At 35.9% G+C, this 144,179-nt stretch overlaps 2 protein-coding genes across 4 annotated transcripts; both read right to left on the minus strand.

Annotated features, from left to right (window-relative positions):
- Positions 1-13,395: 13,395 nt before the first annotated feature.
- Positions 13,396-49,958, minus strand: pdhx (pyruvate dehydrogenase complex component X). The gene is made up of 11 exons (XM_030137178.1): positions 49,784-49,958; positions 44,580-44,663; positions 40,016-40,116; positions 34,762-34,970; positions 33,479-33,577; positions 27,742-27,907; positions 25,850-25,997; positions 22,962-23,020; positions 20,073-20,231; positions 15,708-15,772; positions 13,396-14,187 (listed from the first exon to the last, which is right to left on the minus strand). The coding sequence occupies exons 1-11, from the start codon at positions 49,917-49,919 to the stop codon at positions 13,932-13,934; spliced, it is 1,482 nt and encodes a 493-aa protein (XP_029993038.1). The 5' UTR covers positions 49,920-49,958; the 3' UTR covers positions 13,396-13,931.
- Positions 49,959-64,428: 14,470 nt separating this feature from the next.
- Positions 64,429-77,096, minus strand: ehf (ets homologous factor). Of its 3 annotated transcripts, none has more exons than XM_030135742.1 (9): positions 76,898-77,096; positions 72,847-72,961; positions 69,616-69,873; positions 67,662-67,697; positions 67,524-67,565; positions 67,363-67,428; positions 67,223-67,267; positions 65,492-65,687; positions 64,429-64,603 (listed from the first exon to the last, which is right to left on the minus strand). In XM_030135742.1, the coding sequence occupies exons 2-9, from the start codon at positions 72,920-72,922 to the stop codon at positions 64,504-64,506; spliced, it is 819 nt and encodes a 272-aa protein (XP_029991602.1). In that variant the 5' UTR covers positions 72,923-72,961; positions 76,898-77,096; the 3' UTR covers positions 64,429-64,503. The 3 variants fall into 3 exon arrangements, with proteins under 3 accessions (XP_029991602.1, XP_029991603.1, XP_029991600.1); XM_030135743.1 differs by having other exon boundaries at positions 67,363-67,425; positions 72,847-72,985; XM_030135740.1 differs by having other exon boundaries at positions 72,847-72,985.
- Between the last annotated feature and the right edge of the window lie 67,083 nt (positions 77,097-144,179).

Here is a 144,179-nt window from a genome sequence, read left to right on the forward strand (position 1 = left end):
ATAGTTAAACTGTGTGAGTAGGCTGATGTTATGAAAGGCTAACGTTATGAAAGGCTAACATTATGAAAGGCTAATGTTATGAAGGGCTAACGTTATGAAAGGCTAACATTATGAAAGGCTAATGTTATGAAGGGCTAACGTTATGAAAGGCTAACATTATGAAAGGCTAATGATTATGAGAGGCTAACATTATGAAAGGCTAACACTATGAAAGGCTAACATTATGAAAGGCTAATGTTATGAAAGGCTAACGATTATGAGAGGCTAACATTATGAAAGGCTAACACTATGAAAGGCTTAAATCATGAAAGGCTGTTATGAAAGGCTAACATTATCCTATGTTTGCCTCATGTTGAATACATTTCCATTCATGCAGCTGCTTGTGTGACCAGTAATACCTACAAACCGTTCCTAATAAAGTCATGATAATTTTAGAATAGTGACCAAATACTACTGATGGATTTTTGGGTAAACTAAATAGAGTAGTCTTATATGTCACTGTTTCTAAAATAGCATTTTGAGGACTACTTAAAATAAAAACTTACTACCTTACTAACTTACTAACCTACTTTCATGGAAAATATAATTCTGTGGTAAGTTTTAAGGTGGTTTCAGAATGAGTCACTGTTTTTAACTACTGGTCATATGACTGCACATTTAGAGGAGAAGATGTTGTCGTCAATAGTTAAACTGTGTGAGTACGCTGATGTTATGAAAGGCTAACGTTATGAAAGGCTAACATTATGAAAGGCTAACATTATGAAAAGCTAAAGTTATGAAAGGCTAACATTATGAAAGGCTAATGTTATGAAAGGCTAATATTATCCTATGTTTGCCTCATGTTGAATATATTTACATTTATGCAGCTGCTTGTGTGTCCAGTAATACCTACAAATTGTTCCTAATAAAGTCATGATAATTTTAGAATAGTGACCAAATACTACTGATGGATTTTTGGGTAAACTAAATAGAGTAGTCTTATATGTCACTGTTTCTAAAATAGCATTTTATGGACTACCTAAAATAAAAACTTACTACCTTACTAACTTAATAACCTACTTTCATGGAAAATATAATTCTGTGGTAAGTTTTAAGGTGGTTTCAGAATGAGTCACTGTTTTTAACTACTGACCATATGACTGCACATTTAGAGGAGAAGATGTTGTCGTCAATAGTTAAACTGTGTGAGTAGGCTGACGTTATGAAAGGCTAACGTTATGAAAGGCTAACATTATGAAAGGCTAATGGTATGAAAAGCTAACATTATGAAAGGCTAACGATTATGAGAGGCTAACATTATGAAAGGCTAACACTATGAAAGGCTAACATTATGAAAGGCTAATGTTATGAAAGGCTAACATTATGAAAGGCTAACGATTATGAGAGGCTAACATTATGAAAGGCTAACATTATGAAAGGCTAACGTTATGAAAGGCTAATGATTATGAGAGGCTAACATTATGAAAGGCTAACATTATGAAAGGCTAATATTATGAAAGGCTAATGTTATCCTGTGTTTGCCTCATGTTGAACACATTTCCATTCATGCAGCTGCTTGTGTGACCAGTAATACCTACAAACTGCTCCTAATAAAGTCATGATAATTTTATAATAGGGAGCAAATACAACTAATGGATTTTTGGGTAAACTAATAGAGTATTCTGACATGTCACTGTTTCTAAAAGGGTGTTTTTCTGGACAACTTAAAAAAATAAATAAATAAAAAAAGGCAAAAATTGAGAGTATACCCACTTCTCCAGGGACCACTACACCACTGGCTGTACCGCCCCTGTTCAGAAACACTGCCCTAAAAGTATCCACATGAGCAGCATCTGTGCTGCAGCTACGTTACTGCCTGTGTAGGAGTTTTTTTTTTTTTTTTTTTTACGGGGGATTGTCGGACAGATGAGCACAGCCTCACCTGACACTAAGTTGACGCAGCAGTGTCTCAGGCTGAATGAGCCATCCCAGTGTCATGGGAGCATGACTGGACTGCTTCAAAAGACCCGGCTTTGTGCAACAACAACAAAGCAAGGGCCTCGCTTATGTTTGGGTGCCGGGACAGCAGAGCAGGGCGTGTTTGGACAATGAGTGTAACAGAACTGTAGAGTCAACTGGAATGTCCTGTGTCATCCGCATCTCGACCTTACCCTCCCTCGGTCAGTAAAGTGGTCATAAACTGCAGTAATATCACAGGTTAAATATTTGCAGATGATACACGGCTTCTAGAGAATTCACGTAGGCTTCTAGTTAGAGTACTGAAAGAGGATGTGTCAAAGCAGCTGAGCAGGGCTTTCAAACACATTTATTAACCCTTTAACCCCTGACGTGTCTGTGGGGAGCGTTCTGAATGCATGATTTATTTGAAATGTTCATTCAAATTCAACCTTTTCCTCAATAGGAAACATTTAAAACGCGCTGATAGAATAGAACTTGTTTTTTTCATAGACATCTGAGCATGCTCATTGCACCCCCACCACTGCCTATGTAATGGGGGGTAAAAAACACAGAGCAGTGAGTGAGACAAACTCGCTATGATAATTACGGTGGCCCAGAGGTGCAACAGTCCAAATAATTATCCACTAGCCCAAAAAATTATCCACTATAAGAAAAACAAAAAGAGAACAGCCCAAAAATGATCCACTATAAGAGAAACAAAAAGAGAACGGCCCAAAAATGATCCACTCTAAGGAAAAACAAAAAGAGAACGACCCAAAAATGATCCGCTATAAGGAAAAAAAGAGAATGTCCCAAAAAATTATCCACTATAAGAAAAAAAAAATAGAACAGCCAGAAATTATCTACTATTTTTAAATAACTTTATTTTCAGCGCACCGACCGCCACTTCCGGTAGGTTACTTCCTTAGCATTAGCCACATTAGCTGAAGGCCTTAAACATTTTCAGCCTATGCTTTTATTTTTTGTGGTGGCCTTAATTTTAGAGCAAGAGACCTTTTGGGTAAACAGCACCCTGTAACTGAAAAGGTGGATGATTTTTTTTTTTTTTTTTTTTTCTTATAGTAGGTAATTTTTTGGGCTGTTGTCTTTTTTTCTTATAGTGTATGTTTTTTTGGGCTGTTCTCTTTTTTTTATAGTGGATAATTTTTTGGTAATTTTTTGGGCTGTTCTCTTTTTTTTTTTCTTATAGTGGATATTTTTTTTGGGCTGTTCTCTTTTTTTTTCTTATGGTGGATAATTTTTTTGGGCCGTTCTCTTTTTTTTTTTTTTTTTATAGTGGGTAATTTTTTGGGCTGTTGCTCCTCTGGGCCACCACAAATAATAGATGGTTTGGGCTTTTTTTTCTCTTTTTTTTTTTTTTTTTTTTTTTTTACACCATTTTCATTTTTTGTTTTAATTGTTGTTTGCAGTGTTATGGTGATTTTCCTCTTTTTTTTTTTTTTTTTTTTTACTGTGTTTTTACCAAGTTTTGACCGTGTAACTGCTTTTTGGAGTTCAACCAGGTATTAAAAAGCAGCTGGACTGATTTAGGAAAAACAAATCTACTGGGCCAAAATTCAAATACTTGTTGTTCAGTGTGTTCCAGTTCACAGTTCATGTTCAACATCCTAAATCTCTTACTGATGTACATTCTGAGTGGTTTATTTAGTAAAAACCTGTCAAACTTCAATACCTCTGTTTGTCTTTTTCTGTTATTCCTCCTGTTTTGACCCTAAAACACACAGTAAAGTAAAATGTAAGGTAAGGTTAACCCTTTAACCCCTGACGTGTCTGTGGGGAGCGTTTCGAATGCATGATTTATTTGGAATGTTCATTAAAATTCAACCGTTTGCTCAATAGGAAACATTTAAAACGTGCTGATAGAATAAACCTTATTCTTTCCATACGCATCTGAGCATGCTCAGTGCACCCCCCTGCTGCCTGTGGAATGAGGGGTTAAACACAGAGCAGTGAGTGAGATCGACATACTTTGGTTTGTTTGTTTGTTTTTAACACTGTTTTCATTTTTTTTTTTTGTTTTTACTGTTGTTTGCAGTGTTGTGCTGATTTTACTTTTTTTTTTTTTTTTTACTGTGTTTTTACTGAGTTTTGACATTGAACAGCTGGACTTACTTAGAAAAAACGAGCCCCAAAACAAAAACTACTTGGTCAAAATTCAAATACTTGTTCTTTTCCAGTGTGTTCCAATTGATGTATATTTTGAGTGGTTTGTTTCGTAAAAACCTGTCAAACTTCAACTCCTCTGTTTGTCTTTTTCTGTTATTCCTCCTGTTTTGACCCTAAAACACACAGTAAAGTAAAACCACTGAAGAAAAGGAACACAAGCACATATGACACTGAAACAGACGCAAATTCACAGCAGCACGTTCAACTGACATGGCTCAGGAGTTAAAGGGTTAAAAACAAAATGTACTGAAAGTCAGACGTGAGACAGAACTGAAAATATGAGACTTTAATTGTACTGTTTGCAAACAAAATGTGTATCCCAGCTAAAGACAGTATTGTAGAGAAGTGCTGGTAGTAAGGGAAAATGGGGAGACCAGAGGAAATCCTGTCAACAATGGTTGAACAAACTTGAGCGTCAGACAATGTGGATGAGAGCGAGCGTCTCACTAACACTGGTGACCATTCACAAAGCCTGTTCACACACAGAAATATGTGTCTGAGTACGTGAGACTAAAAGAAAAAAAGAGACGAGGAGGGCTCATTACTGTGAATCAACCATCAGGTTCCTTTATACTTCAGCAAATTCTTCAAAACTGACTCACATTTTAGAGTCAAATTAACCCTATAATGCCTAACGGACCATATTTGATACATGACTTTTGAAGCCCTCAACATCACAGGTGTCAAACATGTGACCCGGGGGCCAAAACCGGCCCACCAAAGGGTCCGATCCGGCCCGCGGGATGAATTTGCAAAGCGCAAAAAATTACACTTAAGATATTAACAATCAAGGATGTCGAAGTCGCTTTTTGTTCAGGTTCCACATACAGACCAATGTGAGCTCAACTAAAATAATAATAGCATAATAACCTATAAATAATGACTCCAAATTTTCTGAGTTTAATGTGAAAAACATAATATTACAGTACATCTATAAATAAGTAAGGACAACTCCAAATTTTTCTCCTTGTTTTAGCATAAATGATGAAAATATAAACATTTACAAACTATCCTTTAACAATAAAATGCAAAAAACCTGAAATTTTGAAAGTGAAATTTTAACATTACTCTTCCAGTTATTAAATATTTTGTGCCTTTTGTAGATCCAGTCCATAATATGCATGCATAAATGGTAAGTTGAGGTGTAATATTGTTAAAATTGCACTTATTTTTCTCAAGAAATTTCAGGGTTTTTTCAGGTTATTCACATCATTTTTGTTTGGATAGTTTGCAAATGTACATATTTTTATAATTTAATTTTGATTACACTAAAACAAAGAGGAAAAATTTGGAGTCATCATTATTTACAGGTTATTATGCTATTATTTTACTGGTCCGGCCCAATGGAGATCAATTTGGGCTGAATGTGGCCCCTGAAAGAAATGGAGTTTGACACCACTGCTCTACATGATCGGTGTGATATTTTTTCTGTCTTGAAAAACCTGATGTATACAATTAGATACAGGCAATACACAGATAATCCACCAGGGGGGAGGAATTCGTTCATCAGAGGCCTTTCCAGTGACACTACAAGACTGTCATTAATGAGGAAGGAGGCAGAAGTTTGCCAATTTTGTAAAGGAATTACCAATTTGTTAGACATGTTTGCGTTATATTATGTTTTTGTTTGTTCAAAAATAATAATATTTAAACGTTGAGACCTCATGTATCAAATATGATACAAAATGAAAATCATACATGGAAACTGATATTTGAAAAAATATTGTTTTTGGTTGTTCAGAAGGCCCAATAAAGGCTCCTGTTTCAAAGAACTGGAATTTTCTGTCAATGATTTAATGGTTCAGGCCAAGGTTATTATCATTAACTAAAACTAGCGAAATGACAAAAACTAGAATTGAAAAAACATTTTCGTTAACTGAAATAAATAAAAACTATAATTAAAAGAAAAAAAACATAACTAACTGAAACTGTATTGTGTGCTTACAAAACTAACTAAAACTTATAAAAATTATGGATAAAATTCCCTTAGTTTTCGTCTTTGTCAACGTCCGATTGATACGAAAGCGATTTATTTCGCTCTAGCAATTTTAGCTAGCGGCACCATACGATACTTGATAGTCCGTCACTTCTGGTCACTTGTCGTTCAGAGTCGTCTTCTGGTCCACACTCTACCTGGAAACATGGAGACTAAAGTTGGGAGAAAGCAGCAGAGTCCTGTCTGGGATTTATTTGAATACGACGGAGAAGAAAAGATACGACAAAACTAAAATTGATACTAAAAGTAAACTAAAACTAAGCATTTAGAAAAAAAAGAAAACTAATAAAAACGAGCAAACCTGCTCTAAAAACAAATTAAAACTAACTGAATTAGAGAAAAAAAAAAAGTCAAAACTAAATAAGACTAAACTAGAATGAAAATCCAAAACTATTAGAACCTTGGTTCAGGCTTTACAGGGTTACGCTACTTTTGAAAAAGCACCAAATAAAAGTAAAGTTTATTAGATTAGATTTTATTTAAGAATTGCAATATTAGTAAAAATGGATCACATTAATCATTTTTATAGGCTACAGTCCAGGAAAAATTGACAAGCTTGAGGATGCTAGGGGAAAGGGGTGTGTGTGTGTGTGTGTGTGTGTGTGTGTGTGTGTGTGTGTGTGTGTAAAAACCACACATCCTCACCCTGTGCTCTTTTTTTTTTTTTTTTCCTGTCAATCACAATGTATGTGGTCCCTGATTGGATGTGTTGTACAAACACCACCGAGGCAGAGTTGTGTTATTCAAACCACTTTTGCTCCCTGCATTTGGACCCACACATTCATCAAACGATATATCTGAAGGACATCCAAATATCAGCACAACAGAAGTGCACACTCGCCCACTTTTCGTCTCCATGGCAACTGCCTCCATCACTCCGCACCATGCTGTGTGTCCATGAATCTGACCTACACTTCTGCCCAATCCCCCCCCCACCACCACCACACATACACACACTATCTTCAAGACCCTGAGCACAGTTCATCAAAACCTCGGCAGGAACAAATCTGATTCCTTCTGTCTGGTGGCTCTCTTATCCAGCTGTTACGCATAACAAGATTGCTGTAGAGAGATTGGCAAGCGGCAGTCAGCGCAGTAAATGTCAGCCTGTGACAGGAAAACCAGGGAAATGTCAGAATCTGTTTCGCTGTATTTTCAGAGCTGATATTTAGGAGGGCATTGTTCAGTTGTTCTGCTTAACAGTTATCAACCTGATAAAACAGGAAGCTCTGAAAAGGACTTAACCATTTTAAATACGACTGAACTACACTAAAAAAGCTGAGAAGGCAAAAAAAAAAAAAAAAAAAAAAAAGTTACGGCCTGATCACAATCAAAGTGTACAGTATATTTGCATCAGTTGTTAATCAGTATTGCAAAAACATACCCCCAAAACCATTCCCAAAATGTTTCTTTGTCCATCTTATTACTAGATCTTACAATCCTCCAAATTTGAAGAAAATCAGATAAAAACTGATAAAATGGCGACCCAATGAGTGTGAAAACGTGCACAATTTGATTGTTCTAAGAGAGCAAAATTATTGTCCATAATGTTTTGTAACACAATAAATAATTCCTACTCAACTCCTGTGTCTTTTTTATGACAAAATACACACTTGCTTTTCATTTATTGATCATTTTTGTCGAACAGCTGTTTGATTATCAATTCTTATTTTCACTATTAAGACACTCAGCCATTTTGTTATGTTATTTTACAGCCCTTTAATTGTAATAATAGAATGGGAACCTGTTATTTCAGTATTATTAGGACTAAATATGCACAACTAGACAGATTTTGCTCTGCTCCCTGGTATGCTGTGGAAAATTTGGGAACAACGTGTCAAACGGATGTTTACGTCGAACTGCATGTTTTCAATGGTGTGTTGTTCACCAAAATTCATGTAGTGTCCGTACACCAATATACTTCCACCAATAATATGGTGTATATGCCTTATAGATATATTGTTCTAACTTGTTCACAAATGTTTCTTTCCTCCTGTACCAGGAAGACTTAGTTCCAGATCGAACACAGATGCCACCATGTGGTCAGACAGATTTCCATTCCAATCTTGTAGAGTCCGTACACCAAGTAGTGTCCGCACACCAGATTCAAAATATGTGGGTCTAATTTGATTGTTTCTGTCAATATATGGAATTTTTCAGCACGCATCTATGCAATAAACAATGCATGATTCTCCTGAGTGCTGAAACATTTGTATATCTTTGTAGGCATTAAATATGGAGGGTATTAGGCTGGAGTGTCCGTACACCCAAGAATTTCTGATTTGACAGGGGTACAAGCCTGTGAAATTTTTAGTAGACACCATAATACAAAAATATTTTGGACTTTAAAAGAGAAATATCAGACAAATAAAATGGCCTGTCTGATTTTTTGATAGAGCATTATTATTTTTTATCTACAGTACAGGCCAAAAGTTTGGACACACCTTCTCATTCTTCGCATTTTCTTTATTTTCATGACTATTTACATTGTAGATTCTCACTGAAGGCATCAAAACTATGAATGAACACATGTGGAATTATGTACTTAACAAAAAAGTGTGAAATAACTGAAAACATCTCTTATATTCTAGTTTCTTCAAAGTAGCCACCCTTAGCTCTGATGACTGCCTTGCACACCCTTGGCATTCTCTTGATGAGCATCAAGAGGTAGTCACCTGAAATGGTTTTCACTTCATAGCTGTGCCTTGTCAGGGTTACTTAGTGGAATTTCTTGCCTTATTGATGGGGTTGGGACCATCAGTTGTGTTGTGCAGAAGTCAGGTTGATGCACAGCTGACAGCCCTATTGGACAACTGTTAGAATGCATATTATGGCGAGAACCAATCAGCTAAGTAAAGACAAACGAGTGGCCATCATTACTTTAAGAAATGAAGGTCAGTCAGTCTAGAAAATTTCAAAAACTTTGAATGTGTCCCCAAGTGCAGTCGCAAAAACCATCAAGCGCTCCAACGAAACTGGCTCACATGAGGACCGCCCCAGGAAAGGAAGACCAAGAGTCACCTCTGATGCTGAAGATAAGTTCATCCGAGTCACCAGCCTCAGAAATCGCAAATTAACAGCAGCTCAGATTAGAGACCAGATGAATACCACACAGAGCTCTAGCAGCAGACACATCTCTACAACAACTGTTAAGAGGAGACTGCGTGAATCAGGCCTTCATGGTCAAATAGCTGCTAGGAAACCACTGCTCAGGAGAGGCAACAAACAGAAGAGATTTATTTGGGCCAAGAAACCCAAGGAATGGACATTAGACCAGTGGAAATCTGTGCTTTGGTCTGATGAGTCCAAATTTCAGATCTTTGGATCCAACCGCCGTGTCTTTGTGCGACGCAGAAAAGGTGAACGGATGGATGCTACATGCCTGGTTCCCACCGTGAAGCATGGAGGGGGAGGTGTGATGGTGTGGGGGTGCTTTGCTGGTGACGCTGTTGGGGATTTATTCAAGATTGAAGGCAACCTGAATCAGCATGGCTACCACAGCATCCTGAAGTGACATGCCATTCCATCCGGTTTGCGTTTAGTTGGACCATCATTTATGTTTCAACAGGACAATGACCCCAAACACACCTCCAGGCTGTGTGAGGGATATTTGACCAAGAAGGAGAGTGATGGAGTGCTGCGCCAGATGACCTGGCCTCCACAGTCACCGGACCTGAACCCAATCGAGATGGTTTGGGGTGAGCTGGACCGCAGAGTGAAGGCAAAAGGGCCAACAAGTGCTAAGCATCTCTGGGAACTTCTTCAAGACTGTTAGGAAACCATTTCAGGTGACTACCTCTGGAAGCTCATCAAGAGAATGCCAAGAGTGTGCAAAACAGTCATCAGAGCTAAGGGTGGCTACTTTGAAGAAACTAGAATATATGTTTTCAGTTATTTCACACTTTTTTGTTAAGTACATAATTCCACATGTGTTCATTCATAGTTTTGATGCCTTCAGTGAGAATCTACAATGTAAATAGTCATGAAAATAAAGAAAATGCAAAGAATGAGAAGGTGTGTCCAAACTTTTGGCCTGTACTGTATATGTGCACCCTTTCTGGTACCTTTGATTGTGATCAGGTCGTTAATTGCAGCCAATTTCCTTGTATTTTGTCAGACATCTACCACCTCAAATATGGTCCCTACATAACATAAAATGGCCACACATTATATTTATACCCTACACACATTCATGTTCACTTCCTGCTGGCTTTTCCATTTGTTCTTTTAATGTGCTTTAAAGGAGGCTCACACACTGGTTTCACTTTGTGAAGCTGTGGTGTCGGTGTCTTGATCCGAGGTTAATCCCCGGAGCAGCTGTATCTGTTTGTGTCAGCTGGTGAGGTTGTGCACATAGATAAGTACTCGCGCTATACATTTTCAGGGGATGACTGAAGATGATGGGGATTACAGGAGATGATGGAGCACAACAGCCAGCTAGAATTTACCAAACTGAAAGACTCCCTCAAATATATACAGTAGACTTGTATTATTTATTACCACCATGCTACTTGTTTCTACAAGTACTTTTACAATGCATACCTGTCTGTTTTTTTCCCATACTGTTTTTTTTTTTTTTTTTTTAGAGTTCTTAGTCGTTTTTCCATTGGACGTATGCGCAAAACTTTACCGATATTTACGAAATGTTGAAAAAACAGAAGTGCGTAATGTTGGTTTTTCCATTAAATCACAAATGCGATGACTTATTTATTATCGCGAGACGACACGAGAAGTCATTCCATAAGCATGGCGACAAACATAAATATGGTGTTGATTTACAGATGTATTCATTACTGTTTTATACTACCCCTCTACCCCGTACTAAATTTAAAAATTTAGTTTTCCTGGTGTGTCCACATGTATCGAACCATGTTTCTTGTGGAACTCTTCTTCGCTTGTTGTAACGTCCGTCAACGTCGTTTTTTTTTTTTTTTTTTGGTTCACGTGACTAGTTGTGCAAAAAGATCTTTCCATTGCAGTTTTGCGTGATATACCAATTGTGCTACGCCAGAAAAACCATCTCTTGCCAGTACGAAAACTTATAATCGAAAAAAAAAAAACAGTTTTAGCAAAATTGTTACTTTTCCATTAGGCAAATTTTTATGCACAGGTTATATTTGTGCAATTTGAGGGTCAATGGAAAAGAGACTACACAAATAGTTTTGCTATTTTCTTGTGTGTATATTTGGTGTTGTGCTGCTGTTGGAACCTAAATTTCCAGAGGGTTTACCCAAAGGATCAATAAAGTTCTATCTAATCTAATCTAATCCAAAAAAGATTGCAAAATAAGAAAAGATGAGTAATGAAAATCACATATTTTATGTCTTATCTCATGTGGACGATGAGAAAGACATGGAAAACATGTTTGCATATGTACATCACTGACTCTGCTAAAGGGCACTGAACTGGTGCTCTGGCTTTTTATTTGAATGTACCTTCCATCACCGTGGTAACTGGCGCTGTGGAAGGTGTATGTGTGAGGCTGTAAATGGCCAGCAGAACAGTAGACATACTGTAGAAAACAGCTGGGCTGCGCCAGTCGCCTGTAATCCCCCCAACCGTCTCTGCCTGTTAGTCTCATTACTTTCCCCTCTTCGACACAGAATGCACACATCTCTATCTGATACCACAGCAACCACGGAACAAAATGTCCCAGAAGCCCGTCACTGAAAAGTTTGTTTTAAGTGGTGAAAAGTAAAGGCTAAATAGCAGAGAGGACTGGAGTTACTGCAGACTGGTTCTAAAGCCGTGCCAGAATATGAAATAGTAATGTAGTTCCTGTACCTCTGCTCCTCTGCTACTGGCATAATATACAACTTACCTTAGGTAATTTATACTCGGAATTAAAAATGTAGAAAAGCCATCAGTCAGTTAATGCGGCACATAAAGAGGAGCCATGAATTCATAACTCCTTCCAGAGTAGGATTTCATTGTATAAGCTGTAATGGTGGTGCACACAGAGAAAGCAGTCGACTGGATTTGTCTTATTCCTCTTGAAAGGAATGGCAGCTTTCCTCACTTAAGTAGATTTTCACCTCTTTAAGAAAAAAAAAAGTCTTTAATAGAAAGAAAAGCAAACCCTGCTCGTGCTTATCTAGGATAAGCTCCACCGACTGTAGTTCATACATACATAAACAGCTGTTCTGCCCAAGCTTATCACCAAGATAAACATCTGCCAGCAGAAGCTGACCTGCATACTCAGTCTAGCAAATTATCCTAATTGGATTTTATGAAATAATTATTATGTAATGCGTTTAGATTCTAATTAAACAGTAGCAGACACACTCACATCTGTGGTTTCCCTGGTAGCTGTGCTTTTTCATGAAGGTGGAGATGTTTTTAATGAGACGCACAGAATTCTCTATGGCTGGACAGTGTGTTTTATTGACATGTAAAAACACCAAAAGGAGTGCAGTGTTCTATGCTGAATTAGCATGATTTGTTAGTGATGTCTCCATGTTTTAAATAAATTAAATCGGTAACACTTTATAATAAGTACACACTATGAAGCATTAGTTAAGCATTAACAAATACTGAATTTATTAATTATAAAGCATATTTCTGACATGAATACTCATTAGTATATGATTTATAAGCACAGTTATAAATGTTCTACTAATTATTCATCATTCAATCATACAGTTTGTTTTAATAATCCCATGTGCTGTGTTTTTCCTTTGTTAGAATAACTGAAACTTTTGTGAGTCTTTATTCATTTCCAACCTTTAAATCTCATTTGTAAATGCTTTAGATGTCATAGATAGTGCACACTTTAGATGAGCTCACACCATAGACTGAATTAATGAGTAATAAGTGCTTTAGAACTACTTGAAATAATGAATTCCTGTATTAATAACTGTTTATAAGACATCTATTGGAAAAGAAATATGTGAGTTAGTATAAAATACACACTAAAATATTCACTAACCATTAGTACATGTCTGAATAGTGTATTTTCAAGCATAAATGCACATCATAACTGGTTTGTATGTGATGCAATACTACATTTTAAATGCTGAATCCATAATTTATAAAAAATGAAAATACAATCATTAAGCAGATTGTAGATGAGCTTATTAATGATGAGTAAAACCGTTATAACTGTGCTTATAAACCATATACTGAGTATTCATGTCAGAAATATGCCTTATAAATGATGAATTCAGTATTTGTTAATGCTAAACTAATGCTTCATAGTGTGTACTTATTATAAAGTGTTACCATTAAATCCATCAACACAACCAAATAATTATGTTCTCTATGAGCTTTGTTACAACGGGGGGGGCGGGGGTAGAGGCTCCAGTTCATTTCATGGTTTTACCAGTATTTAACTGCACTGCCGTGGATGTTCAGTAATAAATATTTTTGACAAATGTACACAATAAAGGATTTTACAGTACGATTTGTTGCGTGTGTATTAATAGAGACAGAGCAGATGCACTGCGACTGCAAAGTAGAATATGAACTGGATTAACCACGTACATATATACACACACTGGAGTGACAGAACAGCAACCCTTATTCTGTGGGATTCACCCGGCTATAAGCAACTTCTGTCTTGTAATATTTGGCACTGCTGCCAGAATCATCTAAGAGTCTATAAGGAGTCCAGTTGAACACCTCCATGACAAAGCCTGGATCTAATCAGTCTGAAGCGAGCAGTGGACAGAGGCCAAGTTTACACTATGTACATGACTGTTCTTTAAGCCTTAATCCGAGCAGGAATAGTTAAGATTCATTTTTAAGAGTTTGGCTTTGTCATGCAGGTGTTTACTGCCTTCTCTTTCACTTAACATCTCTACAAATACTTTCAGGCGAGGGCCATGCGCTGTGGCTGTTCTAGGTTGGCTCTGAACTTATCGAGGAATCGCGACGCCAATTCGTCATCCACTAGTCGTCCGTCGCTGGACAGTGTGACTGTCATCAGCTGTTGGCTGCGCAGGGTCTGCTCGTCCTCACTCAGTCGCAGCTCCGTTCTGGACGTCCCGACGGCAAGGATGCACGCCTGAGGAGGATTGATGACGGCGCTAAAGCCACTGATACCGAACATCCCCAGGTTCGATATACTGTAACACAAATGAAGATGGGCATGATGGGGCAGGATTGGAAGAGAGAGGACACAAAACGTTAGTCAAACTCAACTGGGAAGAAAAGGCAAAAATAAATAAATAAATAAATAAAAAATTCTGCTTCTAATTTAACCCTTTCATGCATAGCGGTCACTGCAGAGGACAGTTATTCTCCAGCTGTTCTCTTGTATATTCACGGGTTTTGTTGTTTTAGTTGCATATCAACCAACACAGTGGATACTTATGCACCATCCCATAATACACTGCAATTCATACTGTTACTGTAACTTTGCACTTCTTGAGAAACCTGATTTGTAGCAACAGATTTGAGTGTAAATCAATTGCTAATTGTTATTAGACTGTAATTAACTTTTTTTTTAAACAAGAAGTTGTTGTGTTTTGTTGTTTTTTGCATATTTTTTGCGTGTGTAATAACTACTATTATAGTACGTTAAAATGTGAGAAAACATCAGATTAACAACATTAAAAGAACATTTATTTCATAGTTTTCACACAGTATGACAGTAAATACATGTTTCTTTGCTTCAAAAATTAAACACATGGTGTCCAGCTAAGTGGACATTTTTGTAACTCCATGAAAAATAGGTTAATAAGAAAAAAAAAATTACATCACATTGTTTTTTTCATGCCTAAAGAGGAATAAAAACACTCAGGAAAAAAAATCTTGATTAAGGTTCTCATAATTCATGCATGAAAGGGTTAATTCTAGACTTCTGTTTCTTTGATTTAAAAATTAACATTACCAGTTATAGGGAATGAAAAAAGTAAAAAATGAGGAGGTGAATTAAGTGTTTAAGTTTGTCTATGAACACTTATTGGATATAGTACATTAAATAAATCACAGATCAGAACAGATTCAACTCTGTGACAACAGCCTTCAAACCTCCTTAAATGTTGTGTATGGTGAATAAGACTGACTCTGAGCCCCAGAGTTTGCCGTTTGCCTTAATGAGAATTGTAGCTCAGGGGGGTTTGAAAAACGAATAGAGGAAGGGAATGCACATATATCCCCGTGAGGACAAAGAGCTGCATCTCCATAGGAATTCATCGCTTTTGCCTGACACAGAAACCCCATTTATGTCTAAATGACACCATTAATTCTAATGAGTTGAAGGGTCTCCCTTCCACTTTTCTGCAATTGATGGCACAATAAGTGATGGTCCTTGTCACCCAAGAACACATTCGGTTCAGGCCTTCATGAAATGCAGAATAAAGCATAATCTACTGACTGTCTGTGAAACCGGATTTCAGTCTTACATTACATTAGAAATTTATGATCACTCTTTTATTATTGAGACACATAGGAAATTATGCAGTGGAATAGGTGTTGCAGACAAAAGGTCTGCTGATCTCATACAAAAGTGTTTACTGAGTGAGCAATCTGGATGAAAATGAAGAAAGAACAGCTAAATGTTAAGTTTTGTAATGTCCTGAGTCATGATTTTCCACCCATCCACGCTTTTTCGCCTGCAAGAGATGACATGTCTTAAGTTTACCTGAATGAACCTCCCTGGTACTCCTCTGGAAGAAGTTTCCCATCTCGAGCCTTCTGGGCCAACATCTATACAAGAGACATTACACATCGATCATGAGACAGTATTAGAACAAAAGGCAAAACACAGACTGAACAGATTCCCGTTCCAGCTGGATAACACTAAGAACAGTAGAGCAGAGCAGACAATGTCTATCCTATCAACTAATCACATAGACAGTAGTGGAAAAAATTATTAGACCACCTTTATTTTCTTCCATTTCTTGTTCATTTTAATACCTGGTACAACTAAAGGTACATTTGTTTGGACAAATATAATGATAACAACAAAACTAGCTCATAAGAGTTTAATTTCAGAGCTGATATCTAACCATTTTCCATGTTTTCTTGATAATAACCAAAATCACTTCAGTTCTTACATCAATATCTATGGCATTGTACTGACAAAAACAGTGCTTTTAGGCATTCCATGTTTTCTTTTCTGTCTGTTTTAGTCACATGATACACACAGGAGTTAGTACTTGATTGCATAACCACTGTTTTTAATGACTTTTGATTGTCTAAATTTTTTCTGCGACTATGTTTGAAAAACCTCTAATCCAGAGATATCCAACTAAACTTTTCAGCCACTGTTACATGGTTCAATCTCTTGGTAAAAGACTACAGTGGCCAATTTTTAAATAACATGTCCAAGAGAATGATTAAATGTCCAATAGAAGGCACTGAGATAAATGGAAACTATCAGACTGTGCATTGCTAAAATTAAGAAAGGGAATTGACAACACCCAAAAGGGAGGGTGAAGCATCTGCTGACACATGACTTCAGCCAGGTTTTGTGAATCTGTGTTCCGTCGAAGCTGGAATACGACCTAACACCTAGCGAACACGTCTGTCAGATAAGTGTGTTAATGGTACTGTCTCTGGTGTAAGAATTTGTGCATCCATGTGACCCAGTCTGTCTGCGCTGATGGGAGTTCATGTGGTTCTTTAATGAAACAAACACAATGGTGTCTGTAATCGAGATAGTTATCCGCTGAAAACACAGGCTTTGTTACACTCCAGTGATAGCTGAAATAATAAATAAAATACTGATAAATTAGTCTCACATAGCCAGAATTATCTCCACACTTCATTTTCGCACTGTACCAGCAGAGAAAGGTCATCTGAACCCATTAGCGATGCGGAAGAGAGGGGGAAAACCATCAGAATTGTTTATATCTTGTGAATGTTTTGGCCAGTGCTGTGCCCAGGATGCAGCAACAGTATGTTTGGAAACACAGTCGGGGAGTGCTTGTATTGGTGGAACATTTGCATGTGGAGAGGCAAAGCTCTGGCACTAAAATGGCTAATGGTCTGTCGTTTCATGTGGCGAGGCGGTACCACGTGTAACAGAAGGGAAGGAGAATGGAGACAGAAATAGTCTAATGAATTAGATGGTCAACTTATGTTTGGTATTTACTCCCTAAATGAAGCTGAACGCACCGGCTGTTCATCACAATCATATCAATTATTCACATGTAAATATACTCAGATGGCTAACGCAGACACACAACCAAGCCACTAAGTTGAGAATGACTCACAGTGTCATGGGACACAGCGGAAGACCGGGGGGGGGGGGGGCATATTTGAGATATGAGCTCTTAGTACAAACAAACAGAGACGGTTGTATTTCATGGCGTTAATGGCTGGCAGCGACCTCACTGTGTCTCATTCAGACCACGTTGGTTTTAATTCAAGAACAATAAAGACTTGCTACTGTGGATTTAGCCGAAGGCAGCGGCACATCTGAAGTAGGCTGTGAAAGTTGGAGCCGCACAGTTTGAAGGTTGAAGGGTACTAACATGTTAGAGGTCATTATGAATGAGCTTGTGATGTGTTTGCACTAAGTTTGGATGATATGATATAATATACATGATGATGGTAAAAACATGTTTACTGAAAGATATGAGTAAATAAAGAAAAGTAAATACAGAGCAACTTTTTTCCTCTGTAGCACTTTGAGATTCCTTTGAATGAAAAGCTGCTTCTTCTTCTTCTCCTCCTTCTCTTCCTCCTCCTCCTCCTCCTCGCTGGAGTTCTTGTACTGATACAGATTTGGTGATAATGTTTCTATGGAACAGTTTGTGTTATTTTGTGATTTAATAGCAGGGGATCTTAGAATATAAAGTAAAATTTGACAATATTTTTCTTTGAACACTGTAATTTACATTAGAACCTTTAATATTGTTATTTTTGTAAACTTCAAGTCATCCTTTTTGAAGGAATATTAGTTTTTCTTTTGTTTTTATCCCCAGTGTCTTATTTGAAAAAGTTAATTTTGTTTGTATGAAAGCTCAAATAAAAGAAAACTAAATGTGATTAAGTTTTGTTCAGTTATTTTAAACCATTTTATAGTTGAATTAACAGAATGGATATTCTAATGTTATATATACTGTTGACATGATACTATGTCTGTTGACATGAATTATATTATGTTGATCAAGGTGATAATAGTTTTGGATTTTTCATTATAGTTTAGTTTTATTTAGTTTTGACTTTTCTTTCTCTAATTCAGTTAGTTTTAATTAGTTGTTAGAGCAGGTTTGCTAGTTTTTATTAGTTCTCATTTTTTTTCTAAATGCTTAGTTTTATTTTAGTTTTAGTATTAATTTTAGTTTTGTTGTATCTTTTATCTTCTTCGCCGTCGTATTCAAATAAATCCTGTGCAGGACTCTGCTGCTTTCTCCCAACTTTAGTCTCCATGTTTCCAGGTAGAGTGGGGACCAGAAGATGACTCCAAACCACAAGTGACGAGAAGTGACGGACTGTTAAATATCATATGGTGCCAGCAGCTAAAATTGCAAGAGCGAAATAAATCGCTTTCATATCAATCCGACATTGACAAAGACGAAAACGAAGGGAATTTTATCCATAATTTTTAAAAGTTTTAGTTTTGTAAGCACACAATACAGTTTCAGTTAGTTATCATTTTTTTCCTTTTAATTATAGTTTTTATTTATTTCAGTTAACGAAAATGTTTTTTCAATTCTAGTTTTCGTCATTTCGTTTGTTTTCGTTAACGATAATAACCTTGATGTTGATAGAAGATTTCACTGTCAAACTAACAAACTGACAAATTCTACCACCACCGCATCACTTTACTGCTCAAAATGAAAGTAAAATTTTCTAAAAAAAAAAAAAAAAAGCACAAGTTGATGACTTTTGACTTTTTGGATATTTTGTTAGCCAACAAGATTATACTATACCAGGGGTGGGCCATCCTGGTCCTCGAGGGCCTGTTTCCTGCATGTTTTAGATGTTTCCCTCTTCCAGCACACCTGAAGGTCATGATCAGGTTTCTGCAGAGCTTGATGATAGCCTTATCATGCGAACCAGGTGTGTTGGAAGAGGGAAACATCTAAAACATGCAGGATACCAGCCCTCAAGGACCAGGATTGCCCATCCCTGTACTATACTATTACTATTATAAGATTATACACCTAAATCACATGTAGTTCATCTTACATTGACAGATTAACTTTGAGTGCTGAGATTCATGTCCAGACAGACAAACACCACTTCATCAACTCTGAAACAAATACATTTATTGTGAAATTCTCATGTGTGGAGTAAACCCATGTCTGTTTTGTTATAAATGCTTGAATCCAACTAATAATATGCTTAACTAAATTACAGATCCACCCTCTCACTTACACTCACAGGGAGACTGTTTCATGTCTAGAAACGGTTTGTCTTCCATGTGATGTTGTTGATAATTGTTGAATCTGAACATCTTGTTTCCACTGACATAGACGGCATAAATAAAGGCTCTATACTGAGGAATATCACAGTCTTCAGCAGACAAATAGTGTGAAAAGACCTTCAGTTAATTCTTGAAAAATGTGTTTATTCAATATGTGCGTGAAACTTTAATCACCCAAATGTGTCTGTGCAATCTTATTCGATTTGAAGTGTGCGTTTGTGTCTGGATAAATGCCTGTACCCAGCTGCCGACTAGGAGCGAGTTAAAGAGCTGACCATTGTTGCTTTGCACTCCATCTGTGGCCTATGACAGCTGACACCTGCAACCTGACAGCCCAAAAATTCAACCATCTCCAATCCAACAGTTATATCCAGCTGATCCAAAAATTCACAATTCTACTCAACATGCCCTGATGGACACAGAAAAACGGCGATTTGATATGCAACTGGAGTTATAAATGGGAGGTAGCTCCAAACAGCAGGAGAGAATATGAGAAAAAGGCACTGGAGGCAAGAACTCCTCTATTGAAGTGTTAATATGCAAGTTGAAAGCCGTATTAGCATATGCGAGAAGTCTTTGGGATGTTTTCTTCAGTGTTTTATTCACCTATCGCTGACATTTTTTTACCTTCGCGTTAGTTGAAATCTCCTGGACTCCTTTGTTGGCAGCATTTTTGATGATGGGGGTAATGAGGCCTTTGTCGGTCGCAACTGCGATTGAGATGTGGACTGTATCGAGTGCGTGGGGTCCATCACCAGACCATGTCACGTTCACTTCAGGCATCTCCTAATGTGGGAAAAAAAATGAAATAAAAAAAAAACATTAACCCTTTCATGCATAGTGGTCACTACAGTGGACAGCTATTCTACTGCTGTTCTCTTGTATATTCATGGATTTTGTCGTTTTAGTTTTATATCAGCCAACACAATACACTGCAATTGATAACATTACTGTAATTTTGCTGTTCTTATTTGTTTGAGTGTAAATCAATTCCTTGTCATTATTAGATTTTTTTTTTTTTTTTGGCATATTATCTCCATGAAGTGTGTAATGACTAGTATTAGAGTACACTACAAACAAAAAGTTAAGGATATTTCTTTTTTTTTTGTCTTTTTTTAGGGTCAGTTTTGCCATTTTTAAATAAAACTATGTCTGGTCTTTAAAAAAATGTGTTTCAATTCAATTCACACACAAAAGAGTAAAAAGTGGATGTCAGGATATGTGATTTCGGGCCACATGTCAGTGTTCATGGACCACTTGTTCTTTGGTAGCTCATACAGATCCATGTCCAGTCCAATTGTCCTTCATTTAACTTCATATTTCACATTTTCCTGGTCTCGCTGTGCTTACTGCTATACTCTGTCATATTGAGCAGGTTGGTTTTTGCCACTCAGTCTGATTTAGAGGGGCGTAGCCCGGGGGGGAAGTGACATAAGTGCACACCTTCTATATTTAATAACTGATTTGTGCTAAATCTTTGGTGTATAGATTTGCCTTTTTCTATTAAGGTAAAAAGGGTTCAAACTGATTTGGTTTAATTCTATGCTGTTTGCTCGTCTTACATCTGTGTTAGTGGAAAAGAAAATCAAAACATGTATGTTGGTCATGTGGAATTACAAAACAATAACAGTGTGTTCTGTTATATAAGTCAGCTTTGCAGTACCTCACATGAGCTGGTAAATATGTACATGTATGTTCCACATTCCTCTTATTTAATGTTCTCACACCTACACTTACTGTAACGCATGCACAAAAAAACAAAGTGTCTTTTAGTTCCACCTTTACTTCCTTATAGAAAATTTCATCTCACGCCAGAGGGGACAGTGACACTCAGTCCCTGTACGGACACGACCCACACATTCCTTAAGGCAGAGTCCAACACAGGTAATAAAGAAAAAGAAAAATGAGTATGTGACGTGCGGTGCCGTCTTCATGAGATGCTACTAAGATATTCCTGACTGGAATAACTAAATTACCAGAAGACCACATCTATTTTTAACACCCATTTTCATCCACACATTCCTGGAATCGAGCAACACTTTCTGTCCTTATAGCAATGATTTAAGTAAAAAAAAAAAGTGCATCTCTAGGACTTATGTCCCTGTATTTCAGTTCCCTTAGGATGACTAATGCATTTTCTCGAGCATTTTCAGAATTTTGTCCGGGATAGATTCTTAGTTTATGTTCAGTTCATGTTTTAGTTTTGTATTTTTAATGGTTTAATGGTTATAATGAAAAAGTTAGCACCATAGAGAACAGAATAACCCTCCTGCAACAGTAACATACCATTTATTGAATAAATGACACTGCCTCAGTGGCTGTTTATGAATTGACTTTGTATTGAACTAAAAGACAAACAACATGACATGAAGAGTGAATAGGAATGATATAAACAGGGTGCTTGCTCTTTATCCAAATAAAAATTCCAGACTTTTTCAAAACTGCCATTTTTGCCCCCCATAAGACTTTGACTTTATGTACTTTAATACTTGCATTTGAATGTTTTTGGTTGAGATTGTACCTGTTGTGTGTAGTAGAAAAGTTCATTTTAATAAATGTAGGAATGCATAATTTGCAGGAAATTGCATTTTACTGACAGAGATGTTTTCAAAACATATGAAAATCACAAACAAGTTTCACTAGAATCATTCCAGTATTGACTGATTAGTGAAATCATATCAAGTTTTTTATATGTTTTCTTCATGTTTTTTTTATCTTACAAGATTATGTCCCTTTGAACATACTAAAATTCGACTATGAGAGAAACTTTTTTCCATACTTTAAGACTTTTCAAGGTCTGGAAAACAGCATTTCAAAATTCCATACTTTTTAAAGGGGTCATATTTTGCTAAACCCACCTTTAGTAGTCTTTGGTACATTTATTTTTGTATTTGGGGACCCTAACAGTTCAAAAGGTTTGAATTTGAACCCTCCAGGTGCTGTAAAGCTATCTTTATATTCATTCCAGAAAAAAATCGAGTGGGTTTCTACAACCTGTTTCAATTCCTGCTTAATTTGTTACATTTTATAACTACTTATGTCACGACATTTGCACATTTAAGGTCAAGACTTCAGGCGAACATTTCTCCGAGTACGACATAATTGTTTATCAGCAGCAGCGGTTGTAGTAAAAACTGAAAATATGTCCAAACTTCAAGCCGATTACCTAAAATGTTCAGTTGTTGGTTGTATTAACAAACTCAAGTGGCACAGTCAACAACCTGGAGGAGGAGGGGCATTTGCATTTAAAGGGCCAGCACTCAAAACCACCTTTCTCATGTCATTACTCAAAAATAAGGTTGAAGATGGACGTGTGGAGTTGAATTAATGAAGAATTCAGACCCAAGCAGAGCATTTACAGTTCATGTAGACCACAGGGAAATGTTTTAAAATGTACAATTCCATTTAAAAAAAAAAAAAAAAAAAGCAAAATATCACTTCTTTAAGACTTTCAAGCACCCTGTAAAAACAATCTTAGAGTTGATAAAGACAATAAAATTCCCCAACAATACTTACTTTAAGTGTTACAGCAGCTGCCTTGATAATGAAATCATTAACAGAAACTTTGATCTGTTCTGAAACGACAAAGAAGAACCCACATCAAGCATTAATGAGAATCAACAAGGGTGCATTCATCATAGTACGGTGACTCCAGCAACAGTATGAACAGCTGATCAGAGGGTGGTCATTACTGCATTGGTGGGACATGGTATGGAACACATTCAACATGAGGAGGACTTCCTATACTTTGATAACTTACGCTCCAGCTCATCAGAAACAGGCCTGCTGTCTAACATGCCACTTGCCTTTGCCCCTTTCCCTCCCCTTCCACTCTCTCTGTGTGACACCAGTGAGACGGGTGGGCTTGGCCTGGCATCGCTGCCAACTTTTACTAGTGTCCATAGTGCTGTACCAGACAGTTATGAATGCCGTGAGCAGAATGATTAACGAGCTAACCGTGAAATCGCGTTGCTCCTGAACAATGAGAGTCCGCAAAAACAACCGGGGAGAGAATCCCTCAATACACACACAACCTTCGCTAATAGGTCTGGAATGGTCGACCCATTTCCTCATCATGGTGACGGGACCAAGAGAGATTTACTGTTTGTTTGACAGAAAGGCAAAGTTACGTTAAATAAAGCCACCTGTGTAATGATGTGTTGAATGATATATTTGTAAATAGAAGACGAATAAGGAATTCTTGACATATTAACGAGAAAACTTGGTTATATTTTAGGAATTTATGAATCCAGATGTTATGGATAAATATTTTCTTTTCTGTGCAGCCAAATATTGAAGAGTGAGAGTTGGTTGTGGTGAAAACCAAGGCTTACCTTCAACACACACATCCTGGCTGTTTCACAAGAAACCATGGCTAGCAACAGTTGCTAGGTAAGTCAGTGTGAGGCTGAGAAAGGAAAACAGCAGCCTGCCAAAAAAGTTCTGGTAGTATTTAATTTATTCCTCAGGCTCTACTAGCCTCACTTCATCCAAAAAGTGTACAGCCGATCCAATCATGTTTCCTTTCATGCATCTGCCTCCCACTCCTCCTTTTCTCAGGGTTCTTTAAATACTGTGCTAGAACTTGGATTTGTGTTATTTATCACACAACATTCATCAGCCTGCGAGCAAGGCCAAAAGAGTCAAAAGTCTAGAAAATCCATTAAACACACTTTGAACCACAGAAAAATGTCTCTCAGGAATACTGTACTTTATATACAGAGACAAGTATTTCAACCAAATTTCCTTCTGCGGTCACTGATTTTGTTTTCTGCTACAACTCGCTTCGTGAACTAAAGAGTGATCCATCTGAGGTTTAAAGATATAGCAACCCATTACTCCTAATCAGGGATTACAAGGAATGAGCTATGTGCTAAGTGTTATCTGAGGTTTCTTATCCAGAGATAATCTGCCGCAAATAGTGACATGTGGTGTGAAGAAAGACCAAGTCTGATCAGTATCAGATATGGGTGTTTCAAAGGGTCCACAACATAGCATTTGGCTCTCAGGGTCTGATTCGATTCAACCTCTTACAGTATGGGAAGGAAACATCATAAATCCCTTGACACATGAACTCCTTACCTTCTGCTTTTTGAGAAAAAAACTGTATGTTAGACTCAGACTTAATTTTTCATTCCAGATTTTACATTAAAAATGAAATTTTGATGCAGTTGGCTCATCAGGCAGCAGCAGATAATACAGCTCTGGAAAAAATAAAGAGACCACTGCAATTTCCTCTGAAATCAGCATGTGTGCATGTATGACAGCCATTCCATTCCTGTGTCTGTTGAATTCCAACACACACACATCTTATTCTACTGAATAAACACCTGATCCATGTCTTATTTAAGAAAAGGTATAAAAACCACTACTGTGGCCATCATTATCTTCTTACAATAGGCAAAAACAGTGCTATCTACAGCAAAAGTAATTGGAATCAAAAAATAACTACTGAAAACTACTGGACTTCTGCTCTGACAATGTTCCCAAACTCTGAGGACTGGTTTTTCTATCAGGACAAGGCTCCTGGCCTTAGCTAGGTCAATAAAGGTGTATATGACGGACCACCAGATGAAGACCCTGTCATGGCCAGCCCAGTCTCCACCTGAACCCACTTTGAAAGCTTCTGGAGGAACATGGATGGACACAAGCCATCAAACATCGCTGAGCTTCCTGAATTTCTCTGCCAGGAGCTGCATAAAGTCATCCAACAGCAATGGTGGAGAGCCAAGACATGTGAAAGTTGTCATTGAAAATCAGGGTTATTCCACCAAATACTGATGTCTGAACTTTGCCCAAGTTACAACATTAGTATTGTGTTGTTTAGAAATGAATATGAACTTGTTTTCTTTGTATTATTTGAGGTCTGAAAACACTGCATTTTTTGTTATTTTGACCATGTGTCGTGTTCTGCAAATACATGCTCTAAATAACAATATTTTTATTTGGAATTTAGGAGAAATGTTGTCGGTAGTTTAGAGAATAAAACAAAAATGTTCATTTTACTCAAACACATACCTATAAATGGTAAAATCAGAGAATGTGATAATTTTGCAGTGGTCTCTTATTTTTTTCCAGAGCTGCATATACAAGACAGGATAAATATGCATATAAAAACTATAGACTATAGAAGATAGAATACATATGAATATTAAAAAAAACTATGTGCAAGTATAAAAAAAACTATGGTTCTTTGATTAAAAATTTAGAAAAAAGTTGCCAACACTTCTCTCATTATCCAGTAGACAATCATTATTATCAAATTTATAGTCATGTGAAAACTCTGAAAACCAGATCTTTATGGAAAGGCTCTCAACACATTGACTGTAGGACACAATGCCAACACATGCATATAGAGATGGGTGTAGATACATATACATTCACTTTAAGTATTGAGTTTTTACCTTTGGCCAACTCTTTGCGGAGCTGCATAACGGCAGCCATGTCGCAGTCGATGGAGGCATACGCATGGGGGATGGTGGTCTTCGACTGTGTTAGCCTTTGAGCAATCACACGGCGAACATTTGAGGCTGGGATTTCTGTGAAAGTACCCTGAAGAAGATAAGATTAAGGAAGGGGAGGTAAATATTTGAACAAGGAATAAAGAGCGTGTTATGGGCAGAGACGGGGAGAAATGGAAGACGAACAACACTGATGGTGGATTTATCCGCATCTATTGATTTCTTGACATGCTAGCTGCCATTAGTCACTCAGAAAATGTAAATGTATGGGATAAGTAAATAAATGTAAGTAAATAAATAAAGATAAGATTGCTAAGTGTTAATGACAGGTTAGGATGAGCAGATTTGTAAATGTATGTTTTTTTAAATCTAATATCTTCAAATGTAGAAACTTATTTATGGTAAGTCATGAAAAATAAGGACAGAAATAAATATGAACAAGCACAACAATAATAATTAAAAAAACAAAAAAACAAAAAACAAGACACACTATATGGACAAAAGTATTGGGACACACTGAATTCAGTTGTTTCTTTTCTAACACGGGTCTGGGCTACAAAACAATAATATAGTTTTATATTGTGATAAATATCATTGCATTGGTTAGTTTGGTTTGAATTGTTGTCTTTAATTCCAAAATGCCTCAGAGATTGTTTTTACCGAGCCTTTCACAAGTGCCGAATGAACTTCTCTCCTAATCCCATAGAAAGATAATAAGGTCATTTCAGGCCATAGGTCAGATGGGTAAAGATTGTGTGCAGTACTAGTTTTATGCCTTGTATGTTATGTGAATATACACTATATGGACAGAAGTATTGGGACATGTTGAATTCAGGTGTTTCTTCTCTAACAGGGGTCTGGGATGCAAAATAATAATGACAAATGTCATAGCATAGTTTGATATTGTGATAAATATCATTGGATTGGTTAGTTTGGTTTAAATTGTTGTCTTTGCCTCCAAAATGCCTTAAAGATTTTTTTTACTGACTTTCTCTCAACATTGATTTTGGGTTTTTTTTTATCCATGACTACGATTTTAAATGTTGTACCTCTAAACTTCTAAAATATTTTTCTTGTTCTGACTATAAATAATAACTTTACTTACCATCTACTTTCTTCAAATCTCACTTAGGGAGACAAACTCCCATTAAACTTTAAGGAAATATTGACGTTTAGAAAGTATATGGACAAAAATATTGGGAAACATTATGGCTACAGCTCATAAGATGTCCTGTTCATGCTGATTTGAGATAAATATCAATATTTTCTTAATGTTTAATGGGATATTTTTCTTCCCAAGTGAGATGTGAAGAAAGTAGATGGTTAGTTGTGGTAGAAAATTATTATTTAGAGTCAGAGCACGAAAAACATTTTAGAAATTTAGAGGTAGAACACGTAAAATCACTGTCATGGATAAAAAAACAAAATCAATGTTCAGAGAAAGTCAGTAAAAACCTTTGAGGCATTTTGAAAGCAAAGACAACAATTCAAACCAAACTAACCAATGCAATGATACACAATATAAAATACACAACATAGAATTATATTGTTTTGTAACCCAGACCCCTGTTAGAAAAGAAACACCTGAATTCAACATGTCTGAATATTTTGTCCATATAGTATATAGTCACATAACATACAAGGCATAAAACTACTTAGAGTACTGCACACAATCTTTACCCGTATGACCTATAGCCTGAAATGACCTTATTATCTTTCTTTGGGATTAGGAGAGAAGTTCATTCGGCACTTGTCAAAGGCTCAAAGTTAAATGAGAGGCCATAAAATATAATGGCTGATCCTTCTTGTGTTCAGATAGTGTAGGGGGCGCTCACCGGTGCTCCTGGCTTCCCTGGTACAGAAAGAGGGGGTATGTTGGGTCTGGTTCCTGGGGGCGGAGGAGGGGCTGCCGGCGTGGGGGCGGGACTTGGGGCAGGTGTGGCGGCAACGGCTGGAGTGACTTTGGGCGCTGGAGACGTCTTCAAAAGATTCAGTGCATCTCTGTTAAATTCACAGAACAGAATAACATAAAGGTGGCGTGAGCATTGAACAGTACAACAGAACATTTAGTTATGTTAATAATCTGCTCACACAGAAATAATGTATGTGAGCATTTTACTTGTTCTAACCTTTATAATAAAGTATAATAAAGTAGCAGGAAATTATCAATACAACAGAAAAAAGATATGGAAAAATATGTACACATATAAAGCTCTAAATATACAAACATATATTTACTATTTTGACTTTTATTTTTAGTGTTTTTCATTATTTCTGGTAAGAATTAATGTTTGATTCATTTGTGTTACTAATGTTAAATCTAAAACAAACTATTTACTGTTTTGGAAATGCACAAATATTCAACCCTTCTGGGGGAGGGTTCACCCAGCTCTCTGTGATGTATTGGAATACGCCATCCCAAATGCTTGTCTCGTTCTTTACCTCGGACATTTGGAAGAAATGGTACCTAAAGGAGACATATCTTGTCAAGATCCTCCTGGTGGCCGGGAAGAAGGCCACAACAAAGAACTGGCTTAAGACCGATGCTTGGTCTTACAAACAACAGCTTTCAATCATAGATGATATACTTGTCATGGAACATCTTACATATATATAAATATGAGAAACATTTCAAATAAGAAAGCATTTAAAAAACATGTAAAGTCACTATTCAGGCTTGAGAGTTACTAGTCTTTTTATGTTACCATTTTGGGAATTTTTTTCTTTCTCTTCCTTCTTCTCCTTTCTTTTTTACTGTAACTAGATCTGTGTATGTATTGTAACTGGTTCTGTGTATTGTGATTTTGCATCCTAAACTAAACCCCAGGAAGACTAGCCTGGCATTTGTGCGTCGGCTAATGGGGATCCTCGATAAAGAATAAACAAAGAATAAACATATAAACTGAAGTTAAAAGAAAATCTCTTTATAAAAAACTGGGGAAAATGGCTGTCATTCAGGGAAAACTGTGTCTATTAAGGGACCGAAACACATACTGACACAAAGAAAAGCTATTCTTTTTATTTGTTTGTTTTCTGTTCTTTTTCTTTTCTTGCTCCTCAACCTGAGATCAGGTTGGATTATGCTGATAAAAAGGAGAAATAATTAAAAATTGTAAAAAAAAAAAAATAACAATAATAAACTTTTTACGTTTGTGTACTGTGTATTAATAATTCCTATAAGTGAAATGCCATTTGAATATATTGGTAAATCAGCCATTTGGCGATTTTATAAGTAGCACTCTAGTTCTATCTGGCTTGTATTTCTCTTGGGCTTTAAGACAGAGGTAACTTTCGGTTATCCACAGGGGCACACCCTGATAGGTGTCATGAGAACTGACAAACAAACAAACCCCATCAGGGTAAGGCCAGGATCAGGTGTCAGGGATGGCACAGGGCAAGTTTATTCAAAACACTGTCTTCATTATCATTCCCTCTGGTACCATGAGCAACTGACATGCTGACTTTCCATTCAGCATCTTTCTCCTAAGGCAACCGGACCGACATATTCATATGTTACACACACCTAACATAATACAATGTGTTTGAAAGACACATTTCGCACCTCAGATATTTGTGAATTCCCCATTCAAAGACGTCATTAACAAAAAAAAAAAAAAAAAGGGACTCATATGATGACAACTGACAGCGGTTTGGAGGTTTCATAAAGGCAGTAGAGGATGTGACAATGTGGTTTAGTTAAGGATTCTGCAGATTGGTACTGTGAGTGCTGTTGAAAAGGGAAAGAGAAAGGAAGACAATAAAGTGGGAAAAGCAGCATACTGTGAGATCTACTGTGCTTTTTTTCTCCCCCCTTTCTGTCAGCCATTAATATTTAGCTTTAAAAAAAAAAAAAAAAGAGGGAGTTAGGAGTGGAGGGTATCAGGTGTGCCTACATTAAGCTCTCCTGTTTCAGTTCGTTGCACCGGGGTCCACCTACCCACATTCATTCATTGTTTTGTCTGGACCAGCTGCCTCTGCCCTCAGCATGTCGACCAGTCTGAGCCCTGCAGATATTTTGCCCTTTTCCCTCTCTGAGCTACATCCTTTTTCCCCTTCTGGTGCACTTGCTCCTCCCTTTCTCTTACTGATACGGGTATTTGTTTGTGGAGGGACTAAGGCAACTTGGAAATCCCCTCCCCAAACACTCACACACACACACTAACCTAAACAATCCACAGTGAATGAACCTTAATGTGAATGTTTTATACTTGTCATTTCAAGAGCACCAAGTAAGAGAGTGAACACATGATTAAAAAAAGAAAAAAAATAATAATTAGATGATTTAATTAGACTAAATGATGATCTATTTTAAACAATGAAGCTCAGAAAATGAGAGATGAAAGACACAGTATGTTGTGCCAATCCTGCCACATGCTTGCCAGGGATATTCCCAAAATAAAATAGTGTCCTTGTATTTCTTAATTTGTTGCGAAATAGTAAGCAAATCCGTTCAGAGCTGCCTGCGGTGGCCTCTTGGTGATGACACCATTGATACCTTTTGTGTGACTGGCTGGCTGATCTATAGTCACAGGAGGCATGTGCTTTTCACACTGACCATTTACAGCCCTACTGACAACCAGGGCAAAGGAGCCTCTGAAAGCCTGGGAGAGGCTGACTGGAATACTAAAGAGGATACATGCACATTGGAGCGCTCATCCAAAGTAAATGAGCTGCAAACGTACAAAGACACACTAATAAACTTTGCCTTCTACTGCCACCTAGAACCACACACTATGTCTATACAATAAAAGGTATAAATACTAGGTTTATTGTACATTTGCTCTTCATCTACACCATAATTCAACGTACATCTACTAAAACAAACATTGTGGTTTTGCAGGTTGTGGTTGTTTTTATAGCCTTGCTTTCCAATAATGACATTTTCAAGCAACTAACCATTTCCCAAAAACCTTCAGAATTTAGCTGCAGAACAATTATAGCCCACACAATAGAATGAGGGGAATGTAAAAATTTTAGATGGCCTAAGTAATTAGAGTAATTGATGATTAATTCATAAAATTAATTGAGTTTTGTGGAATCTAACGTGACCTGAATTATACAGGATTTGCCATTTTAAACAGTCCAACAGAAATATAATTTGGATTTTAATGCCTTTTATTGACATAATATAGTTTATTTTCAAGAATATACACATTCATGTTTCTCTTACATGTGCACTGGGTTAACTCATACTGTTGTTATACCTATCAGTGGTGGTACCCAACCTGTTTTTAACCCCTCTAGTGGATTATGTAACAATGTATGATCTCATCCATAGGTTGCGTGACCTATGTTATTCATGCCCAATACACAGGGGCCCCACTAGAGGCTGGGATGGGAGGGGTTCCCTGTTTGTCGCCTTATCTGATGCGCCATAGGACAAAGGGAAGGAAATCGAGTCTATACTGCCGTTTCTTGCAAGGGGGTAAGTCTGTGTGAAAGTCTTCGCACAAGGAGATTTAATTTCCAGCTAGGACAGAACTCGCCTGTCTCACAAGATACACTACAAACAAAAAGCTGAGGATATTTCTTTTTTTTTTTTGTCTTTTTTTTTTGGTCATTTTTGCCATTTGTAAATAAAACTATTCCTGGTCATTAAAAAAAATGTATTTCAATTCAATTCACACACAAAAAAGTAAAAAAGCGCTGAACAAGAATCCCAACTGAAAAAAAAAAAATCCCAAAAACTAAAAATATCCTTAACTTTATGTTTGTAGTGTACCATGACTACCATAACCTCGGTGATAATAAGGAAATAGGCTAATTAAGACATTTCCTGAAATTAACGAGCGTCAGAATACAAATACAAACATGACGCCAATTAGTGAAGTCCAAAGTATGACCTCTTCCACTCCACTCTACAATCATTACTGTTTTATTAGGGTTTTTTCCCGATCAGATCAAAATCTGTGACTATTTGTGTCACACTTAAAGTTGTATCGACAATCTCTCTGCATCCAAATGCATTGCTAGTTTTTAAAAAAATACATTTCAATTGGAATTATTTGATTTTAATAGGCATTTCATTCATATTTGATAGCACCTTAAAAGTGAGGCTTTCTATCGCTATTTCTGGACAAGTGCCATAGTTTTCTGTTCCTACTGATAATATTTAATCAATCAAACAATGAAACTGTTTTGTTTTTCATGTAATAGTATGTTACTAGTTCCTTGTTTATAATTTTCACACCTCAGTTGCAGAATTCATAATTTTTAAATACATTTTTCTATTGTATTTTTGTTATTCTTGTACAGTGTTTTAAGTACTTTCTTTCTAAGACTATTTTTTTTTCTTTGGCTTTTAACTTTTTTACTCGACTCCAAGAGAGACCTGCACGAGAAGTCCTATGTGCCAGGACTGCTTGTTTGTGCACAAAGTGAAAACAAAAATAAAGAACTATAGACTCATCACCATTACCATCATTGCATATCGCAAATCCCCAAGAATCACCCTCTGCTTGTAGAAATGAAATAAATACATAAATTAAATAAATGAGATGGTGACAAGCTACACATCGACCATAATTTTCTCATCCCCACAGCACATGGTCTGTGTTTCTATGGACACCAGTGGGTCCTGGAGACTGGGTTGCTATGGAGACTGAAGTTACTTAATGAGATTCCCCAGCAGGGTGTGAGGTGGGTAACGAGAGCATTCAATCAGGTCCCATCTGACAGCAGGTAGCCATTTGAGAGAGTGTGTGTATGTGTGTGTAGGCTCACAGCTTTCTGCAGTGTGAATTTGTGATGTAACAAGATTAAACCACCTGAAATCTTAACAACTTCTTACTCACATTATTTTGCTTCTGACCTGCATTACTCTGGCATTTATTTATTTAAGAGACTGCATTAGTATTGTGGCTACCATGCAACTTATTACAATGCAAAACAAACACCTACTGTTGACACATCAAGTCCTGTGTAAACAAATCAAAGAGTGCACTGGATAAAAAAATTATTTATCAGTTAAGCCTATCAAACCACACTGTGCGTGTCTTATTAGGCTCATTTGAGCTTAACTGAATGATTTAATGAACTGTTCTAAAATTCTGGGGAGTAATTCGTCACGTATCAAACTTTCAAGCCACCACTTGTTTAATTCATGTAAGACGTTAAGTGTGTGTCAAATTAGAATCTAATGATAGTTGTCACCATTATATAGTTGAGTGTAATGGTTTTATACATTATTAACAGTTGTGCTCCTAAATTCTAGTAATTAATTAAGTTTATAAAATTGTCACAGACACAGGTAGTCATTGGTGATAATGAATGGTGGCTTAAAGTCAAGAACCAGTAGTACTACAGTTGGCATCTGTCTTTGTTTATATTATAATAAACCAAAATCTATGCTGAGCTGTGAGCCATCACTGTGCTTTTGGCTCCAGATCAGAGGCGTCCTGCTTTCTCCACCCACTTGAAAGAGATGACATCGCAGGAGATAAGTGAAGCCAACAGGCTCAAACTCACTAGGGATGGGTTACAATCCATGGTAGTTTCTAGTTGGCAGCCATCTGTACCTGGTATATGATTTTTTTATAAATGAAATTAAGCAACAAGCTCAAAGCTCCTCACTCCTTGGTGATCAGTCCTCTTGGTCCAGTGGGTGTGGCCAGTTTTGGGTCCAAACCATGGGTGTCCAGGATGTGTCTTGCTGCTGGACTCAGACGTAACCTAGGGAAGAGAGATAGAATTTTTTTAACAGTAGTTCCATTTCTAGTTTTTAGGCTGTTTTTGTGTTAAATTCTGATGTCCTGATGAGTTGCAGTCAAATTCTATTGTAATTTTGTCCAGTAGAAATGACACCTTCTCTATAAATAAAACTTGATGATTCTGAAAACTGCTACAAAGTCAGAAAGAGGTAGAGAAAAGGATTAGTGGCTGAATGGAATATGTGCAGATGTGAGGAGTTTTATTTGTTTAATACTGGTTTTACCACTCAAGAATGGCCTTATTAATGAGAAAAAAAAATCTATATATGTAATAGAGTCCTTTTTCATGACCAACCAACATCTATCTGACCAAACTTCAAGACAACAACTTCCCATGTGAGTCTGATGGTTCCAGATAAAGCAATACAAATATTTTAGTTTGAGGCATCAGAAAATGAATGAAGTTTTGCAGATTCACACTGAAGATGTTAGCAACTCTGATTAGAAGTGGGAATCCATTTTTTAAATATAAATTTCATGACATAGAGTCTTAGCATCAATGTGTTCAAGATTTTAAAACAGGAATCAGAGCATTGAGTTTTCACTGAGAAAATGCAGATTTCTGCATGTATTTGTCAGGTGTCATGTGCACATTTACTGATCAGTCATACAATTTTGCATTTTAAACCTGTAAATCTCAAAACAGACAATCATCGTTGCACAGCACGAATCTAAATCGTTGTTACCTAACAAGTTGATGTGGCCAAGTTACAAATCTGAATATGTGGTTGGACTCACCATGAAATGTTTGCATAACAAATAGACCTTGTTTGTTTTGTGGGAGTTCCTGTGCCTTTTACTTGTGTATTTATTGTGTCAGCAATGTTAGACTGAATTTCACGTTTTTAAATGTGAACCAAGCGAAACCTTCTTACTCATCATGCTAGATAAGAGAGCATTAAAACAATTATAGCCTTATTTCAACCATAATGTCTGATCTTCATAGTAACATTTCATCCTCTCATATAAATTATATTTCTATTAATATTTTTATTGATCTACTCTGTGCAGTAACACCATAGCATTCAGTGACCTAAATTAATTCATATATTTGAACTATAAGATGATCTTAAATATAGTTTGTTATATGTGTAAAGCTCATCTATACATAGTTTGAGCTTATTAAAAAGAGGAGGAGCCACTTACGGTCCTGATGTGGTCTGTTTTGGTGGCTGAGGTGCAGAAGGAGCAGGAGGGGGCACAACTGGAGCAGCGGAGGCCTGGGTACCATCTGGAGCTGCAGATGGAGCAGCAGCTTCTGGAGGTGGGATCTCGACCTGCTTCCAGTCCTGCCCTTCCTCCACCATGAGGGCAATGAGAGTGCCCAGGCGAACATTGCGACTGCCCTCCTCCATCTATAAAGAGGGTGAAAAAAGCAATCGTATAGAACGGGAAGGATTGTCAAAATGGGTTCTCTAATTTCACAACTGCAACTGAGAGTGAAAAGCTGCCTCAGTCTTCTCTGTTTCATACATGTGCAAAAGAAGCTGTCAGTTAAGCAGTCATCCCTGAACACACCTTAAAATGGCTATCATTAGTAGACAGCTTCCCCGTCTCTTCAATTTCCATCACTCAATTACTCCCCCTATTACTGTGACAAAACAGGCAAAAATACAGCTGTGCTTCAATAGGTTCCTGGAGTGCTATGGATGTGTTTTCATGTTGTTGAGAGCTGTCAACCATTGATTCACTATCCTGTTACAGAGTAATCCAAATCCACTGCAAGCCTTTTGCCACTCTCCCCAAGCAAGGTGTTGTTCCTCAGTCAATATTGATCAGTGTAAATGAAAGGCCGGGCACAAAACACAGGGATGGGTGGCTTCACTTAATCTCTTTTCAAAAAGGTATCGACTAGTGAGCTGTCTCTTAAATGTATAGCTTCATCTCAGGGGAGAAAGGGGATCAAGAAAAGAAAACGTTGCCAGAAGGGGAGAGGAAATCACAGTATATCCCATATTCACAACTTCACGACTAAGTGGCTGAGAAAAAGGTTAAGTAAATTAGCATGCCCCCCCTAAACGATTATAAATAGAGGGACAGTGATGTATAACATGTTGTAATAAACAACCATAAGTAAATCCTTAGACAAACTAATCAGCACGCCCTAACTCCCTCTCTATAGTAGGCTTGTAAAATCAAAAGCTGCATCCTAACATTCATATCTAGCTAAGTGGAAAGAACAGTAGAGTGTATGAACACCTGCGCTCACTGGTAGAAAGAGCTCAACCTCTGTTGTTAATGTGTGACACTAGTTCACTGTAGAGCTAATTGTTTTGTAGTCTGATGGCGGAAATGAAGAGATGAAGCTGCAAAGGAGACTGCACATCAGATTGTCGAGCTTAGATTAAAAGAGGCAAAACAAACACAAGCAAATTTAGCTAAATTTTCAATAAGTTACATTTTAAATATTACATTTGATGTCTGAGTGCTGAACTTAAACAACCTGCAACTATAGGATGTTGTACAACAAATGCCAGGGGGTAAAATATATTGATTTTTACATAAGGTATACATCTTGTGTCTAATGTGTGACGACCCCCACCCTGAACACCTCGTTTTTTTTCATTCTATTTGTCAGTGTGTGTATGTGTGTGCACACCTATGCGTTTTTTTTTTTCCCTCTCTGGTTCTTAGTTCCTGGTGTATGTATAGCAACATACTTGAACAGCGGAAGGTGATGGATGGGGCAGAACCTAACGAGGGAAATTTCCACACAGTCCTCGTCTGAGAGTCCCAGGGGAGTTTTTCCACATGGTAGAAACTACAGGCACAATAGGTTTCCCACACAAATGTGGTAGTATGGCACAAACATCTGTGTACTACATGATGTGTTACAATGCAGCTATCACAATATGTAAATATGACTAAAGATGAAGGACTACTACTTCACAGCACATGGTTGTAGAAAAAAAAATGTAAACAATCCCAATCATAACATCAAACACTGATATAAATATATTTTTTACTATGAATAAAAGTAACACAATTAAATACACAACTACAAGTACCAGTATGCATCATTTATGTGCTGACTAAACAGGATTGAAGTTTTACAAATAAAACTGGCAGTTTGGGCCATTTGGATGTTGGTTAACACAGGAACTCTTTCCACAGGAAATGCAATAGATGTGAAGAAACTGCCTCTCCCCCTACACCATCAACACACACAAGAATGCAACTATAGGATTTTAACAGTAAAATAACTGGCACAATATGCACGCTACACGATCGCTTTACCATTGCTTCGTTTTCAGTGGTGTTGGGCTCAATACTGCCATCATATGGTTATGCCATGAAACATATGGACACCATAAACAATTCTATCACTTGACATTTGCAATAGTTAAGATAGTTTTGTGAATGGAATAGTGTATTCTGAGCTTTTGATTTAAAAAAAAAAATCACAAATATTTTGTTTCTGTCATTTTAAGATAAAAATATAAGTGTCAGTTCTTACTGGATCGATGTTTGGACTCTTAGGACCAAAGCTTCATCAAAACTTCAAAGTCTCCACAGTCTGACACAGCATTAAACTCTTTACCAAAACACCAAGGCTTCTCAAACATGCTTTTTTGTTGTCCTGAGTAATTTTAACATAAATAGTACTTGGTAGACATAGGTTTTGTATTTCTCAAGCTACCTATCCCACGAGTGGTTGGCCATTTAAGAGAAAAACAGAAGAGAAAGAAGAGAAAATGTGTGAACTGTGATTTATATGCTCACAGTCCTATATTCTGTGATTATATAAATAGAATCATGACTGTATTTATATACAGTCAGCGTACCAGATCCAGTTTGCATCCATTTCTATGGCAGCTGTTCAGCAGCAGTAAAGTCTGAGATCTCTGAAAAGGCTCTTCAGGGACTTCTCTAAAGACCATTAGCTAAGTTAATGATATTACAGCGTCAGAATAGACCATTTATGAGGTTCTAACCTACTTACCCCCAACTGTTACCATACAGCCACACAAGCCCCCCTGAGAGTCTAAACAGTTCAGTAACAATAAGCTCAGCCTCACTAGTCATCAACATTTGATTTGATTTCAACAGATTGGTGGCTGCTGTGGCTGTTAATCTTGTGATGTAGATTCCATAAACTTAGATCATTTCAGTTTTGGCCCCCAGCTGTCACAGGGGGCAAAGATCATGGCTAGACATTGAACACTAAAAAGGTATAAATATAAATAAAAGCTAGACCTCTCACAGCTCTTTTTTGTAACACAAAGATGGATTTAGTTCAAGAGGAGCTCAGCATATGATCAACAGAGCATGACAAATTCTGTGGAATAAAGGAACTACATCGTTACTGATTTTTTTTAACAACAGCCTGATGTAATCTCTCACATAGAAATATAAGCCACAACTATAGAACAGGCTCAAGCCATCTGAGCATCCCTTTTGTTTAGGTGTCTTACCATAAGTAGCTGCTTTCAAACTGGCCAAGTGCCCTCATGGCACATCATTTCACTCCATGTTTTCTGTTGCTTTGTATTGCCTACATTCCCCAAGGACAAGATGCCATAAAAGATAACAAATGTCGTCTCAATCCTGACCTGTGACTGTAGGCTGATGTATTCAGTTTTTATGCCAGCAGCGTAAGAGGCCGGATATGTACTTATGAACACATTTAATAAGATTTTCTGAAACAGACTAAACACATAGTCTGTTTTAAACATGTGATTTTGAGTACATATATCTGTAAAGATTCACTGGTATGACACTGAATCCTGAGTGTAGAGTCACACACCTCCAGGCTCTATCCATCAGTTCATTTTCCGTCATGCATTTTCCATTTTATGCTCAATAACATTCATCTTAGATACAACAGAGGGGCTGTGGGTATTTATGAATGTATGTACTTTCCTACAGAGCATGATTGATTGTACCTAGAGCAGATTTTCAGATTGAAGCCCTCGGGTCAGGGCAGAGCAACACATATAGAGTACGATGAGATACAGTAATCTGTGTTCTTGGTGCTTGAGCTCCTACCCCCAACTTCCACATCCTATTATGTGCACAATCCACACCCTGTTCTCTCACCTCCAAGAGCAATAGTTGAAAATTGGTGGAGGACCATAGTAGCAGTTGACCCCCATAAATAACCTCTGTGGAGCACAGGATGTCCCATGTCTACTACAGTCAGTCCAGGCCTTTGGCCACAGGCAGGTAATTACGGTAGCCTCTAAATTAGAAACCTACTGGGTGCTTAGAGAGCTGCTTTACACCTCGAAGAGAGCTAATGCACTCTGACCCAGAGAGACTGGACACCACATTGCCCACGCCATGTAAATGCTCGAGTGTACAAATCTTTGAAATAATGCTACTAGCTGTTGTTTTTCTCATTAACTCTGCACATGCTCTCTATCAGAGGGAGAGAGAGCTAGGGGGCTTATCTAATACAGACCATCTTTCTCTGCCAGCTTCTGCTTTAAAGCCCCTACCCCCAGTTCTTGGGCGGTTGTCATGGAAACTACCTCATCCTCACAGTAGCAAAGACAAGGATGGAGTAAGGGAATGTTGAAGAATGCAATTCAAGAGAGGGGTGAAAATAGGCATAATCCTGAAATCAATTATTACCAGACATCCCTTTTTTAAAAAAAAGAAATTAAAAAAATTTCTTGTTTATGATTGGTGCAAGTGCGAACATTATATTTTCATTTTCATTTCCCTGTATTATATTTTGCAAGCAATCTGCACATTGTGTTTTCCATTCTCTTCGTCCACTACTGCAAACTGGCTGTGTATTTGTGCTTTGTTATGAGTGCACCCACAGACACATCACCCAATTAATTTGAACTCCCTTCAGGCTGTCCAAAATGCAATGCCACATTTGTGTTATCCAATAAAGCACTCTGTGAGACTCAGCAACAGAATATTTTTCCCCACAATGAGCCATGGTTAAACATATGAGGAAGTCATTTCCATTTCTATTTCCTCTGACTTGACTTTATATTCAGATCTCTAGCAAATAATCCAAAAGTGAAAGAAGATAAAGCACCTTCATGTTTTCATTTAAGAAGATGAACATGTGGGCAAGTGATTTGTGTTTTGCCGCGCATTAAAAATTCAAACTACAAACAGCACAATGGGGGGATGGAATGAGAGGAGTATTTGTCACTGAAGGCACTTTGTCAAAGCTTTGCTGTCAATGTACAGTGAAAGTAGGTGTAACAAGCGTAGCCAATTAGCATAGGCAATGAGGTACCCTGAAACAATACCAACAGTAGCACACTAATGGGAAAAAACTCATTTCAAAGTATAACCACATATAGCAAAAATGTGGACCATACGTTGTTAAATATGTGTGGAATGAGCGAGGCACCGACAATAAACTAATTAAACAAATGCAAATGAATAATCAGCTGTCAAAGGAGATGTATCCGTCAATTCATTCACTCACCAAGATCTTTGCCAAGACACCATCATCATTAGATTCCATGATAACAACAGCCTTGTCAGTCTCAATCTCACAGAGGGCGTCACCTGCTGCTACTGCCTCACCTGCAAAAGTAAAAAACACATACACAACTTCAAACATTTGGCTACTACACTAGAAAAAATCTAAATCTTAGCATGTGTATTTTTCTCATTTCTACTCAAAATATCTCATCACACTTAAAATAAGACATAAATACCTAAAGAGTAACTTATCAGTGAGATATAAGAACTTATTTTTAGACAACAGATCTTGAAAATCTTATTTCAAGAAATCTTACCAAGATCATTTTCACTTGTTCCATTAGCAGATGTTTTTGATTAATTCAAGTTTTTTTGCCTTAATTCAAGCAAATGGAATGGAACAAGTGAAAGTTACCTGAATAAAATTTCTCAAAATAAGACTTTCAAGATCTATTGTCTAAAAATAAGTTCTTATATCTCACTGAAAAGTTACTCTTCAGGTGATTATGTCTTATTTTAACGAGATATTTTGACTAGAAATGAGAAAAATTTTTATTTTTTTGTCCAGTATACAAGCATCTATTTTCTAGATATTTCAATATAAAAAGGAAACTTAATTGAACAACAAATTACTTGATTCAATTAAAAGGACTGAAAACTCCAAGTCAGTTCGACTCCATCGTGGTTTTGCGCACACAGAGAACAAATTAGTAGCCATTTAGGGACAAAAAGGTTACGCAGAAAAGATCTGCTCTGGCTTTGGCCTACATATCAAATGAAGGACCTAATCAATGTTTCATGGAAAGGAATGTGAGATATGGAAATGCAGCATGTCTGATAGAAGACAAGATCTTTGCCCATCTTCAGTATCAGAGTAGAATCCCAATGGTCGACAACATGAGAGAGCGGGAATATATTAGCATCTGCTTAGCAATGAAAGAGTAGGCAATTAATAGCCAGTAGTGCTGTCATTCTCTGCACATATAGCCTATCTAGTTTAAGCTTGAGTGGTTCAAACTACAAGTAGACAGCAACACAGACAAAAGGATATTGTCTCCCTAGACAAATAAGGAGACACTAGTCAGCTTTAAGGGTCATTGATAAACGAAGTACTTGTAAGAAATCAATAGTTCCTTGAAACTGGCAAAGAATGCTTTTGGATATATCCTTGCACCCACTTAGTTCTAGTTGTTATTGACAAATTCATGGAGAGGAGTGAATCCTTTATGTAAGACCATGTCTTAAGGTATAGAGATCAGCAGCTTCAGCTCTCACATCCTAATTTTAGGCAAAAAAAAAAGAAAAATTAAGAGTATGGATCATCTGGGCTAGTTTAAAGAAACAAGAGTGTAAAGGATTTCTCAATACAAAAAGTCCTGTGTAAAACCTTATGGTAATTGTTCAACTGAAAGAAAAAGATGGAGAGATTAGAGAAAGGGAAGAGTACATGGGGATGGGTGAAGGGAAGGTTGAAAAAGCAGAGTATTGATGTTGGAAACCCCTGAGAGTAAGGGGTAGTGGAGTCAAGATTGGATTTGTATGAGGCTTTACCACCAATGACCTCAGGGGTTAGGTGAGACGAGCAGAATTAAACATTAAACAGGTGACCCTCATACTGTGAGTATGTATCAGGATTATGACCAAAAAGTTATTTTCACTATGTAGGTATGAATCTAGGGGTTTGTCAAAATGCATCAGCTACACAAATACTACACTTACAATATTTATTTATGTTAAACAGAGACAGTTCTTTTACTATTTCAGAGAGCATTCCTATTTTAGTGTTTCATTGTAATTCAAGTGTGAAATGGGAAACTACTACACTACAAAGCAGTTTGATTTTTTTTCCAAAAACGATTCAACAGTAGATCAATTACCCACACGGCAGACAAAATAAGAGCCTTTCAAAGCATCTCAAAAACCTTGAATTTATTTATAGCCATCAATATGACTCACTCATACAGAAAATACTATCCCAGTTGTGTTTTCCCTGTCACAGACATTTTATGTCTCACTGACACACATGTACATATCTCACCCTAACACACAGAGGCACATGGCAACACAGCAAACCAGCCAATCAGAATTGAGTATGCTGCTTCATGATAAATGAGAGTGGGGCTGTGGCGCCTGGCTGAGCAGAGTTGCTAAGCAGTGATGAATAGTGACAGCAGCGTTTTCTTTGAGCCAATTAGCACCAAGAGGCCCTCAGGTGCTCAAAGTTCTCAGGCCTCTGCCTTACAGAACAATCTGATGTCATTCATTAAATAATTACTGCTATTACTGGTCATTTTTAAAGAAGAGATAAATCCTGAGCTTTGAGGAACACAGAGGTGCGGATGTATCATGGTGGGAAAAAAATGCTTTGTTTCCAGTTGGCTCTTTCCATTAAACTGGGTTTATTTTGGCATCTGGCACTTTTCCAGCTTTTTAGACCCAATAACAAAAGAGAAATTTAGACACATTTCCCCCTAGCATGTACCTAATTATCACCTCAGATAAATGCAAAAAAATTATACTCTTGCTTTGAGCCATCACAAAATTAATGCATTTTCAACAAAATATTGGGGCCAAAAATTGGACCAAAATCAGCACAGGAAAAGCTACCTAGGTGTCAGTGCATTTTATCTTGAAAACATGGCTGGAAATGGTCTTATATACCGCTATAAATAAAGACACTGTGTTAAATTTGATGATCCTAGTGGTTTTCCTAATCCAGACATGTGGGTTTTTCATGAATCGGCAGTCTCATTTGAGGTTTCATGCATAACCCATCGTGTCCACTCGTGTTACATGCAGAACTTGCCTATTTAAAAACAAATAAATCGCGAGTGATTTTGCAACAGCGGTCATTTTTGTGAAACACTCTGCTTTGCATATTTACTTCGATTCCCAAAATGCGTCTGTGAGAGAATAAAGAGATATTTGAAAAAATAGTAGCGCGTCATTTTCGTGTCCTTTTTATCATGTTACAAGGAGATTTTTGTATGCCCACCTTAAATAAAAATGTGTTTTATCTGAAAAATAGTTTCTGTTTTATTTCAGTAAATATTCATTTTCAAAATAAACCCAAAGTGCTTCCAAACTTGCTTCATAACAGTCTACATGTTGTTTGAATTTTTAGCCCCTCTGTCCTGCTTTTAGGAATCAGTTTCATAGAAGCATCCAGGCCAGTTTCATAATTTGTATCCATTGATTACAGTTTGTGTTCTCCATTTACCTCATCTGAATTAACATGTGATGGACCCACCCTTCATCCGATGCTAATACAGAATGCTTAAATTAATATAGTTTTATTTTGGGATGTATAGATTATTCAACAAAATAATACTATAGAAAATGATATGATATGATACAGATAATTCAAGCTTTGTCTTTTTAGGCAAGTTTATTTGTATTGTGTATTATACATATTTCAAAGATAAGACAATGTAAATTGCTCTACAAACTATAAACGCATTTAAAACAACAGAAAACATTAAAAACATTAATGTCAAGTTAATGTTATGTTAAATAACATTAACATTACAACTAAACCTTTGGCTGATCCTCCATATTTGTTTTATTCATTTCTATCTTTCAGATCTCAGAATTCCATTTAGATTTTGATATTTGATTTATAATGTCCATTTATTCTATTTTCTTATCTTGTGTTTCTTCAGGACTCAAAATCAAATTTTGTTCTTTCATCTCTGCGTATTGGAACGACAAATAAAGCAACTTGAATCCTTGATATAAAAAATAAAGGAGTAAAAATTGCAGTAAAATGTTATTAGTGCCAAAGAGAAACATCTTCAGTCTGGATTTAAAAGAACAGTTGCAATTGATCTGCAGTTCTCTGTGAGTTCCTTCCAAGTATTTTGAGCATAAAAACTGAATGTTGCTTCTACATATTTAGTGTTAACTCCAGGGACACAAAGTGGACTTGTTCCAGACAACCTGAGGGGTCTGGGTGGTTCATAGGAGAAAAGCATACCAGAAATATATTTTAGCCCTGAACTAGTCAGGTGTTTGCACTGTGATAAAAACAATATGTGTTCTGTTTTACAGAAGAATTAAATAACATTATACTGAAGTATAAATTTGGTGGGATGAGGAAAGAGTTTTGCTATAAAAATGTAGTGATATTTTAAATGCCATATAGTTAAACCTCATCTTAAGGTTTCTGCTTCATGGATACAAATGGATGTGTGAAGTCTAAAGAATGTATCAGTAACTTTGATAAATGATGTGCTAACTTTAACAACTTAATTAAAATAGACCAGTTGCATTGCCATCCTATGACTTCAAGAAAAAGTCTTAACATTTCCAAGCCTTGTGCAAATCAAACATGTCATAGCAATTAAAAATTAATGCACTAACATGGAAATATCACATGGTAAGTACATTGATGAGTAAATCATGTTGGAGGAAGTCTTTTTGGTTACCTCAAAGAAGCGAGAAATGTCACATTTGAGAGCATATGCAGCTCAGATTAGTAAAAAAGCATCAGACAGAACACTGTGTTAATGGAAGCTGGCAAGCAAAGATTGAGTCATATGTTTAGTATTATTATTATTTTTTACCTTCACTCTTCAGCCATTTGACTATGTTTCCCTCCTCCATGGTTGGAGAAAGAGCTGGCATTTGCACCTTGAGGGGAGCGACACCTGTAGGATTCAGAGAGAATTACCATTAAATTTGTGGATACATAAAGTTAGAGGCCATCAACATTAAAAGATTTTCTAAACAAACATAATTATAAACAGTGCTGCAGCCATTAATTTAAAAAAAGGTCATCAAGTAACATGTCACAATGTATTCAGCCACAACAACGCCTCAGGTCACTCAACAAATTCAACTTCACGGCAGTGCACAGGAAGCGACAGTGCTACAAGGAGGGAAGAACACTGTCAGGTTATGTAATTGTGATCATGGCTCACGCTACACCAGAAGCTACAGAGGCGCTCATGCTCTTAATAGCCTTGAAGCCACCATCCGAGATTCCCCAGTCACCGGCTGCACTCAAAGGTCAAAGTTCAACTGGACAATGGGTCCCAAGGCAGCCACAGAGAAGACATGGACCTAAGCTGCGGAGGAATCACTATAACTAGCCTGCAGTCCTTGAAGCTGAAACAGTCAGAGTTATTGCATGTGACATACATCAAAAAAATATGCTGTGATTAATCTGGTGGACTACCTCTGCACAGCCAAGTACTCACATATGTATAGTGGTGGAAAAAAGGGTTTGGACACCCCATGCATTTGTGTTCCAAAGATCTGAACTATCAGGTAGAGGTTTTGTCAGTATGTATGCGGGGTGAAACTGTGGAACAGTCTGGATCTTCAACCACATGCAATGCCAGAATATCCACAGTTTTAAAGCAATTTACAAATGTAGGGTCTGGTCACAGTACAGGGAGGGTGGGGCTTATTGTTAATTGCTGGGCCATTCCATCTTTGGCTCTTTCTTACCTGTGTTGGCATGTGCTTGTTGTTGTTTACCATGTTGGTATGTGTCACTTCCATTACCACTGTTGGTATGTAATTATTGTGGAAACACATTATATTATAAGTTACGCAGACTATCATTTAGATAGCTACTACGTGTAATATTCATCAGTTTTCCTCATCTGTTTATCTGTTATTTACATTATTAGGACTCTAAACAAATGTAACTTTATCATTAAGGAAGCAAAAGTAATGTGTTATGTTGTATAAATGTGAAATGGGGGTGGGATTTAATACATTTTCTTCTTCCCAGTCCCTTTTCAACAGTACATATTGAATTTATTTTGTTATTACTACAGGTACAGGGTGGGGAAGCAAAATTTACAATATTTTGAGGCAGGGATTGAAAGACAGTGTATGACCAATTAGTTTATTGAAAGTCATGAGAATTTATTTGCCACAAGAAAATTTACATAATAGAGAATGTTTTTATTCTATGTGTCCTCCTTCTTTCTCAATAACTGCCTTCACACGCTTCCTGAAACTTTTCCTCAAATATTCGGGTGACAACATCTCCCATTCTTCTTTAATAGTATCTTCCAGACTTTCTCGTAATAGTTTTGCTCATAGTCATTCTCTTCTTTCCATTATAAACAGTCTTTATGGACACTCCAACTATTTTGAAATCTCCTTTGGTGTGACGAGTGCATTCAGCAAATCACACACTCTTTGACGTTTGCTTTCCTGATTACTCATATGGGCAAAAGTTTCTGAAAAGGTATGGATAATAGTGTTAGGTATGATTATGACATCAATATATGTTTGGTTTCAAAACAATTGACGTAGTGCCTGCTGAGAAAAAAACAACTAAATGTTCATTGTAAATTTTGCTTCCCCACCCTGTACATGGGAATTGCTATATTATCTTGATCACTGTTATTTATTAATGTAGTTGCTCTGATATTAGTTCCTTGTACACATAAAAATGTTCTTTTTTTCTTCTGCTCAAAACAAATAAATGAATGAAAATGAATGAATGAATGAATGAAAGAAAGAAATATATTTTATTAAGAATCACTTTTAAGTCATTGAACTCTGCTTCGTATTGTGCTGTATTCTGTACTGTTCAGACAATATTGTGTATTCTCCACATGCTCCCTTCTGCACATGTTCTGTTCTGTCGAGGTCAAAACTGGATGTTTTGGCAAGATAATAAAACACCTAAAGTGCACGACACATTGAAACTGTTAAGAATTTAGTTTTGTTATTTTTCTTGTTAACAATATACAAAAAATTATTGCATTTGTTTGGGTCTGTCCACTGCAGCCACACCTTTTGAAACAAGATTTTTCCACAAACAGTTCTTAATATTTGGGATTGTGTAAATTTTAGGGGTGTCCAAAACCTTTTTTTCCACAACTGTATACTTAGAAAGTAAAGGAAACTAGATGGACATGAGAATTAAATGAAATATCTTTAGAACCTCTCACTAAATGTGACACCAACAGTTTCAGCTGTAACAAAGATGACACGAAGCCCTCATATTTTGCTTCTGGTACCAATAGAAAATTCAGAAAGTGCTGCTTAATTTAAGAAAAAAAATGCATTTAGAGTTTGGTGACAATTCACTAGGTAAATGTCAAATATGTACAATTAGGAATTATAGCTGACTATGACTACACTGACAGTCACATCACTGCTCCTTATAATAATAACAATAATTGTAACAACAACAATCACAATACATTCAAACAGAAATAAAAATGACAGGTTTACTGTATTTGTCTCATTACTAAATCAAACATTTCACAAAGATGTTCAGATGAGATCTATCAGTGTTTGGCTATGCTGTGTGCTGCTGCCATCTGCTGGAAATTTGCCAACATCACACAAGCTTGCATTTGAAAGGGAAGAGTATAGAACATCAACAAATCTTACTTGTTTGACATTTAATTTTTCACACCTGACCTCAGGGTGTTATGTTTAATAGTACCATACTGTGTGTCTATGTATAGCCATATAAATCTGTCAGATTTGTGAGTATTGTATGAAAAGTGTTTTAAAGCTTAGACACACCATGTTACAACAGGAAAACCACTAGTGTACTCATCACACTCATGACGGCAACACTTCAGTGTCATTATTTTGCCACTGGGAATGCTTATTTACAGAGACGGCTTTGCAGTTATTGTGACAATTGAATGATTCCTGAAAAAAGTCCTTCTTGCCTGTGCGTGGTCTGTTATGAAAAGTAAAAATGCAATACAATTTTTAAAAAAAAAAGAAAAAAACCTTTCTGGAGTCATAAGCAGCTGGTTACTTGCATCTACATACATACATACATATAAATATACATACAATGCTGTGCAAAAGTCTTAAACCAGTATTAGGTTTCTGGGCTTGTACGGGGCATGTACAGCATTAAAACAAAAGTTTCAGGGAAAAAGCTGCTTCTATTAAACAAAGATGTAATATCCCATTTAGTGTGACCTCCCTTTGCACTTAGCATGCCTTTAAACCTTTTGTTCAGACAAAATAAGATTCATTGCATAAATTTTCTGACATTTTATACCCAACTTTTCTTCAACTTTGTCAAATGTTTAAAATTGCTTGTGTTTGTTCTCGTCATGGGGTCAGGGGTCACATTAGGCTACATACTGAGTTTTACAATCCATTTAGTTCAGTTTGAGTGTGTGTTTTAAGGCTATGCAAATATTTTATGCAATTTGTTGTAGCTGAAGAAAAGAGAATAAGAAATATATATGTGTTCTCATTTCAACCCTGCAAAATCAACAATGTTTTTATCCATTGTATTGTGCTTTTGAGTGTATTGGGGTGTTTTTAATGCCCGAATGTGGTTTTTAAATTTTGTCTTACAGCCGTGACAAAAGATGAATTTCTGTTTTTACTTGGAACAGACAATAAAGTTATCCATCTTTCTTTCTTTCTTAGAGGTGACCTAAGACTTCTGTACAGTACTGTACATAAAAACACCTTAATTTAAATCTCCCCTCTCCCCCTACACTACTCAGATCTCCCACTTATCATTGTGACATTCATTCTTTCTGAACTCTTTTCTTATGAGTTACTGTTTTTGTCTTCAAGTCTATTAATGAGTAGTTTAATCACTGTAGTTAGATCTATTTACCAACAAGTACAGTCAAACTTACTGTATGAGTTTGAGTCATTCACAACCTACCCCTGACAGCGTTAATATAATAATAATGTCATAATATATGTGCAACATAAATATATTGTATTCAATGGACTCTATGCACAGCCCCACTACTTCCTGAATTTCAGGTGGCTCCTTTAGTTCCTGTCTTTCATTATTGAACACACTGATTAATCCAGGTGTGCCTAATCAATCAGTTGTCCCAACAAGTAGCAGACACACCTGGATTAATCAGTGTGTCCAATAATGAAAGACAGGAAATAAAGGACCCACCTGAAATTCAGGAAGTCGTGGGGCTGTGCATAGAACCCATCTAGAGTAGTGCTGAATATTAATGCAACATCAGAAAATATGCAAAATGTGATTTCCTTCAAACCGAAAAAAGACAGAGAGGATTAACATGTGGACTCGAACAAGGTGAAAAACACTTTAGAAACATATGACAATTGAGTTGTATTCACAGAAACTGTAATCCTGTTATTCAGCTGATTTATGTTATTACTTTTGTCGGTTTCAAGCTTTTGTGAACATAGCACTGCCAAAACTTATTGCGTGCTATGACTAGTTATTTGTTATCTATTCTGATGTGTAGATAGGTGAAAAAGGAATTATATTTAACTATTAATCTGACACTGAAAGTAAGGAAGGGACAGGACTAGATAAGCCACTGCTTCTTTCTGTCCCTTCTCAAACTGTGTTTATGAGTTGATTCATATGTAGATTTATATTAAATGTCTTGTATTTCGTTACTTTTTTCTGTGATTAATGACAATTGATGGGTGCATATGTAATTGAATTCTTACTTATTGTTTTTTTTTTTAAGTTCTTTTTTTTTTTTTAACTTCAAAGGTTGAGGCAAATAACCTAAAACTAAACTAAACATGATATTTTAGCGTTTCCTTTTCGTTTCGTGTAACTGTTCTCATTTTGGGGCCAAGATATTGCATACACCAGGGAATTATTCGATAAGATAAGGCGACAGAGTCCTTCTTCAGGTTAACAAGCACAGTTAAGAGTCATTATGTCATAAAATCGACCGCTACATTGACCTAATTAAAGACATCAAGGAAAACAGTACATGCTAGCAAGCGGTAATGTCAACGGCTGGACACTCCTCGTCCGCTTTTGAAAGGCAAAAACGAATAATAAACTAATGTCACTCACCGTAAAAATAAGGGGACTGAAAGAAGTGTCTGGTGTGCTCCTGCCATGATTGTGTCCCCCTCAAACATTTGTTAAAATTAGATAACCTGAGGCCAAATAATATTCCCTGACGACCCAAGCGTAAGGAGGCCGCCATGTTGTCGTCCTCCGTCGGTGAGACGTGTCCGTGTAGATGCCTGACTGTAAATCAACACTAAGGAAAAAATTCATCGTGTTGTTTACAAAATAAAGTAAAGTTATGGTTATAATGTCAAATAATTACCGTAAAAATTTTATTTTATGAATTGAGGTAAGTTATTTGATTTTTGTGGAATTGGGCCATGGTTAATTTAGAGATTAATTCGCAAGCTTTCAAAAAGTAATCCTTGGGTCCTTAGGGGGCCTTTTTTGCTTGGTGTTGTTTAAATGGTAGAAATGATGGAAGATCATTGGCCTGCTGCCCCCTGCTGGGAATTAAGGTAAAAAAACAAAAAAAACAAAACATACTTTAATACCTTTTATACTGCATACAGGCTTGGAAAGTGGTTGTAAGACAAAGACAACTAATATTTCTTAACTATTTTAACCCATAAAGATCCAAATATACACCTAGCGACCAAAAGCATCTACTGATCTAAAATGTTTAATAACTTTAGAACCACTAATCCTGTCAATACATATAAATAATTGGTGTTTGTCATCTTTTCATGGTCATCAGATATGATCCATTTGGATGTTCATAGGCTCCATAGTTACCATGGCAACACCGTCATCTTCTACAACAGGGGTGTCAAACTCATTTTAGTTCAGGGGCCACATTCAGCTAAATTTGATCTGAAGTGCCAGTAAAATAATAACATAATATATAAATAATGTCAACTCCAAACTTTTCTCTATGTTTAGGAGTGAAAAAAAGTAAAATTACATTATGAAAATGTTTGCAGCTACAAAATATCCTTTCAAAAAATGTGAATAATATGAACAAACTGGGAAAAAAATGTGTAATTTTAACAATGTTATACCTCAGTTTATCATTTACACATTTAGATTATAACTTCTAAATCACAATGGAGCTACAAATACACAAAACATTTAGTAACAAGTGGAATACTATTAAAATTGCACTTACTTCTCTTAAGACATTTCAGGTTGTTCATATTTGTTCAGGTTATTCAGATATATTTGTGAAATTATACTTTGTTTTAGTGTAAATACATGAAAATATTTACATTTACAAAGAGAAAAATTTGGAGTTGTGAGTATTTATAGGTTACTATGATCCACCTGAGACTGAATTGGTCTGAATGTGAAACCTAAATGAAAATGATTAACATCTTGGTGTCATTTTTGCATTTCACAAATTCATCCCAAGGGCCAGACTGAACCCTTTGGCGGGTCAGATTTGGCCCCCGGGCCGCATGTTTGACACTTGTGTTTCTACAACATTGATTCACCAGTAAAACCCATGGAGTTGGATCAGCAACAGTGGATGGAGACACTTGTTTACATTCAGTTAATGATATATTTCACAAAAAAAGTAACTTTTCTGTGTTTTTGATATTATAACCGTCAACTTCAACCAGAGACTTTCTGAATATAATAATTATAATGGATTATATTTATATAGCGATTTTCTATGAACGCATACTCAAAGCGTGTACAGAGGATCTATTATTCACTCACTCACTCACTCACTCACACATTCTCCCTCTGGTGGTGGTAAACTACATATGTATCCACAGCTGCCCTGGGACAGACTGACAGCCCCTCCAACCACCACCAAACATTCATACACATTCATACACCAGTGTGAGTGGCACTGGAGGCAAGGAAGGTGAAGTATCTTGCCCAAGGACACAACAGCACATAGACAGAGCGGGATTCAAACCACCAACCCTTCGGTCATTGGACGACCCACTCTACCACCTGAGCCATGAATATCCACATGATCAGTAAAATAAATATAGGAAAATACATGATGATCATTGAAAAAACACAAAATACAGAGGATAATGTTATAATAACTGGTGATAAATTACTTAAGAGAAGTTTAATACAGAGAAAAAATATTTTGGAATGGCCATAAAAAATAGCACTGGGTCTTTATGGTTTAAAATTGCTTTAACTCTCATTCTAGGTACATTATACATTAGCTGATATATTATTTAGTATCAAGAAATCATTGGAAGGAATGCTTCTAGGACCCAAAAAAGTTTGTTTGAGGTGCTCTTTGGAAAAAGGGATTCATAAAGTAGATGACAAACTGGAAGAAAACTCCAAGGCACTCTCTTTAAGCATTAAAATGCCTTTATTCTCATGGCATGGTCACATCCCATGTTGAGTTGACATTTTATTCTTTTTTTAATTTTTTAAAATAATCAAATGTAGTCATACATTTCATCATAACACATTTTGATTCACCAAGATGCAAGTTGAGTGTGGTCCGACATGTTCAAGGCCTATATTGTATAATGTCTGTGAAAATACTAATGCATTTACTTTTTGCAGTTTTGCATTATAACCACATGTACGTCTGTTACATTTACAAATGTTTCATGCAGCAGGATGCCGTGTTCTTGTCATGATGTCAGCTTCCTGTTTGGCTTGAGGAGCATAGTCACAATCACAACATTTATCACCACATGATTTTTTTTGTGAAAGTGTATCTACACAAGGAAGTAATTGTGTAATATATTTGTCGAAAATATACGGGGAAATGAGCATTAATGGAAAGTTAAAACATCTGAGAAGGAAACTGGCTGTGCAAGAGAGGTAGCACAATGGAACACTTTTTTTTTATTCTCAACACTTCCTCATGCTTTTGTCTTATGAAAAATGCAGAGAAGACAGAGCGGTAACTGATGTCTTATTAGGTTTGTCTAGCGTTGATGGAGTTGATACCTATCGATTCTCAATCACAACTTTATTTCTCATCGTCCGGGTGTATCTAACTACCACTAAGCTTATAACACCGTTACCTCCCAAAAGTACAGCTACATTAATGATACAGTTTTAATCTGCCCAGCTCGCAGTTTGGGCTGAATGCCTTGCAGGTCCATTTGAGTGTGAAGAGAAGATGATAAGTGGGCCCGATAAGCTGGGACTGCATATCTGCTGAGAGAACACAATAGCCCCACTGAGCAGGCATGGGACACAGACACAAAATCCCAGCTGGCTGTCTTTATACTCATGCTCAGCCTATCTTTCTCATCACTTCCCTGTTCTTCCTCTAGCATCTATCTGATCGAATTAATGCACTCCCTTTTAAATAATAAAATAGGCCTTGCCTGACTCATTCAAATCTGGAAATTATTTTCTGACAATGAGAGATAACGGCAGTTGCAGACAGATATTGCATGTTGTTTCTGGCTGAAACAAAAGCAGCCGTTGCTTCACTGTGCAGCGTCATGTAGAGTAGTCCAGCAAATACCTGTCGATATGTTCTGTTCTCATCTTTCCAGACATTTTTTTGTCTAATGAAACCATTCTCTTGTTTTGGTTGATTAAATGTCTCTTTTTTTTTTTTTTTTTTTTTTTTTTTCCTGTGAATGTACGCTGTTGTATCTTCCCAGATATAAACCAGTTTGATTGCAAGTTTGTGTTTGTGCCATCGGTACCTGCAGTGTGCCCCTGAGTACCAAGTTTACAATACTAGTTGTACTGGTTTAACGGTGCTTTCCCAAATTTCAGAGGATCATTATCTTCTTTAAGTTTCACTTTATTCTCAAGACGCACTTTGTTAGTCACCAAGAGGAAGAAAGCACACAACTGGCTGCTATATCCAATCCAACTTTATTTGTAAAGCACTTTAAAACAACTGCAGTGGACCAAAGTGCTGTACAGAAGAATAACTAAAACTAATTTTTTTTTTTTTTTTTTTTTTTTTTAAACCTGTCTTGTCCAGCATCATAACAGCAGAATGGTAGTCTGGCTGCCTTTTGGTGCTCAACAAATTTGCTTTGCCAAGGGAAACTTCATAAAGTATATGAGGCCACCCTTGAGGGCCTACTTTTATTTTATTTTATATATATTTATATTTTAGACATCTGTGATTGTACATTGTCATTTTATGCGGCCTTAAATGTTTTTTTTTTTTTTTCTCTCTCTCTTTCCTTCTTTCTTTCTCTGATAAAAGTCTGACTAGGGACTGAAGATGGAAACTAACAATAGCTATAATCTCCTTATGTGAATCATCAGTTACTACAGCTTGTTTATAACAAGTAGAAGTTTTACTCTGTAATTTGCATTGTCCCTATCAAATAAACTTAATAAAAAAAACAAAACAAAAACAAACAAAAAAAAACAGAACTGAATAAACTGGGCAGAAAGACAGAAAAAAAAAAACCCAAAAAACCAAACAAAATTACAATAAAATAAAATAAATAAGACCTATTAAATAAGGAACATGAATAAAACCAAAATAAAAGAATAAAATACAAGAATAGATAAAAAAAAACATAAAAAGCTGTACAATTTCAAAACGGTAAAAAAAGAACAATTAACCAATACCAAATAAAACAATAGAATAAAATAACACATTCAAACATCTCACATGGTTTCAAAAGCAGAGGAGACCACAGACCATAATGTGGGTTAAAGTTCTGTAATTTAGATCAGATGTCGGTAACAGTCGTGGACCTTCTACTGATAGTATGTAAAGGCTGGGTTTGCATTCACACAGCAGTGGTCTGTTAATCAAACCTGCCTCTCTTGTCTCTTTGTGCTGCAGAGGTTAGATTAGTCATGACAATTTGCCTAACTGCTTGCTTATCTTTAGTAAGTCACATCAAACATGTCCCCGTATCACATTCGCATTATTCAGAAGTGAAACTAAGGTCAGATTGCAGCAGCGCGGTCGTTGCATGCATGGTCTTGAATGACAATAGAGTTCAACTTGTTTCCTTGTAGGTGTTCATCTGCTTCTTCATTTCTGCTGATAGACACATTTATATCCCCCCCACGTCGACTCATTTATATTATATTTATGATCTCTCTGTGTTGCTGTTGAGGTAATCAAACACAGTGAAATGTTCTGCTTTATGGTGCTATGTGGGTCAAGGTTAAACAACACTGACTCCTGTTCATAATACACTACATGATTAGTTTACGGCTCCTCAGCTTTACAGTTTTATGTGCAGCTTTCATTTAGAACTTACTTTCTTCTGTCATTATTCAATACTTATACAACCTACAGTCATAATTCAAGTGGCGCTCTGGAGAAGCTACAACGTGATTGCTTCGTGGAAGGAAGAACGAAACAATGGAATTAAAATGGATATGCACTTCATTTCAAATTGCGCTGGTTGCTTGTTTCTTGAAGTATAACAATAAGGCAATCAGTCGCTATTCATTCCATACAATCCAGAACAGTTATGAGCTATATCGTCTCTGTAATTTTCTTTATGTCATTCACTCTTTAATAGAATATAGAACTTCAAAAAATAAAAGAATCTAATTACATGCAGTGTCTTACAATCAGGGAGTAAATATATACAACAGCAATTCCATAAGAAACATGATGATCTATAAAATGTCAATAAAATCACAATGCAGTGATTAACCCATAAAGACCCAGAGTTACTTTTGTGTCAGTTTTTTTTCTCTAGATTTATTTATTTATCACCATTTACTATATATTATCCTCTGCATTTTGCAGTTTTTCAGTAAAAATCATGTTTTTTCCTATATTTAATTCACTGATCATCTTGATCACAAGTGTCAAACATGTGACCTTGGGGCCAAATCCGGCCTGCCAAAGGGTTCAGTCCGGCCCCTGGGATGAATTTGTGAAATGCAAAAATTACACTGAAGATATTAACAATCAAGGAAGTTAAACATTTTTAAGGTCAATTCAATCCAAAGTGGATCACGCAGTTAATACTATCATAATAACCTATAAATAATGAAAACTGTAAATTTTTCTGTATGTTTTAGTGTAAAAAAAAGTTACATTACACAAGAATATTTACATTTACAGACTAGCCTTTTAGAAAAAATGTGAATAACCTAAAATGTCTTAAGAGAAGTATGTGGAATTGTAATAATATTCTCCCTGTTATTAAATGTTTTGTGTATTTGTAGATCCACTGTGATCTCTAAGTTGTGATTCACATGTATGAATGATAAACTAAGGCATAATACTGTTGACATTGCACTTATTTTTCTTAATAATTTACAGGTTGTTCGTATTTGTTCGAGTACAATTCATAGATGTTAACATTTTCATTACAGAATTTAAATTTTTTCGAAAGTTATTATTATCTTATTATTTATATTATTTTACTGGTCCAGCTCACTTTATGCCATATTAGGCTGTATGTGGCCCCTGAACTAAAATGAGTTTGACACTCTTGATGTAGATGTTCATAAAAGTTCAGATTAAAGCTGAGGGTTATTATATCAGAAACAGAGAAAACTGAAGAAAAAGTGACTTTCAGAGTAGAATCAAGCATCTTCAGCCACTGTCACTGATTCAACTCCTTTTCAGACATTGAGTGTTGTTGAAGAGTCACAATGAAATTGTTGCACATTTGTGTGATATTTGTTTTCTTTTTTGGTTGATTTATATCCATGTATTGGAGTGTCCTTTTGGATCTGGAATTTCTTTTGCCTACTTATGAAGTGAAGTCGATTTCTATGCGTAATACATGTAAAACTATGCGTAATACTATGAAATGGCCAGAGTTTATTTTTGATTTGTATAATAATTTGGCATTTTGTGCAGGATTGTTGACATGTGTAAGATTTAGTTACTTTGAGGAAGTGACATGGGACTTTGTGATCAGTAGAAAAAGATGGGGTAAGGGGGAGTATATAAGTTATACTTCATCTCGCTCCTTTTTGTCCTGTTTGTTTTGTCATTTGATATTCAAAATAAAAAAAAAACAAAAACAATAAATTAAAAAAAAAAAAAAAAAATCCATGGGTTTTACTGGTGAATCATTGTTGTAGAAGATGACTATGTTTCCACGGTGACTGTGGAGCCTCTGTACATCCAAATGGCTCATATTTGATGACCATGAAAAGATGAAAAACAGCACTTTACACCAATTATTTACATGTATTGATAGGATTAATGGATCAGAAGTCATGAAACATTTTAGATCAGTGGATGCTTTTGGTCACCGGTGTTTGTTTGGGTCTTTAACCCTTTCATGCATGAATTATGAAAACCTCAGTCAAGATTTTTTACCTGAGTGTTTTTATTTCTCTTTTGGCTTGAAAAAAACAATGCAACTGAACGTCTTTTAATGAGTAATAATAATTTATTGTGGCGTTACAAAAATGTCCACTTAGCTGGACACCATGTGTTTAACTTTTGAAGCAAAGAAACATGTATTTAAATCGCAATATCGGAAAATGATACACCGTGTGAAAACTATGAAATGAAAACATTTTTCCTGCAGCTAATTTGATGTTTTCTCACATTTTAACATAATCTAACACAAGTTCCAAATCCAATCAGAAACAATTTACAATACTGTCTAGGGGCCCCACCATATGGAACAATTTAACCCAGTCACAGCAAACCTGTGTGCTCTTATCCAGATTCGAAAAACTCTTAAAACTGGATTTCATAGAACACCCAAGCACTACTTTCACCTGATTTGTTTGTTCTTCTTGATTCAACTACCATTTTTCTTAGTTAGATAACTCATTAGTTTCATTCCGAATTTCATTTCATAGTTTTGTCGATTCTTATTTATTTCTATGTGCATTGCTTACGATGTATTTATTTATTCATTTATTTTATTTATTTATTCATTGTTTTGTTATACTTGTTTATGACTTATTTCCTTCATTTAGTTAATTTTGTTTATTTATGATTGTATATCATTTTTAGACACTGCAAATACTTTTTTTTATTTCAAGTCTTTGGGGAGGCCCTCGATAAACCACTTTGGTTTTTGGCTTCCCCGTCATGTCTTTTACTGTTATTATTATTGTGTTTTATTGTCATGTATGCATGCGAATAAACAATTCAACAATTCAATTCAACAATTCAAGTTATTACTCACTTAATGGAGATAATATAAAAAAATTAGAAAAGCACTTGGAGAGCGCAGACCTTCGACCATAACTTTTTGAGTTTTTTTGCTATCTTGCTAACAGACAGACAAACAGACCAACCCCCCCCCCACCCCACCCCACCCCCCCAATCACCACCAAAATTTCATCATTTGTTCCTTGTGCCAGTATCAACATTTCCTGAAAATTTCATCAAAATCCTTCCAAACTTCCTACAAAAATTTTGGAGTTACCTTGCTAACAGACAGACAAACAGACAAATAAATGCCATTCCTTGGCAGAGGTAACAGTTAGCAATTGATTTACACACAAACATGTTACTGCAGATCAGGTTTACCAAGAAAAGCAAAGTTACAGTAATGGTATGAATTGCAGTGTATGGGATGGTGCTGTGTTGGCTGATAAGGAACTAAAACAACAAAACCCAGGAATATACAAGAGAACAGCTGTAGAATGGGTGTCCACTGTAATGACCACGATGCATGAAAGGGTTAAGGGTTATTATTATTTTTATTTCTTTACAATAGAAGACGGTAAACGTATTAAATGTTTAGTATCCCCTCTCCTTTTGACTACAGTCCATAAACATCTAGGAACTGAGGAGACCAACTGGAGGACTTTTGGGACAGGAATCATGACCCATTATAGCTGCTCAACAGTCCTGGGTTTTTCTTTGTTGTCTTTTTCATTTCATAATGCACCAAATGTTTTCCGTTGGTGACAGATCTTGTGACGCTATGCTGTCGTAATAGACGCAGTATGTGGTTTTGCAATGTGTTGTTGAAATATGCAAGGAATTCCCTGAGAAAGACACTGAATGGAAACATAATTTGCTAAAACTTGTGTCTTTCAGCACTGCTGGTGTGTGCTGGTGTGTTTCCAGAGGCCCATTCAATAGGTAATAATGCACCCCCATCCTGTCAGAAGTGCAGGGTTTACACCTACACTGTAAGCCCGGAAGCTGTATTTACTAAAATGCTTTAATTACAATGTACTTAAATGTTTTAAGTTTTTTGACATTACTGTAAAATGTTAAGTGTATTCTACTAATTTGTAGACATAGTTGAAAGTACGAAAAAGTTTAAGTTGAATGGATTTAAATCACTAAGTTTTCATCATGACCACACCTTTTCATCTGTGCATTGCATTGTGGGTATTGGGCATGTTGTTGAAAATGTGTTATATTTATGTGCAGGGGTTCAGCGGGGTTGTGGTGTTAGTGTTAATTTGGATTTAATGTGTGTATGGCAATGTTTATTAGCCTTTTTGTGTTTGTTTTTGTATTTTTGTACAGCTGCACCATGAGTGAGAGCCATAGGTCAAACAATAGGTTTCCTGTTCATCCAAGATCAGACTAATTTGACGAAATTCTCAAAGCCTTGCCAAAATAAAAGCATTTTCTGTACTGACAAACGATATTAAAGTAACTTGCACCCACGCTACAATATATAAAATCAGATAATTATGCAAAGCACTTCATATTGCAAAAGAGTTTAAGTTAAATCAACTTGGAATTGAGTAAAATAAACTGATGATGTTAAGTCTAATGATTATACAAAGCAATTGACACAGCAAAAAATTTTAAGTCAACCTAACTTGGCATTTAGTTTGTTGTACTTAAAATAGCAATTCTATTCAAATCAAGCATTTAAGTTTAATACACTCAAGTTTTCATTACTCATTACTTACATTTTTTAAGGCAACGAGTTACCTGAGATTTTCTAAGTAAAGTCAACTTATCCGGTCTTACAGTGTAATGCTGGTCAGTTCAGTCAGATGGTCCCTCTACTCTTAAGTCCAGAGGACATGAGATTTGGATTCATTTGACCTGAGGATAGTTCCTTACTTTACCTCAGTTAATTCTAAATAAGCTTTAGTACAGAGAAGGCAGTGTTGTTTGTGGATCATGTTCACATGTGGTTTTCTTTTTGCCAGGTCGAATTTCAGTCTGCATCTGCGGCATGGTGAAGTGAGTTCACAAACAATGAATTGTGGAAGTGCACCTGAGCACATGATTTCAATAACGGAATACCTGGTTTGAACCTTTATAGACCCAGTGCTAGTTTTGTGTCAGTTCCCAAATGAATTTTTCTCTCTATTTAACCTTAAGTGATTTATCACCATTTATTATAATATGATCCAATATATTTTTCACTCTTCACTGTAAATCATGTATTTTCCCATATTTAATTTCCTATACTTAATTTAGATGCTCATGAAAACTCAGAGTAAATTCAGAGGTTATTAGATCAAAACAGAGAAACATGAAAAAAAAGTTAAAATTTCAGCAAAATCTCTCAGTAACTGAACATAAACCAAGTGTCTCCGTTCACTGTCAGTGATCCAACTCCATTGGTTTTACTGGTGAATCAATGTTGTAGAAGATGACGGTGTTTCCGTGGTAACTACGGAGCCTCTGAATGTCCAAATGGGTCAGATCTGATGACCATGAAAAGATGACAAACAGCATTTTACACCAATTATTTACATGTATTGATAGGATTAGTGGATCAACAGGAATTAAACCAGTGTTTTTCAACCTTGGGGTCGGGACTCCACGTGGGGTCGCCTGGAATTTCTAGTAATCGATACAAAATTAAGAAACATTTACTAATAAAAAATATATGGTGAGGTGAGAGAGACGATCCCAGTACATAAAAGACATGACAAACTGAAGCTGAAACTGAAGCGCTGTGGTACTGTTTATCTGTCAAATGTTCATTGTGGTCAGTCTCAGATGCTGCAGCTCTTTCATAATTCATAGTTTCAGTTCTTATTTGTTCAGTATTAATTGTCAGCCTTGTAAATCACAGCTGGACTGACTGTACATAAAATTCTCACTTTGCGCAGTAATCTACACCTGGATTTACTGCCTCCGTCCATAATAATATACATTATATAGACTAAATGTTGTCTAAAAAATTAACGTTTATTTGCAACATAGTATAGCAAACTATTACATGATCAAAAACAAATTAATTTTAGCAAAAAAAACGTCTCCTTTTCTGGGGTCAACAGAAATTTGTGATGTTAAAATGGGGTCACGAGCCAAAAAAGATTGGAAACCACTGGATTAAACAGTTTAGATCAATAGATGCTTTTGGTCGATGGTGGCTGTTTGGGTCTTTATGGGTTAATGTTTGATCGTATTACGCACTGTGAATTGTTTCACAATGCATAAGCCCCATTTTTTTTGCAGACTTGTGAATCTCTGCTCATCATTACTACTACTTCAGATGCTCTTTTTACACCCAATCATACTGATCTGTGGCCAGTTAATGCAATTAGTTGCTAAATATTCCTTCATTTGTTTCCTTTTCACACCACTTTCTTTTGTTTCCCCGGTTTCTGGAAATGTGTTGCTGCCATCAAATTCAAAACGACCTTATTTTTTATTATTTTGGTATTATTTGCTAGTTACTATATTTTTAGTTTCTATTGTAAATAAAATATGGGTTTATAATGAGATTATGTCCTTTCTAAAAGTAGAGAAAATTAGATATTCAAAACGAGGGAACTTGAACAAATTCTAAAATAAATGGCAACTGTTTATAGACTTTTTTGAGACAATGTAATTCCCTTCCCCCTCCCTTTTTTTTTTTTTTTTTTTTTTAAATTTTCCTTTATTAGTTCTTTATTTTCTTATGTTTACATCACCAGTTTAATTATTTCATTCAGACTATGTCTTAGTATTCTTTTCATCGTATTGTTTGTCAGGTTTCATTGTTATTTGTTCCTAAAAAATATGCAACTCAAAAAGCAATGGTGTCTACAAACTTGGTTAATGTTGACATCAGTGTGCCATGCTATTGGTATGTACCTTTCATTTTATTATACACACATCAATAAAAATATGAAAAAAAAAGTGGGTTTATGAAATTTGCAAATGTTTCCTTTCTGTTTTTTGTTTTTTTTTTTTTCAGAAATGGGTTTGTTATGAAAGAGCGTGGCAGAACACCAGAGCATTTGGTTGAATACTGTGTCAGTGACGTCCTGTTATCGTAAGAGCAGACGGACGACAAAAAAAAAAAAAAAAAAATCTTTGCAGTGGGCACATTTTAAAGCAGTCAGGACAGATAATCATGGGACATGGTGTCGATCAGTGCGGTGCTATGTAAAGAAGGGCTACAGCAGCACGATAAATCAGAGTGAAGATTAGGCCCAGATTTGCTTGTGAACACAGGCCAGTGAAAGAAGCTGTGTATCGACACTGCTTTTATCTCGCAGGCCATCGAGGCCTCTACATTTGTCTGCTACCATCAGCAGCCGACGCCGCCATTACAGCACGCACCGGCAGGCAATTAACTGTGTGGCATTTCACACTGTCATGATAAAACGCGCAATCAGTACCATCAAGTAGCTACGAGGCTTTTCAAAGTCAGGCTTGTAGCTCTGGAAACTACAGTCACAGTCTGCGCTCTGTTGACAGACAACAGCGAAGTGTTGTGGTCAAGACGAGCTCCTTTTGAGGGTTTAGATACAGTAAGGTCAGAGAGGATCCACTTGTTTTCTCATGACTGTTAAAAAGGCACAGAAACTGTTTTTTTTCTTGTCCAGCCCTGACAAATTTTTGACTAATTTATTTCAACACCATGTCAAAGGAATTTTCAAAAACAATAGACTCTTGACCACACATTGGTATTTTTAGTCTTCTGGAAGAATATACCCGATAGTGTACTAAAGAACTGGAAGTAATAGCTTTTACTTTGGTAATTATGTCCGTCATATGTTTTCATCAGGGTTTGTTTGTTTGTCTGTTAGCAAGATAACTCAAAAAGTTATGGACGGATTTGGATGAAATTTTCAGGAAATGTTGATACTGGCACAAGGAAAAAATGATTAAATTTTGGTGGTGATTGTTCTGGGGGGGGCTGATCTGCTTTGGTGGAGGTCTCTGTTCTCTGAGTGCTTTTCTAGTTGCTAAATGCCACCTCCTTCTGAACTGGAAATCCACTACAGCCCCTTCCAGCATACAATGGATTAACAAGGTTAAGTCTTTTTTTGAAAGTAGAGAAAATTAAAAAAAAAAAAAAAAAAAAAAGTAGTGTGAGATACTCCCTGGTAAAATGTCCAAATAAAAGACGATACACAAGCAAAGGTGTCAGAAAAATGGGTAATGATGACTGGGAGTACAGTTGGGCTGCTGCCTTAACGGTACAGACAGACAGCTGAGCCCATAAGAAAAAACAAGAAAAAAAAAAAAGAAGAAAATTAGATCTTCAAAACGGGAAACTCAAAACAAATTCAACAACTAGAAAAGCACTTGGAGAATGGAGACCTCCGCCAAGGCAGATCAGTCGTAACACCCCCCCCCCCCCCCCCATCGATCACCACCAAAATTTGATCATTTGTTCCTTGTGCCAGTATCAACATTTCCTGAAAATTTCATCAAAATCCGTCCATAACTTTTTGAGTTATCTTGCTAACAACAGTCCAACAGACAGAAAGACAAACCCCAATGAAAACAAAACCTCCACCGTTCCTTGGCGAAAGTAATAAATGCCAACCATTTATGGATTGTTTTTTGATACAATGTAATTCCCTTTCCTTTTTTTTTCTTTAAAAAAAAAAAAAAAAAAAAAAAAAAAAAAAAAAAAAATATATATATATATATATATATATATATATATATATATATATATATATATATATATATATAAATATATATATATATATATATATATATATATATATATATATATATATATATATATATTATTATTTTTTTATTTTTATTTTTTCTCATGTTTATGTGACCAATTTAATTATTTTACACAGATTTTGTCTTAGTATTCTTTTCATTGTATTATTTGTTGGGATTCATTATTTGTTCTAAAAAAATAAGCAAATCTAAATCTAATGGCGTATATAAACATGGTTAATATTAACATCAGTGTGCTCTTGTATATGTAAGTACCTTTATTCCTCTTGTGTACACATCAATATAAAATCTGAAACAGAAAAAGGCACAGAAACTGAACTTTCTCTGAAATATTCTGACAAACTGCCATCATAAAAATAACACAAAACACACTTTATTTGTCATCAATAAACATTTACACATTTTCTTCAGTTCATAAATGCAACAGATAAAATAAGCCCATATAGACAAACCATAGTGTTATATTGATGTAAATATCGATTATAGCTTTTTCATATTCCTGTATTTTCATTGTGCGTATAGCATGTCTTTATTATGCTATGTGTTATCCCCGAAGGACACTTCACAGTATTAATTGAAAAACATCCAATGTGTTTGTCGCATGTATTTTGAATGCTATCAACAAATGCTCCTTAGGGACTCCAGGAAGCGACATTTGGAATAAAAAAAAAAAAAAAAAAAAAAATACAAGAAAAACAGGACTGGCATTGTGTTATTGTAGTTGTCAGATTTTGATAACCCTTTTTATTCTGTATGATCTCATGTAAACACGTTTATGAGGTTTGACTATGCTGTCATGGGCTTTGCAAGGCACAGTAAAGCGTATTTCAGTGCGTTTATCACAACAAAAAGATGGATTAAAAAGGGGAAAAAAACATAGAAGCAAAAACACGATTGTCAATAAAGTGTAAACAGTTCAAATATATATATATATATATATATATATATATATATATATATATATATATATATATAAATTATCAAAAACACATACAGTAACAACACACACACACAAAAAAATAGAAAAGCATAAATTACTGTAATGAAATTATCACTTTTCCGACTCCTTCCAACCTCTTGCATTTCTTCCAAACTTGTAAACCAATCTGCGTCCATCTACTCGTTCTAGGATTTCCCTTTTGTAGTAATATCTGTAACAAAGGACAGGGTTGTAAATTGAATTGAAATTGAAAAATAAAGTTCTGGAAAGTTGCTTTATTTCTTTAAAAAAAAAACAAAAAAAACAGTTCACTATTTATCATTCATACTGTATTGACTAAACAATAGTAATTTCATCATTTCAGACACGTTTTAAAGACTGTTTGGTCATCATCCACTGCTTTGTTATTTAGAACAGAGAGCCCCCAATCTGTTTGGCGATACCATCGAGCCGTAAATCCTTCAGCTGCACTACAGTAAATAGAAAATGAGCTTTGTGGTCACACCGACAATACCTGCGGGCGCATTTTGGAGTTCCCAGTAGTTTGCACTACAATGAAATTAAGCTTATTAGACTGGCTCATTTGAATGTAAAGCTGTGACTATTGCAGTAGACGGAAAAGCTTTTTCAGCTCACGGGAGGAGGAAATTGGAAACATTAATCGAATATAAGTGCGTACAGAGGTTAAGGGTCGAGCTCTAATGATAAACTTCTAATGATATCACCAGTAGTTTCAAAGCAAATGTCTTAGTCGTTACAGTATGTGTTGTTGTTTTTTTTTTGTTTGTTTTTTTTGAGTAAATTAGATTTGGGACAATGCAGCAGAAAATTATCCTCCTCATCATAGTAAAGTAAGTTAATGAACAAAAGTTGCCTGTGTGGAGGATTTCTGTCCCTCATAGACAGAAAAACACAACTGCATGATTACTACTGACCCCTCAGACTTGCCCTTACACAAAATTCTTCTGTCTCGACTGTCTTTATAATTACGTCTTAAATGAACTAACTAATTACAAGTGAAGTTGTTTTGGCTGAAACATTTTACATTTGCAGTACGTGTAAGGTTTGTATTTGTTGAGCATGTATAATAGCTATTTACCTCATTGCTCGGCTTAGTTTCTCATAGGTCATGCTGCTGTTATTCTTTTTCTTGCCCCATAATTGCGCCACCGCTTCTGACTTTAGGAATCGAAAAATGCCCTCAGTCCGATCCTCCCACTTGATCAGCCCCGGGTTGCGCTCTGGGTTCAAGAGAATGTCACGGATGAACTCCCACAAGTGGGTACCTCTTGGGTCTGTGGAGGGACAGCAAAATATTATTACAATCACGGAAAATAATTATTAGAACATACAGAAGAGGATTAGGGCCGCTGGGAAAAAAATAATAATTAAGGTCCAAAATGTTTTTTTTTTTTTTTTTGTTATTTTGCGAAAAAGTCTGAATTCTGAGATTAAAGTCTGAATTCTGAGGAAAAAGTTAGAATTCTGAGGAGGAAAAGTCAGAATTCTTAGATTAAAGTCAGAATTAAGACTTTTTTTTTTCCCCAGAATTCTGACTTTAATCTCAGAACAGAACAATAATAACAACAACAAAAATGTTTAAAACGGTCAGAATTCTGGGAAAAAAGCCAGAATACTAAGATTAAAGTCAGAATTCTCGGACTAAAGTCAGAATTCTAATATAAAAGTCAGAAATCTGGGGAAAAAAGTCAGAATTCTGAGATTAAAGTCAGAATTCTGAGAAACAAGTCAGAATTAAAACTATTTTTCTCAGAATTCTGACTTTAATCTCAGAACACAACAATAATGATAATAATAATAAAAAAAAAAATTCAGTCAGAATTCTGAGAAAAAAGTCAGAATTCTAAGAAAAAAGTCAGATTTCTGAGATTAAAGTCAGAATTCTGAGATTAAAATCAGAATTCAAGGGAAAAAAGTCAGAATTAAGACTTTTTTTCCCTCAGAATTCTGACTTTAATCTCAGAACAGAACAATAATAATAAAAAAAAACATATGAAACAGAATTCTGAGAAAAAAGTCAGAATTCCGAGATCAAAGTCAGAATTCTAAGATTAAAGTCAGAATTCTGACTTTTTTCTCAGAATAATAATAATAATAATAATAATAATAATAATAATAATAATAATAAAAAATAAAAAAAAATCTATTGGACCTTAATTTTTTCCCCAGTGGCCCTAATTCTCTTCTGTATAGACCATCAAAAGTCATCAAAAAAAAAAATAATAATAAAAATAAAAATTATATATATATATATATATATATATATATATATATATATATATATATATATATATATATATATAAATATATATATATATAAATAGAAATATATATATATATATATATATATATATATATATATATATATATATATATATATATATTTATATATATATATATTTATATAAATGTATTATGCAGTCAAGTCCTAACTCCTTGTGTGTATCATGCAACTAAAACAGACAGAAAAGAAAACATGGAATTCCTTAAAGCACTGTTTTTGCCATAGATATTGATTTAAGAACTGAAGTGATTTTGGTTATTATCAAGAAAACCATGGAAAATGTCTAGATCTCAGCTCTGAAATTAAACTTTTATGAGCTATTTTTGTTGCTATCCTTATATTTGTCCAAACAAATGTACCTTTAGTTGTACCAGGCATTAAAATAAACAAAAAATTAAAGAAAATAAGGGGTGGTCTAATAATTTTTCCTGTGACTGTATTATTACTATTCTCGCAGTATTACAGCACACATGTAATGAAACATGACAGAATGTAATAATATGCAGGAGTATTGATTTGACTCACTGTGTTTTTTGACCTGATGAGGACGACTGCTGTATCTTTTTATATCTAAGAAACAGAAAATGAAATAGAAAATGTAAAGTTATTGAGTTATGGAGTTCTTTGCTCTTCTGTTAAGTGAATATATTATATCTATTTCTTACCAGGGCTTGATGAAATAGGAGAGGCAACAGATGGAAGGGGGTGGATTGAAGGGTCATGGATTTCTACTTTTAAAGACAAGAAAAAAAAACATTTATTCTCAATACATATTAATTTAATAAAGCTTTAGGTGTAGAAATGTGACAAAGAAGCATATTTCTACCTCCAGATGGATAGCTGGCATCCGGAAATGGACAAAAGTCTACTATAGAAGAAATCATAAGGAAAAGGAACATGTTTTTTGATGGAATTTTTAATTAAATCACATGTTTTGTTTGATTAAATTCTTGAAGATGCTTACGTTCTTGTTTGAGATCCAGTTCCACATGGTACTGCCCTGTACAGATATAGGAAAATAAGAAGAGAACATGAATTTAAATGATCATAATGTATTAGGACAAATGTACAATGAGCAGTTCTTTACTATCAGGCTGATTTAGTGAAGAATTCCACTACTCTTTGATATTAACAGATCCAAAACCAGCCTCATGACAGCAACTATATTTATATTTTTATTGTTTGAACTCTATAATGCCAAACGTGTCATATTTGATACATGACTTTTGAAGCCCTCTACATGATCGGTATGATATTTTTTTTCTTGAAAAACCTGATGTATATAATTAGAAACATGCAATACACAGATAATCCAACGGGGGGAGGAATTTGTTCACCAGAGGCCTACAACATTGTCATTAACCCTTTAACTGCTTGCTCGACCATATGGTTTTAGCACATTTTGAGCCAAAACATTTCAATAAGTGATGTACCTAACTTAACTTAACCTAATTGTTTACTAAATTAAAAAAGCTGGAATACTAATATTACGACTATTGTTTGAGGTTTTTGATTCGAAATTCACTTTCTAACTTATTTTACCACTACTGTATGAATGCTAATGCATCCTATGGTGCAAAACCGCACCCTCCTCTGGCACTCGTACCAAAAAATCCTCAATGCGATGCAACTTTTGTCCAGTGTGTCAAGTTGGAAATGTCAGAAATTCAATATTTTCTTGTGTTTGAATAGAAACTGGGATTGTTTTGTAGCTTGCCACCATAGATAATGTGCTTCTAATGTTCAAAAAGCATTAATGCTATTAAGTTTGTTGAAGTGAAAGATTTAAAAATGTCACGTTTCTAAGCTAAAAAAATTATGTATCTAATACCCTGGATATTTTTGGGTGTTTAATTCTTAATAAATGTGGATTTTGTTTGTCTACTTATTAATGTATTTGTATGAAATTATGTACTTTAACCATTAAGTGACATCTTGACCATTTGGTAGAGGTCAATATTTTAAAAACCACGGAGCCAGTTGAAAATAAAATCATTAAACGTTGTTATTACTCACCCAAGCAAATAAGAAATGAAAAAAAACAAAAACATTTCATTGTTTTTCTTGGTGGAGTAGTTAAAGGGTTAATGAGAAAGGAGGCAGAACTTTGCCAATTTTGAAAAGGAATTACCAATTTGTTAGACATGTTTGTGTTATATTATGTTTTTGTTTGTTCAAAAATAATAATACTTGAGCATTGAGACCCAATGTATCAAATATGATACAAAATTAAAAATTCATACATGAAAATTGATATTTGAAAAAAAAAAAATGGGGGGGGGGGGTTGCTCAGAAGGACCAATAAAGGCTCAAAAGAATTTCAAAGAATTGCAATTTTCTGTCAATGATTTAGTGGTTCAGGCTTTACAGGGTTAAATTTCTTTTGGCGTTTAAATGGTTGGTCATAAAAGTCTTGCACGTGGCAGCAACAATGGCACCACTGTTTAGTTAAACCTGTTATGTCACGTTTTCTCGCCATCACTGTTGTTTAGAAATGCCATGAATTACTGGCATTCACCATGTAATGTTACACAGCACCTCTTATCATTTAATCCCTTTTAGTTTCCTCTACAGTTCCTTTACAGTAACACGTTCTTCCACTGAAGCTTAATTAAAAAACAGGCTATGAACCAATTCTCAGCTTGTATCTTTGCCTCAAACTCCCTCTGTGCTTTGTTAGAAGACCCATTCTAGCAAAAGCAAACAACAAATCCATCATCTCCCATGCTTAAAGCAGTCCTTTGCCCCTCCACAGCACCATGCAGTGCGACCCCTGACCGCCTCTGTGATTCCTTCTAAGCAACACTTCATCAAGACTCTTTTCCAGACCCGGCTTGAATCACACAGCTTTGTCTCTTATTGGAACTAATCATCTTCCCCTTTTTCCCCTTCGCCCTGTCTCAGACTTTTAGACGCACCGCTCCACTTGAGTTCTGAGATGCTGTGGAAGAGAATGGGTCCCACGCTGCCGGCGGCCAGAATGAAGTCCTGGTAGCTGAGGCTGCAGAGCTGATGGCCGTCCATGTCAAAGTTTTGGAAGGGAATGTTGGAGGCATCGATCTGGTGCATGTCCATGACCTGCTGCAGCCATTCCCACACCTGGAACTTACTCCAGAACTGAGGCTGGGAGTCGTGAGACCACAGACGACTTGTGTATCCAGACATCACCATCGGCACTAGAGGCAAACGTAAATAGTTCACATTTATCGATAAATTCATTTCTTAACCCATCAACAACCAAAAGCATCTACTGATTTAAACTGTTTTAATACCTGTTGATCCACCAAATCTATCAATACATGTAAATAATTGGTCTAAAATGCAGTTTGTCATCTTTTCACGGTCATCAGATATGATCTCGATGGCCAAAATACAAAACCTCCTATCTGAAAAAATCACTTTTTTCAGGAAACAAGCAAAAAAAAAAAAAAGTGGATCCTGGAAGATTCTGTTGGGTTTCTGTAAATTGGCTTATGCCCCGTTTCCACTGCGTGGCACCGGCTCGACTCAACTCGGCCTTTTTGCGTTTCCGTTACGAAAAAGGGCCTAGAATCTGGTACCCGGTACTACTTTTTTGGTATCACCTCCGCCGAGGTTCCAGGACTGGGGACAAGATACTAAATCGTAACGTATAACACTGCAGACCACTGATTGGTCAGACAGTTTTCTCTGTGACCCGCCGTTTTACAAAAAACAGATGCGGAAGTGGACAGTAAATATAGCAGTAGGTTAATCCACATGATAACAGCCCAAAACTACACCATGGTCGGTCGAGGAGATTCAGTCTTTGGTGGCCGACGTAAAAATTCAGACGAGAAAACATGCAACAAGTGAGTTTATCAGCAACTCTCTAAACAGATGACATGGAAGTAATGCGCCACATCGCTATGACGTCCAGGTACTGTAAAGTCGGTAGTATCTTGTAATGGAAACGGTCTCCAGGAATACCGAGTCGAGCTGAGCTGAGCTGGTCCCATGTACTGGAAACGCAGCATTAGAGTCTGGTTTTGACCAACTCTATATGTAAAGTGTCATGAGAAAACTTTTGTTATGATTTGGCGCTATAGAAATAAAATTTGATTGATTGATGGTTTAGTTTTATTATAGTATGGTCTTTGTTGTTGTTGTCAGGTGACCTTCATGTTGTAAGAAAGGGCAGGATTATCTTGCAGATAGACTGAAAATGTGGAGTCATCCTTGTTCTCACTATTTAAAGTGAAAACTCAAAATCTAAAAATTTGTAGGTAGGAGGTTTTGTTTTTCGGTCATCGATTTGGACGTTCAGAGGCTCCGTAGTTACCGTGAAAACACTATCATCTTGTACAACATTGATTCACCAGTAAAACTCATGGAGTTTCATCAATGACAGTGGATGGAAATGCTTGGTTCATGTTCAGTTAATGACATATTTCACCAAAAAAGTAACTTTTTCTGCACTTTTCTCTGTTTCTGATATAATAACCCTCAAGTTCAATCATCTACATGATCAGAAAATGAAATACAGCAAAATACCTGATTTATACTGATAAAATGCAAAATACAGAGGATAATATTATAACATATGATGATAAATCACTTAAAAAAAAGGGGTCATATTTTGCTTCTTTAAATGGAATTATGCAGTTTAAAACATTACCCTGTGGTCTACATAAACTGTAAATGCTATGTTCGGGTCTGAATTCTTCATTAACCCTTTCATGCATAGTGGTCACTACAGTGGACAGTTGTTCAAAGCTGTTCTTTTGTATATTCATGGGTTTTGTTGTTTTAATTCCATATCAGCCAACACAGTGGACGCTTATGCATCATCCCATACACTGACATTCATACCGTTACTGTAACTTTGCTGTTCTTGATAAACCTGATCTGCACTAACATGTTTAGTGTAAATCAACTGTTATTTGTAAGACAAAAAGTTTTTATTTTTTATATTATATCCATGAAGTGAGTAATAACTAGCATTAGAATATGTTAAAATGTGAGAAAACATCAGATTAGCAGCATTAAAAATGTTTTTATTTCATTGTTTTCATATCACTGTCTGATATTGGGTTTTAAACACATTTCTTTACTTCAAAAATTAAATGCATGGACATTTTTGTAACTCTATGGAAAAAACAAAACAAAACTCGGATCATATTATGTTTTTCATGCCTAAGGAGGAATAAAAACACTCAAGACAAAAAAAATCTAGACTAAGGTTCTTATAATTAATGCATGAAAGGGTTAATTCAACTCCACAGGTCCATCTTCAACCCTATTTCTGAGTAACGACACCAGAAAGGTAGTTTTGAGCGCTGGCCCTTTAAATGCAAATGAGCCACTTTACACCCCACCCCCTCCAGGTTGCTGACCGTCCTGCTCTGTCCATTTCCCCAAACTTGAAGAACCTTATATGTGCAAATGTCGTGACGTAACTAGTTATAGATGTAACAAATTAAGAAAGAATTAAAACAGGTTGTAGAAATCCACTTAATTTTTTGCCAAAATGAATATAAAGATGGCTTTGCAGCACCTGGAGGGTTCAAATTCAAACTTTATGAACTGTTAGAGTCTGAAAATACGCAAATAAATGTACCATAGACTAATAAAAGTGGGTTTAGCAAAATATGACCCCTTTAAGAAAGCTTCGATATAGAGAACATTTCATTTGGGAACTGACACAAAAGTAGTGTTAGATCTTTATGGGTTAATCAAAAACATGCAAATTAGGGGATAAATATAAATTCCACTGATGAAGGTATTTGTCAATAATTCATCTACCAAGCTGTTAACTAAATGAGCAGTTAGGAATTCCTAATTCTTGTCTTGTGTTGCAGAGTTCTGGGCTCACCAGGTGAGCAATACATCAGCCGCTAATTGTTGAATGATTTTCATTTTGCATTGCAGTTTCATAACCACTGAGAGAACTGGAGTGTTGAATAGAGAGCAATCAGAATCCTACAGCAGAACAAATTAACATATTTTTCAAGGCATTTTAGGTGATTATTCCAACAATTTAATTAAGCGCTTTACATGAGGGAAGACGGTATAAAAATTCCAATAAGACGTAAAAGGCCCAGGTTTGATGAGTGTGTTAGTCAGTGTGTGTGTGTGTGTGTGTGTGTGTGTGTGTGTGTGTGTGTATGTGTGTGTGTTATCGGCCTCACCATCAGGGTAGGAGTTGTTGGGGCCCCAGGTAGTGGTCAGCTGGCTGTCCAGGGTGGTGCTTGGAGTGATGCTCATATTGCAGCCGCTACACTCTGATGTACCATGGCCCAGGGGCTACGTCAGGACAAGAGCAATTTTCTATATGAAAAGATCAATACAGAAAAAAAAAATCTTTAAAGGTTTCGGACCAAGTCACTCAGGTTTATCCACCGAACAGTCAAACATTCTGAAATGTCATTGGCATTGATGTTTTAATAGAGTCTGGAATGTATGACACTTCCACAGAATGTTTACTCTTTTTGGATTACTTGTCGTTTTCTCAAAATATCCAAAGTATAGAAAACGTATATATGGTATACTCAGTTTTCTTATAAATAATAATAAGTAAATTTTATTTATACAGCTCTTTTCACAGGTAAAAGTGCTTAACAGTTTAGAATACGATGTTAATTTAAAAAAAAAACAAAAATAAACAACTTTATTATTATTATTATTATTATTGGTACATTGCTATTCATATAAAATAATAAATGCTATTATTTGTATAGAGATCATTAGGAATAGAGACTTGAGGGTAGGAATATAAAAGTTTTTACTTCTTCCTACTCCTTTTTGAGCATGTTTAATTTTAATTTTATTTATTTGTATTTTTTTTTCTTTTCTCTGTGGTTTACTTATCAACCTTTTATGTAACATTACTGATATGCTGTTGGTTGGTTTTGTTTTGATTTCACTGTCTACATGTTCGAAATAAAGATTAAAAAATAAAATAAAATAAAATAAATAAAATGTCATATATACTCCAGGATAAAAACAAAACAGCAGAGAAAGAGACAATAACACAATAACACAACCTCATAAGACATCAACCTGAGATAAAGACCTGCCTAAAACGATAACTTTTGAGCTCCTTCTTAAAGGAGTCAATGGTCTGCATGTTCCGTAGAGTTAGAGGTGGTGCATTCCACAGGTGTGGAGCACTGGCTTGGAAAGAGGGCTGTCCTCGGGTTCTGAATTGGGAGTTTCTGGTTTGATGACCTTAGTGAGAGTAGGGTCTCAGGAACTCTTCTATGTACAGAGGGGCCTGATCATGAGGGGCTCGAAAGGTAAGAACTAAAATCTTGTTTCAGATATTTTTATTGCGAACCCTTATCATAGTACAGATTTCAGATCCCCGGGATGGTACATTATGCTTCATTTTTGATATCAACATAAGAAACGCACATTCAGAAATAAAAAGAAAACAGTATTGATAAAGTCAGAAAAGAGGAAGGAAATTAAAAAAACAAAAACAAAAACACAAATTAACATGTCACCCACCCATCCCCAGAGCCTCTGACACAGATCAATGTAGTGCTAAGCTGTGAACTACTGCTTATGTAGTGGATCTTAACTGACCGACCCTGCCATATATGACATCACTAGTTTCCAATTTTTTTCAAATTCTCCCAGTTTAAGTGTATATCTAATCCTCTCTAAGTGAAGGGTTGGTAAGAACTAAAATCTTAACCCTGTAAAGCCTGAACCATTAATTGATAGAAAATTCCAGCTCTTTGAAATTGGAGCCTTTATTGGTCCTTCTGAACAACACCCGAATTTTTTATTTATTTATTTATGTTTTTTAAATATCCATTTCCATGTCTGTTTTCGTTTGTTTTGTTTTTTTTTCTTTCTCTCCTGCCCAGTTTACTCACTTCTGGTTGTAGTTATTGTTACTATTATAATTATCACCATGGTTGTTATTGTTTGTATTGTTGATATTTTCTTCCCCACCTTCTTCTTTCTTGTTCTCCCGCTTTAACCCCCCCATGTCAGGTCCGGCATCAAAATGTGGTTCAACAAAACTCATAATAAAGACAGTAGAATATCAAGGGGAGCTTCATACACTTTATGAAGTTTCTCTTGGCAAAGCCAATTTGTTCAGCACCAAAAGGAAGCCAGACTGCCTTTCTGCTGTTATGATGCTGGATAAGACAAGTTAGAAACCAAAAAAAATTCCATGTATGAGTTTCAGTTTTGTATCATATTTGATACATCGGGTCTCAATGCTCAAATATTATTATTTTTGAACAAACAAAAACATAATATAACACAAATACGTCTAACAAATTGGTAATTCCTTTTCAAAATTGCCAAAGTCCTGCCTCCTTCTTCATGAATTTAATCTTGTAGTGTCACTGGAAAGGCCTCTGATGAATGAGTTCCTCCCCTCTGGTGGATTATCCGTGTTTTGCATGTATCTAATTGTATACATCAGGTTTTTCAAGAAAATAATATCACACTGATCATATAGAGGGCTTCAAAGGGAGGGAAAACTCACGTATCAAATATGATACGTTTGGCGTTATAGGGTTAAACTGAATTCTAAAACTAACTGGCAACCAATGGAGTGAATCTAAAACCGGGGTAATGCGATCCCTTAATAACTGCGTATTTGACAGTCAGACGCTATAAATGAAAGTTGCAGAGCAGTGCATGTACAGGTAAATAAAGGCATGTTTGAGACTCAGCCACTCTTACTGTACATTTGCATCCCATGTAAATAAAGTTAGCTGATATTTCAGAAGCTCCACTGTTTTTTTTTTTTTGTTTTTTTTTTGCTCAGCAGGATGTAGAGAAGCGCCGCACATGCACAATAGCTGAGTCACATACAACGCTGATCTCTGCCAGCTTTCACTGTCATGTGTTTACTGTTCCTAATTTACATGTTTGAGACATTCTACATAAAATTGCAGATTGCTGTTTTCTTTTAATCTCCTTCCACATGACTTCTGAATAACCTGCAGCGCTTCGGTTGTAAACGTTACTGACTTATCATATTATAATCAGACTCCCAAGGATCCATATAAACAATGAGTAATTCTTTATACGCTGACCCACAATGCACCTGTTTACGGGAAGATCTTGGTCACAACTTTATGGTGGGTTATAAACAAAACCACCTCATACCAAACCGCCACTCATTTCATAGTAAAGTGAGTAGAAGCATGTGGGACATATGAACAGACAATAGACCCCCCCCCCAACAAAAAAAAGATATCTGTCAACTCAGTTTTCTAACAACCTAAACTAAGATCCCTCAATGAGATTTCCCCTGGAGATACGTGACATAATTCTAAGGTAGATCCAGTCTTCAGCTGACATCTGCCAAGTGTGTTCAAATGTTTACTGCTGTGTGTTAACCCCCCCCCTCCACCACCACCACCACCACCAACTCTGTTAAACAGGTATCTTATCAACAAGACAGAGAAGGTTCTGCCAATATAACAATCAAGTTGCAGAGCCAGAAGAAAGGAAACAAAGAAACAGTCACAGTTATGGATCAATATCCTGTTAGCCGAGTTATGGTGAAAATCATTCTCCAGCATATGCCTTTGTACAGAGATAAAAAATGCTTATCTGAAAGCGTTCAAGCAAGAATTGTTTTATCTCCTACGACTGTCATGGCAGTGTGACTAACAAAACTTGTCCTATCTTTTAGCTATTTATTTTTTCATATAATTCGTTAAAATTTGCTTTTCAAACCAAATCTAAGCTCGACAAACAAACAAAATAAAAAGCACTGAAACAACTGAAATAACTGAAGAAGTGTGATTTTTTTTTTTAATGCAGTTTGCATGGTTTAAAGAATCCAGGAAATGATAAGAACAGTGATTTAACTTGTATTTTTGCAAAAACTTTCAGGATTTCCTCTAGTAAATGACAGAAAATAATAGTTGTTGTTGTTTTTGTTTTTTTTCTTTGTTTTTGCACAAACCAAGGCTGACATTTCTAGTCAGTACTCAGTATTATCAATATTTTAGATGCAGCTTTGAACTGCATCTTTTTAAAAGTAAGAGATCTGAAGGTCTAAACACACTATTAATAGTTTCTGAAGAAAACTGCTCTTTTTCGACCCTTGCGTGGTCCTAAAAAAGAGCAGTTAGCGGGAAAAATATGTAATTTCAGTGAAATAAGGGAAAAAAAAGTCAGTGTAATTTTAGAAATATAACTATAATAGCTTTATTTGACCAGTTTGACATTGGACAGAATTTTTCAAAAGCAGCCTACCAGAGCAGTGGGATGAGGTCCAACCAGGTCTGTAATGGGTCTCAGGTAGATCCAGTCACAATTCTGCTTAATAGAGATCAGAGAGTTTCCCTCAGATTCCAATACTGTAGCGAGCTGCAGGTGATTATAGTGAGTCGACTTATTTCACTTCCCAAGTCTTTGAATTAACAGATGAAAGCATGCAGACACACTAGGTACTGCCTCACTACAATGGGTTTTTTATCCTCCTAACTTCCTTATCCTACACCAATTGGCTACCTAGCCAAGCTCATACCAGGTAGGTATTTGCATAACGCACACACACACCCACACACTAACAACCACAATCGTACGCACACATGAAACATCCACATACACACATGACATAACTTTTTTTTGTATTCCTTATTGGCTCTGTTTCTTCTTAGATGCTGTCTCAAACATAACCAGTCAGGCAGAAAAAAGCATACACACATGAAGACACGTGTACACAGGCATGGATCCAAATACTCACACAAACCACAGAAGGCAAATGTCGAATTGCTTAAAGTCATTGTTCATAGAGTTGCTTAAAATAGTGTTTAACCTTTAGAGGAAATTTCCCTTGTGTTATTATGTAGCGCAACATTTGTTTTCCTTATTTCATAATGATGAACGAGGTGCTGACAGTTTAGGTAAGAGGGCCTGAGAGAATTTGTTCCTTTTCCTTTTTGAAAGTCGTTGGAATTGTGTAGTAGGAAAAAAAAAAAAATAGGAAAAAAAGAGAAAAACATTAGTCACTGTGTGCCTGAAAAGACTGCAAGAAAACACATTATACATTTACAAATGTTACACATTTACAGCGCAATTCCACTGTGTGCATGCTCTAAAACAGTTGGCCCTGTTTCAGTTTAAATTTGCAAATGAAATTTACACTTTGCTACATCTGAGCGGTGATCATTTAGGATTAGCTTATTTTAGCTTCACCTGGAGTTATGGATGACCTCAGTGCATCACAATCAAACTTTAATCAAGTCTGAAAATAGCTTCCACTGACGCGCAGGTGTCTCAGTGCAAGCAGACGGATGACAATTAGCTTTGGTATGCGTTCGACAAATCCCACTGAGCATTCTATTACACTAGCAGGAGTGGAAAATGAAAGCCGGCGTAATTATTTGTGAGTTCAATGCATGAATTTCCTATGTTACATATTGAGTATTTCCCTCTGTGGTAAGCATAAATCTACAAATGGTACTCTGAGTTAAGACATACGAACATGTGTCTCTACTCAATTTGTCGTCGTGCTAATATAAAGAAAGGCGATAACGACAACATGAGTAGGTTTCATAACCCTGAAAATATGTTTGTCCTGTTTTGGCTGTCTATCTATTTTTATTTATTTATTTATTTTTTAATTCACATCAGTCACTTGGACAGATTAAAACAAACACGCAGTTTTGACAAAAGCACTTTTACTGAACTATGTCACCCCTTTAAATCTGCTGTTGCCCTATACTGACAATGATCAGAGGGAGTTCAAGCTTTCTATTTTTGCTTGACGCCAATTAGGGTTTGGGCAAAATGTAACATCTTTGATCTGAGATCTAAATGTGATCTGTAGCATTGTACCACTACAATACCTCTTGGGACCAGAGGCGCTAACAGTATCATGTTTATAATTGAAGCGACTTTGAGCTGGGTTGAACTGTATAATAGGCTGAAGCAAGAAGTCTGAGCAAAAAAAAAGTATGTCAGGTCTCTTTTTTTTTTTTTTTTTCTTTTTTCCCCGAGCTTCTTCAGCAGAATTGTAACGCAACCAGGTGAGGTGATGAACTGAACAACTTTACCGAACAAGTTTAATTTGTCGTCATAAAAGGACAGAGCCACGTAATCACATAAAATGAATTCCTACGTCTTGATATTTAATCATCGCGGTAAAACTAGTAGAAAATATGCATTGCGGTGTTAAACAGCATATTTTACACTCCCAACAGGCTGGCATTAATGGCCTTTTCATCTTTCCATTGATCCCTGTGAGTAACATACTGGCTTCTATGCTCCCCTCCAGCTCACTCAGGGAACTCACTCTCCCTTTCTGTGTGTGTGTGTGTGTGTGTGTGTGTGTGTGTGTGTGTGTGTGACTTGGACTCCTGCCCATAGCTCAGCCTCCGAGGTAATGAGGGAATTCAGTGTTAGCATGATTATCTCTGAGAGTTCCCCTCGTTTCCCCATGCACACTGCATTGCTACAGTCCTAATAGTAATCCCCCTCCCCACCACACACACACACACACACACACACACACACTCCTGATCTCCTTGCAACACTATGACACCTGCACAAGTCACCCATAGCCCTCCCTGCAGCCTCTATGCTGCCTATTTGTAACACAGGTGCGTTTTCTGGATTTTTTTTTTTTTTTTTTGCAGCAGTTTCTCATCTTTTCTTTAAAGGGTAAAATGCCTCCGGGGTGTAATTTGGGAACTAAGCCGAGTTTGGTGGCGTCCCACTGTGAATCTCTGACCAGATTTTTATTGCAGTAAGATTAATACACCCATTAACAGTGAAGTGAAGTCATATACACTTCTCATCATAGCCACTGGGTTGGCCTGGTTATCATCTCTTCTCCTTTTTTGTTCTTTTTCTATGCTACTTTTTTTTTTTTTTTTTTTTTTTTTTTTTAAGATTTAACTTTTTTTTTTTTTTTTTTTTTTTTGCCATGTCACAAGGAGAGCCTAGTATTTGGCATCTCATTTCATGGATCTTCGTTCTGCTTTTTCAGGGTGGATGTGGGTCGACATATGCAGAAGTCCACTGAGGGAATAGCAAAAGGGAGAGACAGAGTGGGAAAGATCAAAGTCTGTCATTTCAACTCCACTCTGTGTGAGTCAACCTACCAGCATCATGAGAGGCAGTGAAGACATCCTCCCAGACACGAGAAAATGTCATCAAAATGCTGGCATATAGATAGTGTCATCTATTTTTAAATAGAGAGTCAAGTAGAGGCTTATGTCACCCTCCAATAATAGTTTGCCACTGATCCATTTATAAAGAGGCTTATAACTTCGCTTAGTTGTACTGTGAAATATTAATGTTTTATTTGAGGATGCGGTCAAAAGTTTCCCTTTGACAGGAAAGGCTGTCAAAGCTGTCAGTCAGAAGAAGCAGACAAGACAGGAGGAGGGTACAGTTTGCATGCTCTAATGAACAGGAACTTATTAGCTGGAGTATGTCTATTACTGTCCCACTTGCCTCCCCTCTTTCATTAGCTGCTTATCATGCCCGTTAGTGTCATCTTTAATACTTCACATTTTGATTAGCATATGATCCATGGGGGGAAAAGGGAAAAATAATTTTATTAGTGTCAATTACTGATAAAAATGACAATTTCGTCGCCTAAACTGTAATTTTACGTTTCCTCCTCGTCAAAGAACAATGGTTGTATAATTACAGTAATGACAAGTGCGAGAGAATAAATGCGTTACTCACACGTCCTTTTAAAATCTCTCATGTCTATTAGCCAGTGCATATATTTGTCATTTTGCAAGGAGAATACAGATTGTGCATCTCCTACAGGTGCAAGAGAAGCTACGTGGCATGAATGATTGTTCACCTGCACAATGTCCAGGGAGTGTAGTTCTGTTCCCAGCCTGTAGGTGACACTGTTGTCCCATATACTACAAAGGATCTCTGAAAGCAAGGTTATATGTGTGGAGTGAACAACAACACAACTGTGATATGAGAATGTGTAGGCGATGAAACATGCTTCCTGACAGTTATTGACGAAGGATGCTGCGAGTCATACGGGTTACAGTAACCTACATACATTATCAGGTCGAACTCGTAGGTATTAGGAGGAGAAAAGAGAAGAGGAAGACGGACAGAATTAGCACAGAGGAGTGCACCGATATATGTAACGCCAGTCTGTCACAGCTAATGGAAGTGTTTCAGTGCAGACATCTCCAGGGAGGAACATAAACTCGGACACTGATGAGCACATCTCTAAGCTTCTTAGTGCAGGTGCGTTAATGATGGAGAGGAAATACGCAATAAATGTCATACTATGAGCGTACTGAAAGGATGAGAAAGGAAAGAACAGCCAGAGATGTTCCATTTGAAAAGAAATACTTGTGTTGTTTGAGCGGCTGCTTCTCACATGTACATTTCTGGTCCATTATTGAAGATATTGTAATATATAAGACGCATCCAGGCCAGTCTGCTGATGTTATAAAGGAGTATATCAAGGTTTTTCAACCCTGGGGTTGGGACTCCATGTGGGGTCGCCTGAAATTTCTAGTAATTGATAAAAAAAATAAAAATAAAAAAAAAGTTGAGAGAGACAATCCCAATACATTAAAGACATGACAAACTGTGAAGCTGAAACTGAAGCACTGTGGTACTGTTTATCTTTCAAATGTTCATTGTGGTCAGTTTCAGATGCTGCAGCTCTTTCATAATTCATAGTTTGAGTTATTGTAATTCACTTTTTATTGTTTTTTCTTTCTCTTCACCCATCAAACATCCCACAGTAATACAACAGGATATGTTTACAAGGAAATATGTCAATAAAAATATGAAAATCAAATGTAAAAAAAAAAAAAAACAGCAAAAAAACAACAGAAAACTCCCAAAAACACACATTCAACAAAAAAAAAAAAAAAAAGAAATAATTACACAAACCATAGAGTACTGTCAGTTTTGTTATACAGGATATGTTGTTACATTATAACTCTTTCCAGGTGAGATAAGACCAAGGCCGGGACAAAAGAAAAAATAAAAGACATGACAAACTCTGAAGCTGAAACTGCAGCACTGTGGTTCTGTTTATCTGTCAAATGTTCATTGTGGTCAGTTTCAGATGCTGCAGCTCTTTCATAATTCATAGTTTGAGATGTTGTTTGTGCAGTATTAATTGTCAGCCTTGTAAATACAAGTTGGACTGACTGTACATATCCTGACCAAGAAAAATAAAATTCTCACTTTGTGCGGTAATCTACACCTGGATTTACTGCCTCTGTCCATAATAATATATATTATATAGCCTAAATGCCATCTAAAATTGACGTTTATTTGCAACATAGTATAGCAAACTATTACATGATCAAAAACAAATTAATTTTAGCAAAAAAAAATAAAAATAAAAATCTGTCTGGGGTTGCCAGAAATTTCTGATGTTAAAATGGGGTCACGAGCCAAAAAAGGCTGGGAACCATTGGACTATATGGACATGTTCTGTCTCAAACTAAAAGTACTATTCTTTAGAGTGAACATCCACTCATTTTTTTGTAACTACTTAATCTTCTGGAGGGTTGTGAGGGGGCTGGAGCCAATCCCAGCTGACACTAGGTGAGGGCGGGGCAACCTGTCCAGGTCGCCAGTTCATTGCAGGGCTGAACTATAGAGATGAGCAATCATTCACATTCACATTCACACCTACAGGCAATTTAGAGTGACCAATTGACCTATTAAGATGGAACAGGAGGCTGGAGTACTCTGAGAGAAACCACAGGGAGGGAAAGCATGGAAAGTCCAGTCAGACGGGTTCTGGCCGCCTGTCACTGGAACTGAACCCATGACCTTGCTATGAGGTGACTCATCAACACGCTGCCCCTAAATACTTAAAAAATAGATCCATGTCTGTAATGTATATTAATTTGTTTTTAACGCACTTGTTTGCCACATCAAACAGACAGCCTAGTATATGAATTTGAATTTTTCTAATATTCATATTTCAGCCTTTTTTGTATCTACATTTGGGCCTCTCATAATTTGCAAAAACTGAGCTTTTTGAGAACACTTTCCAAAGGGATGATTTTTTAAACACATCCGGTTTGTGTATATCTAAGTTATCAGAGGTTGAAAAATAGTAGTGTCACACCTTATTTTGCACATTTGTTAGTGTGGACATACTGACCATGCACCTGAAATATCAAACATAGGTGTATAATGTAATATAAATGAGTGTATGACCTGCAGTAGGAAAAGTCGGTATAGCCTCAGAGGAACCGGCATTTTTCAAAAAGCTAAGGCAAGAATAAAAAATAAAAAAATTAGATGTATTTCTGTTAGAGGGATTAATCTTTGGAATGGTCGATTAAAACAGTCTAAAAACAATTAAAACTTTTTAAAAGATGTTCAAATTAACTATTATTCAAAAATATAGAGCTCAGGATTGACTAAAGAAAATACTTGTTTAAAAGACTAGGATCAATAGTGGTAGTTGAGATAAGGACAGGATTTACCTGAAAAAAATTAAATATGTATTCTCTTCTGTTGTATATTTAGCAATGATTACATTTAATTTTTTTTTATTTTTTATTTTTTTATTTTTTTTCTTGTGGAAACATGGTGTTAATTGTAAATAAGGTTAGACAAAATAAGTCTTTACTTCAGCCTAAACCCTTTTGGTTGCATTGTATATGGAACAATGTTGTTTTTGTCTGTTGTTTAAAGTTTTCTTTCTTTCTTTCTTTCTTTCTTTCTTTCTTTCTTTCTTTCTTTCTTTCTTTCTGTCTTTCTTTCTGTCTTTCTTTCTTTCTTTCGGATCCCCATTAACTGTACCATAGCTGCAGCTATTCTTCCTGGGGTCCTTACAATAATCTTTACAACTTGTCAGTGCAAATAACATATAATATAATTATACAAAACAATTTTCACATACTACATAACATACAAAAAAATAAACAACAGACAAAAATACAGCTCCTTTAGGTCAGCAGCATTATAATATGTACAGTACATATATTCAATTAACCCAGGTATCAATCATCTATGGTCAATAGATGTTTCTTGACTGATTTCTTAAATTTCATTTTACAGTTTTCTTGTGTGATGTGTTCCGGTAGTTTGTTCCATTCTTGTATATATTTTATATATTATATTATATATATTACCATTCTTTTCATTGCATTTGTTCTTGATTTGGGTAGTGTAAAATGAACAACAGAACAAACTACAACTACTACTACAGTAGACTGAGGTCAGCATAGATACTTTTGGGAGATAGACCGGATTAGATTGGCATTATAGTGAAATCTGCAATGTCCAGTATTATCTAACAGAAACTATAGTTTGTCCAAGTCTTTGTACCAGTTCACATTCATTTTTGCATTGTCGAGTGGACAGAAATATTTTGTAAAATGAAGATCATCAATCAATCAAAAATTTAATTTATATAATCATAACAAAAGTTATCTGACACTTTATACATAGAGCTCGTCCAAATCAGACTCTCAAGCCAATTTACAAAAACCCAACAGAATCGTCCAGGAGCAAACACATGGTGACGATGGCACGGAAAAATGTCCTTTTAACAGGCAGAAACCTCGAGCAGACCCCGACTCCTGGAGGATGGTCGTCTGCCTTGAACTGCTGGGTTAAACACAGAGGGTAAAGGAAGAAAAAAGAGTGAGCGAGAGACTGGGGGAGAGAGGGAGAAGGGAGGAAGTAGGAGAAGACACATGGATGTACATGAAATTGAACTTGAACATCTATGTAAGTATTTAATAAACACAATTACAACAATATGGATAAGTGAGTGATGAGGTCATGTGGACAAATAGAAGGAGAAACATGACCATATAGAAAAACATCAATATCAGTGTGGATAGGGTGTTAATTTCCATAAAAAATATGTTTGTTATTGTCACCTACACTGTAAGACCGGGTAAGTTGACTTTACTTAAAAAATCTGAGGTAACTTGTTGCCTTAAATAACTTAAGAAATGAGTAATGAAAACCTGAGTGTATTAAACTTAAATGCTTGATTTGAATAGAATTGCTACTTTAAGTACAACACACTAAATGTCAAGTTAATTTAACTTAAAATTTGTTGCAATGTCAATTTCTTTATATAATCATTGGACTTAACTTCATCAGTTTATTTTACTCAATTCCAAGTTGATTTAACTTAAAATCTTTTGTAATATGAAGTACTTTGCCTGATTATTCAGTTATATATATTGTGGTGTGGGTGGAGGTTAGCTTAGTATCATTTGCCAGTACAGTGAAATACTGTTAGTTTGACAAGGCATTAAGATTTTCATTGGAAGTAAACAAGTTTGAATGAACAGGAAACCTATTGTTTGGCCTATGGCTCTCACTCATGGTGCAGCTCTATAAAAATACAAAAACAAACACAAAAAGGCTAATAAACACTGCCATACACACATTAAGTCAAAATTAACACTAACAGCACAACCCCGCTGAACCCCTGCACAGAAAAAGAACACATTTTCAACAACATGCCCAATACCCACAATGCAATGCGGAGATAAAAAGCTGTGGTCATGACAAAAATTTAGCGATTTAAATCCATTCAACTTAAACTTTCTCGTACTTTCAACTGTGTCTACAAATTACTAGAATATACTTAAGATTTTACAGTGATGTCAAAAAACTTAAAACATTTAAGTACATTGTAATTAAAGCATTTTAGTAAATACAACTTCCGGGCTTACAGTGTAGTATTTGTAGTGTAAATCTAACCTAGTCCCATATCATGTTGGAATAGCTGAAAAAAAAAAAAAAAAAAAATTAAAAACTTATTTCAAAATACATACATGTGGAGGTGAGTCTGTTTTTTAGTTTAACTTTAGAGCTAATTCCTTGCAGAGGAAAACACCAAGGACCAAGCAGGTCTACCTCATTGCAGATTTTCATCAAGGTTTGTCATTTTGTGTGTAGCTGCTTACTTACTTACTTACTTGCTTGGAGGATATTGTTGTTTCACGTAGCGAGGGTAAAATGGTACCATGCAGTTAAGTACAGTTAGCAGGGTAAATGATGACAGAAATACACAGCTTGGTAAAAAAACAAAAGGGTCCCCACCTGGAATTAACTGAGCAAATAGTGACGCTCCTTCCTTTGGATAATTACTGCAGTGACTAATATGTTACAGCTGCAACAAGTTTTTTAACTCTTTAAAACCTGACGTGTCACTGCTGACGCATATGCAGTTTGGATGGCTGTAACTCTTACACTGGAAAAATTCCAATTGTTTCTGAAACCTGAGATGTTGTGCTTTATAAGTTTATTAGGTCATTACAGTAATTTCACTCACACCTGTACCAGAAGCTGGAGAATAAGCCGTTTTAGCAGTATTATAACATGCAGTAAATTGTAAATGATTGCTATATTTTAAAAGATTTGGGGGAAAAAGGTGCTCTGGAAAAATGGGCAAATGAACTCACAGCATATTTTCTAACCTTTTAATTAGTCAGAATATGAAAAAAAAAGTCCAGGGGGTCCATTTTAGGCTTAGGGTTTAAACCAGGGGTCTCAAACACGTGGCCCGGGGGTCAAATGCGTCCCGCCAAAGGTTCCAATCCGGCCCGTGGGATGAATTTCCAAAGTGCAAAAATTCCACGGTCAACGCTGTGGAACTCATTTTAAATCAGGTTCCACATACAGACCAATATGATCTACAGTCAAATAATAACAGCATAATAACGTATAAAAAATAATGACTATATTTTCTTCTCGGTTTGATATGAAAAAAATAATAATATTACACTATGCCTATAAATAATGACAACTTTAAATTTTTCTTTTTGTTTTAGTGCAAAAAATAACATTAAATTATGAAAATATTGAGATTTACAAACTATCCTGTAACAATAAAATGTGAATAACCTGAACAAATAGGAACAACCTGAAATGTCTAAAAATTAAGCACAATTTTAACTCTTTTCTTCCTGTTCCTCAGTGTTTAGTGTCTTTGTAGATCTGATCCATAATGCACATGTAGAAATGAGAAGTTGAGGCAGAATATGTTAAAATTGCACTTATTTTTCTTAAGAAATTTCAGGTTTTTTTTTTTTTTGTTTGAATAGTTTATAAAAGTAAGTACACTGTAATACTGGATAAGTTGAGTTTACTTAAAAAATTTGAGTAAACCGGTTACCTTAAAAAATTTAAGTAATGAGTAATGAAAACTTGAGTGTATTAAACTGAAACGCTTGATTTGAATGGAAATGCTATTTTAAGCACAACACTAAATGCCAAGTTAATTTAACTTAAAATTTGTTGCAATGTCAATTGCTTTGGTTAATCAGTGCATTGGACTCATTCTGATTTGACTTAAATTAAAATCTTTTGCAGTATAAATTGCTTTATGAAATTATTGAACTTACTATTTTGCAGCGCAGATGGAAGTTAAACAGGAAGGTAGCTCAGTGTACAGGAACTGCTTTTATTTTGGCAAGGTATAAAGATTTTCATATAACAAACTCTATGGAAGATGAACAGTAAAGCCATTGTTCATCCTCTGGCTCTGACTCATGGTGCAGCTCTACAAAAATACAAAAACAAACACAAAAAGGCCAATAAACACTGACATACACACATTAAGTCCAAATTAACACTAACACTACAACCCCGCTGAACCCCTGCACAGAAAAAGAACACATTTTTAACAACATGCCCAATACCCACAATGCAATGCGGAGATAAAAAGGTGTTGTCATGACTAAAACTTAGTGATTTAAATCCATTCAACTTAAACTTTTTCGTACTTTCGACTATGTCTACAAATTAGTAGAATATACTTAACATTTTATAGTAATGTAATAAAACTTAAATCATTCAAGTACATTGTAATTAAAGCATTTTAGTAAATACAAAGTCCAGGCTTACAGTGTACTTTCATAATTTAATGGGGGTTTTTTGCACTAAAACAAAGACAAAAATTTGGAGTTGTCATTATTTCTAGGTTATTATGCTATTATTTTACTGGTCCGGCCCACTGGAGATCAAATCGGGCTGAATGTGGCCCCTGAAAGAGAATGAGTTTGACACCCCTGGTTTAAACAGTTAACCCAAACTAATGCAGTGAATAGCTAGCCTGGTTAGCCGTCTGGTGTTCTCAGTGTATTCAATACTGAGAAAACAGTCTGGAATTGGGCCAGTTGCCGTGAAATATGCACAATCTATTCTATTCTGACCAATCACAAGTCTGGGGGGGCGGGTGTTTCGTACTGCGTCATGTGCACCGCCTTCTTTTTGTCGTGAGTCAAAGTCAGTTCCAAGTCCACGAATCTCTTTAAAACTGTTGTCGATTGTTTACTTGATTCAAAAATAAGGATTAAATTACAGATTACACCCTGTATTCTCAAGTTTCTCTAACAAAAGCGTCACGTCTGTCTTATCTGTGATTGGTTTATTCTGCACCTGTTAGTCCCGCCTTCATATTTGGATTCAAGCCCCACAATCCCCCGATCACCACCAAAAATCATTTATTCCTTGTGCCAGTATCAACATTATCAACACTGAAAATTTCATCAAAATCTGTCCATAACTTTTTGAGTTATCTTGCTAATAGATAAACAAACAAACAAACAAACAAACCCCGATGAAAACCTAACCTCATAATGCAGAGGTAATGATGGCCGATACAGCTTTGAATATTTCCCTCTGAATATTTTTATTTGAACAATTCTGCAAATGACGATGTGTCCTTTCATTGTTTTTTGCTGAATGGCCTTGAAGGTCGCATTGGTGACTTATCCAGTCACAGATGGCACTGTCTGCAAGCTCTAAAAAAAAAAAAAAAAAATAGCACCATTATTCAGCATTCACCATTAGCACCGAACAGCAGACATAAAACTAATTGACTAAATGATGAATACAGTAGAACATTCTGAAAACCCTTTCATGTATTCAAAGGTTCAGTGAGAGCTTAGAGGCACAAATTACAAAGAAAATGTGACAGAGAAGAAATACTTATTCAGTGCTACTTGCTTTGTAATTATTTAAGGTAAACAAAGTGGATGAAGGCTACATGCTCTTATCCTTAATTAGAATGCCACTATTTGGTCCGACACTGGGGGGAAAAAAAAAAAAAAAATAGAGCCCTAGAGCATTGGAATCATTAGCAATATGAAAACTATGCCAACTTGACATAATAATTTAATTTGAATAACTGACTTATTTATTCTAATTTGTCACTATTTATAAAAGTATAACGCAACAAACCATGAGTCACTTAACCTTACAAATATTCTGTTTATGGAACTCACAGAAATAGCAATGAAACGATGAAAACTGAAAGATATTTCGGCTAAAATTTGCTTAGAGGTCTTATTTTTGTCTTTGTGCATAAGAAATCAATAGAAGTGAATCCCCAAAGGAACTTTGTGTTGGTAAATGCAAGTTCTGCAAATGTACAGGATTTCAGTTCTGTTCAACATGTTGATGCTCATATGAACTATGTTTTCAGCTCAAAAATGTCCAATTTCATCACAATTAATACTATATTTTCATGTCACAAATGGCCAAGTTCTATTTGAACTGAATTTACCTGAAAAACAAATATTCTATTCTTTTAGATTCCCCAGTTTTTCTTCCCAGATTCTATCCTACATATCACATGTTTTATTTTTCCAGGTTCAATCTGGAGTATGGTGCTGATCCATCCTGCTTATGTTACGCCAATACATACATGAAGAATGTCACACATCACTTTTTAAATCAACAGTTTTCTAATAATAAGGATTTTTATAAAGAAATAACAATTCTATATTGTTATTTACTCTTTAGTATGATGATAAACTATACAATAAATAATTCTGATCCTAGTTTTTGCACAGGGATCATTAGTGTAAACGGTGACATGGCTGCCGAGCATCAGTATGATGGGATCTGTAACAACCATGTCACATCCGTCCACTGCCACATTTTGTGTTTTTGTGTCAGCTGTTATTGTTTTAGATCCACAATACTCACATTTATGAAGAAGAGGAGAATTAGCAATAATAAGTATATAAGTTTATTCCTAATAAAGTACTGGTACTGACCAGAGCATCATGGGTAATGTCATGTCCGTCCACCAGCAAAAGTTTTCACATACACGTGCTATTCTACATCCAATATTTCTGAAAATAGAGCTTCCACTGTCAAATAATATCAGTAGTCTGTGCACAAATGGATTAGCATTATTTCAACACAGTTCTATGCATTTCTGACAACTTTTTTTTTTTTTTTTTTACAAAAACGGCCACTTATTTGACCCCCTAAGTAAATTTTAGCTGATATGCTTGTGATATTTACATGTAATCTAGAAAATAAACAAGAGAAAATGTAGAATTTTTTCATGATAATGTAATTTTTTGAATACGTACATCTCATGTAGTAACAGTAATTCAATATATCCATTTATATGTTTATGTGAGTGTCTTCTGAGATGTTTGCAGAACTTTGGAGTGAAATGTTGACCCCTGGCATTTTGGTAGTAACATATCTGCAAAAATGTTTGTATGAATGTGAGCATCAACTATGTATTATAGTCAGACACTTTCTAATACTGATTACCTGTTTGTCTGCATGCAACAGGGAGTAAAGCTCGGTCAAAATATGCTTTTTGAATTAAATTATAGCATAAAAATAAAGTCGCAGAAAAAATTATTACTAGACCACCCTTGTTTTCTTCAATTTCTTGTTCATTTTAATGCCTGGTACAACTAAAGGTACATTTGTTTGGACAAATATAATGATAACAACAAAAATAACTCATAACAGTTTAATTTCAGAGCTGACATCTATCCATTTTACAATATTTCTGAAAATAGAGCTTCTACTGTCAAATAATATCAGTAGTCTGTGCACAAATGGATTAGCATTATTTCAACACAGTTCTATGCATTTATTACAACTTTTTTTTTTTTTTTTTTTTTGACAAAATATGACCACTCATTTCACCCCCTATGTAAATTTTAGCCGATTTTCAATAGTTTGATGTGTCTGCAACGTTGGTGTTGTACGGAATTAACCCTTTCATGCACAGTGGTCACTCTAGTGGACAGTTCTTCTCCAGCTGTTTTCTTGTATATTCATGGGTTTTGTTGTTTTAGTTCCATATCAGCCAACACAGTGTACTCTTATGCACCATCCCATACACTGACATTCATACCATTACTGTAAATTTGTTGTTCTTCATAAACCTGATCTGCATTAACATGTTCGAGCGTAAATCAGTTGCTTGTTATTGTTATTAGACTGTAACTAAACAAAACGTTTCAAACATAAAGTTGTTTTTTTGCATATTATTTCCATGAAATGAGTAATGGCTAGTATTAGTGTAAGTTAAAATGTGAGAAAATATCAGATTAGCTGCATTAAAAATGTTTATATTTCATACTTCTCACACTGTTTATCACTAAATATGTTTCTTTGCTTCAAAAATTAAATGCATGGTGTCCAGCAGAGTGGACAGTTTTGCAACTCCATGAAAAATGCACTGTGTTTTTTTTGCCTTTTGCACAGCCTATATTCCACTGTGTACACATCTTACATTTTTACTGTCTATATTCTCTATTTTTATTCTGTTATTTTATACTGTAGCGAGCAAATGCAACAACATTTTGTTCTGTATACGCTTGTACATCTGAATGACAATAAAGTCTGTCTAAATTTAAGTTTAACCCTTTCATGCATAGGCCACTCCAGTGGACAGTTCTTCTCCAGCTGTTCTCTTGTATATTCATGGATTTTGTTGTTTTAGTTCCATATCAGCCAACACAGTGAACTCTTATGCACCATCCCATACACTGACATTCAGACCATTACTGTAACTTTGCTGTTCTTGATAAACCTGATCTGCACTAACATGTTTAAGTGTAAATCAATTGTTATTTGTGAGACAAGAATTTTTTTTTGTATATTATCTCCATGAAGTGAGTAATTACTAGCATTAGAATATGTTAAAATGTGAGAAGACATCAAATTAGCAGCATTAAAAATGTTTTTATTTCACTGTTTTTGTATCACTTTCTGATATTGGGTTTTAACCCTTTCATGCACGAATTATGAGAACCTCGATCAAATTTTTTTCCTGAGTGTTTTTATTCCTCTTTAGGCATGAAAAAAACAATGCGATTGAAAATTTTCTTCTGAAAAAAAATAAAAAAATAAAAAAATAAAATAAAATAAAAATAATTAAATTTTTTTAAATACATAAAAAAATAATAATGAAAAAATAAATTCTTATGCACCTATTTTTCACAAAGTTGCAGAAATGTTCACTCAGCTAGACACCATACGTTTAATTTTTGACGCACAGAAACATGTACAGTATTTACTGATAAATTGTATGAAAACTATGGGGAGGGCTTGTGATTCTGGGGGTTTATGCTCAGGAGAGATCTACATAATGTTACCAATTCATGTGAGAAAAGATATGTAGTGTCTTAAAACTTTAATAAAGATATGTGTTAAAAAAAACAAACAACAACAACAACAACGAAAAGAACAACAAAATCCATGAATATACAAGAGAACAGCTGTAGAATAGTTGTCCACTGTAGTGACCAGTATGCATGAAAGGGTTAAACATATGTTTCTTTACTTCAAAAACTAAATGCATGGATATTTTTGTAACTCCATAGGGAAAAAAAAAACTTGATCACATTGTTTTGTTCATGCCTAAGGAGGAATAAAAACACTGAAGAAAAAAATCTTGACTAAGGTTTTCACAATTCATGCGTGAAAGGGCTAAAATAGGTTCATAAAATAAATTTAATCCCTTTGTTTTTTAATGCCTGGAGGAATAAAAACACTCATAATAACACTCTCATAATTCATAAAAAAGTGACTCAAAAAAGGAGATAAGCGACAAATTCAAGAATTGCGTCAATACTATACATGTATTTGTGTTTGTCATTATTCAGTTGAATAGACACTTCATAGAAACAAATAGGAACTAAGCGGGATTTGCATTGGGAAATTTGTGAGAGACGTGTTCAGCCAAGGGTGCAAAACAAGAAAGGCTAGCGGTGCTGTTACAGGGTACACAAGGAGCAATGATGTGGCTGAATACGGTGATGAAAAGAGAATATAAGTAGAAGCGACACTACGTCCGTGAGCTGTGTGTTTTTTTTTTTTTGTAATTAGTCTCATTGTTGCTATGGAAACATACACTATGAATCTCATCCTTGTCCGCTTTTCTTATGAAATACTACACCTACACGGCACGGGTTACTTTCAATCAAGAACTGAATGAAATATGGAATTAGCGCTTTAAAAACTGATAGCATGTCTAAAGGTTGAAGCGTGTTACTGTATTAGTTGACCACCTGTCTAAGCGGGGGGTTTGCATGTCGAGTCTCTGTAAATTAGCTGCGGTGCCTTCAAAGCTGTCAACCTTTTTCTAAAATTACTAAACCCCCCCACCCCATCTCCCCCTCCCCTTCCCCCCCTCCGTGTCCATATGATCCAGGTAGTATGATAATTCAGTGAAGCCACATGTTGCGGTGCAGATTAATCAATTCTGACTCTTCCCCGCTGTGTTCAAACTCCTGTCATACTGTAGGGTAATATTTTTTTCCTCACGCTCTTTACAGGTGAATATGAACAGGAGGATAGTAATAGAAATCAGCAAGCAGCAGGCTCCCATGATAATGAGGTTTAACATTTGTACTTTGTCATATTTTATTACTGAAAGACTAAGCTTGGAGAAGGATTTTTTTTTTTTTTCCCCCCATTGCTTTTTATAATTTTTCGGGTATTCAGTTTTATTTATCACACTAGAGGGAATTAGATCTGCTCACGTCTGCTTTGTAGTGTTCCCGTATTCTCTTAGCGTTTTAAAGACAGAAAAATATAGAACACGTCTCTCAAACTTAATGAGCGCAGAGGGACGTAGCTAGGAATTTTCTGGTAAGACTGAGCTTGCAAGGTTGAATTTATTGTTTACATGTCTATAAAAACGTATTTTTACAATTAGGATCTAGACCAGGGGTGTCAAACTCATTTTAGTTCAGGGGCCACAATAAGCCCAATTTGATCTGCAGTGGGCTGAACCAGTAAAATAATAACAGAATAACCTATAAATAATGACAACGCCACATTTTTGTCTGTGTTTTAGTGCAAAAAAACCCCATGAAATTATGAAAATACTTACTTTTATAAAGTATCCAAACAAAAAAAGATGTGAATAACCTGAAAAAAACTGAAATTTCTTAAGAAAAATAAGTGCAATTTTAACAATATTCAGCCTCCACTTCTCATTTGTCCATGTGCATTATGGATCAGATCTACAAAGACACTAAACACTGAGGAACAGGCAGAAAAGAGTTCAAACTGGGCTGAATTTAATACAGACATTTCAGGTTGTTCATATTTTTTCAGGTTATTTACATTTTATTGTTACAAGAAAGTTTGTAAATGTAAATATTTTCATAATTTAATGTTATTTTTTGTAGTAAAACAAAGACAAAAAATTTGAAGTTGTTAATTCAAGATTTTTTGGCTTAATTCAAGATTTTTTTTTTTTTACTTAATTCAAGATTTTTTTTTTGCTTAATTCAAGATTTTTTGCTAAATTTGAGATTTTTTTGGTTCAATTGAAGATTTTTTTTTACTTAATTTAAGATGTTTTTTTTTTTGCGTAATTCAAGATTTTTTTTTACTTAATTCAAGATTTTTTCCTAAGTTCAAGCAAAATTTTTCTTTTGCTTAATTCAAGATTTTTTGCTAAATTTAAGAATTTTTTTTGCTTAATTCAACATTTTTTCCTTAATTCAAGCTATTTTTTTTTTCTTAATTCAGTTCAAAAGTGTGGAATTTTTGCACTTTGTAAATTCATCCCAGAGGCTGGATTGAAACCTCTGGCGGGCCACATTTGGCCCCCGGGCCGCATGTTTTAGACCCCTGATTTAGGAGATGATATAATGACCAGCGTCCCTGCCCCATTTTGCCATTTTGAACTTACAGGTGCCAACAGTCCCATAGCAGCGCCTTCGTTGTTTTTGTAAGTTGTCTGTAAAATCTGTCCGATCGAAGATACCTGGGAGACCCTGCTGTGTTAAAAACTGTCCCAGTTACTCCTGTGACTGACACAGCAAACGTAGAGACTCAGAGGTACGTTATTTTGGGTTTCCAACTAGTTTAATGCATTTACAATTCCCACACACTAACCAGGCCATCACTAAACTACAATCGAACCCCAGTCACATCACAAGTCGCTTTTCCGTTGGACATATGCGCAAAACTTCACCGATATTTACTAAATATCAAAACAACAGAAGTGCATATAGTGGGGTTTTCCATTAAATCAAAAATGCGATGATTTGTTTATTTATTATCAAGAGATGACACACGAAGTCATGCCATAAACATGGCAGCGAACGTAAATATCATGTTGCTTTACAGATATATTCATTATTACGATAAATTACCCCTCTATCTTGTACTAAATTCAAAAATCATTCAGTTTCCTGGTGTGTCCACACAAATTGCACCATGCAGAAGCCATTAATGTAATAACAACCGATAACGTAATAACGGCCGATAACATAATAAATTTGCCATTTTTAAAATGTAATAGGCCAATAACATAATATCTGGCCAATAATGTAACAAAAGTCCTGAACCGATAACGTAATGGCTTTTGGCCAATAACATTATAACTTATTCCGTTATTTGCTCCGTTAATTACATTTGCAAAGAATTATTTTTTTTTACCAGGCCATTAATGTAATAACCAGCCAATAAGTTATAACGTTATTGGCCAAAAGTTATTGCATTATCAGTTCAGGACTTTTATTATGGTATTAGCCAGATTTTACGATATTGGCCTATTACATTTTAAAAATAGCAAATTTATTACGTTATCGGCCGTTATTATGTTATCGGCTGTTATTACATTACTGGCTTCTACATGCCATGTTTCTTATAAAACTCTTCTTCACTTGTTGTAACATCCGTCAATTTCTGTTTTTTTTTATTCATGTGACTCTAGTTGTGGAAAAAGGTCTTTCCATTGGAGTTTTGCATGATATATCATTTGCGCTACGCCAGAAAAACCACCTCTTGCCAACACAAAATCTTTTAATCGAAAAACAAGAGTTTTTTTTGAAAAAACTCTGAAGAAATTGTCTTTTTTCCATTAGGTACATTTTTATGTGGAAGTTATATTTGCGCAATTTGAGGGTCAGTAGAAAAGCGACTATTAGTCACTGTTACTATCACAAGTCACTTTTCCATTGCACATATGCGCAAAACTTTACCGATATTTACTAAATGTCGAAAAAACAGAAGTGCGGGGAGGGGGGAGAGACAGAGCGGAGGGGCTCCTGTCGCTCATGTCAAAGAGCCGGCTCTCAGAGCTTGTTCGTTCACGACCGACACATCACTACATCCCTGTACCAGTTGGACGCTAGTGAACACTGGTAGCTCGTAGGGGTCTACATCCTTCATATCTCTGATCTTCTCCAAATACCTTTGCTTAGCAGTCGTGTTAAGCTTCTCTCAATAGGGACCCCTTGCTTTTGCCGCCACCTTATCTATTTTTTTTTTCCTAAATCTTGATTTATACGGCTCTTTCCTGCACGTCTGTACTCTGCTGTTGAACATAGTAATTGATAGCTTTTAGGTTCAAAATGGCCCAGCCTTCCACCTCAGAGGAGAACCAACACATTCAAAATCTTTTATTCCTTCAGCTATTACACTTTTAAACTCTGACAGCAGCCATTTTACTCGTTTTATATGAGATTTTTTTTTTTTTTCTGTGTTAGCAGAACCAATAGGGTCTTTAAGTCTTTTAGTCTGCATTGGTATTTATTGATTATTTATTGCTGACTATTTAAATGCATTTATTCATAGCTGCTTTCAATGATCTTGTATTTGCGCACTGATTTATTTATGTTTGTCAAGTTGCACTTTGGATGTGGGGCTGATGTCTGCACTGAGAAAAAAATCTGTAATTTAACAGAATTTTCACTGTTTATTTTACAGATTTTTCCTGCATTTTTAAGATACAGGAAAATATCAATTAAATGACAAAAATAGACTGATTTTACATGTCAAATGTAAAATAACATGAAAAAACTGTAACTGTGAATAAGCATAAAATTTCCATTTTTTAAAAGAATTTTTTTTCTTTTTCTCAGAAAAATACAGTTAAAATACATTTGCAAATGTATCGTAAACACAAATATTTTTCTGTTTATGAGATTAAACTGTTAATTTAAAGTTTCATACTGTAAAAAAAATAATAAAACGAGATAAAATTACTGACAATTAACCTTAAAAGAAGTATTTGTTCTGTAACTTTAACCAGACTTGTTTGTTAATTGACATATCTTGTGTAACTATGAGAGGTTTTACATAAAAAAATGTTGAATAAATGTATTTTTGTGAATGTATAACATGTATAAGCACTGATAAACTGTCCAAATACAGTTTTTATCAGTGGATTGTACAACTGAGTCTCATTGAAAATTGTATATATATATATATATATACATTTATAGGTAATTGGATTGTTTTAATACATGTAAATATTCTTTATTAAACATTAAAAAGTAAAAAAAAAAAAATAAAAAAAAAAAAAAGCAAAATCTCACACAAAGTTAGGGCAAAAAAAATGAATTTTAATTATGGAAAATTACTGTATTTTTATGAGATGGTTATTTTACAATATTTTTTCGGCACCCCTGCTGCCAGAATATTACTAGGTTTTTTTTTTAGGTTTTTTTTTTTTTTAACAGTGTGGTGGTAAACTGTAAATCAATTGCCTGTATGGGATAAATAAAGTTTTCTGAATCTGAATCAGACCCCAGATAGCAAAATCATTATGGCTTAAATCTGGCCCAAAACTGACATGCCATTTTGGCAAAGTTCTGGGTGGATGTATGGGCCCTAAATGGCCCAAAATAGGCAAACCAAAATCAAACCAGAAGGAAGGAAAATTCACCCAAAACTAATTGCGGACTTCCAAAATATAGCCATAATTGTCCCAGAAAAGCCCCAAATCCCCATAATCCAGCCAAAAAGTAGCCAAAACTGACCCAAAGAGAGGCCAAAAGGAGGCCAAAATTCACTCCAAATTTGTGTTGATCATGCTTTTAAAATGAAGTGGGGTTTTCTTCTGGCTACACATTCCCACTCTTTGCGCAGTGTTTTGGCTTTACAGAAATATGCCAAAACACAACCAAAACACATCCATATATGAATAAGATGTTGCCGCTCTTTAGTCAATCTTCTGTCTTGCCATAAACATGCCATACCATCCCTATACTTGATCCCGCTCTTTGTCCAGTCTTTTGGTTAACCACACATATGCCAGAACTCAACCATATACTGCTAGTGCCTCCATATCTATTATGGATAACCTTAATCATACCACAGTTAAGCCTAAAGGTTTTCATAATGCCAAAAGAAAGACAAAAATGCCAAATATATGCCAAAATATTTGCTATCTGGGATATGTCACTGTGAAAGGTTAAAATGCCTTAGCGCATTATTTTTTTTTGAAATGTTCTTCATAGGTCATTAATGTTTATTTGTTCTCAGGTGTTATTGTAGATTTATGTATGTTGTTGCTGAAGTGCAAAGGTACTGTGTAATTGCATTTATATTTAATTGATGATGAAAAATATAGGTTTATATAATTTAATTTTACATTTAAAACTGTAGTAATTAAAATCATTACATATTTTGTTCAAAAATCAAATGCATTTAAAAAAGTTTTTAAAAAAACAACAACAAAAAAACAAGTAATGCACTGTTTGTTCAGTGTTTTGTGCCTGATTGATTTATGTTGTCTAGAAAGGAAGTTGCTGTGCGCATGTGCACCGTGGAGGTGAGTGTTGTTATGGCAGCTGTTGAATAAAGCACGGACGAGTGAGTAAAACGCAGCAAGTTCGTTGTCATTTCAACACCACATACAGCGCAGCCATCTCCCTCAAACGTCCAGGCGGAGAGCGCAACATCACGAGATGGACACATGCATGGATAGGTTTCTTCAATAAAGCCCAATGATGCTACATGCCTATACAGTGTGGGGAAGCAAAATTTACAATATTTTGAGGCAGGGATTGAAAGACAGTGTATGACCAATTAGTTTATTGAAAGTCATGAGAATTTATTTGCCACAAGAAAATTGACATAATAGAAAATGTTTTTATTCTATATGTCCTCCTTCTTTCTCAATAACTGCCTTCACACGCTTCCTGAAACTTGCGCAAGTGTTCCTCAAATATTCGGGTGACAACTTCTCCCATTCTTCTTTAATAGTATCTTCCAGACTTTCTCATAATAGTTTTGCTCATAGTCATTCTCTTCTTTACATTATAAACAGTCTTTATGGACACTCCAACTATTTTTGAAATCTCCTTTGGTGTGACGAGTGCATTCAGCAAATCACACACTCTTTGACATTTGCTTTCCTGATTACTCATATGGGCAAAAGTTTCTGAAAAGGTATGGATAATAGTGTTAGGTATGATTATGACATCAATATATGTTTGGTTTCAAAACAACTGATGTAGTGCCTGCTGAGAAAAAACAACTAAATGTTCATTGTAAATTTTGCTTCCCCACCCTGTAGTGTGTATTTACTACCAAAAAGCACACCTATTCCTTCAATAACAGAAACATCTGTCTGACTGTGGAAAAAACTGTACCGTAGTTCATTAAGAACCAGTTAGCAGAGTTGGGAAGGGTGGCTGCCAACAGCATCGAGGAGTTTACAGAGACAAACTAAACTAATAAACTATAAATGTATAACTGTTTGTCCTTCATTCGGTGTTAGTTAATTGTCCATGTCCAGGCGCCGCAGCTTCATTATCTTTCAGACTGGCTGTATTCACTTGCAAGGGAAGTAAGATCCAATACTATACTGAGTCCGCTAAAGCCTCAAAGAGCTGGTGAGCTTTGCATTTCTAATGACAGTCACCTTAGCTGTACTCTGGGAGCTTTTTGCTGACTCGCCCCCTTAACAGCAAGCATTGAATGATGGGATAAGAAACAGAGAAAAACCACCGAAACATAAATAGGAAAACTGTTCCAGGACATCTGACATGGTTTCTAAAAGTTGCTCTTGCCCGCTATTCGTACCTTTTTTTTTGTCTCTTTCTCTGTCCCCATTTTAGAGTTAATAGGTTGTCAGCGGGGAAATTTAAACTGTAATTTGAAAGCTTTTCTGAACAACTTTGACAGTCTAAAAGTGGCACACTTTGACTCCTGCAGAGTGAACAAACGAGAGGAATGAAGGAGGATGTGAGAAACTGTATATGGAAAGAAATGAGCAAGTGAGGGGAGGAGAGCAACAATTAGCATTCCTGAGGCTGCATGTGTAACTAATTATGTGTGAGCATTGTGACAGGGAGGCTGTTGAGTGCAGTAATGGGATCCCTGCTGCTTAATGAACATGTCACCAGCTTTTGTCTGAGCTGAAGCAAAGAGACAGTGCTTGATGACCACTGGGTATCCTGTGGACATTGAGCATGTTCATGTGTTTTTAATACGTCGTGTCCCTTTGCGTGCGCGTGTCCTCGTGAGACCGTTGGCTCGGGGCATGTGATTTCAAACATATTCTGATGTTCACAACACTTACTGCCTGTCGCTAACATTATCTGTGTATCTTCCAATCATTATACAACACAGCACTGTTTATTTCATTTTTTTCTTTTAATCAGCTTCGGTATATTTACTATCTTATGAAAGATTTTTTTAAGGGGGAGTGTAAATAAGATCAGGAAGTAGACAGTCTTCTACACCTGTAAACATCCAACTAGGGATGTAAAGATATGAAAATTTCATATCACGATTATTGGGACCAAAATTATCACGGTTATCATTATTATCTCAGTATTATTGAAATTGTGCTCAAAATGTTCAAAAAGTACTTATACACACACTGAAATAATTTAACCAAGATGTATTTAAAAAATAAATAAATAAATAAAATAATAGGCACAATGTACCTTCTGTTGCAGAAACATTCAAATATTAACCCTTCGTGGTCTGAGCCTATTTTGTCTGTTTTTCAGTACTTTTGATTTTGCCTTTATATACTATATAAACAAATGTTTACTATACCCATGTTTGGGATCTTTTTTTTCAGCACAACTTCATCTATATCATCTGCCTGTTATTGTTTTTTACTTTAACCTACTATATCGACCTAAAAGGCCAGAAAACACACACACACACACACACACACACACACACACACACACACACACACACACACACACACAAAAATCCAATTTGAAAAATGTATATACTTTATTGCATAAATAACACAAAGATGCTTAACGAACCTTTTCAAAGACTTTAAAAGTGAATATCGGTTCCAAATATTAGGCATATAAAATCCAATTTGTAATAAATTAAAACTATACTTAAATATTTGACATAAAAGCATAGCTTTACATAGAAAAGTGCGGTAATCGAACATGGTTATCATGAGAATTAGAATTTAAATGGTAATACTATTCTAATGGTTGAAGAAAAAAAAAAACATTGTATATTTTATGTTATATACATCATATACTTTTTAGGTGGGCACCACAACAACAGAATTACATATTATGTCATTAAATTAGTCCTATAATGCTATCTTTTCCCCTCCGTAGCAACAGTAACTAAGAGGGGTGGGGCTTAATAAAGGGTCAATAGAGAGCCAAAATCCTGATCCTCACATTGTGGACCTAGCTTCAGATATGAACTTTTTAATATTATACAATATTTACTATAAACTGTGGTCAAATGTGAGAGACAAATGATTTGATTGCTATAAATCAATCTAAAAGATAATTTTATGGGCTAAGAAACTTGTAGTTTATGGTAAAAATGGTAAAGAAACATGTAGTTTTGTGTTTAATAGCTGAATGGACTGCATGTTTTACCTCAACCTGCAAAATAATCTTTTAAAGATCATATGTGTAAAGGATGATGTAACTCAGATGAGATTTAAACTTCCTTCACTCTCTCCATTCGCTGCAATGCAATTTTTTCTTCAGCTCCCAGAAACTAAGGTGGGCGGGGCTTAGTCCAACTTGAATTACTTGAATGAATTTCAGTTATAACCTGTGAAGACAGTTTTAATGGTCTGGATAAAAATGAGGTGTGGGCACCACAACAACAGAATTACATATTATGTCATTAAATTAGTCCTATAACACTATATTTTCCCCTCCATAGCAACAGTAACTAAGAGGGGTGGGGCTTAATGAAGGGTCAATAGAGAGCCAAAATCCTGATCCTCACATTGTGGACCTAGATTCAGATATGAACTTTTTGATATTATTCAATATTCACTATAATCTGTGGTTAAATGTGACAGACAAATAATTTGATTGATATAAAACAGTTTAAAAGATAATTTTATTAGCTAAGAAAATTATAGTTTGTGGTAAAGATGGTAAAGAAACATCTAGTTTTGTGTTTAACAGCTGAATAGACTGCATGTTTCATTGAATATAACACAAAAACAGTTGCTGCTTTGATATATTTCACCTCAACCTGCAAAATTATCTTTTAAAGATCATATGTGTAAATGATGATGTTGTAACTTCCTTCACTCTCTCCAATGACTGTCATACAATTTTTTCTTTAGCTCCCAACAACTAAGGTGGGCGGAGCTTAGTCAAACTTGAATTACCTGAATGAATTTCAGTTATAACCTGTGAAGACAGTTTTAATGGTCAGGGCAAAAATGACAAAGTAGTTAAAAATGAAGTATTTTATGTTTATACTTGGACAGAAACTATTATTACTATAAAAGATTTTTGCTCAGTGTGTTTAGTGACAGTGGAATAACCTGCCATTATTATAAACGCTTTGACAGCAACTGTTTTCTGACACATTCTCTCAGTTTAAGGAATCTACGCAGCCTCACCATTTATGCACAAATACAAGTCATGAAAGAAGATATTGTCTCTTTTACGGTATGACAAAATATTAAAAGATACTGTGCTTCAAAGGTTTTGCCTTCAACTTGCAAGTCACTGCTTCTTCAAATGCCATTCCTGAAGTTTTGAAGTGGCCCAGGAGAAATCCCGCTAATCTATTTCCAAAGTTTGACAAGTGCTCTTATAAGGTGAAATATATACAATGTAGAGAAACTCCTCAAATACAATTAAGTCACTATAATCACTTTCTCAAGACGACAGGGAGAAGAGAAAGATTAATGGTGTGGAAGAGCTGTGAGGGGAGGGGACGTATTCTTCACCATCTTGCCCCTCTCGCTCCCTTTCTTTCACCCCATCCCCCATCCCCCCATCCTTTTGAACAGCTGAAAAGTCTGAGATACATTATTGGAGCTAATCAGAGTCGAATGAGGAAAGCGCTGAGGTGAGACAGCAGAAATTACCTCCCTCCTCAGCCTGCCTGTTCTCTGTGCCCTCTTTCACTGAGCCTCTGTCCATGTTCTCTGACACAAGTGGAGGGATAAAGGTGGAGGGCGACAGCAGGCGGCGGGGGTGGGTTTTTGTGCAGTGGCAGAGCCATGACTATAGCGCTAACAGTCAAAATATTCAAGAGGGAAAAGATGAGTTGCTCAGATAAAATAAAGGCATAAGTAAGAGAAATTTAGGTTAGGTGGAAAAGATATATTTTATTGTTTTTTTTTTCTTTCTTGTCGAGGAAGTGGCTTTTTATTTTAGTCAAATGTTTAAGGTATGTGATTTACTAAGCCTCCTCCACCTCCTCCTCCTCTTCTGCCTCTGCCTCCTGGAAATAGGTTGGAAATAATTGAAACTATACTCTGACAAATTCCATAAATCAAGGTTTCAGTGCCAAGATGAGTCAGCAACTTTTTACATGTTTACAGTAAAAACAGCAAGATTTCCTTTTAATCGCACCCTTCTTATCTAGGGTTATAGAAAATCTTTCCTCATTCTTCCCCTGAGATGCTATTTCCTCATTCTCTTGAGTTGCGAGTCGCTGTCTCTCTCCTCAAAAGAGGCTTTATGATGCTCGGAGATTATTAAGCACAGTGAGACTGGAGTAATAAAAACCGGATAAAGGGTTGGATTCAAGGTCTAAAAAGCTGATCACAAAAAGCTTAAATAAAGCAAGTTTGTTAATTGGAGGGTTTTATGGGTTGCCACATGGAATTCAAGAGGCTGCCATAACAAAACACTCACAGGATAAATATTACGAAGTACAATATGATCATGATAAGTCTTGTGCAGGTTACTTCCAAACTGTAATACATTACAGATTACACTGTAAGCCCGGATAAGTAGAGTTTACTCAAAAAAATTTGAGGCAAGTGATTGCACTCAAATGATTTGAGTAATGATCGACTAATCAATTGGTTTAAGTAGGTTCAACTTTAATGCTAAAAGTATTGAACATAAACTATTAAGTAGAAAACCCTAAAAGACAAGTTATTTGTACTTTAAATCTGTTGTAAAATCAACCCCACTATCCAACCATTCAACTCAGCATTTTAGGTCATTTCAGGTTGCAGCCACATTAATTTATCATTGATTATTTCAACTTTTTATAAGATAATCAAACTCAAAATCCTATTCTTGACCTAAATAGTTATGAAATTATTCAACACAATATATTGTAGCATGAATGGAAGTTAGCTCAATGTAATTTGCCAGTACAGGAAGTGCTTTTAATCTGTCAAGACATTAAGATTTCTATTATACAATAACAATCTTAGATGAACAGTAAAGCCATTGTTCTTCCTCTGGCTCTGACTCATGGTGCAGCTCTACAAAAATACAAAAACAAACACAAAAAGGCCAATAAACACTGCCCTACACACATTTAATCCAAATGAACACGAACACCACAACCCCGCTGAACCCCTGCACAGAAAAATAACACATTTACAACAACACGCCCAATACCCACAATGCAATGCATAGATAAAAAGGTGTGGTCATGACTAAAACTTAGTGATTTAATTCCATTCAACTTAAACTTTTTCGTACTTTCAACTATGTCTACAAATTAGTAGAATATACTTATCATTTTATGGTAACATTATAAAACTTAAATCATTTAAGTGCATTGTAATGAAAGCATTTTAGTAAATACAAATTCCAGGCTTACAGTGTACTTGTTACTGTTATTTATAAGTAATTATTGCCTTACAATATTACTTTCTCAGAACTGTAATGTGTTACATGACTCCTGTATTACCTTTGAGTTAACAGACACTCGTCATAAATGGTGCATGTGCAGTAGATCAAAGTGGAAGTGGAGAAAGCAAAAAAAAAAACATACCAAAGCTTTTATTAAAGCTCTCAAATCCAAAATCCTAAAGGATCCAACCAAATCCATGAGAAAAATGGCAATTGAACTTGAGGTAGACAACAAGACCGTTAGAAATGCAGTAAAATATGATTTGAAGATTTAAATTCTCATGACTTTCAATAAACTAATTGGTCATACACTGTCTTTCAATCCCTGCCTCAAAATATTGTAAATTTTGCTTCCCCACCCTGTATACCAATTGCACTACGCACCAAAACACCACCTTTTGCCAACACAAAAGCTTTTAATCGAAAAAGAGTTTTGGCAAAATTGTCATTTTTCCAATAGTTACATTTTTATGCGCAAGTTGTATTTGAGGGTCAGTGGAAAAGCGACCACTGATCATGATTTAATGATTAGAGTGTTGAGTGGAAATCTCCGAGACAATAGAAATGACACACCCTCTAACACGCTGGACTGTACACAAACAAACAAACAGCCTTTGCCCTGTGATGCATGCCCTGCTAAACTCCCACCTCTTCAGTTTGTGTCACCTCTGTGGATGATCACCAGGTTTTACCAAGCAGTGACAGCCCTTCTGCCTGTTCTCATTGTCCCTGCTGGCAGACTACTTCTCCCCCTGTCCCCTTGCATTATCTCTTTACACATGGTGCCCCTAGCCTACGGATGGACAAAAGGGCTTAAAAGGTTCATAAGAATTTATTTTTGTTCATTTTGTGTGGTCTGCCTATGGAGTGTTAGGATCTCCACAGCAGGACTGACCCTGCGGTTCAAATGCTCTAACAGCCCATAAACAGAGACAAGGCCTGCAGATGACAACCTGCCACTGCCCAGGCTTCGTCATCTGCAGCTCACCAAGCCCTTTAAATAGGTGTCTGGGGTGTCATCGTCTCTGAGGGCTGCCTTATGGGGAGGAGTATAATAAAACCAAGACTATAAACCTGAGTGTAAGTGGCACAGCCTTGCCTGTGGCTCATGCGGCAACTTTTGAGCAGCAGAATGCGAGCTGCATTAGCTGTAGAGGAGGCTGAAACACAGACAGGGAAGAGGGGAAAGTGAAGAATGATAAGAGAGAAGTCATGAATGTGACACTTTATGACTTTAAGACACTAAATCAACATTACTGTCAAAATGATATATTCTCTGCACATTTCGTTATCGCTGGAAAATCCACCTGTGGCTGTGCGTACTTACCAGATTATCGGAAAGGTATGACAAAATTCCATGACTCTTACACAGCCAACAACTGTACATGTGATCATAACTTTGATATTATTCTCCTTAGTTTTTTTTGGGTTTAACCCTCAAACACCTAAATAGCTGCTGAGGACCAAAAGCATCTACTGCCTCTAAAATGTTTAATAACTTGTGAAGCACTAATCCTTTCAATACAGTTAAATAACGACAATAATCAGGTAAAATACAGTTTCTCAGCTTTTCATCTGCATCAGATTTGTCCTTTTTGGACATTCAGAGACTCCATAGTGAATACTATAGCGTAGGAAACTACAGTTTTCAGCACATATGTTAGTGCATATATGTATATAATACCTTTTTCTCTTTTTCACTTCAGAGGGCAAACACTTCTGTTTTTCTATATAGAGGGAATGCACATACGTCACTTTTCCCCCCTGGGCCACGCCCCTCTCAAGGTGGCCATACACTGTGCGATTATTTCGATCGTTGCACGCAGCTTCATCTCAAACTGTGCAAATCATTCGTAAAATCAGACTCACGATTCATGTTCTCACACTGTACAGACCGATGCTCGTACGCAACCTGACTGCTCACACTATAGGACCATACACCAGAGGACGCACAACACATTCGAGTGTTGTATCCAGAAATACAACGTTAAAATACCAAGGAATCCGAAAGTGCATAGACAATTGTGTATTGGCATGAGTCACGAAATGGTAGTGCTAAACAAAAACCAATGAGCTGCTTTGGCAATATGTGCTACAGTCTACTCTCGTTATACCGCCAACTTCCGTTCACGGCCAAATTGGCGGTATAGTGAAAATGGCGTTACAACGGGTTGCGTCCATAATGTGCATGTCTTTACTATATGATGTCTATGCTGCCTCCGTTAACCCGTTCTAATTGCGTTTCTAAATAAATCTTGATTCTGTTATGTTGTAAGGGATCATTTAAAGTGGGGAAACATTTTAAACATTATTATACCGTGTCGGGAAATGACACCCCATCATCTTGAGGCTTTGGCTTAACCCCACGTCCTCTTCCCGACATCCTGACCTACTGAATGTTCTGCGATAAATGAACGGTGGCCGTTCCGTAGACCTACTCGTAGCTTGTCGCGATCAGCGTCTGGCGCGTTTGTTTCAGTGCATTGTTAAAATTTATGTGTACTCGATGGCAATCACGCTGGCGGTATAACGGTCGGGAAATCAATGGTATAAGTGTTGTTTGTGCATGGAACTGGGCTGGCGGATGGCGATAGGCGGAAATGGCGGTAGCTAATGGAATAATGCATTGGGGATTTTTGTGCAATGGTTTTGGTCGGCGGTGAGCGAAAATGGCGGTATAACGGCGGGCGGTTTAACGAGAGTAAACTGTATTATCTGCGGGGAATCAAAAAAGAAGAAAAGACGATGATGTGTTTGGGGCAGGAATTGGTTTGCCAGACGTGGACAGTATGGGCTGTCAATCCCACAGCGGAACTAGAGGTAAGCTGCAACAGCTAAACTGCACTAGGCCAATAGCCAGCTACTGTAATCTTAGAATTAGCTAACAGTAGAAGGCTATTATTGTATTTGCGCATACACAGTGTGAGAATTTGAGGCCCATGGGCTCGTGGCACTGCTTTGACAGTACGATACACTCACAAGAAGCGAGCAGGATTTCAAACAGCTCCATTTCCCTTGTGAACACACAATTGCTGGTCGTGAGGTGGTCGTGAGGTGCTAATCGCTTCTCTTTACCCCATGTACACTGCACGAAGCACGACACACGATTAGAGGCACATCGGGCCCGATCCCAGAAAGAGTCGCACGAGTGAGAAATCGTCTCTAAACTCGCACAGTGTAAGGCCGCCTTTAGTCAGACTGAGCGGCAAAAACAAACCGGCTCAACATGGCGGAGCATAGCAGTAACTACAGCGAGACCGGGAAAAATGTGGAATATAACATGAAATTAAAGACAATTGGACTGGACATGGATCCATACAAGCTACCAAACAACAAGTGGTCTACGAACACTGATATGTGGACAGAAATCACGTATCCTGACATTTATATGAACCTGATTTCAACACTGGGAAAATCCACAATGTAAAGGCTGAAAGCATCCAAAAGCCTAAGAGTTGTTGACATCCTCATCATCATTAATTAGAGGATTACAGCTGGTGACTGCTTTAATTCAACATACTATTGTTTTAGAGGTGTTATGTCAGTGCAGACATAGTTTCTTGGTGGTGATTTCCAAGGTAAAGGCCCAGCAGTAGTGCTCACAGTTCACTAGTGATTTACTGGAGTTGAACCCTTAGTATTGACCCAAGTGAGTGGATGATCTACTGGTACTGTGGAGATTTAAGTAGATTCATTCATTCATTCATTTTCTGAACCCGCTTTATCCTCACTAGGGTCACGGGGGTCCCTTGGAGCCTATCCCAGCTACATAGGGGCGAAAGCGGGGTACACCCTGGACATGTCGCCAGTTCATCGCAGGGCTGAACATATAGAGACAAACAATCACTCACACATTCACACCTATGGGCAATTTAGATTAACCAATTAACCTATCAGTGCATGTCTTTGGATGGTGGGAGGAAGCCAGAGTACCCGGAGAGAACCCATGCAGACACGGGGAGAACATGCAAACTCCATTTGCATTTAAGTAGAGTTAACATCAAATACTGGATACAACACAGCTACAACAGCTTTGTGCTAGAGTACCCCCTTATTTGGAAAACTAGGTTAGCCTCAGTTTAAGCTAGTTCACAAATTATGTAGAGCACAAGGTTCAGAATCACACAATTGAAGACAAAAACGTTTCAGTTCTGAAATATAGAACTAAATGACAGATGCGAACATTAAGAGCTTTACTAAGAAGTAACATTAGCCAAAACAATATGTACTTTAAGGTATGATTTTACACAAGAATACAGCATAAATTAACATTACCTGATACAAATCTAGGTTTCGTTGCCTGGATTCCAGTTATTTCTACGAACTGCAGCGATCCATCTGCTTCTTCTGTCTTTGGCTTTAGGTCACCGCTAAAATGATAGCTCCGAGTGCTTTTTAAACCTATTTGTGCAATCAATGGCACAACAGCTCTGCCCCATTTTTTAGATTGTTCTAAAGTTTTCGCAGTATTCAAGCCAAAGCCGCTACTCATCTCGCTCTTTCTGCCACTCAGTGGGCGTAACCGCGGTGACTTCCGCTAGCGGTGATGTCACGTGCATACCCTTTAATCTTATTCTTATTTTTGATATCTGCTTCTTTTAACTGTTTGCACCTACAGAACCAAGAAAAATTCCTTGTAACGTAAAATTTACTTGGTAATAAATCTGATTCTGAGGTGGAAGCCTAGCAGGAAGTGAGGAATTACCACAGGAAGGAAGAATTACCACAGATTACACTTTTAGTTTGACAAGCAGAAAGTTATACATTGGAACAAAGAATCACAACAGGATAGCCATTGCTCGGCTATCCTGGCTCTCACTTGGGGTGCAACTCTACAAAAATAAACACAAAAGGCCAATAAACATTGCCATACACATATTAAGTCAAAACTAATGCTAACACAATAACCCCGCTGAACTCCTGCACATAAAAATAACACATTTCCAACAAAATGCACTGTGGCAAACATGCCACAATACTGTCATCTTCTGCAGCATTGACTCACCAGTAAAACACATGCTGTTTGATAAATGGTAGTGGTTGTAGACTAGTGCTGCAACAACAAATCCATTAAATCAATCCAAAATCATTTCTTAGAGTTGGCAACGAATTCAGCAGTTGATTCGTTGGGTCTTGAGCATGTTAGTATTGAAGAATGCCCGTACGCTGTGTAGTGTAACAGAGGAAAACACAGAGCAGCATGGCTGAGGCTTCAGATGCTAGGCCGGATTTTTAAAGCTTTACATTATGTTCCCGGTGGCCATGGCAGCCCTGTTTGCCCAAAACGTGGTGCACTGTGGTGTTATTATTTGGCTGATCCGGCCCACATGAGATCATATAAGGGGGAATGTGGCCCCTGAACTAAAATGAGTTTGACATCCCTGGTATAGGCTATGTGATACCAAAGTATGTTAAAGGAAACTAACGTCATCCCTCTACTCATGTGTTTAGTCAAGAGGTAGAGAAGGCAAGCACAAGCAATGCACACAGCAGTATCTAAGGGATTAGGTAAGCTATTTGTGTTCATGAGAGTACTTGATGTTTAAAATAATCAGTGCATACAATCTGCAAAACACAATTCTGTCACGTCGACTGGATGTCTAAGGGTCATTTTTGCTCATGCAGGTGGGCCGTGGTATGTCCAGGTATTTTGTCAGACACAGGTGGAAACCTTAGTTGCAGCCCTAGTGTAGACACTTGTTTTTATGCTGTTAATGATATATTTTGTTGAAAAGTCACGTTTTCCTAATTTTTTTTTTTTGCCTGTTTTGATATAATTACCTTTGAATTTACTCTGAGCTTTGACAAATGGCAGCTGTTGTAGACACTTGTTTTTATGCTCTGTTAATGATATATTTGGTTGAAAAGTCACGTTTTCGTAATTTTTTCCCCCCAGTTTTGGTATAATTCCCTTCGAATTTACTCTGAGCTTTTATGAACATCTAAATTAAATATAGGAAAGTTCCTTATTTTCACTGATAAATGCAAAAGGCAGATATGAGTGATAAATCACTTAGGAAAGATAGAGGAAAAATTCATTTGGAAGTCACCACAAAAATAGTTCTAGATCTTTAAAGGTTAACCCTCTGAAAATAATGATGTAATGATCTTATGGCATTATCACTACTGTCATTTGAAGGTTATCACAGGCTCATTTTTAAAGTTAGTCAAAAGGTTGTTACATAAATCTTGAGACTGCAACAAATCAGTTTGTACTAAATATGCCATAGGACAAGGTTTAAGGTTTGAGTTGCATTTTAGTGACATTAAGAGCAAAAATTCAAGTTCTTGGTTATGGACTGAAAATATATCAGTTTAGGGTCAAATTTTCTCAGGAATTTGAAATCATTTATGCAAAATCTCTGCTTAAATTGGCTTCATCATTGACCGAGCAAGTCAAAATCTAACAAATTGGTGGGCAGTTTCAAAACGAATATGAAAATTTGGTTGTAAAAAAAAAAACTTGATCTCACTTTAGGAAAGTAAATGGGCCTAAATAATATAAACTAATTGTAGTCCATGTAGGTGGGCAGAATTGATTAAATTTTGGAGGCTAGATATTGAAAATTGAGTGAATGCAAGTTTTTTTTTTTTTTTACAATGCTATGCATAGGGATGGGAATCAAGAACTGCTTCTTTTTGAGAACCGGTTCCCAGTAGCTCAATTCCTTGGAATTATTTGTCTGTCTGCTTAACAATTCTGCTTATCGATTCCGCCTTCGTTGCGCATGCGCGATGACGTCACACGTACGCTGCATTGTTTTGGTCAGAATGTAGCCAACATGGCGTTGAGGCAGAACGGTCTAAACAGACGACACCAGGTCCACTTATTGGAACACTGTCAAAGCTTCCATGTCTTCAAAAGGGTGGAATCCCTCCAATATCCTCAAACATTTGTCCACAGCATGTGAATCATTTACAGGAATGTCACGTATTTGATACTCAGTGGCGCTTGTGAATGTAGCGGCAGAGTGAATGCCGGGATGGTTCCGGTGTGGGCAACAAATGTCGTAACTCCTCAAATACAAGTTTCTGAAGGTAGGGGAAAGGAAATGAGGTGCACAACAACGGGAGACAAGCCGAGCCGAGTCGAACCGGTTCCACGTAGTAGAAATGCAGCGATAGAGGAATTAGTAAAGAGTCTTTAGTTTCACTTTCACTGTACGCCCCCCTACCCCCCACCCCACAACCGGCCCGGCGTCATCTGTTATTATTATTTCTACATACTGTATATGTTATATTTTCTGTGCAGGGGTGGAAATATAAAAGACAGTTAATGTAAACACACCCATTTGTACACTTTTATTCCCTCACCCAATGAGAATTGATAAGAGAATCGATAAGGAATTGGATGGATAAGCAAAATTGATAATGAAATCGGAATTGTTAAATTCTTAATGATTCCCATCCCTAACTATGTATTTTTTTTCACAAACTAAAAACTGATGGGGTAGGGTTAGTAAAAGTAATGATTTTACTTATTTAATATTAGAATAGACTCAATTGTTGGGTAATGCTTTATTCACAACAGAAAAAGAAAGAGAATGGTGTATAATACATATAGATTTATGATAATTTCAACTCTACATAAAGAATTATAAGTCCAATTCTTACCTAGAAGCCAAAAAAAATCCAAACAAAATTGTCTCAGGACGTCTTCTGAGGAACGGGCTGATATGACGTCATTGACTTTGAACTGAAATCACTGAAAATGATCCTCATTCAAAAGGCCAGACCATAAGCTCTTCTTCTAATGTCAACAGTAAGCAAGTTCAATGAAAATTTGCAAGCAGCAACAGGATTAATATGGGTTTTCAAATTATTTGTCACTGAAAAAGGTTAATTTTTTCCCACTTTTCAGCAAACATCATGCAAAAAGTCACACAAGGACAAATGATACACATTTTTTGATGTTATATTCTGAAACTACACATTTTTTCCAATAAATTCAACACAAGACACTGCATGAAAGTTATATATAAAGTTATTCCACAATATTTTTTTCACAATAATGATACTCAAAGTTTCAACCTTGTCATAGGAGTTTACTGGGAAGGAGCAGACTACACTATTTTGCACCTTTGTTTGAGTGGGGCCTCGGAGAGAGCCTCTTGTTTATTTAGCCAAATTTGATTTAGTAACACTAATTACCTAACAATTAAAACTGCAAACAAAAGCAAACTTTTCACTCCAGGCATGGGAGGGGGGCCCTTGCACTATCAGGACCCTGTCTCACTTTTCCTCCACTTAAACACCCCTGCAGGTTCTAGCATTTTTGGATATTTTTTAAACAAAATTAATTCAATATAATATAATTGAACCCACTACTACTTCCTACTGAGGGCGTCTCCTTAAACCTGAAAATTCTCATCTTGAGTCTCAAACCACTAAGCTATTTTCTCTTTAGTTTACTTAGTTTAAGGTTGTTTTCCACCACTATCAGGAGGTTCTTGGCAGTCTGGCCAATAATGATGTTTGTTCTGTTCACAGTGTTGAGGTGAAATGGTCTGTCTTAAGCCTTGGTTTTTATAAAGGCTTCCTCTCCTGCAGATATGACCGCATCGCAATATGATGTGCAGAAAAAGAATGACTCAGAACTGTCAGAACATCATCAGTTGTACTTTTTTTGTGTGCATATGTTGACACTTTTTTTTTTATCATTATGTCTTGACCTTCGAATCCAGATGGAAACATTCAAGTAGCTGGGTAAATAATAAATAAGAGAAGAGAGGCTATTCACAGCCACCGTGCTGATTTATGAACACAAATGCCATAAAAGGGATGGTGTAGGAATTTAACGAGCTATGTGTATCTGTGAAGGATGAATGACTGATGTTTTTTTTTTCCCTTCAAATCTCCTTTCCAGTTTCTTCTTTGTAATAGTGACGGTAAAAGAAGAAAGGGCAAAGGAAATGATGCAGTGCATAGCATGACTGGTGCTTTCTTTTCAGGTGCTGAACTGTACCGTATTGTTAACCACCACATGGATGGCTGTATTTGGAGCTCTTCCTCCATATCTGCGTAATGACCACCCTCTTGTAAAGGGTCCCTGTGAGAGTCATTATCCCTGATCCAATCGTCGATGACAGGGGAAGGGGATGGAAAAGGACGGATGCAAGATGACAGGCGCTGTGCTTTCTGATGTCCCTCTTGTGTCTCTAGGGGGAAGACTCACAGCCCCCACTCATACAATGAATCCACAGAGCAACAAAAGTAATCAGGCCTCTTCAGCATCAAACTAAGGGATTATGATTTTTTTTTTTTCCCCTTTTTTTTTTTTTTTTTTTTTTTACCGGGTAATGCACATATTTACTCATTGATGTGCTCCTTGAAGGGCAGCCTACCCGTTGAGTTCAAGATAACATCCAGGTCACCAGGGTTTAAAGGAAAGTCTCCTTATACGCCACATGTTGCATGACATTTGAGATATGATGGTTCTATTGTGATGGCGCTAAAGCCATTAGTCGACCTTTGGGTTGCATTCAAGACTCAGGGTTTTGTTAAGGCCTTGTATGCATTTGCAGGCTTTTTCACTAATGAGTTTCCAAACAAATTACAGAACAACCACAATATAATGAATACAACACCTGCATATACTTACGCTGGGTATTTAGCTAAGCAGCACAAAAACATGAAGGTCATTATAGAAATAATCAGAATCTCTTTATTATCATTGTACAAGTACGACAAAATTGAGGTAGAGCTCCCCAGTTTAGTGCAAGAATTACAAGGCACAACAAATACATCTTCACTTCTATATAACGTAATTATACTTCTATCTGTTTGTTTATTTCTTTGTATTATTATGCATTGTCTGTTTTATCTTGTTGTACAGTGTCCTCGGGTGTCTTTAAAGGCGCTTATAAAAATAATTTATTATTATTACACTGGGTTACAAAAAAATGTTTTTTGCAAGTTGTCTAGGTTTTTTCAACTGAATTAGGACCATTTTGCACCGCTAAATCCAAAAATGACATCTGTTTTTCTCAATCAGGTCAGGTTTTTTTTGCTAATTTGATTTTGAAAAACTTGATCTTCTCAGAAAATTGATTACATTTTTGTGACTTTATCAGTTGATTTTTTATATAGTTCTCACCCAAAATAGGTTTTAAGAGAAAAAAAAATCCTTTTCTAACAGGATTCCTGTTAGGTACAATGGCGTATTCACCGCAGATGTAGCAGAATACGTCAGGCTTATTTTTGCAAGATCTTCTAGTCGAAGCCATTTCATTCACCTGTAATATTAAAAAAAACATTAATCATAAATTGGCAAAAGTAAAATCTTCAGAACTCATTTATTGCAAGAAATATGAAAGAATTTTGTATCATATGACGTGAAAATGCCCATAAATGTAAGCAAAAATGTTAAAAAGCCAATATGTAGCATAGTTCAGAAAGTTGACCTGATTGAGCAAAATTAATGTGATTTTTGGATTCAGCACACCAAAATGATCCTAAATCAGCTCAAAAAACTTAAACAATAAATTTGTTGTTGACCAGTGTTATCATTATTGAATAATAGTAAGAAGGCACACTAATTTACATGAGAAAAAATAAAAAAAATAAAAGTATTGCAACTAGGAATGTTTGTAAAAAAAAAAAAAAATAAAAAAAAAAAAAAATATATATATATATATATATATATATATATATGTAGAGAGAGAGAGAGAGAATTAAGTGGTGCAAATAGCATTACACTGGAAATACTGCAAATGACAAGAGAAAATACATAGTGTGAAAAAATAAAATAATATGGAAGACTGCAAACATTTGACAGATATTGCACATGTTATAGGATAAAAATAATACTATTTACAGGTTAAATTACTTTACCTTTTCCATAGTCAAAGTCAGATTTAGGTGCTTCTACGAAACTGGGTTTATTTTTGTACCTGGCACTTTTCCAGCTTTTTAGACCCAATAATAAAAGAGAAATTTAGACATATTTCCCCCCAGAATTTACCCAATGATGACCTCAGATATATGCAAAAAAAAATTATACTCTTGCTCTGAGCCATCCCAAAATTAATGAATTTTTTCTAAAATATTGGGGCCAAAAATAGGACCAAAATTGGGACAGGAAAAGCTACCTAGGTGTCAGTGCATTTGATCTGGAAAACATGGCTTGAAATGGTCTTATATACTGTTAAAAATAGACACTGTTAAATTTGAGGATCCTAGTGGTTTTTCTAATCCAGACATGTAGGTTTTTCATGAGTCTCAGTCTCATTCCAGGTTTTGGGTGTAACTTATCATGTCCACTGGTGTTACATGCAGAACCTGCCCATTTAAACACAAATAAATCATGAGTGATTTTGCAACAGCGGTCATTTTTGTGAAACACTCTGCCTTGCATAATTGGTTTGATTCCCAAAATATACCTGTGAGAGAATAAACAGATATTAAATAAAATACAGTAGTGCGTAATTTTTGTGTCCTTTTGACCGTTACACGCAGATTGTTGTATAAAAATAATATATAAAAATGTATTTTATCTGAAAAATAGTTCCTCTTTTATCTCAGTGAATATTTATTTTTCAAATAGACCTAAAGTGCTTCCAAACTTGCTTCATAACATCAGTCTACATGTGGTTTGAATTTTTAGCCCTTCTGTCCTGTTTTTAGGGACCAGTTTCATAAAAGCACCCATTTATTATTTTTTTCTTAGTATGTAACTGAGCATAGCATATCCATACTAATGTCCTAATGCATTTATTTCCTTTAAATTGAATATTATCCTGCTTTGGCCCACATGTGCAGATTATAAGGCGATAGATGAAGTCAGGGAACATTTAGCAGCGTGTATTGAAGATAAAAGATGCTGGATATTTAGCTAAACAGTGTGTTAAGGACATTACACAAAAACATAAAGGTAATTATAGAAGTAATCAGAATATCTTTATTGTCATTGTACAAGTGCAACGAAATTGAGGTAGAGCCCCCCAGTTTAGTGCAAGAATTACAAGGCACAACAAATAACAGCAAGAAGGGACACTTATTTCCGTTAGAAAAAATAAAAGTATTGCAACTAGGAATGTTTGTAAAAAAAAAAGAAGTATATAATGTAGTGCAAATGACATTGGAGATAGTGCAAATGACATGAGAAAATAAATATTGTGGGATAAATAGTGTGAAAAGATAAAATAATATGGAAGACTGCAAACATTTCACAGATATTGCACATGTTATAGGATAAAAAAATAATACTATTTACAGGTTAAATTACTTTACCTTTTCCATAGTCAAAGTCAGATTTAGGTGCTTCCAAAATTGGGACATGAAAACCTACCTAGGTGTCAGTGCATTTGATCTTGAAAATATGGCTTGAAATGGTCTTATACACCGCTATAAATAAAGACAATGTTAAATTTGATGATCCTAGTGTTTTTTCTAATCCAAACATGCAGGTTTTTCATGAATCTCAGTCTCATTCCAGGTTTTGTGTGTAACCCATGACGTCCACTGGTGTTACATGCAGAACCTGCCCATTGAAACACATATAAATCATGAGTCATTTTGCAACAGCGCTCATTTTTGTGAAACACTCTGCCTTGCATAATTAGTTCAATTCTCAAAATGTAATAGTGAGAGAATAAAAAGATATAAAAAAAAAAAAAAATAGTAGTGCATAATTTTCATGTCCTTTTGACCGTGTTACACGCAGATTTTTGTATTAAAAATAATATAAAAAGTATAAAAATGTGTTTTATCTGAAAAAGAGTTTCTCTTTTATTTCAGTAAATATTTATTTTTAACATAGAACCAAAGTGCTTCCAAACTTGCTTCATAACATCAGTCTACATGTGGTTTGAATTTTTAGCCCTTCTGTCCTGTTTTTAGGGACCAGTTTCATAAAAGCACCCATTTATTATTTTTTTCTTAGTATGTAACTGAGCATAGCATATCCATACTAATGTCCTAATGCATTTATTTCCTTTAAATTGAATATTATCCTGCTTCGGCCCACATGTGCAGATTATAAGGCGATAGATGAAGTCAGGGAACATTTAGCAGCGTGTATTGAAGATAAAAGATGTAATCTAGAAGACATTTTGTTCCCCTGAAAAGTATTTCACTGATGCAAACTAATTACCGATGTATATTTTATTTAAGAGAAGACGACAGGATTTATGCTGCAATGGAGAGTGCAGCTGGAAACATTTGTGTATGCATTACCTGAAATGTTTAGTTAGAACTGGCTAGAATATTGTGCATTCTGTTCAGAAGTGCAGCCCGGTCCCTTGTTTGCACTGGCTGGGTTACTGTGCTTTGGGGAGCCATGTTTTCATATATCAACCGAGCTGCACATCCAAGCTGTGTCTGCTGACTCTGTACTTTGTCAGAGTGTTTCTGTATTTAAAGCCATTCTCTACACTCAGGTAATCTGCCACTCTGTTCTGAATTTTTAGGGCCATATAGCACTATATTTTTGCTTTGTGCTTTTCTATTGTGTCCTCAAAGGAGTGTTGAAGATTTAGTGGAGTGTTGTAATCTGGTTCACACTGGGCGTCTTTAAGGCACAAAAGGGGAAATTAAATCAGAACAGTTAATAGAAGAAGACTTTGGCTTTGCACATTTTTGTTGTGACAGCAAAAGTTGATGTTTGACATTCAAATATCAAACGTTTAAGTGGATTTTCAGCGTATATTCTTACTCCTGGCACAGCAAGTTTAGGAAAGATGTGGATTTTTCATCATAGTTTAGTTTTATTTAGTTTTGACTCCCCCCCCCCCCCCCTCTAATTCAGTAGTTTTAATTAGTTTTTAGAGTAAGTTTGCTAGTTTTTATTAGTTTTTTTCTAAATGCTTAGTTTTAGTATTAGTTTTAGTTTTTCATTCGTGCTATACTGTATATTTTGGTATCTGTTCAATACCAAGTAAGTACAGGGCCAGTATCATCGATATGGATACCGATACTGATATGTTTCAATAATTAAGGTGGATGCATAATCGAATTGCAAAATCTCAATTAATTTTCATGAAGTGTTTTGTGATGTTTCCTTTTTTATTATTAAATAGTAAAAACCCAGGACAGAGTTTGGGTAAAGTTTAAAAGTCAATAGAAAATACTTTATTATCAAAATATGTTTTTCAGAATCACCGATATCAATGCCGATACTGATACGTTTAATAATTGAGGTGGATGCGTCATCGAATTGTTAAATATCAATTAATTTTCATGACCTTTAAGTGTTTTGTGATGTTTCCTTTTTTATTATTAAATAGAATTAAAACCCAGGACAGAGTTAGGGTAAAGTTTAAAAGTCAATAGAAAATACTTTATTATCAATATACATTTTTTTTCACAATCACTGATATCCATGCCGATACTGATACGTTTCAATAAATAAGGTGGATGCATAATCGAATTGCAAAATCTCAATTAATTTTCATGAAGTGTTTTGTGATGTTTCCTTTTTTATTATTAAATGGTTAAAACCCAGGACAGAGTTAGGGTAAAGTTTAAAAGTCAATAGAAAATACTTTATTATCGAAATACGTTTTTTTCACAATCACTGATATCAATGCTAATACGTTTAATAATTAAGGTGGATGCATAATCGAATTGCTAAATCTCAATTAATTTTCATGACCTTTAAGTGTTTTGTGATGTTTCCTTTTTTTATTATTAAATAGTAAAAACCCAGGACAGAGTTTGGGTAAAGTTTAAAAGTCAATAGAAAATACTTTATTATCAAAATACGTTTTTTCACAATCACCGATATCAATGCCGATACCGCTACGTTTAATAATTAAGGTGGATGCGTCATTGATTTGCTAAATCTCAATTAATTTTCATGACCTTTAAGTGTTTTGTGATGTTTCCTTTTTATTATTAAATAGTTAAATAGTTAGTTTGGTAAGCACACAATACAGTTTTAGTTAGTTATTGTTGTTTCTTTTAATTAAACAAAAATGTTTTTTTCAATTGTAGTCTTTGTTACTTTGTTAGTTTTCATTAATGATAATAATCTCATGGCACAGTTTGTTCAACCAGTTTTATTTCAAATGTGCCATTTCTGAATAATAACAGACAATTTTTACATTAAATGAAAAACAAACAAAAATAAATAAAACTTTACATACTTGTGGGCATGACCTTCTCATCTCGGAACTTGAATTTAATCCTTTGCCTTCAAGTTCTGTACAAAAACTCATCTTAGAAAACATGTAAAATAGCCTTTCAGGTTGTTCTGCTACCTCCCACATCTTTACCAGCTCCTCAAACCAAAAAAATATTCATGTTTGTGAGTAAGTGCAACATTGTGTTTATATATTAGTCACATACACACATTATGGACTGCAATACTTGTTTTTTTTGTTTTGTTTTGGTTTTCTTGATCCAGACCTGCTGTAGATGCATAAGTGAATATATATTTCATTAGTCTAACTCAATTTTGAGTTTGAAAACTCTATATAATTCATAATTTGATGACATTCTGTTTAATAAAACTGCTGGCACAATTGGCATTCATCATGTTTATGCAAGTCATTTATTCAGTTCCACAAAGTTAGGCGTATTTACTGAGTCATGCTTATATAAGCCTAACTTACTGAAAAAAATAACAAAAAGTTTAGACATTAATATTGAAATGTTCTTCCACGAGGTCCCAAAAGACCCAGACATTTTCTAAAATCTACTGTTACTCATTCAATAAAATATTATTAAATAAGTAGGATACGAGACAGTAGACAGGAATAAATGACACATGGGCACTTTGGGGATTTATTTGTGTCGTAGGTTTTCCTCTTTATTACCACCAAACCCTCTTTTTCTTGCACTAATGTTGGAATAAACTGGATAAATGCATTCCCCTCTGTCATGACAGTCATTATAGTCCTTGTTCTTGTACCACTGAGCAGTGGTTTGACATAAAGGAATGAATGAAGTCTTCAGCAAAAAAAAAAAAGAAAAAAAAAAAGAGTAGTTTAACCCTGTAAAGCCTGAACCATTAAATCACTGACAGAAAATTCCAGTTCTTTGAAAATGGAGCCTTTATTGGTCCTTCTGAACAACCAAAAAACATTTTTTTCAAATCAATCTCCATGTATGATTTTCAATTTTGTATCATATTTGATACATTGGGTCTTAATGTTCAAATATTATTATTTTTGAACAAACAAAAACATAATATAACACAAAACATGTCTTACAAATTGGTAATTCCTTTTCAAAATTGGCAAAGTTCTGCCTCCTTCCTCATTAATGACAGTCTTGTAGTGTCACTGGAAAGGCCTCTGGTAGATTATTCATGTATTGCATGTATCTAATTGTATACATCAGGTTTTTCAAGACAAAAAATATCACACTGATCAGGTAGAGCAGGAGTCTCAAACTCATTTTCTTTCAGGGGCCACATTCAACCCGATTTGATCTCAGGTGGGCCGGACCAGTAAAATAATAGCATAATAAGTTATAAATAATGACAATAATGACAACAATTTTAGTGCAAAAAAAAAAAAAGCATTAAAATACTATGGAAATACTTACTTTTATAAACTATCCAAATAAAAAAGATGTGAGTAACCTAACAAAAATGAAATTTCTTAAGAAAAATAAATGCAATTTTAACAATATTATGCTTCAATTTATCATTTCTACATGTGCATTATGGATCAGATCTACAAAGACACTAAACACTTAGTAACAGGCAGAAAATGATTAAAACTGTGCTGAATTTTCTTTAGACATTTCAGGTTGTTCATATTTGTTCAGGTTATTCACATTTTATTGTTTCAGGATAGTTTGTAAATGTAAATATTTTCATAATTTAGTGTTATTTTTTGCACTAAAACAAAGAAACATTTGAAGTTGTCATTATTTATAGGCAGAGTGTAATATTATTTTTTTCCCCATCAAATTCAGAAGAAAATATGGAGACATTATTTTTGTAGGTTATTATGCTATTATTTTACATGAGATCATATTGTATGTATCTGTATGTGGACAACCTGAACTAAAATGAGTTTGACAGCCTTGACTGTGGAATTTTTGCACTTTGTAAATTCATCGGAACCTTTGGCGGGCCACATTTGGGCCCTAGGCCGCATGTTTGAGACCCCTGATGTAGAGGGCTTCCAAACTCATGTATCAAATGTGATACATTCAGCATTATAGGGTTAATGCACATTGGAGTAAAAAAAAAAAAAAAAAAAAGGACTAGGAATAAATAAAAAAAGAGTAAAAGGTTGGTTTGTTTGAAAAGTATATATAATATGATGTATTATGTCTTGACCCCTCCCTCCTGGTCATATGGGCTGCCTGTCTGTCCCTTATATTTGTGTGCAGGTGGAGTTAGGGGTGGACCAGCGTACATGTGTGGGACATCTGGGCCTAACACACCATGCCTATTTATACCTGTGACCAAGCACCGCCCTCTCGCTCTCTCTCGCTGCTCGGGCCGACACCAGCACCAGACCACCCGTATCTGTTTGTTACCTTTGTATTTTGTACCCATTACATTCACTCGCCTAAACGCTCACAGCATTACTACCACATCCTATACTGTTATTATTGTTTTGGACCTTTTTCTTTATTTTATTGTTCATAAATCACACTATTTTTTGATACATACTTTATTGTCGGCGTCCTTTTCTCATGCCTCGAGCTGGGTTATGACAATTAACATATGGGTGCTTACCTAAAAACAGGATAGAGAAACTAAAAATTCAAACTAGATTTAGACTAATGTTATGAAGCAAGTTTGGAAGCACTCTGGGCCTAATTTAAAAATAAATACTTACTGAGATGAAAGAGAAACTATTTTTTCAGATAAAACACTTTTTTATGTTATTTTAAATTATACTTAATACAAAAATCTGCATGTAACACAATCAAAAAGACACGAAAATTACACGCTATTTTTTTAAAATATCTCTTTATTCTCTCATAAGTACATTTTAGGAATTGAACTAAATATGCAAGACAAAGTGTTTCACAAAAATGACCCCTGTTGCAAAATCACGCGCGATTTCTATGTGTTTAACTGGGCAGGTTCTGCATGTAACGCAAGTGGACACAAAGGGTTTCATACAAAACCTGGAATGAGACTGAGATTCATGAAAAACCCACACGTCTGTATTAGAAAACACACTAGGATCATCAAATGTCTTTATTTATAGCGGCATATAAGACCATTTCAAGCCATGTTTTCAGATCAAATGCACTGACACCAAGGCAGCTTTTCATGTCCCAATTTTGGTCCTATTTTTGGCCCCAATATTTTATTTAAAATTCATTAATTTTGGGATGGCTCAGAGCAAGAGTATAATTTTTTTTGCATTTATCTGAGGTCATCACTAGGTACATCCTGGGGGGAAATATGTCTAAATTTCTCTTTTATTATTGGGTCTAAAAAGCTGGAAAAGTGCCAGGTACCAAAATAAATCCAGTTTCATAGAAGCACCTAAATCTGACTTTGACTATGGAAAAGGTAAAGTAATTTAACCTGTAAATAGTATTATTTTTTAATTCTATAACATGTGCAATATCTGTCAGATGTTTGCAGTCCTCCATATTATTTTATCTTTTCACACTATGTATTTTCTCATGTCATTTGCATCATTAGGTACATCCTGGGGGGAAATATGTCTAAATTTGTCCTTTATTATTGGGTCTGAAAAGCTGGCAAAGTGCCAGATACCAAAATAAACCCAGTTTTTTTTAGAAGTATCCGTATATATTAAGGCCAAGTCACGGTTAAGTTGATGATGAAAGTCACAAGTGGGCAATAAATGACAGCTTCAGACAGGGTTTACATTAATAATTTTGTTCAGAAGCTAAGCATTATGGGCCACTATTTGTACACTGACCTTAAAATGTGCAATTATTTCTCTTGTTTTATCCCTCTGCTTAATAGAAGCAATTATCTTGAACTGAGTTGGGAATCTGGAAATAGCAACTATTAATTTGAATCATTACAAAATGTATATAATTAGCAGTCGGAGGATAGGTAACTAGGACCTTCTCATTATCTCTTTGCATGGCTTTTGTGTACTCATTGTGATAATCATTAAGCAAAGAGCGCAGGGCGTTGAATGATTGGCTTACTTTGGCTTCTGCGACTATACAAAAACACTTGTCTTATCTGTTTTTGCCGTGGAGATGTTTCTATCGAAGGCACCAATCTGGGAGTTTTGCCCTGCAGAAATCAAATAAGATATGTGTGCTTAGTAGCATCTCTGCAGATTAGGCGTCTGAATAAGGCGAAGACTATAAAGCAGATAGAACAGGTGTGAGATAAATGGTACCCTTGAGGAACTTCTCCTGCAGAGAGACTACTATCACACACATCCACACAAATGCATGTGTAAACCCTTCTCTGCACACAGTAGTCGCTTTTCAATTGACCCTCAAATTGCGCAAATATATATATAACTTGTGCATAAAAATGTACCTAATGGAAAAACGACAATTTCGCCAAAAGTCTTTTTTTTTGTTTTTTATTAAAAGTTTTTGCGCTGGCAAGAGGTGGTTTTTCAGGCGAAGTGCAAATGGTATATCACGCAAAACTGCAATGGAAAGACCTTTTTTTGCAACTAGAGTCAGGTGAATTAAAAAAACGGATGTTTACGGACGATACAACAAGCGAAGAGGAAGAAGAAACATATCACGGTATGTGTGGACACACCAGGAAACACGATCATTCTTTAATTTAGTACGAGAGAGAGGGGTAATAGATAATAATAATAATAATAATAATAATAATAATAATAATAATAATAATAATAATAATAATAATGAATATATATGTAAATCAACACCATATTTACATTTGTCGCCATGTTTATAGAATGACTTCTCATGTCATCTCGCGATAATAAATAAACAAAATCATCGCATTTGTGATTTAATGGAAAAACCGACATTACGTACATCTGTGTTTTTTCAACATTTAGTAAAGTTTAGCGCATACATGTTAGTAAAGTTTAGCGCATATGTCTAATGGAAAAGCGACTATTGTGCAATATTATTACAACAAAGACACCCAAAAAAACCCAAAACAAAACCCCTCATAGCTGCAAATCACACTACCCTGGATGTGATTGTTAACTGAGAAGAGAGAAGGTAGCAGCGGAAGAGACAGCCTTCACGAAAAATTTCACCAAAAGTCTCATTTTTCTACTAAAAGTTTTTGCACTGACAATAGGTGGTTTTTCAGGCAAAGTGCAAATGGTATATCACGCAAAACTGCAATGGAAAGACCTTTTTTCGCAACTAGAGTTAGGTGGAAAAAAAAACAAAACAATGTTGACGGATGTTCAAACAAATGAAGAAGAAGAAACATGCCGCGGTATGTGTGGACATACCAGGAAACCCAATCATTTTTAAATTTAGTATGAGAAAGAGGGGTAAGATATGATAATAATGAGTATATCTGTAAATCAACACCATATTTACATTCGTTGCCATGTTTATGGAATGACTTCTCATGTCATCTCGCAATAATAAATAAAAAAAATCATCGCATTTGTGATTTAATGGAAAAACCGACATTATGTACATCTGTTTTTTTCAACATTTAGTAAATATTAGCAAAGTTTGGCGCATATGTCCAATGGAAAAGCGACTATTGTGCAATATTATTACAACAAAGACACCCAAAAAAAACCAAAACAAAAAACCTCATATCTGCAAATCATACTACCCTGGATGTGATCGTTAACTGAGAAGGGAGAAGGTAGCAGCGGAGGAGACAACCTTCACTAAAAATTTCGCCAAAAGTCTCATTTTTCCATTAAAAGTTTTTGCGCTGACAATAGGTGGTTTTTCAGGCAAAGTGCAAATGGTATATCACGCAAAACTGCAATGGAAAGACCTTTTTTCGCAACTAGAGTCAGGTGAATTAAAAAACCTGGATGTTAACGGATGTTACAACAAGCAAAGATGAAGAAAAAACATGTCATGGTATGTGTGGACACAAAAGGAAACCCGATCATTTTTTAATTTAGGGGTAATATATCATAATAATGAATATATTTGTAAATCAACACCATATTTACGTTCCTCACCATGTTTATAGAATGACTTCTCATGTCATCTCGCGATAATAAATAAACAAAATCATCGCATTGGTGATTTAATGGAAAAACCAACATTACGTACATCTGTTTTTTCAACATTTAGAAAATATCGGTGAAGTTTTGCGCAGATGTCCAATGGAAAAGTGACTAGTGTGCAATATCATTACGACAAGAACACCAAAAAACCCCCCCAAAAAAACTCATAGCTGCAAATCACCCTACCCTGGATGTGATCATTAGCAGCGGAGGGGACAGCCTTCACTAAAAATTTCGCCAAAAGTGTAATTTTTCCATTAAAAGTTTTTTGCGCTGGCAAGAGGTGGTTTTTCAGGGGTAGCGCAAATAGTATATCACGCAAAACTGCAATGGAAAGACCTTTTTTCACAACTAGAGTCAGGTGAATTAGAAAAACGGATGGAGATGTACATTACAACAAGCGAAGAAGAAGAAGAAACATGTCGCGGTATGTGTGGACACACCAGGAAACCCAATCACTTTTTAATTTAGGGGTAATATATCATAATAATGAATATATCTGTAAATCAACACCATATTTACGTTCCTCACCATGTTTATAGAATGACTTCTCATGTCATCTCGCGATAATAAATAAACAAAATCATCGCATTGGTGATTTAATGGAAAAATCAACATTACGTACATCTGTTTTTTCAACAGTTAGAAAATATCGGTAAAGTTTTGCGCAGATGTCCAATGGAAAAGCGACTAGTGTGCAATATCATTACGACAAAAACACCAAAAAAAAAAAAAACCCAAAAAAACTCATAGCTGCAAATCACCCTACCCTGGATGTGGTCATTAGCCGCGGAGGGGACAGCCTTCACTAAAAATTTCGTCAAAAGTCTCTATTTCGATTAAAAGTATTTGCGCTGGCAAGAGGTGGTTTTTTGAGCGTAGCACAAATGGTATATCACGCAGAACTGCAATGGAAAGACCTTTTTTCGCAACTGGAGTCAGGTGAATTAAAAAAACGGATGGTGATGTATGTTATAACAAGCGAAGAAGAAGAAGAAACATGTTGCGATATGTGAGAACACACCAGGAAACCCAATCATTTTTTAATTTAGGGGTAATATATCGTAATAATGAATGTATCTATAAATCAACACCATATTTATGTTCATCGCCGTGTTTATGGAATGACTTCTCATGTCATCTCGCGATAAAAAATAAACAAATCGCATTTGTGATTTAATGGAAAAAATGACATTATGTACATCTTTTTTTTCAACATTTAGTAAATATCGGTAAAGTCTGGCGCATAAGTCCAATGGAAAAACGACTAGTGTGCAATATTACGACAAAAACACCAAAAAAAAAACCCTCATAGCTGCAAATCACACTACCCTGGATGTAATCGTTAACTGAGAAGGGAGAAGGTAGCAGAGGAAGAGACAGCCTTCACTAAAAATTAGCATTGGAAGCTTTATGACCTTGATAGTGACATTGCAGCTTCACCTCCCTTGATTCCATTCAGGCACACACAAGTGCAGCGTATAGTAAAAATCTCAATCTATCAAGCCATATACAACAGACTTCTTGTAAACCATTCCAAGGGTACATTTATATGAAACATTAAACACAGCTTGGCTAGCTTTTGGTCTCTATTTACCTGCACTTCAGCGTGACCCCAATTACATTAGATAAACTGCTGATTCAAACAACAGGCTTGTAACAGACTATTAACAGGACTGGTAATAACCCTGACAGGGCAGGGAAAAGAGCTGGGAATAAGCATTTAGGCCTTGAAATGATCATGTGATGTAACAGCTGTATGATGTAACATGATTAAATTATGTCTTATGTCTGTTTGAGTTGTCGCAGTAATGATGATCACTGGATGCTTGAGCAGATAATTTGAATACATTTGAGTGTTGCGTCGCTTGTTTCATGCCTGCTATATGAAATAGTCATCTGAGATTAACCCAGACCGGTCATTATTTTTAGCCCGTTGCTGTGACAGTTTAAGTCGAGACGTAGTTGTAATCAATTATTAAGCTTGCATATGTCTCGTATAGGGATCTGATGGCCAGCTTCCTCTGAAGTTAACCCTTTATCGGGCAAGTGACTATTTTTGGTGATTTCCGCATGCATTACACGCAGGCAGAAAACTACTTTTGGACAAACTACATCACAGGTGTCAAACATGCGGCCCGGGGGCCAAATCTGGCCCGCAGAAGGTTCCATTCCGGCCCTGCAGGATTAAAGTGCAAAAATGAACCTGAACAGTCAAGATTGTCAAAAATCATTGTGGTTCAGGTTCCACATACAGACCAATGTGATCTCCAGTAAAAATAACAACACAATAACCCATAAATAATGACAGCGACAAATTTTCTTTGTGAAAAATTATGTGGAAAAAATGTAAGTGAAAAAAATAACATTACACTGTGAAAATATTTACGTTTACAAAACTATTCTTTCACAATAAAATGCAAATAAATGCATAAATAAAAACAACGATGAACAACCCGAAATGTGCAATTTGAACAATATTCTGCCTGTTACTAAATGTTTGGTGCATTTATGGATCCACTGTGATCTGGAGTTGTGTTAATAATAATAATAATAATAAGAGATGTAATATTGTAGAAAATGTCAAATTTTAGTTCCAAACTCCAAAATTTTGACAATATTCTGCCTGTTACCAAATGTTTACGTAAGAGTGTGTAATGTACATGTATAAATAATAAGTCGAGGCATAATATTGTTCAAACTGCGCTAATTTTTCCAATGAAATTTCTGTTTTTTCAGGTTATTCACATCTTTTTTGTAAAATGTAAATATTTTCATAATTTAATTGGGGGCTTTTTGTATTAAAACAAAAAGAAAAACTTGGATTTGTCATTATTTACAGGTTATTAAGTCATTATTTTACTGGTCTGGCCCACTTGAAATCAAATTGGGCTAAATATGGAACTGAACCAAAATGAGTTTGACACCCCTGAACTACCCTTTTAGTCACTGGAACTGAATATTGGAACAGTTTACCACCCAGCATAAGAGACTCACAATCATATGCCTCCTTCAAATCACAACTTAAACATTAGATGAAGGAAAACCAAGTCTGTCACCATCAGTAGATTGTCCTCACTGTGTTGTTTTGTGTGTTTTCATGATATTTCGCCTTTTTGTCAACTCTCTTTCTTGTCACCTGCCTAGGAAATTAGCACTGCTGTTACAATCTGTCATATTTACAGCTGCAGTTGTAGATGCTTAACCCTTTCATGCATGAATTATGAGAACATTAATCAAGATTTTTTTCTTTATTCTTCTTTGGGCATTAAAAAAAAACAATGCGGTTAATTTTATTTATTTATTTATTTTTTAAATGAAACTAGTTTTCATGGAGTTGCAAAAATGTCCACCAAGCTGGACACCATGTGTTTAATTTTTGAAGCAAAGAAACATGTATTTACTGATATACTGTGTGAAAACTAGGAAATAAAAACATTAAATGCTGCTAATTTGATGTTTTATATACACTACAAACAAAAAGGTATGGATATTTAAAATTTTAGGCTATTTTTTTCAGTTGGGAGTCTTGCACAATGCTTTTTACTTTTTTTGAGTGTGAACTGAATTGAAACATTTTTTTTAATGACCAGGCATAGTTTTATTTACAAATGGCAAAAATGACAAAAAAAAAAAAAAAAAAAAGAATAAAATCCTTAATGTTTTGTTTGTAGTGCACTCTAATACTAGTTATTACTCACTTCATAGAGATAATAGTCCCCCCCCCCAAAAAAAAAAAAAAAAAAAAAAATGTTGTTAATTACAGTCTAATAACGATAACAAAGAATTGATTGACACTCGAACATGTTAGATCAGGTTTATCAAGAACAGTAAAGTTACAGTAATGTTTTCAATGTCTGTGTATGGGATGGTGCATCAGTGTCCACTGTCTGGGCTGATATGAAACTAAAACAACAAAATCCATGAATATACAAGAGAACAGCTGGAGAAGAACTGTCCACTGGAGTGACCACTATGCATGAAAGGGTTAATATGCACTGTCCCAAATAAATAAATAAATAAAAGACAGTGACAGCACCAGTTACAGTGAGGACAGTGAGTCAACAGTCTCAGGTCCAATGTGGTCTCCAGGGTCTGTAAAGTCCACCTCCACATGAACAGTGAGTGTACCTGCTTTGTTCGGTACCGTGAAGTAATGGTACTAATGTAAGGAATGCCGCGTTTCCACTACATGGTACCGGCTTGACTCGACTCGGCCTTTTTCCGTTTCCATTACGTAAAAGGACCTGCAATCTGGTACCCACTACTAGTTTTTTGGTATCTACTTCGCCGAGGTTCCAAGAGATACTAAAATGTGACGTGCTAGAGGTCCTGGGTTCAAACTGGGGGCGGCTGTGGCTCAGGTGGTAGAGCCAATAACCGAAGGGTTGGTGGTTTGAATCCCACTCTGTCCTAGCCAGTCTGTTGTGTCCTTGGGCAAGACACTTCACCCTCCCTGCCTCCAGTGCCACCCACACTGGTGTATGAATGTTTGGTTGTAGGCGCAAATTGGCAGCCACGCTTCTGTCAGCCTGTCCCAGTGCAGCTGTGGATACAAATGTAGTTTACCACCACCAGAGTGTGAATGTGAGAGCGAATGAATAATGGGTTAATAATGTAAAGTGCTTTGGGTGTGTAGAAAAGCGCTCTATAAATCCAATCCATTATTATTATTATTATTATTAAATCCCGGACGAGCCCCCAATTCATGTTATGCCCTGGCTAGGGGACCTTAGGACACAACATGAAAAGAGTGGACACCTTTCCTCATTCCCAAGCCACAGAGAGAAACCCCGGACGCGGGTTGTGCATGTTAACAAAAAAGTGATTTATTTACAAAGTGCATAATACAGATAATGAAAACTGAACAAAAAGGCAGCTGGAACTTCAGGGTGGGCTCTGGACAAAATAACAAACAAAACTTTACTAAACCAAGAAACAAAGCTGACCTGCAAAGAAAAGAAACCAAAATACAGAGACTAACCTCCCTTACAAAAACAGGAGAAAATGAGACAAAAGAAAAGGGTGGCCCACCCCTACTGCTGAGACCGGGAGCACACGACAGAATGAAGGCGGGGTTGGGAGTGGAGGAAACGGTGACCCTGGTCCGGCCCAGCTCTGTGTTCTTTATAGGTCCGCCTCCGGCTGGCTGGTCCAATCCGTGCGTGTGCTCTGGCTCCGCACCTGCAAGAAGTTAGCCACTCACACACAGACAGAAGGACACACCTACAGATTGACACAATGACCCACCTATGGGCCGTAACAGACGTGTAAACACTGCAGACCACTGATTGGTCAGAGAGTTGTCTTTGCGTCATTGCGTTATCAATGCACGGCAACCTGCCTTCTTTAAAAAAAAAAAAAAAAAAAAAAACAGATGAGGAAGTTTACAGTAAATATACCAGTTGGTTAATCCACATGATGGCAGCCTGCAAAACTACACCGTGGTCTGTTGAGGAGATTCAAACATTTCTGTCCTTGGTGGGCAGCGAAAAAGTTCAAAGTGAGCTTGACGGAACAACAAGCAATGAGTGAGTTTATCAGCAACTCTCCGAGCAGATGACACAGAAGTTCTGCGCCGCATCACTATGATGTCCAGGTACTGTAAAGTTAGTAGTATCCAGTAATGGAAATGGTCTCCAGGAATAGTACCCAGGTCGAGTTGAGTCGAGCCGGTTCCACATAGTGGAAACGCAGCATAATGATGTTCAAAGGGATAATGTGTATGTTGACAGGTGTCTGGATCAGCAATTATGTTGGTCTAATGTTCTAAAAGTCATGTTCTAATTTTCTAAAATACATTATCCTTTCATGTGTTTTTCTTGTATTTTTTTATACTTGTATTTTAAAAAAAGTCTCTTTGAGATTGCAAATCTCTTGTTCAAGAGTGGCCTGGCTAAGAAAAGCAGCATAACACACAGTTTCTGACAAGACAAGACATTATCAACACATAATAAAAAAAACTTACAATTGATAGTGACAAAACAATCCATTTGTCCACGTTTAAAAACAGTTACATTGACCAAACTCATTGATTTCACGCTCCTTTAACCCTTTCATGCATAGTGGTCACTACAGTGGACAGCTGTTCTCTTGTATAGTCATGGGTTTTGTTGTTTTAGTTCCATATCAGCCAATATAGTGGACACTTATGCATCATCCCAAACACTGCACTTCATACAGTTACTGGAACTTTGCTATTTCTTGATAAACCTGATCAACACAAACATGTTTTAGTGTAAGTCAATTGCTAATTGTTGTTAGGCTGTGACAGTTTTCTTAAACAAAAAGTTTTTTTTTTTTTTTTTTTTTTGCATATTATCTCCATGAAGTGAGTAACAGCTAGTATTAGAGTACGCTAAAATGTGAGAAAACAGCATTAAAAATGTTTTTATTTCATAGTTTTCACACAGTATATCACTCTCTAATGATAGGTTTTAAATATATGTGTCTTTGCTTCAAAAACTAAACGCATGGTGTCCAGCTGAGTGAACATTTTTGTAACTCCATGAAAAATAGGTTCATAAAAAAATTCCATTGCATTGTTTTTTTCACACCTAAAGAAGAATAAAATCACTCAAGAAAAAAATCTTGACTAAGGTTCTCATAATTTATGCATGAAAGGGTTAAAATAGCTTTAAATTCACCTATAGTAACAAGTTCAGACAGATTTAGGTTGTTTTGCAGGGCATTCCATGCAGAGGGGGCAGCATATTGAAATACAGTCTTGTTGGCTCTAGGAACCACCATCTGTATGTTTTTCTGCAAACGCAAAGCATACTGTTGTTGGTACACTTACGGGTAAGAAACCAAATATGGTAACTTCATTGACCTTGATTTTCTACGTAACAATAAAAGATTTTTAAAAATTTCACAAAACTAATAAAGTCTTGTTATGTCCTCCAATAACACACTGAAATTGAAACGTTGAAATTTTCAGAGTATTTCTATGAGTGACCTACAGTATAAAGGGTTAAACCATGTTAAGGCAAATTTAGGGTTACACCGGCAGCTTTGCAATGACATATTTAGAAAAAGAGGATTATGTAAAAGGGTCACAGTCAAGAGTGATTTATTACCTTTTGTCTCTTCCTCATTGTGGCGCTGAGTGTGTGATGTATTGCATTTTATTCTCACAGAGAATTCCATTGTCTTCTAATGTGGATGATTCTGCATGGGTCGTACTGGATGGCTAAAGTGCTGTCAAGCTGTCCTTTATTTCACACATCACCAGTCTCTACGCCTGCAGTATTATAGGCATGATATGAATGCTTTTTGGACGCTTGATGTATTATAATGCTCACAGATAAAGGTACAGGGCACAATTGGCTGCACATGAAATATGATTTGCCTATTATGATATCACGAATAGAAAAGACTGTGTCACTTTGAATCCCACCTTCCATCGACGTGCATTGTGTCAGTTTTTACAGGTGATACGTATTAGGCTGAGATAACTGATTTCCTGTTGTGTTATCTGAAGGAATACAATGAATAAATCAAATTAGATAAAAAAATATCAGAGTTTACTTCAGGCCACGATGTTACTCATTATGCGACTACAGAAGTTAACTTTCTGAGTATGTGCTTTTCTGATTTGCACATGACCTTTAAGAAGAAAAAGTCAACATCTGTGTGAAAACATCTTGTGATTCCCTCGATGTCAGGACGCTACCTCACTTTGAGGACCTCTGCTCTTTTTATCACCTTGTTTTTCCTGATGTAAAAACATGACATTATTTGCCATCGCTCACTTTTGCATCGCACCCTTTTGTTGCACCTCTCTGTGGTCCATCTTTTTTGCCCCCCTTTTTTTTTTTTATTACTCCCTGAAGCCATCTTCCTCCACCTGGTTCTCAAACAACCACCTGCCCTTGACCTGCAGAGCTGCCAGTCAGATTCCATCTAATGCAGTGGTTTTCAACCTTGGGGCCGGAACCCCATGTGGGGTCGCTTGGAATTCAAATGGAGTGGCCTGAAATTTCTAATAATTAATAAAAATTAAAAAAAAAAACAACTTACCAATAAAAAAATAAATGGTGAGTTGAGAGAGATAATCCCAATACATAAAAGACATGACAAACTGTGAAACTGAAGCACTGTGGTTCTGTTTATCTGTCAAATGTTCATTGTGGTCAGTTTCAGATGCTGCAGCTCTTTCATAATTCATAGCAAGGTTCTAATAGTTTTGGATTTTTCCTAATAGTTTAGCTTTATTTAGTTTTGAATTTTTTTTCTTTAATTCGGTTTGTTTTAATTAGTTTCTAGAGCAGGTTTGATAGTTTTTATTATTTTTTTGTTATTTTCTAAATGCTTAGTTTTAGTTTAACCCTTTCATGCATGAATTATGAGAACCTTAGTCAAGATTTTTTTATCCCCCTAATTGTTTTTATTTCTCTTCAGGCATGGAAAAAAATCCCAATGCGATTTAATTTATTTAAATGATCCTATTTTTCATGGGGTTATAAAAATATCCACTCAGCTGGACACCATGTGTTTAATTTTTGAAGCAAAGAAACAATAACAGAAAATGATGAACTGTGTGAAAACTATGAAATGACAACATTTTTAAAGCCGCTAATTTGATGTTTTCTCACATTTCCTTATACTCTAATACTAGTTATTACTCACTTTATGGAGATAATATGCAAAAAAAAATATAAGCTTTTTGTTAAAGAAACCTGTTAATTACAGTCTAATAACAATAAGCAATTGATTTACACTCAAACATGTTATTGCAGATCAGGTTTATCAAGAACAAAGTTACAGTAATTATATGAATGTCAGTGTGTGAGATGATGCATAAGTGTCCACTGTGTTGATATGCAAATAAAACAACATAACCCATGAATATACAAGAAAACAGCTAGAAAATAACTGTCCACTGTAGTGACCACTATGCATGAAAGGGTTAATTTTAGTTTTTTTTTTATAAGTTTTCTCCTCCTCCTCGTCAAATTCAAATAAATCCCAGACAGGACTCTGCTGCTTTCTCCCACCTTTAGTCTCCATGTTTCCAGGTAGAGTGGGAACCAGAAGACGACTCTAAACAACAAGTGATGAGAAGTGACGGACCATTTAATATCATATGGTGCCAGCAGTTAAAATTGCTTGAGGGAAATAAATCCATTTCGTATCAATCCGACATTGACAAAGACGAAAACTAAGGGAATTTTGTCCATAATTTTTATCCGTTTCAGTTAGTTTTGTAAGCACACAATACAGTTTCAGTTAGTTATCATTTTTTTTCTTTTAATTATAGTTATTTATTTCAGTTAACGAAAATGTTTTTCCAATTCTAGTTTTCATAATTTCGTTAGTTTTCGTGAACGATAATAACCTTGATTCATAGTTTGAGTTATTGTTTCTATCAACTTTAGACTCCCTGTCTCCAGGTAGAGTGGGGACGAAAAGACGACTGTAAATGACAAGTGACAGACCATCATTTTTATCTGTTTTAGTTAGTTTTGTAAGCACACAATATAGTTTCAATTAGTTGTCATTTTTTTCTTTTAATTATGGTTTTTATTTTTTTCAGTTAACGAAAATGTTTTTTCAATTCTAGTTTTCGTTATTTCTTTAGTTTTCGTTAACAATAATAACCTTGGTTCTTAGGATAGGTCACATCTTTGTCCACATACAAAACTGACAGATTTATGAATGTAGGACTTAGGTTTTTACCTTAGGCGCACTTTTAAATACACATGCCCATAGACCTGTGTTTTTCAACCTTGGGGTCTGGACCCCACGTGGGGTCGCCTGGAATTCAAATGGGGTCGCCTGAAATTTCAAGTAATTGATGAAAATCAAAAATAAAAAAATTTCCAAAGAAAAAATATATATATGGTGAGTTGATAGAGACGATCATAATACATAACAGACATGACAAACTCTGAAGCTGAAACTGAAGCACTGTGGTTCTGTTTATCTGTCAGATGTTCATTGTGGTCAGTTTCAGATGCTGCAGCTCTTTCATAATTCATAGATTAGCCTTTTTTAAAATAAAATTTCTGTTGCTTATTTCAGTATTTTCACACTTAACCCTGTAAAGCCTGAACCATTAAATCAGGGTTTTTCAACCTTGGGGTCAGGACCCCACATGGGGTCGCCTGGAATTCAAATGGGATCACCTGAAATTTCTAGTAAGTGATAGAAATAAAAACTTACTAATAAAAAATATGAGTTGAGAGAGACAATCCCAACACATATAACACATGACAAACTGTGAGTCTGAAACTGAAGCACTGTGGTTCTGTTTATCTGTCAAATGTTCATTGTGGTCAGTTTCAGATGCTGCAGCTCTTTCATAATTCATAGTTTGAGTTATTGTTTGTTCAGTATTAATTGTCAGCCTTGTAAATCCAAGCTGGACTGACTGTACATATCCTGACCAAGGAAAATCAAATTCTCACTTTGTGCAGTAATCTACACCTGGATTTACTGCCTCTGTCCATAATAATATGCATTATATATACTAAATGTCATCTAAAATTAACATTCATTTGCAATATACTATAGCAAACTATTACATGATCAAAAACAAATTTATTTTAGCAACAAAAAAAAGTCTCCATTTTGAATGTCTGGGGTCACCAGAAATTTGTGATGTTAAAATGGGGACACGAGCCTAAAAAGGTTGGAAACCACTGATCTAATGTCAAAAATATAGTAGTCTTCTACATCCCAAATCACTGGCGCAACACTTCTGCATGGTAACAACACACTATTAGTGGTCTCAAGCCAACATGTGCACTTTCACAAGGCTGGCAGGACACTGTGGGGAATTGTCTACCCTCAAAATGTGTGTGTGTGTATTTTGTTTTTGTTTTGTTTTTTTCATTCTCTTTAAATCCCTGGAGAAAAAGCACTCACTCTATAAGAACACAACACTGAGGGTTGGTCACACCTCATTAATCAACCAGGAATCCTTGTTTTTTGCTGCCATACACCTGTATCCTTTGTAACAACCTCCACAAATCTATCAACACATAAGGAAGACACAAGGACTGGTCTGTCTTTTGTATGTACACACAGCAACAACACACATGTGTGTAGCAGTAAGCTGAGACAAGCTTGATTTAACCACAGCTTCCTTGTCTCTGTCCTTCCCCCTTGTTCTCCTCGTGAGTACTGTTCAGGTCAGCCCAGATTTATAATTGGGTCCAGGGTGGCGCTAGGAACATAGATAATGGGACACCCCCACTGCACATACACACACAACCCCACCTTCACCTATTCACATCCATTCTCTTTCTTCAAGGCTCCCACCTTTGTGTGCATGCGTCCCTTGGACCTATTAATGAGAAAAGCTAATGTCCCATTATGTTCACAAGAACAAACGCCATTTAACCACAACACATAATAAAAATGAACCCTGACCATGCAGTGGCTAATAGCACAGTTCAAGGCTTTTGTTCCTATGTTGATGTTGGCTTTAGTATTCATGCAACCGTCGTATGTGGAGGTCCCACTGTGGAAGGTGCACCGTCACCTTGTGTCAATACTGCACCACATGGCAGTAAACAACAGGAGCTGTCTGAAGAAGAAAATGAAAGCATGTGAAAGCGAGTGTGACTATTCACCTTCAGGTGAGGTGGCACTTCATGTAATGCAATGTGCAAGTGTATGTGTGTGTGTGTGTGTTCTTATTTGTGTGTTCTTTTCTGTGTGTTATGTGACTGAATTATTAATACTTGACAAATGACAGCCATTTTGAACGGGACCCTCCACTCGACATCGATTAAATATAAACAATGGGCATGTGTGAGCAAATGTGTTTCAATTCAGCCGCTGAAGCTGCGGGCCACTGTCAGCTAGGGAAAAGGGAGGCAGAGATTGCGGTTGATGACAAAGGAGAAATGTATATAGTCACAGAGTCACTTGGTATGCAGTGATGGGACATGCAAGAACTCTTGTCACATAATTGTTCCATCATCATCGTCATCGCCTGGGTGATACGCTTTTGTTTGGTTTTGTTTTGTTTTTTGGTTCGGCGTCTTTCTATGTGTAAAGGGACCATGAATGTCAGAGAAGGGATATGGAATGGAGTAAAAAAAGACCATATGTTGTCTTTGTAAAGCACAAAGCGACTAGAGGAGAAATAAAGAGGGTAAAAAATGGAATAAAGAGTATATGACAGTGCCGTGTGTGTGTGTGTGTGTGTCTGCTTGTGTCCATGTGTTCACCTGTCCACATTCACCTAGGAGGGAGAAAGCTCAGAATGAGATCAAAGGCAAACAACTTTATTGGCGGTCTCCATAATTCAGCAGCTATACCAGGGGTCATAGTCTTTCCTTTGAGGTTGAGTTGCAGAGATGAATCTTTAATGCACTCCTGCCTGCGAATAATAGATGGCACGGGCCAGCTACTACCCAGTCCTGCTACAGGAGCTTGGAGCAGGAGAAGAAATGAATGAGGGTGAGGGTGGGGGTGGGGGTGGGGGTATATGGAGGACATGTATGGGCTGTGGACATAGAGTGAAATGAACAAAGCAAGGATATGTGCCCAAGAGAGTGTGAGAGTGCACATTGGGGTTTATTTTACAGCGTATATCACTTGTTTCTTTCGACTTGCAAAATTGTTCGCGTGTATGCATATTGGTAGTCTGTCACGTATGTACTATATGTGCACGCATGCATCTCATGGTATATCATAATGCTTTCCTGTGTATGAGCTGGATTTCCCCGGATGACAGTCTTTTCACAGCTGCATAGCTCTGAGGTGCCCTTAGGGTAGGGGAGTGATTGAGCTCCACCACCCTTCCCACTGTGACCCACTAAGCCTCTTTGCCCCTTGTGGTCCCCTGATAGTCCCACCCTTGTCCACCTGCTATTCCTGCACCTGGACTGGAACGGCAGACTTACTTGCACGATCTGTCCACCTGGAGGACATGAAATCTTCAAGGCCTCCTAGGGGAGACTGAATAAAGCTGCAGCACAGCAGGTAATGAAAAACCATGGGTTTGGTAGCTTGGCACAGTAGATAATACCAAAATCAGGCTAGTGCATTAATATTAGTGATAGTATTCAGACATAGCTGTGTTTTATGGCTTCCTCCTAGACCAGGGGTGTCAAACCCATTTTAGTTCAGTTCCACATTTTGCTAAATTTGATCTGAAGTGGGCCGAACTAGTGAAATAATATAACATATGTAATAATATAACATAATAATATATAAATAATGTCAACTCTAAACTTTTCTCTATTTTTTTAGAGCGAAAAAAGTAAATTTAAATTACGAACAGGTTTACATCAACAAACTATCCTTTCAAACAATGTGAATAATATGAACAAACTGAAAAAATAAGTGTAATTTAAACAATATTCTGCCTCAGTTTATCATTTACACATGTTCATTATAACTTACAGATCACAGTGGATCTACAAATACACAAAACATTTAATAATAGAATAAAATTGTCCTTATTTCCCGTAAGACATTTCAGGTTGTTCATATTTGTTCAGGTTATTTGCATTTTTTGTGAAATTATCCTTTTTTTTTTAGTGTAAATACATGAAAATATTTACATTTACAAACAGAAATATTTGGAGTTGTCATTATTTCTATGTTATTATGATAGTATTTGACTGGTTTGACCCACTTGAGATTGATTTGGTCTGAATGTGGAACCTGAACTAAAAGGATTGTTAATAAATCCCCTTTAGCCCTATCGGCCCACCCGCAGGCCGAAAAAATTATATTAATATTCATTTACTATAAAAATATAACAAATCAGGACAATGGATGTTTTTTTCAACTTTTGCTCAAAGTTTAGACCCTAATGTTAATAAAAGTACATCAAAAGTGTATTTTAGTGCAAACTTTAATGTTCAAACATGATTTTTAATCTTTGTGGGGTGAAATATACGCCATTAAAAATCTCCGACATAAACAATTAATTTATGCATATCATCGTCAATCCAGCCGAAAAAAAACAGGCGAGGCTAAAAAATTCTAATTTCTCTTTTAGTTTGTTACAGTTTACTCAGGCATAGTAATAGATACAATAATTTAGACAATGGGAATAGATTCTGTGAGGTCTCTAAATGTCCATAGACACCAAGAACATCCATATGAACCTTATTATTATGAAGTCATTCTTCATTTACTTTGGGTATGTCTTTTTAGGCGTTTTTCCCCTGAAAATATGGTCAGGGTTAAACAGGTTAATATCTTCAGTGTAATTTTTGCATTTCACAAATTCAGGTATTTTTTCAGGTTATTTGGATTTTTTTGTGTGAAATTATCCTTTTTTGTGTAAATACATGAAAATATTTACATTTACAAACAGAAACATTTGGAGTTGTCATTATTTCTGTATTATTATGATAGTATTTGACTGGTCTGACCCACTTGAGATTGAATTGGTCTGAACGTGGAACCTGAACTAAAAGGATTGTTAATATCTTCAGTGTAATTTTTTCATTTCACAAATTCAGGTATTTTTTCAGGTTATTTGGATTTTTTTTGGGAAATTATCCTTTTTTTTAGTGTAAATAAATGAAAATATTTACATTTACAAACAGAAACATTTGGAGTTGTCATTATTTCTATGTTATTATGATAGTATTTGACTGGTTTGACCCACTTGAGATTGGATTGGTCTGAATGTGGAACCTGAACTAAAAGGATTGTTAATATTTTGAGTGTGATTTTTGCATTTCACAAATTCATCCCAACGGCCGGACTGGACCCTTTGGCGGGCCAGATTTGGCCCCCGGGCCGCATGTTTGACACCTATGTCTTAGAAAATGATTCTTGCTATCATGTTGTTTTATGACAGGCACGAGGCAGGTTTATGCTGCATACTGCCATAATTTTCCGATAAATCTGAGACACAAACACTGTCATTGTCGCTGCGTAAGTGCAAGAAGTGCTTAGACTATCCTGAAAATAGGGTAAGTTTATGTTTAAGTTTGGCTACCCATATGTTATCTTTCCTCTATGCTTTTTTGTACCAATAAACAGGCTATCTCTAAGTACCCATGTTTATATCCCTGACGGCCCTGATGAGCTTTAGTCCTTCTGATGTTTAGAGCGCTGTCAGAGTGGTGTCACGCACTGCACTAACATGCTAACGTACTCCATAGCTGTGCCTGAGGGGACGGAGGAGAAACTATCAGAGTTGAAAAGCAGAGTTTGTATTTTCTTCACTAAACTAGTTTGTAGGTATATTGCATTAAATCATATCCACACAGTGCAGCGTATTTACTAAAAGTAATGTATTAAAAGGGGAATGTTATATTATTAGAGAGAGAGAGAGAAAGGGAGAGAGAGAAAGAGAGAGAGAGTCACAGTGTTGTGAAACTGGGTCATCCGCAGCCGGAATGTGGAGCCGCCTCGTCTGAGCCGAAATGAGGTATAAAATACAAACAAATGAGCTTGCGGTGCAATAAACCGAGCATCACACATTGCCCCAGCCCTTTTCCTCTCTTATAAACACACACACATACACACAAGCACACACACTTCACATTTCAACTCGTGCAAGATTACATCTCAGCATCTTAGTCAATCAAAATCTCCCATTCCCTCCTTCAACTCGATCTTTAACCCAGGATAGGGAGGGAGTGGAGGTGAAGGTGTGGACGGTTTAGTGGGAGATGGGGGTGGGGGGGGTGGGGGGTGTAGTAACAGGTTTTGAGGAGGTAACAGAAAAGGAGGAAGAGAAAATAGTCATCTATATAAGCTGACAAGGCAAAGAGACGGTGAGAGAAAGAGAACGGGAGACCCTTACCCCTTTTCTGTAGCTTAAAATACATGCACATTTAGTGGGTGTGGAAGCAGGCAGCCGCATGGCAGCAGAATGCTTAGAATGGTGGAGCAGAGTTCATTATGGAATGACATTGACTCAGGCTGATTTGCTGAGACGAATCAGATTGCAAAATGAGACATATGCATTTTTTTCTCCTCTCGACTCCCATTCCCTGGCGTGCAATGAAATATTAACTCGTCCTGTATGGCAGCCCCTTAAATTGCATGCGCTGCTCACACAAAGGGCCTAGCAAATGTGCCATTACCTCGTTTTAATCTGAACCATTTTCTCGGCTGCCTGCCTGCTCTCGCCTACCTGGAGGACAGATTGTTGATCTGAGGGATCGAAATAGGGAACAGAGAGACAATCCTATTTGAGAGCCTTAAATTCCTCTCTCACATCAATTTAAAGATATCTAACAACTGATCAAGATTATGTCTCTTTAAAAAAAAAACAGAGACACCAATGAACAAGCAGTGATATGGACACATTTCCACTCTGAAAAGCTTGTTCCAGTGTTGTTGATTAAGCTGTGACTGTTGATCTAAAAGCATCTGTGTATATGTATATCATATGAATATATATATGAAATGTATTTGCTTAGGTGTTATCCATAGTGAACTTGACAACTTACGACAAATAATCTGCATAATGTAGTAGATATGGAGAAATACCCATGGAAAACAGATAAAACTATTGGTCTCATGCCATTACATTTCTAATAAATCCAATATCTCTCGTAAAAAAATAGACCAGAGTTCAAAAAATAGTCACAGATTCTGTATATATCATCTTCATATCTTAAATTAGCCGAAAAATAAACATCACAGGACAATGTAATATCATTACCTCTGCAGTAACTCACCAGAAACGGTAGATGTTTTTATTATTTACCTCCTTTTTTCACACTTGTTGCTGTTCATTTTCTAGTAAATTCATAAACATGAATTTTTCTAGTCATGTGAGTATTTGCCTTAGTTTTCATGGACCTAGTTTCATATATATATATATATATATATATATATATATATATATATATAAAATGTATTTGCTTAGGTGTTATCCATAGTGAACTTGACAACTTACGACATATAATCTGCATAATGTAGTAGATATGGAGAAATACCCATGGAAAACAGATAAAACCATTGGTCTCATGCCATTACATTTCTAATAAATCCAATATTTCTCATAAAAAAATAGACCAGAGTTCAAAAAATAGCCACAAATTCTGTATATATCATCTTCATATCTTAAATTAGCTGAAAAATAAACATCACAGAACAATGTAATATCATTAACACACCAGAAACTGTGATGTTTCTATTATTTACCTCCTTTTTTCACACTTGTTGCTGTTCACTTTCTAGTAGATTCATAAACACTGATTTTTTCTAGTCATGTGAATATTTGCCTTAGTTTCCACCTAAGCAATTCACATGCACACTATTGTGATCAATGAAAGCCTTAACATACATTAAGTACAGAAAAATAACAAAGACCATATGGCTATCAATCGGCAAAGAATGGCTGCAATTCCAGGATATCAATAAGAAAGAAGAGACAGGCATCCTTATTTCCTACTTTCATCTGTTAACACCAGTCATCTGTTGAAGCACTAGTATTTGTGCTGTTTTGGATTAAAACTCACACAATGCTCTGAAGTACCGAAAGGAATTACTGGTGGCAAAATTGATATTTTTTTCCAGCAGTTGTTGGGTCAAATTTGGGACACATGCTGCTTCCATAATGGATTCAAACAAACCACATAATTTCTCAGCAGAAAATAGATAAAACCATTGGTTACATGCCGTTAACATTTCTAATAAATCCAATATTTCTCATAAATAAATAGACCAGAGTTAAAAAAAAAAAAAAAAAATAGCCACAAATTCTGTATATATCATCTTCATATCTTAAATTTACTGAAAAATAAACATCACAGGACAATGTAATATCCTTACCTCTGCAATAAGTCACCAGAAACTGTAGATGTTTCTATTATTTACCTCCTTTTTTTCCCACACTTGTTGCTGTTCATTGTCTAGTAGGTTCATAAATGTAGATTTTTCTAGTCATGCGAATATTTGCCTTAGTTTCCATGGACCTAGTTTCATATATATATATATATATATACAGAGTGAGGAAGCAAAATTTACAATATTTTGAGGCAGGGATTGAAAGACAGTGTATGACCAATTAGTTTATTGAAAGTCATGAGAATTTATTTTCCACAAGAAAATGTACATAATAGAAAATGTTTTATTCTATGTGTCCTCCTTCTTTCTCAATAACTGCCTTCACACGCTTCCTGAAACTTGCGCAAGTGTTCCTCAAATATTGGGGTGACAACTTCTCCCATTCTTCTTTAATAGTATCTTCCAGACTTTCTCGTAATAGTTTTGCTCATAGTCATTCTCTTCTTTCCATTATAAACAGTCTTTATGGACACTCCAACTATTTTTGAAATCTCCTTTGGTGTAACGAGTGCATTCAGCAAATCACACACTCTTTGACGTTTGCTTTCCTGATTACTCATATGGGCAAAAGTTTCTGAAAAGGTATGGATAATAGTGTTAGGTATGATTATGACATCAATATATGTTTGGTTTCAAAACAACTGATGTAGTGCCTGCTGAGAAAAAACAACTAAATGTTCATTACACATATATATATATATA

The sequence above is a fragment of the Sphaeramia orbicularis genome, chromosome 6, assembly GCF_902148855.1.
Source record: "Sphaeramia orbicularis chromosome 6, fSphaOr1.1, whole genome shotgun sequence".
In the NCBI taxonomy this organism is placed as follows: Eukaryota; Metazoa; Chordata; class Actinopteri; order Kurtiformes; family Apogonidae; genus Sphaeramia; species Sphaeramia orbicularis.

What these genes read in the sequence shown, in the direction of transcription:
- pdhx (XM_030137178.1), bottom strand. Translation starts at nt 49,919, where the DNA reads ATGGCGGCCTCCTTACGCTTGGGTCGTCAGGGAATATTATTTGGCCTC. An exon ending in GTGTCTTGGCAAAGATCTTG is followed by an intron (nt 34,971 to 40,015) that starts GTGAGTGAATGA and finishes CCCTCTTTATAG; the next exon opens with ATGGAGGAGGGCAGTCGCAA. An exon ending in CAGCTGCTGTAACACTTAAA is followed by an intron (nt 20,232 to 22,961) that starts GTAAGTATTGTT and finishes TTCCCACATTAG; the next exon opens with GAGATGCCTGAAGTGAACGT.
- ehf (XM_030135742.1), bottom strand. Translation starts at nt 72,922, where the DNA reads ATGAGCATCACTCCAAGCACCACCCTGGACAGCCAGCTGACCACTACC. An exon ending in ACTGGATCTCAAACAAGAAC is followed by an intron (nt 67,566 to 67,661) that starts GTAAGCATCTTC and finishes TTTCTTCTATAG; the next exon opens with TAGACTTTTGTCCATTTCCG. An exon ending in TGCCAGCTATCCATCTGGAG is followed by an intron (nt 67,429 to 67,523) that starts GTAGAAATATGC and finishes TGTCTTTAAAAG; the next exon opens with TAGAAATCCATGACCCTTCA.